The sequence below is a fragment of the Strigops habroptila genome, chromosome 7 (genome assembly GCF_004027225.2).
Source record: "Strigops habroptila isolate Jane chromosome 7, bStrHab1.2.pri, whole genome shotgun sequence".
Classification (NCBI taxonomy): domain Eukaryota; kingdom Metazoa; phylum Chordata; class Aves; order Psittaciformes; family Psittacidae; genus Strigops; species Strigops habroptila.
This window is the reverse complement of record NC_044283.2, coordinates 45,854,738-45,991,882: the sequence shown is the minus strand read 5'-3', so window position 1 is coordinate 45,991,882 and position 137,145 is coordinate 45,854,738. Positions and strand designations below refer to the sequence as shown.

The 137,145-nt window shown below is 40.6% G+C and overlaps 4 protein-coding genes across 9 annotated transcripts; 2 read left to right on the top strand and 2 right to left on the bottom strand.

The window, feature by feature from the left end:
• Positions 1-7,405: 7,405 nt before the first annotated feature.
• Positions 7,406-23,595, bottom strand: TMEM154 (transmembrane protein 154). 3 transcript variants are annotated; one of them, XR_003992349.2, is made up of 6 exons: positions 23,398-23,595; positions 16,121-16,429; positions 14,367-14,394; positions 13,128-13,220; positions 11,535-11,595; positions 7,406-7,776 (listed from the first exon to the last, which is right to left on the bottom strand). XR_003992349.2 is itself a non-coding variant. In XM_030492850.2 (6 exons), exons 1-6 carry the CDS (start codon positions 23,462-23,464, stop codon positions 7,761-7,763), a joined length of 567 nt encoding a protein of 188 aa, XP_030348710.1. In that variant the 5' UTR covers positions 23,465-23,595; the 3' UTR covers positions 7,406-7,760. The 3 variants fall into 3 exon arrangements, 2 of the variants coding, with proteins under 2 accessions (XP_030348710.1, XP_030348709.1); XM_030492850.2 differs by having other exon boundaries at positions 13,135-13,220; XM_030492849.1 differs by lacking the exons at positions 7,406-7,776; positions 11,535-11,595; positions 13,128-13,220; positions 14,367-14,394 and adding an exon at positions 14,407-16,006.
• A 12,629-nt stretch (positions 23,596-36,224) lies between these two features.
• Positions 36,225-39,647, bottom strand: TIGD4 (tigger transposable element derived 4). Its single transcript, XM_030492182.1, has one exon. The coding sequence runs from the start codon at positions 39,376-39,378 to the stop codon at positions 37,840-37,842; it is 1,539 nt and encodes a 512-aa protein (XP_030348042.1). The 5' UTR covers positions 39,379-39,647; the 3' UTR covers positions 36,225-37,839.
• ARFIP1 (ADP ribosylation factor interacting protein 1) lies at positions 39,646-83,056 on the top strand. 4 transcript variants are annotated; one of them, XM_030492184.1, is made up of 9 exons: positions 39,646-40,135; positions 47,777-47,878; positions 57,216-57,330; positions 60,128-60,199; positions 61,692-61,801; positions 66,521-66,742; positions 70,250-70,407; positions 73,372-73,546; positions 81,473-83,056. In XM_030492184.1, exons 2-9 carry the CDS (start codon positions 47,786-47,788, stop codon positions 81,626-81,628), a joined length of 1,101 nt encoding a protein of 366 aa, XP_030348044.1. In that variant the 5' UTR covers positions 39,646-40,135; positions 47,777-47,785; the 3' UTR covers positions 81,629-83,056. The 4 variants fall into 4 exon arrangements, with proteins under 4 accessions (XP_030348044.1, XP_030348043.1, XP_030348045.1 ...); XM_030492183.1 differs by having other exon boundaries at positions 60,128-60,223; XM_030492185.1 differs by lacking the exon at positions 60,128-60,199.
• A 5,557-nt stretch (positions 83,057-88,613) lies between these two features.
• On the top strand, positions 88,614-125,692 carry FHDC1 (FH2 domain containing 1). Its single transcript, XM_030492901.1, has 12 exons — positions 88,614-88,719; positions 93,131-93,763; positions 100,375-100,436; positions 101,039-101,141; positions 109,820-109,905; positions 109,992-110,092; positions 112,785-112,855; positions 112,959-113,066; positions 113,996-114,066; positions 116,413-116,530; positions 118,389-118,553; positions 121,555-125,692. Exons 2-12 carry the CDS (start codon positions 93,281-93,283, stop codon positions 123,592-123,594), a joined length of 3,408 nt encoding a protein of 1,135 aa, XP_030348761.1. The 5' UTR covers positions 88,614-88,719; positions 93,131-93,280; the 3' UTR covers positions 123,595-125,692.
• Positions 125,693-137,145: the final 11,453 nt, after the last annotated feature.

Here is a 137,145-nt window from a genome sequence, read left to right as displayed (position 1 = left end):
ACCATGCCCAAATATATATTAAGAAAATCTGGACAAGGGCTTTCCAATAATATTATCCCACTAAGTGCACAATTCACTTGTTTCTAATAGTTTACCGGGCATTTTCCCTGTGGTGAGTGTGGCTTGCTGTGTTCTGCAGAAAAAATGTAAAGCAGGACAAGTGTGCAGATACTTTAATCCTGAAAGGGTGTATGCTTATTTTTGATAGCTGCAATCTGTCTACAGTAAATTGAATAATAGAAGTTAGAGCTAATCTATGGCAAATGGTAACCTTGGCAGTGTAAGGCAGATAAATTGTTGCTAAAATTGCATCTACTGCCTGAATGCATCTGCTACAGAGAGACTGTGGAGAGGGTTTTGGTTGGGGTTTTTTTCTGGTTATTTCTGGGACCTGTTTCAACAAAAAGCCCACCTAGCATCCCTGAGAGTAGAAAGCCAATGAAACTCAAGTACTATGTTTTTTAAAAAAGGGAGTGGGGGTGAATCTACTGGAGTTACTTGAATAAGGAATTAGCAAGACTGCTTCTTATTGAAGAAACCTGATCATTTTGATGCCTTGTCATACAAATCCCAATGACAGCAGCAGAGCACATGCCATTCACTCCTTATTTCAGGTTGTAAAAGAACAGAATCAGAACAGAAGTTTGATTACAAGTAAAGCCCAAGTATATTCATGAAACCTGTCAAATCTGGTAAACATCAGAGATTATAAAGCAAATCTTCAACTTCTACTCCATCTGTGTTCACATTACACAAGAGTATAAGTCTTTTTAGCTTATGAAGAAAATAAAAATTGAGATAAAACTGCCTTCCTGGTGCTGACAGTAGTCTATGCATCTGCGCTGGGCATTGCTTCCCAAAATTACATATGTAAGTTCAAACTCAGCCTTAGGTTTAGTTTTCTGTGCTGGTACTTCTAGCAGTAATTTCTGTGTGGGTATTTATGTACTATATTTTCTTTCCTGCGTTTTAAAAAGCACAAGTCTCAAACATTAGTCTCTTCTATGATTTGAAGTAAAAATAAGTAAAACTTGAGTTAATTGAACTAATGAGTTCCACTGCACTTCTGGACTTGCTGTTAGTATTGTATATGGAAAAATACTTTGTTCCAAAACTTTCTTCTAAAATATGTTGAAGTCGCTTTTGCAAATGTAAGATTACTGAAAAATTAAAAACCACTGAAACATCTATATTTAGGAATGTTTGGTTTTGAAAACTCGTCCTTCTTATGAAAGAACTGATAGTCAAAAGATGTCCTGAGCCTTCTATTGAAAGATATAAGAAAAAAAAAAAGTCAAAATTAGCTGAATAAGAGCTGGATATATTTGTTTTGTTCCCCTTCTCTTTGATGGTTCTAGCACATCTAATCTCTTAAAAATTGAGAGAAGGAAAGAAACCTCATCTCTGTGCCAAAATCCTCTTAGGGTGTATCAAATGGCTTCCTGTGTCTTTCAGGTGCCCAAATTAGCAATTTTTTTTCTCCGGTTGCCAGAACCAATCTGACAATTCTCAAGCTACCATTATGTATTGCTGGTATGAAAATAACCATTGAAAATCCGATAATGAGAAAAAGCAATTAGGCCTGTAGGAGTGCAAACTGGGCTGCAATAATGCACTAAAATAATCCCCAACTGGTGAGTGTGTCAGTGTGACTGTGATTCTCTGTAGCAGTGCATTGCTGCTGCTCGGGGGCCTGGATGTGGAAATAAGGGTCAGTGTGCTCCCAGTGCTGTGCTGTTTCTAACCTTTCTTCTTTGGGTGTTATATTTCAGGTATGCTTTTAGCCTTCAGTAGCAGAGAAAGATGATTTTCCTCAGAGCAGGTGATAGCAATAGCACTAGCATACATATAAAATACCTTGTGTTTGACCATTTATGTGATTGCGCAAACCAACTGCCCCAAGACTGTTTTGCATTGCAGAGAGGGATGATGATGCTGCCTGTCCCTGCTATGCACCCCTCTGCAATGTCTGCTGGGAGGGTTGTGTAGTAGTAGGAAAGCACTCCCAGTCCACAGCATATGGGATCCCACCCAAAATCAGGCCAGGAAACTGATCCAGTGCAAAACCAGACCTGAAGCAACCATGTGCAGGAAGGGCATAGCAGCTTGTTAGAAAGTGGCTGGTGCTGCCCTTCATTGTCAGGTCAGACTATACTGCTGCTATTTTCTCTTCACTAGTATTCCCAGAAAGCATAGCTTAGCCTTTCTTAAAACCTAAGCAGAAAGTAAGTGCATTACCGTGTATGTTGATGATGTTGGTGCAGGATTTGTCCTTTGCTCATCCGTCAGAGAATCATGGAATGGTTTGGGTTGGAAGGAGCCTTAAAGATCATCATAGGCAGGAACACCTTCACTTGGCTACCTTGTCTCCTCTTGCCAAACCAGTTCCCCCAGGAACCCTTCCAGCCTCCTTTTAGTGTACATTGGAGGAGGTACTAATAGGGGCATAGAGGGGCATGAGTGAGTGCCTGGGGATGGGGAGTTGCTTCTGGGGCTTTGTTGTAAAGTCCTCCCTAGCACTTCCCTAGAGAACTAGACATGCATTGCCCCAAAATACAGATTTTTTTTGAGTCCGTACCTGTGCCAGAGACAAATTTCTTGCCCATGTGATGTTTGGGGAGAGGGAAGGGAGAAGGTTCCGGGAGTTGGAGGAGAACTAGTTTCTCCCTGGTCATTGCTATGATGGTCTCATATTGAGGTGGCTTGCACATGAAAAGCATTAAACAGAATCAAGACTGATTTCAACTTTCTGGATACTCCTGGGCCATTCTGCTCCCCTCTAATGAAACTGTCTGTTGCAAAAATGGATGAAAGTAATGCTCTGCTTTATTAATCTTTTAGAAATCTCTCTGGAAATAATCTCTTTTTTTTTGTTTGGGTTTTGGTTTTCTGTTGGTTTTTTTTTTTTTTTTTTATTATCCACTGAAAATTATTTTACCAATTTTATTAATCTGGAGACTCCTTTTTGGTGCTTAACTGGAATGACCTGGGAAATGGTTGATGTTGATAGATGTCTACAGTCACCCAAGGAGAAATCATGGAGGTAATCACCAATTTCATTGGAGCCAGAATATGATTGTTGATAAAGACAATCTGGAATATCCCAACAAAAATATAATAAAATAAAAGCAGCTTTCTTCCTTAGGTAAAATTAATTTCAAAGCACTTCTGTAATTGAACAAGCTAGTGCACTAGCAATTTCTTAGTCTGAATTTGAGAGCTGATGAGTAACATACCTATGTACCCCATATATCTTTGTACATTTTCTAAGGCCTGAGTAATCTTGATATCAATAACAAATAATTAGCACCCGTTGACTTGAATGGATTAGCAGGACTGTGGAGAGAAGAGAACCTGTAGAGACTAAAACTGTTGTATACCTTTATTAGAAGTTCTTTAAAAGTCTCAAACTCTTATATATAATTAAGAAATATTATGACTTTGAAATATTTACATTACAAAATAATTTGAAACAGCTATTTGCTGTTGCACATATAGCAATTTCCTATATAGAAAGTAAACAAAAGTGGGTTTTTTATAGACCTCCATCGGGTTTAGCATTACAAAACAATTTTTTTATCTTGGATCAAGAGTTATCTGTGGATCCGTGACTTGTGACTACCTAGAAACTAAAAACCACATTCTTTTTTGCTGAGGTTAGTATTAGAGTTACAAGTGCAGGACTACTATGGTATTGGTTAACTGCTGGCAATGCAAGTAACCTTACATTTGTAACTTTATGGAGGAGCTATTTCTGTGGTGTGGTGTTTGGTGTGTTTTTAAATTCTCTGTTAAGCTACTGTTTTAGCATAGGTAGCAGAGATGTTGGTACTTAATTATTCTTCCTTCTAGCCACATCTTTCTCAAAAAATTCCTCCTTTCAATCCATAGCTTTTCTGCCTTCTGTAGGACAAAAAGTGCTCACACTATAAATTAGATGTCAAATTATCTTGAAGTGCTGGATAACTACTGAAATATTTGAAGGAAATGGAAGAGGAGGTAACAGTTCTGGGGATTGTTGCATTTGCTAACATTTGAGTAATACTTTGTAAAAGTGACTTTGCATACTTATTCTCAATATCTACTCAGGGGTGATGACTTATCAGTTGGTGATATATGTTGCAAGCTGGTGAGATAGGTCAGTTCAGATCAGGCTGATGATGAGGATATTGCAGCAAAGGCATAAATACTGTGTAGTGCATGGTAATATTAAAATAAGTCCTAGTATCTTATCTGCTGTCTGGTTGTCCTCCTTTTTTCTGTGCGTTAGGGAACCTGACTGTGTGCATCATTTAGGGAAAATTTAGGTGCATCAACAGATGATGTAAAGGTAATACTTGTAAACTGGAATATTATAATGTTTTGGCTGTACTAATGTAGGAGTAAAATGGTCTAAATCCCCTATAATTCAGCCCACCTACAAGATTAAAATATTGCGATAAAACTGTGTCTAAAAGGAAATGACCAGGAACTGATGACAAGTGTAAACCAAACAAGAGTGCAAGGGGCACACAAGTGAGCAGGAAAGGGAAATGCCAAATGGAGTGAGGGAGGAGAGGAGCCAAGGCAGTGACCATGCTGGCTGGCGCTCCGCCCATGAACCTGGGGTCCACAGCAACTCAGCTGTCACCTGAGTGAGTACATGTTGGGTGATGGCTGTGACAAATGCAGAAGTTAGTGTAAAAATGAAGATGAAAGGAAGAGACCAGAAGGGTGAAATGGGAAAGTGCAGAGCTGGAGCAAGGTGTCAGATGAATGACTGATTCCCTCCATTGTTTGACTAGCATTTCTGTTCAGAGGGGAAGAATAACAAGGATGTAAAAATGTTTAGGGAAAATAGAAATGCTAAAAATTATATTTGTCTAGTACTGAGGCAATCTATTAGAAATATTCATAACTATACCGGAATGCAAATTACTTGCCACTTGGTCTGTTTCACATGGGGAGGACAGGATTCGATGCCAGGCAAGATTTGATGAAATGCTATATTTTTCAATAGTAACTCACCAGCTATGAGATTTATACTTTTAAAAAGCAGCAGATACAGGTAATGTATATCCAGAATTTGCCAAGGTAGTGCCCGAAGCATTGTTTTGTGGTTTTTTAAATGCATAGAAAGTTCCCGAAGAGGAAAAGAATATTCCTGGCATGCCAGATTTTAGAGAGGGTAAGTGGTGTAATCTGGATAATTATAAAGGTCTAACCTAGACCGTAGTTATGGGCAAAACTGATTTTAAAGATTGATATAGACATTGATCAATCATAGACTCTGGATTAAGAATCAATGCTTATTAACAGGCGTTTACAAAATATACGTTCACTTAAAGGTTTGTTTGGGGTTTTTTAAGTGAAACTAAATCTAAGAATCTTACTTGAAATTGTACAGCATTTTATCTGGCAGAAGGACCATCCAGAATTAACATTAAGGCCAAACCAACAACATGCATGACACAGCCTCTTTTCAAATGCTGTAGCAGACTGTTAGTGATTTGCACTGTCATAGATGGTGGCTAGGACAGGGTGAAGGATCATCAGCATGTCAGAACTAAGTTATGCCATATAATGTCACTTTCAGGGGTTGGTTGTTTTTCAGAAGTAATAAAATAAAAGCAAGGACTCCAATTCTTCATGTTCCAGCTGTGCTTCAGCTCCCTTAAGGGAGAAGTTGGTGGCTGCTGGGTGCAGAGCCGCATGGGCTGGAGCAAGGCAGGGTGAGAGTCACTGCTGGCCATGGGTGTTGCAGACTGCTGGGTCACCATCAACTGCCTTCCAGCCCCACAGCAGTTTATGGTCTCCAAATACATCTTTTTACCTTGTACTGTTAAAGAAAACATTCTCTGTTTTGGGCGTCTTCAGGTTACTGCTTTGCAAAGTGCAGGAAGTCTGAGCATTACATCTTTGTTGGGAAGAAGCTGCTAACACAGCTGCTACCAGAAAATACTAACTTCCACTTTTTTAAATTTTCTAAATTTGTCTTTCACTTTTTTTCCTCTTGTCATTGCATTATTTTAAATCAATATTCTGGGAAACAAGTTTACTGCCAGGAACTTTTGAAAATATTTTGAAGGAAGAAATTGTGAAATATGAGCTTAAACTTTTTTCAAACTTAATCATCTAAGCAGGGAAAATTATTTTACCATTGCTCACAGATTAAATCCAATATTTGCAATAAATTCTTTTGGAACAGTGAAGAGATCTTTTGCTCTTTGAGGAAATTACTAGTCAAGTCATGAATGAATATAGTTAGCTGTAAATATTTTTTCCTTTTATATTTTGACACATCCTCAGTTACTCAAAGCTGAAGCCTCCTCTGTGTGTCGGCTGCTAGTGACACTTAGCTGGCATCCCAGAGGCTTGAGGTTTTTGTTTGCTGTCTTTAACCAAGCTATGCATGGTACCATAGTAGTGAAATATTTGCAGGCAAAACAAACCCAATCATATTAAATATGTATTGAGTGGGAAGAAAGTATGTATTTAAATAGATGAGGATAGGTAGGATATGATAGGGCAGGATATGAGATACAGTAGGATGTGAATTTAATATTTTGAATAAGGTGGGGTAAGCTTTGCACAGGCAAGGATCCACTTTCATATGTGTGTTAAATATTTAAACTACACCCATAAGAGTCGTGCCACCTAAAGATCAATGAATGCAATTACAACATTTATATTCTCACCTTGAGGTATCTAAGGAGTCTTTTTTTTTCCCAGTGTAATTAAAGATGACCAGGCACACTCAGGAGTTCATGTCTTTCAGATATTGCAACCTCAATATTCAAAACCAGAAGAAGCAGAAATCTTACTGCATCTTAAAACCTTGACCAAGTACTTATGCATAACTTGTACTTACCTGAACTTGTTTGGTGTAAGTACTCTATTATTCAATTTTTCAACCTTTCATTTAAAAAAAAAAAAAAAAAAAAAAAAGAGTTTTCAAGTTGAGTATTCCTGAAGCAGGTGGTTGTTAGAGAAACAGCACTGGCCAGGCAGGAGGGATAAATGGTGAGAGGTAGCCCAAGGTACTAATCTGTGAAGATAGTGAACTGAAAGGCAATCTCAAAACAATATTTTCCACTTCTCCAATGCTTTTAATTTGAAAACCAAAAAGCACGCTACAAAGACCATGCCCCTCACTGGGCTGCAGTCACTTGTGGCAAATCTTTTGAGAGGCTTTTCAGCTGCTCTGTTCTCAGAGCTGGTCTGTCAGTCCTAGTCTGGTACCTCCCCAGCAGATGCCCTGTGCAAATCAGTGCACCATTACCAAAAAGCACATTGAAAACCGAACATTGCATAGGCATGAGCATCACATCCACCAAACCAGGGCAGTCCAGAATTATGGATGCTGTTTGTATGTAAAAACAACACAAAAACAACCACCCACAAAAAAAAATACAAGCCCACCAAACTTGGAACAGAAGTGGTTTTAAGTGCCTCACAATACACGACTGAAGAACTAGACAGAAACAGGAACTATTTTGAACACTTTTAGGGGGGAAGAAAGGCTTCTCTTGATGTGAGGTGATTCTCATTGCCGAAGGAATTTAAATCAGCCCCTGATCTTACTATAGTGCTTTTCCTTTTTCTTTTTCCTTCCCCTTGGTGATGTTTCCTTTCTGAAGACTATGTAGCAGAACACAACAAAAGCATTTGCTTCTCTGGCCGTTTGAGATGAATTCTATGTAAATCCAGTCCATCCAATATCTGGAGGATAGTTAGCTTGGGCACTGCTTCACTTTAACCAGTTTTTTGCTGTTGTGACTTCATGATTCACCATCACTGCATATACATGGAAAAGAAAGAAACACACCAGTGTCATGCTGTTGGGTTAGTTTTCTCAGCAGGAAATAATATGCAAAAGTATCTCTGGAGTCCATGAGAAGGTGTTATCAAAACAAATGTGTCAGCCATGCAGTGCTTCAAATGACCCCATCTGTGGTGCTAGATGCTGGCAGCATGGGCTGGTCTTATTTCTGTGCTGGTTAGGTGCTACCTGGTGCCCCCTTTCTCCTGCTCGCAGGTGAGAACTGAGCAATCAAATTGCCCTCTTTCCACAGGGGAGGGTAGTGTTTTAGAGATGGAATTTTTGTATTAAATCTGGCTTTATGACAGGTGAATTTTCTTTATCCCTCTGGTTTCTGCCTACCTAACTTGCTCCCTAGTGCTTTATTAATGATGTTTGGTTCATGCCAACATTCAAATGTGACTTTTTTTTTATCAGCTAGTCAGATTTCAGTCAGCATTAACAGCAGGGTTTTAAACCACCTCTGAAGTTAAAAGGGCCACTCATAATCCTAATATTTACATGTGTTTTAAGTACCTTGACAAACTGAAGCACAGCTAAGAAAAGAGTAATTTTCTGTACCAACTTATTCCCTGCCCAGAACATCTCCCCGTAAGAAAGCCACCCTTTTTCAGACAGAAAGATTAGGAGGGTGCCCAAGGAAAACCAAACTCCCTCAGGCGGTATGATAAAGCAAGGGGGGATTGGTTCATGGTACTCAGCAGCCTACAAAGCCTTGTGCTGTGAAGGGGACAGGCTGTGCTTCTGTTTTGCCAGGGGAGTAAAGGTCCCTGGAGAAGAGATTGGTCTTGCACCCACTTGTGCAGCACAGGAGTGTCAGCCCCTGCCTGTGCCCACCTGCCCGCTCCCTCCTGCATGCACAGGATGGGAACTCCAGTGAGGCTGGGGAGATTTCGTGGTTCTCTGCTCAGGCACAAGCAGGATTTTAGCACTAGGTTTCAAAGGCAAGATGAATATACATTTTTTAATATATATATTTAAAACAATATATGTATATATTTTTAACTTAGCTTATGTGCAAGGCAGACGACCTTAACCTACAAAGGAGCTCAGGCAGTCATATCTTGCCTCTTGTGCACAAATCTGCAGCCTTGATGATCATGAGTACAAATTTTTGCCATAATAATAGTTTTTTTTCATTTTACTTCACTTTCTCAAAAAAGCTGCTGCAAATATCCATTTATCTGTAAGTAGTTCTTATTCTGACATTACTTACTCAGCTAAGAGTTTGGTCAGAAAAAGCAGAAGATCTTGGTCTGATTAGGTTCAATTGCAGAAATGAGAGTAAATTTTTTCGTTTACCATGAAATCCCACCATTTCAGATAATCTTTTCGAAAGGAAGCATGTTTCAAATTTTCATGTAAAATGAAATTTGAAAAAGTAGCTTTGAGATAAGGGAAACACTTAACTTCTTAGAAATATTTCACCACCACAGGACTTTGTTCTTTAAACCTTTTAAAATTTTATATTAAAAAGTCACTTACTCTGAAAAGTAGTTTTGGAACAAGTTGCATTCTGAAAATGTCAAAATGTCATTATTGAAATGTTTAGTCTTACATGTTTTCAAAATGCTATCTTATCAAAATCAGTTCACAGTTCAAGCATTTGGGTCTTCATGAACTCCCCCCACCATCTTTATGAGGCAGAAAAACAACACTCAGCCAGCTGTGTTCAGTGAGGGCTTGAGATGTTTCCCATATTGAATATAATCAATAAAATCCAAAAGAGGAATTACCATAATTTAGGAGGAAACTTGCTCAAACAAAGGAGTCTGTCAGAATCTGAAATTGAACCTAATAATTTTGTACTTTCTATTCAACTAATATCCTTTGTCTGAGCAGCTCTGAATATTTTAGAGATAAATCTCTTTTTATTTGCATTTGTTTGCCTTCCTGCAACTCAGAGGCATAAATTTCTCTGCAGTCTGATCCTAAGATACCAGTCATAAGAAAATATGCTGAAATAATGTGTGTACTTCACTCTGACTGAAGCATGCTTATCCGAACAGGGCTGCTTTTTTGCATCAAGGCTTAAGCCTCACTATAGTGCTTTGAAGTGACAATATCTCTATTTTACAGGTGAGGAACTTGAGGCAGGGTGTAGCCCAAAGATACGTTTTGCCAGTCAAGAGCAGAAACCTTGTCTTCTGATGGGGTTAATGCAAATGCAGTATTAAAGTGCTTTAGCAAGGATGGTATCTAGAATGCCAGTCAAGCTGGTAGGTCATGAGGATTTTTTTTTTTTCTGAAAAAGAACTGTTTAGTAGAAGTAAACAGTGTTCAGGGTGGTGGTGCGACTAAAAAGCTTTTTATAGCACGACTAACTTCTGTGTTAACACATGATTGAAGCACACTTTGTCCTGTACTCCCTGCTATAGTTAGTGGTATGCTCAGCAAATCTGTTTTTAGAGAACCACTGTGCAGCTGCCTCTCCTTAATAATTCCCACCCTCTGAGTTATCATTTAGGGGCTGGAGGGGAAGACCCAGATGGCTAGTGAATCCAGCATCTTTTCCAGCTGCTTAGGGTAAAATTACTGTGCTTGGTTGCATTTGGAACCTAGGGTCTAAGTCTTAAAAAAAATAAATAATCCACACACTCCATCAATTTTCTCTTGCAATACGCATGAGCAGAAACCTTTTAAATACAAATAGGTGCAGTGGTGCAGCTCCATCCGAAAGCTATCCTGAAACTGCAGCTTTGGAGTTGCAGGCTCTCCAGCAGTGATGATTTAAAATCACTGCTATTCCACTCCTAATCAAGAAATCCCAATTCTCCTCTTTTCTGAGTTACTATGATAGTGTGCAATGGGAGATGCAGCTCCAACAGAGGCATGTTGAGCTGAGTTACCTGGTGCCACGGGAAGGGGAAGACTTGTGTCCTCCTCCTTCCACCCCTGCCTGCTTCCACTCTTGCCTGCTTACATCTGCTGCTTCCACTGCACCAGGGATTTTCTTGGCACACAGGATGGTCTAATTGTTTGTTATTGTGACCTGGCACAGAGCAGCTGCTTTGCCCACTCCCCAGAATGCAGCTGCAACACAAGTGTGCAGGAAAGGGTAATGTTGCTTCCAGCTGGAACCAGAATTTTTAATTAGAGAAAATGGGAGTTTGAGAGGAGTTTAGGGGTTCTGGCCAAAATCCTGAGGAAACCAGCCAGAAAGTTTTTAAGTTTACAAGCTGTCAGGGTTGTGGTTTTACATCCCTCTGGGATCTCTGTTTGGACCATGAGCCAGCTCTGGGGGAGTGCTGCATGGGGACACTGGGAAAATCCTCTGGGTTTCTCTTTGTGTCAGACAAACCCCTGTCCCACAGGTCACAGCTCCAGCCAAAACATCGGGCAGTGGCTCTTGAGGACCTATGGGCACCCACTGGCAGAGGGAGTGGGGTGTCCGTGCCGGTGAGGAATGTCAAGGAAGCTATGCTCAATGCTTGTATTAACACCTTGAGAAGCTGTGACTAAAGTCTGATCAGCAAGTGAAATTCCATCTGTGCCATCTGGTTGTCTGTCTCGCACAGGTTTACAACCACAAGATTATTTAGCCGTGCAATTTACAGGCGGAGACTGGTTTAGAAATAAGAGTGTCAAACCTTATAAACTGAAATCAAAGTCTCTCCATAAAAACTTAAATAGACCAAAGAATTTACCTATTTATAGTTATATATTAAAAAATAGATTATTTTGGAATGACATTGACTGTATTTCTTCAAATTATATTATGAAGTAAAAGTACCTTGGATTGGCAATGGATTCTTTTTCTTCTTCTCTTACAGTAGGCAAACATTCACAGTCAGCTGAAAGAGGGTAAGAAAAAAGACTACAGTTATTCTTTGTGGTTCTTCCACACACGTCAAAATTGCTTCAACTCTAGCATGCAGTCTCTCTAGAATGTAAAACTGCAAATGCTTTTCTGCCCCTTTTTATCTGCAAAATAGTATGGTTCCCATAGCATAAATGATACAGTTTAAATCCTCCTTTCTCTTTGATAGGTGTTGCCATAGTTTCTTTATTACGTATCTTTCAGTTGTTCATGCACACCTATACAAATGAACTACTTCTGAGGACTGTTTCCTGTAAACAGCCATGGGGAGGACTATTTGTTAACCTTCTACTGCTTATAATTGCACCTATGCTTTATAGTCCAGCTGGGAATTTGGGGCTGGGGTTTAGGAAGCATTAAGAAAAAAAACCCCTCACATATGTAAACTGTTTTCTCCCTTCTGTCCACAGAACTCTCAAAAAATAATTTACAGCATTGGTTCCCCATGTACTATACTTAATGCCTCTAGTTCATTACTGCCACTTAGCACGTTTTCTGCTAGAGCTTACGGACCGCGAAGGTTAAAACCCTGTCATGTGGAGCACTGTGCTGATGCAAAGAAATGCTCCAAAGAGTTTTATGTCCTGAAAAACAAAGCATCCCTAGGAGGTCAGGCCAATGAGCTGTTTGGATATAAGGCAAGAAACGAAGAATGAAAATAAATAAATAAATAAATAAAGTGACATTTCAGCATTTCCTAGTCAGTAAAAAGCTGTTAGCAGTTTGAAATCAGGCTTCTTAATTCATATCAAAGTCCTGTGATTTCTGAAGAGAGCCTTGAAGGAGGATGCAGGGCCCTTAGAGATTTTGACCAGATTTCAGTTGAGAGGAAAATGGGAGGGGGGGAGGGAATAAAAGGTACTTCAAGTTAAGAAGGAGCTGAAGATGCTGCTGGTGTTAGATACCTCAGGTACTAATTGTTTCATGGGCTGATAGATGAGCCAGAGAGGATGTAGATGATGAATGGTGCTGGCAGCCAAGAGCGGCTTGTGCTTCATGCAGTAGAGATGGCAAGTTAGGGAAAGGACTCAAAGAGGGGAGGGATGTATTCATAGGATCCAGGCAGCAATTTTAAGTAAATGGTGGTCTGAACTATGAGTAAATGCATCTACAATAGCACAATGTGGAGCACAAAAGTGTAGAAACTCTGAAGGCTGAAAGGACTAGATGCTTCAGAGAAACTAGTGCTTAGTACTTAAAACGTATTTAAAAATATAAATACTGTTCACAGCTATACGTGTTTAATAGAAGTGTCTACTGGATACTCAAAACATTTATGATATTCTATCATATGTTAAAAATAAGCTCCCACACAAGCTAAAATAATACTCTCAAGAATTCTACCTCTGACATTTATACTGCTATTTTAGTAGTAGGGAGCCAAGAAAACAACTAAAAATGTTGTAGGAAAAGGAGTGACACACATAAAAAATCAATGTAAGGTATTTTGTATTCATGGGATCTACGTCAGCTAGAATGAGAGGGGTAATGGAGTAGAGGGGTTACCGTGTACCATTTTTGTTCATGCTGTTCATCCATTTGTCAAGCTCTTCCATTTCTATCTCCATAACAGAAGGTGTGTCTTCTTCAAAAATAGGACTTGAGAGGAGGGAGGGAGGGAAAAAAGGCATTACACAAAATGCTAATTCCAACAACTTACAACTTAGTAATTTTGTATGAGCCTTTCATAATTCCAGACACACGAATAAACTCTGGAAAGCTATCCTAGCCTAGTAATCTGAGAAGATGTCAGCCCAATTGGTGTGAATGAAATGGCTGCACACAGATGCAAAAGAGCAGTGGTGAGATGCCAGTCCTGGGCAGAGGCAGGGCTGGGTGGAACATTGCATACAGAGGGACTCGGAAGGTGCAGCCCAGGGTATGCCAGAGCACAGGACTACTGCAGCTCCTTGAGAACTGTCCCTTCTGTAAATAGAAAACTGAAATAGTTTGATCTGCTGGAACATGTGGAAAAAGTCCTGTTGCTCCAGTGATAAAAGCAGAGGGCTTGGAGTTTTGTCCTAGCTGTGACTGTTGGCAGCAACATCATAAGGAAAGGTCATGAGTAGAGTAACTCTGCATTTATTTAAATGCTTCTGTTTAGCTTCTCTTTGCTGATCATTCCTGGAGTCACATGGTATTAAAAATATTTTTAGCACCCCACCCCTGCCCTGTCAAGCCAATTTAATAACTTCCAGCATTGGTGAGCTCCATCTTGCTAAATAGAAGGTAACAATAAAATTATCATTCTAAGAGCCGCACAGCTTTTGGCTTGTTTTGCCAGCAGTGAAGGCATTGCTTCCATGGGAGCTGGGTGAGCCTTTCTGCCTCAACTCACAGTGAGAAGACAAACTTGAAAAACAGGGGAGCAAGGCACAGAGCTTATTCTGAATAGTAAAAGCCTGTGCTGAGCCTGGGAACTGATCCCCTTTGCTTGTGGGGCACCTTGTATGGGTGGTGGTGTCTTGTGGCTGGTGGAGCTGGGAGTGCCCAGGTCAGGCGTTGGGTGGCTGCAGGCAGTGCTCGCCTTGGCCGCCATAACTCCTGTTCTCCTGCTCTAGTCTTATACCTTCAGCTAGATAATGAAGTTGCACTTCAGCCACCTCTAGAGATAGTTAACTGGAGTAATTGATGGCAAAAGGTAATGGTGTTTAGTGTACAGTTAAATTAAAACGGGCAGTGAAGGAGCTGAAAATCGTAATACACTGTTATAGTAAAAATAAAAATGATGGTCATAAACCTTACCTTTTCACATTTTCACTTCCCAGCTCATCTGGAAAAGAAAAAACTTGGTGTTCATAGTTCTGCTTTTTGTATGTAAATTGTCCAGACTGCAAGCAAGCCTCAAATAGTGTCATGTAAAACAGGTTTCATTTTCAAAAGGCATAATAGTTGTAGATGAAAGACAAAGCATCTCATCCTGTTTGTAATTATCAGAGGAACCCATTATTTTTAATCTCGAGCACACTAAAAGCAGCGCATTATTTAGCTCAGTCATGCTGGGAGGAAACCAACTGTTAGCACTGCAGTGGGCAGATGCTCACTTCCCTGAGCAAAACAGATGTCGTGAGAGAAATCGTATCCTGGAAAGAAACCGCTGCTGCAAAATTATTTACTTGAAGTGCTGGGACATTTTGATGCAGATGACATGCAGGCAATCCGTCTCTGCCTGGAGACTCTGGGAGCTGCTCATGGAGAGAAGAGGAGGGGATGGACTTGCATGGCAGATTAAAGCTCAGTTAGGCAAATGAAGCTGAACTAGCCAGATGTCAGAAAGGATCCCAAGTTTGTTACAACCCTATGACAAAGTAAAGATGGGGGAGGAGGAAGCAGGGGGGAATAGTGTTACAGCCATTATTCAGACAAATGACTTCCCCTCTAGGAATTAAGTGCCCTCAAAAAAGAATTAAGAACTCCATATAGGTTTCACATTGTATACTGTGTTAAATCAGCCTATTTTTAATTCATTGTTGCGGGGGTACTGATGCCTCCCACTTGTTCCAGCACATTCATAGACTGCAGAGCCATCCCAGGGCCACAGAGCTTTTTGCCCCTGCTTTTAGGATGCCCAAAATCTCAGCTCCGAGCAAGTAGGCACAGGGCAAGAGATCCCAGGATTGTGCTCCTGCAAGCCACTATGTTTCCCATCCCTCTGAAGACTGTACTTGCATTTCAGGTCATCCAGAAACAGGCAGGCAACTGAGTACCTGGTTGTGAATTCAGATTTTGCTATGAGGATAACCCAGTGATAAGGCATGTGCAGCCTAAGGTATGTCCTGAAAAATGGACTTTAAATCCACGTTGAGCATATGTCACTGCTCAACATGAGGAGCTTATAGCTGCACTCTTGTTCTATAGAGACACTGATATGACCATTTCAGGACTTCACTTACCAACTGTGTGGTTTTAATCCTCAGTTTTTCTGTGGCTTGACTCTCCAAGTTACCAATTTCTTTGCAATCTTATACCAAGATATAGGTACCTTTTGGAAGCACTGCTCGCCCTATCATAGCACCCAGCCGCTCTGACCATGGGATTCCTAACTCATACTGTGGTATTTTCATAGCTGCCACCACCCTACAGGATCCCTTAGAAGTGTTCCTTAAAATGGTTCTGCTTCTTCTTATTTTATTGATGCAGCTTTACCTTGTGGGCAGTATAGGCAATAGAAGCATTAAATTCGCCTTGCATGAAATAATCAAGTATAAAGACAGCTTTTGTAAGCATACACCATTCCCAGCATTGCCAGGAGCTGGGGCTTGTTTTGTGGCTCCCATGAGCGTGCAGTGTGAGCAGGAGCAGAACTAGCTCCCACCCAAGGAGGGATGTGTGCCCAGGTGCTGCTGGCCATTGGTGGATCCCTTTCCTCTCTGTCAAATGTCCAGCTACAGCCAGAGAAGTACATCCTAAATGTGGCATTCCAGGCCTCCAAATAACATTTTGTTAATGTCAAGCATGTCCTAAAAATATCCTTCTGATGCATGAGAAGACAAATTTACCTTGCTTAGACTTTTTCCTTTTATGGTGTAATACAAAAAATATGATGAGCAAAATCAGCAGGACCAGCAGCACGACAGGGACAACATATATCAAGATAGACTGTTCTGCTGCTTCTAGGCTGTCCTGATCGTTTACGGTATCCAGTTCAGTACTTGGAGTACTTCTTGCTTCAGAGCCGCTTTCAGTAGCACCTGCAGTGCCAAGTACTGGCTCGTGGTCATCTGCGGTGGAAGAATGTGTAGCAGGAGGCGTTACTGCAACAGTGGGTAATATCGGTGATCCATCTCCTGAACCATCATTTTCAAAGCCTGCCAAATATATGAGGACAACTTAGTATTTTGTGGATTTTATTAGTGTTATCAGTGAGTCAAAGTATACAGCTTTAATATTTACTTTTCATCAAATGAAAAGTAAAAAAAAAAAACCTTTTTTTTCATCAAATCAACTTTTCATTTGATGAAAAGTAAATATTTGATGTCTTAAAAAGAAATCAGCAGATGCTCCACAGACATCATATTTGGAGCCTGGAGTCTGGGGCATCACATGTATAATTAAGTTGCAAGTTCGTCACAAAATCTTACCAGTCCTGACCATGTTCTTCAGCTGACTTTTACTGGGACACGTCAGTGTGCGTGGTCTGTCTGCACGCAGCTGTCTTGCACAAATAGATTTTTTTCCCTGCAGGTTGGCATCTGGTTTCACTCTCACATAAGTCTTCTGCTTCTCAGTAAACTACACTATCCTGCTTTGCTCCTCAGCCTTGGCATGTACAGCTGCAACTTCTTTCATCCCTCCCCTTACCCAAGGAGTTAGTGCTCTCTTCAGAGAGAACATTATCCCTGGTTCACGAATTCCTCCAGCTCACTCACCTCCCTGATTCTTTCTCAAATTTAAATTTGTTTCACTGTGAAAAACAGAACTGGTGAAAAGAAGTCTGAAGCCTGCAGAAGCAGCTGACTTTCACTTCTGCCCGGATGTGAAGAGGTGGTACTAACATGGGGACTTTACCGGATACAGGTGCAATTAACTGCTCCTCTGTCCAATCCTATGGGCTGGCCAAAGGAGCATAGGGTAGAGAGTCAGTGCTGGTAATGCTTCACATGTGCTAAGGCTGGGGGTTTTGGTCTTGTTTACCATGCATTTTGCAAGAAAGGTGGCTGAAATTTGCTATATTAATAATACTGAAACAAGCCTTATTTGAGGCTAATTAAAAATCTGCTGACTGCCATGGAATTTAAAGTTCAACACAAGTACAGCAAATTCAGGGCTGATACTTATTCTGTGCTAATGCTAAAAATCCTGTTGAAACCAAAGGTGCAGGAATCAGTCCTTAGGTAAATTACACAAGCATGTTTCCAAATGCAAAGCCTTCAGTAATTTTCTTAGCATGAAATTAAATGAGGAGTTTTTGTTATCTGCCCTTTCAGATACAATGTTGGTGTGCTACAGCTCTCATTTTATGCAATAAAGCAGGATGGGATTTCATGACTTTTGCAATGACCTGTTTCTCCCTGTTCTCATAAAATGCTGGGCAGCCGTAGTTTCCACTACAGTTAGCAAGAGCTTAAGGTTTTCAGCATTTTAGTGCTGGCATTTTCAATCTCACAGGACTGGAACCAGCAGTACTTAGCATTTTAAATGCTTTTGTAAACACATTAATCTTCATAATGGCCCTGAGAGATGAGCAGTTATCTCCATTTTACAAATGAGAAATCGGAAGGACATGGATGCTGTCCTTCTCAGGGACGCCAAGTGAAAGAGAAAAACTGGGATTAGAGTGCTAGCTCTTGCTTAATCCACTCTGCAGCATCTCCTCTCCTGTCAGATTTGTCTCAAAGAGGAGATGAGTATCTCATGAGACCATATTCCAGGAAACCCAATTTCAAATGAATAAAATTGAGTATGACAGCAATAATTTATCTAGATTTTTAAGCCATGCTTATCACTCAGGCACGATTGTTTCATCCTTTCCTAAAAACTGGGAAAGAATTTTAATACTTAATAAATAATACCTGATGTTTGAATATAGTACTTAATACTACAATGGTCACAAGACTCTTTCACCATAATACAACAATGAAAATGTGAGGTGTTCAGTGGCAAAGCACTTCATATCGGTAGTCTCTCTGTCATTTTCTTCTGTATTTAATATTTCAGTCAAGAGCAAAACATAATTTCTCCCTTCCTTGCAGGTAATGACCCCTTTACATGTGTGCTTCTCCACCCCTTCCCATGATTTGCTCGCTGTCCTTCATCCTGTTCCAGGGGATGGGAGGGAGAGCTCCTCTCCATTATTAGTTTGGCCACTTGACTTTTCTTTGCCAAAGTAGTTTATAGTCCCCAGTGCCTGCAGCTTCTCTGTTCCTATTGCTGTTGCTGGGAGCAGGGAGATATTACTAGAGATGTCCGCACTACAAACCGTGGCATGATAGACCACCACAGCCCCACCAAACTGCATCAATGACCTTGCTTCATTTTCCTTCTCTAGCCATTGCCCTTGAAACCTATCATCTGCTGCATTTGATATGCTGACAAATCCATTGCTTGATATAGTACAAATGGGAAAGTTTGTGGGGAAAATACCTTTATTTTTCATTTACTCTGAGAGCTAAAATGGATTTTTCAAATGTCTAAAGCGTGGTGTGACTTGAAAGCAAAAGCAACCAGTCACACCTCATTAAGTGCAGTGCTGAACTTTCAGCTGCAGTGTATGCTGCGTTTGATTTCAAGAGAGACTTTTCTAGTGTCTCTGGTACTTTTTATTTGCCTGGTTTGGGGCTGTGAAGCAGATTTCAAATCATTTGTCTTTGTGTGAAATAGAATTACCTTTTCTAGTCTCTAGGCAAAGAAGATGGCAAATCACAGGGAGTGACCTTGCTGCCACGTATTTTTGTTCACTTTGCGTAATTTCAGGAGTAAACCAGCATCTCTTCTGTGAACACCATTTCCTCTTACAGAGATCTTTTCCGCAAGTGAATTAAATAAGTCTGTCAGCAGAAGGGCAGCCAATTGCACAATGTTCTTGCAAGGATATTGCTCTTATTTCCTGCTTTTCACCTGCTGCCTCAACACACCTCCCTCTAGCTCTTCTGCCTGTCGCTCCCAAGCCTGCCTTTCAAAGGAAGCGGAGTTGCATCTACCCAGCAGCTTTACAGACTGCAGTCCAGACAACTGCATCTCAAACAAACAAACAGTATTTCTGTTGTTGCAGCATTTCTTCCTCTGAGGTTTGTGCCATAGCACACAGAGGTGGCGATATGAGCTTCCCACTGAAGTAAGCAGGCAAACAGGTTTCTGATTTCAGCCAGATGGGAGGCAAGGCAAAATAGCCAGCAGTCAGCACATTTGGTTCTGCTGTAAAATCATCAGTCTCCCTGCCGCCTCTTCATCAGACTTGAGGAAAGGGTCTCTATAGGGAATCTTTTAAATTACACTATAGTGCCTGCTTACAGAAAAGAGAAAGGATGGTATAGAGAAAAAGCAAGAGCTAAGTCAATGGTATAGTCAAGCTTATTAGTTTGAAAGGAGATTTTTTTGTTTCTCCAAACTTTCCTATAAGCTATAAAAATGCAGTGAAAGGAAGGCTCACAAGAGGGTGACAAAACAAGAAAAGGCTGTAAAGCTGTGAATGTAAAGTTACCAGGTCCTCTATCACCGTGGTCCATACACACATTCCTCTGGTGGTATCAGTCATACCACTCCACGTGGTCTGTATGATCCTCTCTCCTATTGCTTGACTCATCCCTGTTCTGTTCCTCTTCCTGCATTTCTTGCTGTAAGAAGGGCTGTTCCTTGCCGTAGCCAGGGCTTGCCCAGCTGCCTGTTGCGGCACGTCCCGCGTGTCAGTCAGGCTAGAAGAGGAATCCTTAAAAGCCTGCAGGCTAGCTGTTGGGTGCGTACGCCCTTCTGATGAGGAGGACAAACATTTCAGGACGGCTAATCTGTAGACAAGATCCTATTAAAATGGGGTGCTTAGAAAGTGTTATCTAGGTATGAGCTGAAAGAGGAAACAACTGTTTAAGTTCACTTATAGATGATGGAACTGCTTTCTCCTCACTGTACTGCCATCCAGCTGAAGTGCTGCGTTAACTGCCAGTGTTGCAAATTCAGTCACGCGTCTTAGAGTCAAACTGTGAACCTGTAGTCTCATTTCTCACCCCCAGTACTAAAGGTTTTCCAGACAAATTTATGCATTTAATCACATCTACTTAATCTCGTGGCCTTCTAGCTCTGCATCAGTGATACCCGTGTGACTTCACCGTGATGCAGATCTCTCGATGCTCCTTGCTCTCAGGAGGACCCTGAAATTAAAGATTCAAAAGCTCCAGAGGCTCTCCAGCTATCATAAAATCTCTTGAAGGAAAATAGACTGGTGTCACTGACTGAAATTTAGTATACAATCTTGCTGATGTAAAGGAGAGATTTTCTGAAGTATCCCTGAAACACTTGAATAAAACACAGTGGAAGCTTGCGTGTGTGGATAAAAGGGAGAAATAGGAGTAAATATGTACGAGGAATTGATGTGTTCAGTAGAAAGGGGTTTTAATCTGCTTTTAGGGGGCTGCGCTTTGGAAAGAGAAGATGTAGCAAATCCTTATTTCTCATGTTGTTGCTTTGCTAGAAGCAAGGTGACTCTAATGGGTTCAAACCCATTTGCAAGTTATTTACTCTAGGGGTAACAGGTCAAAAATATCACTCCCTTAGAGACCTTGGCTTAGTGGGGGACTTAACCTAAAGGGCACTTCTCTACCGAAGACAGATGGCCTGCCTGTGCTTACGGTAAAAGCTGCTGAAAGTCTGGATCTCTGATAGCAATGTTTCTTTGAACAACAGCTCTAAGTGACAGCTCAGAGACACAGCCAAATGAAAGCACTACCTGCAACCATCCCAGCTCTTCCACTTCACGATCTCACACGTTTTGCTGCTCTTCTCCCTCACATGTTTTCTTGCTCCCCATGTCAGACCACTTATGCTGCAATTTTCCACGTTTCACCGAATGCTGCGGGACACGGCATACCCTGGGAAATGGCTGCAGGGTCACAGCCTTTTCCTGTAAGGTATAGTAAAGGGCCTTAATCCTTGTTCCTAGGGTCAGCACACACCTATGTAGGTTTTTAGGGCTGCTGCAAGGCTGAGCAGTGAACACCATCACCTGGAGCTTAGACTTCAGGCATGCTCTAAGAGCTGCTGGTTTAGAGTAATTACAGCATAGCCGGGAGAAAACTGTCTGTTAATCATAATCCAAATGGCAAGGCTAAGGTTTTACAAGGCTCCAGCATGGTATAGGAACAGGACTTATAAAAGCTTCAATCTGTCTATGCTGCAAGATTTAATCATACAAAATAGGCAATAAGAGTAAGTGGCTTCTAGACAGCAGACTGCTTTAAAGTTGAGGGCTGTGCCGGGGACTGGAGGAAGAAGGAATAAAGCTCCTTTAAAGGTCCTGCCCTGTTGATTTGTAAATGAGGAGGGGTGAGACAAAGGATCCCTCTGGGAGGCTGCTCTCAGTGGAGGGGCTCCCAACCCTCCAGTGCCTGTGGGATACATAAGCCTCTACATAAACTCCTCCCCCTTCAGTTCAATTTTCCCCCCTCAAAGCCGAAGTTCACAATTTCACCCCTCCCACTCTTGTAGTCAGAGTAAGCCCCAGGTTCTTTTGGGGGCTGGTTGCACAAGCAAAAGCTGCCTTTGTATGGGGGGCAAGCGACCCTGCTCTTCTCCTGATGGGTGCTTTCCTCCCTTTCCCCAGCAGCTGGGGACTGGCTTGGGATAGCTCTGTCAGGATTGACTCACTCTCATGGAGGAACCATTTCAAAATCAACTAGAATTTAAGGGTGGACCTACCAGTAGGAAGCCTCTAAAGGCAGTGGGTTGGAGCACCTGATATGTGGTATCTGCCCAGTGCTTTGTGCAGCCTTTAATGCCCATCACAAAGAAGGGCAAGGGGGGTCCAGCTGTGGGCTGGGGAGGTTGAGGACTAAGGCGTCCCTCTTCCCTGTGGAGATGGTGATGAAATACTAGTGATCAGTACACTGCAAATGAACTAAGGAAGCTGGAGCCTGATCGCTCTGCACTGCTTGCATCGTGCCCTTCCTTCTCCCTGGGACCTCCACTTTGCTCTGTCCATGGCAGGATTTTTTCCTCGGACCACTTTGGTTCTGAGCTACGTTCAGTGCTTGCAGAGTATTTTCCTAGCATGTCTGTAATGCAGGAAGGCTGTAGTAGTGCAGACAAGACCAAACTATTTCATACCTCACTTAGCTCATTCTTATAACTAAGCAAGAATCCTGACTGCAAGCAGCTCAGCAGCATGCCTGGAGCCAGCAGCCCAGTTTTACACCCTGCTTATAGTAATGGTTATCAGGGCAAAACTATCCATACCAAACCACCTATTTCACCAATGCATTTTAAAACCTTAATAGAGGAAGTCCAGTGATAGCTGAGAGTGACCCTCCTCTCTCCCTGCTTTCTGGAGAACTCCCGCTCGCTACAGCAGCATAGAGGCAGCAAACACTTCTAGTCCACACTGAGGCACTAAAGCAGTGATTTGTTTGACACCGAAAGGCATATAAACACCACCTGGCAAGGTTTTACTAAAAGAGCTGCCTGTCTTGCTCAGTCACTGGCTGCCAAAATGCCAGTGGAACAAACTACCCCCTGCAAACAGGTGAGAGCCTCTGCAAAGACACCGCAGTGCTTCAGCGTTTTATTGCAAGCAGCTTTTCCACTCACGATTCTTCTCTTCAGAAGGTCAGGACCTAAACCCACGGTGCTGACCACTTTGTTCTGGGGCCGAGAATTCAAAGTATTTGTCTCCGGAACCGGCTGATCTTTTGTTAAACCAGTTCCAGTGCACTGGGAGTATGGAAAGCAGCAGCCAAATTTTGAATGGAATCCATGCTCTGTCCTTAACTTCGCTATTAAATGCTGATAGTATGTGTGTGAGGTTAAAAAAGTGCAAGGAATAATTCAAATTGGAACTAAAATGCCTGGTGGGCCCGCATGGAAACTCAGGTTCCCTACGCACCCACAATTTAGGAATTGTAGGATTTGGTTGCTGCTGTTCGGGGTTAGGTCTAAAGGAAAAAAGTCAAAGCTTGGAAAAAGTCAGAGAACTGAAAACAGAGCAGGTAAACACAGCGAAAAGCAGCAGAGAGCAAGTCCCCACAGATCTCCTCGCACTCAGTTTGGAGGGTGTTGCCCTCCAGCTCGGTCCCAGCACTGCAGGCATGAAACGCAGTCCCACCTCAGAGGGAAAAGGCGCTTCTTTACTCACCATTCCCGGCAGATCCTCCAGCCAGTGACAGGGCTGAAAGCAGCACGATGAGGTTTTGCTTTCGCATGTTACCTTGGCGGTGCTCCCACCCGAGGGGCGCTTCGGCTGGCTCCCTGCTTCACCCAAACATTTACATTTCCTGTTTCCTGCCGGGGTGCATCTGAGCTGCATTTCTTGAGGAGATGGACTCTCTTTGATGGGTTTTAGGAAGTGATGTAATTCCGTCTGGGCCTGTCAAGCAAGCAATGATTGCAAAAGAAAGGAGGAGGAAAAAAAAAGAAGTTGCTCTTCAAGCACTCACTCGCTGGAGCACCTTCATGCTGTAGGTGAGCACCCTCCTACTCTCCTCTGCTACTTTGACTCCTGACTTTACTACCATCTATCCTCATCTACATGTAGTGTCATGGGGACAAACATCACACAAATACAAGTCAGACAGAAATTTCATCTGTTTGTGTTAACAGGAAGGTTTTAGATTGCTTTTCAGGGTGGTTGAGCAAGCAAATTTCAACAGTGCCTTGGTTTTCAAGCTGTAATTCTCCCCCAGTGTGGTGGGACACCATGTGCATTTATGACTCCAAAAGGCAACCCCTGAGTGGGACTGTCTCCAGCAAATGTGAAAAATGTCTGGTTCACCCAGCAGCCTGTAGCTGAGTATTTGGGCTGGTTTGAGCCAGGAAAGAGGAAAAAGCAGAAAACCACATCATTTGTTAAGAGCGGGTGGCTTAGCTGTAAAGCACTTAGACATTGGTGTGATGATGGCTGTAGATGACAGAAGGTCTCAAGCCCCACCAGGATGCAGTGCCTGACGTGGGGGTCCACAGTGCCACGGTTGATGGAGATCATAAGGGGGTAGGTAACTCCTGCCTCCCTTCTTCCCTTCTCTTGATTTTACTTCCTCCCGGCAGTCACTGGCTGGATGTGTGGACCATGGGGCTGTGCACCCCACTCCTCATGCTGCCCTGTCCTTTGTCCCCACTGCCCCGTCACTGCCCGCTGCCCTCACAACACGAGGGTTGACCAGGGCCTTCCATGCATCGCTTGTCACTGGATAAGAGCAATGGAGGAGCTCAACATTAACGCCAACATTTTCAATCTTCTTGCTGTATGGGGTGGGCCTAGCCAGGGCTCAGAATTTGGACCCGGATCTAAACTATGCTTGTCCCCAAGCAGGCAGAGTGGTTGGACCATAGGTTTGCTTTGTTCCGCCGTACAAAGAAGTGCTAGGTCTAAAATCCATCTCTCTCAGTCTGCACCGCAGATTTTACTCTGGTGCTTCCCATGTTTGAGCCATTTTAAATACTTCTATAAAATCTTCTAGTAGTAACCTAAGGAAGAAGAGATGTATGCTGCCTGTGTAGCAGCTTCATGGTACTTTCCCTAGACATTAGTCTGTGTCAAAATCTGATTTCTGGTAATTTAATTGAAGCTGGCATTGGTGAATCTTTCTGTTCAGATTGGTGGGTGCTGCTAAAGTGACCAATTGCTCTTCTCCAGCTAATTTTTCTTAACACACCGATGCTTTTATAGGTCATCAGTTATAGTTCCTTAGCTTGAGTAGCTGAGAAATACATCAGTGATTCATTTAATGACCAGCTTGTTAATAGATTTAAAACACTTGAATGATTTAGTTAACTAAAAATCTGAACTGGTTGCTCAGTACTGGCAATGTACATTTATGCGCTTCATAGAACAGGGCGGGGAAATGCAGAGCAAAGTTACAACATTGCAGCGACAAGAAGGCAGAGAGGAGCTCTGAGTTATGAAACTGCTGACTCACTAATTAAATATTTCCTGGAGATATTCTTTAATACCATGTCATAGCCATACATGATAACACTTACTAGACAGAAGTGTCAGAGCTGAGACTTGCAAATGCTTTTAAGATTTTCCCATTTAAAAATGACGCAAGTTCCAAATTTTAGTAATAGTGTCTAATTGATAAAGATGCTTTCAATTATGAAAGTCCAGAAATAGAGGCTACCCAGGAATCTCCTATGTGCTCAGAGGCACAGTGGCTTTGTCTAGGCCGGTGATAGGAAAACTGTAACCAGCCAGGGAGTCAGCAAGGGCAAAGACTGTGTTTTCATGTGACTCAGGTCCTAAGGCTGTAACTGTTGTCCAGCCTCAGCTTTGCTTTGACTTTAGTCAATGGTAAGCAAATTAATACTTGTTAACAGTGTTGCTTTAATGTATAAAGGATGTGCTATCCTCCTTTCCATTTCTTACCATCTCCTTCCCAAGTTTGCCATTCTCAGCCTTACTAATACCACAGGGGCTCCAAACGTGTTCTCCCGTTTATCCTGCCCTGCATATTTGGCTATTTTGTCTCATTCTGTAGACGTGGCTCAGCTCACTCATCCCTTACTAAAACATAAACCTAGACAGAAAGACTGGAAGGGAAAAGAGGAAAGGACTTGATTTTGGTTTGTGTCTTTGCTGAATTTTTATATCATATTTTCAATGTACAAGACGATATCCTTTCCTCCTTTCCCTTCCAATCTTTCAACATAGGTTGTAGCATTTCCCACTTGGATTCCTATCAACTGTTTTTGACACACGTTTGGCTAACAACTCATCGCTGCCTCTTGAAAGCAAGATAGCCACCCACTGGTGTGTACCAAATTAATGACTTCTTAGGCAAATTAAAGTTCAGGAAGCATGACTTTGTGCTACATTACACTTTAATTAAGACTTCAGAGTGATACAAAGGCAGCTTGGCAGGCTTTTGACTATTTTAATTTTTAAAAATGTAGAGAAAGAGGAATGAGATATTTTGGATGCTGTCAAGTCACAGTGTCACAGAGGGCTTTCACCTTAGTCCATCCCCACCACCATCATGTTTGTGCTGCCCTGAAGCACTCCCAGCAGGCTCCCTTTTGCCTGCCTGGGAAGCAAGGTTAGTACCTTCACCTTGGTCATTGTTTTCAGCTACATGCTTCTCTCTTCACAGTAGAAATACAGAACCCGAAAGCTAGTGACAACCTTGCTGCAAACAAACTTGTGCATTTGGAAGACTAGGTGGCTTCAGCCACAGATGATTTTGTGAGAGGGGTAGATTGTATCTGATAATTTCATAGGCTTTAGTGTATTTACTAGGATCCACAGTGTAGCTTAGCAAAAAGAAATGTCTTTTGACAGGTAAGACAACTAAGTTTCCTGGGTATTTTCAGCATATGTTTCCCAGCTGTGCATGCTTTCAGTACTGTTTCATTGATTTTTATGTTATAAAGGGCATTTCTGACCACTTACCTAGGCTGTTTGCTAATGTTCTTCCCTAACCAGAGAAGGGTTTGCATCACTGAGATTACAGGATGTCATCAGTGTGACATTTTCAGGAAAACAGAAATGTTTTGTAACGCTGCAGCCTCTTGACTCATGCTCTTCTTGTTCCTTTTTCCCATGAAAACTACAAAAACAACAACAGCTAAACCTTTGTGAGTGATGGAGCAAGTTGCTGGTTAGTTATAGGGCTTCTATTACAAACTCCTGCAAGTGCAGCTTGTCTGCCGCAGATGTCAGCAGCTAATATGCCTGCTCTCTCAAGTGGAGGCAGGGGCTAGCGCCAGTCAAGTTCTGCTAGTCCCTTAATGACTTATTTCTGCCTCTGACATATGCTGGGAAAGGACAGATAAGCTTTTCTCACAGGTCACTGTGAAACAACAGGAAATTGCACTGCAGTGCAATTCACTGCAACATAACAAATAAATAAATGAAATGCCCCAAAGCAAAGGAGGGTCCACAGGGATCTTCTCAAGCCAGCCCAAGCGCTGGCTGCAATGGTGCTTCTGCAGACTGCTGAGGTAAATAAGAGTTCCAGAATCAAGGCTAAAATCCACAGCATCCTTGTGTAGAAACCTCATGTGGATCTCAGACCACATCCATGGTTGCACGTGTTTCAGAGCAAGCTTTTCCTGAGTGAGTTGCAGAAGATAAAGCTCTGTCTTCAGTAAACTCTCAATTCTGGATTATATGAAAAGACAAGTTACATTTTATTTCAGCTGCAGCGGTAGTCAAGAAAAAGTTACACCTTTCTGAAACCAGTGCCACCAGTGTGAATTAGAACAATGCTTAGAACAACGAGATATTGTCCCTAACTGGGTGTCATAACATAACTAAAATGAGAGTGGCAGTAGAAGCATAAACCCCTATACCTGCCAGTTTTAAGTACCTTTTTGCCCAAGTGGATTTGTAAATTCCTGCTTTCTTTTATTGTCGTCTTCTTTATTTTCTTCCTTACACACAACATAGGCTGTTAAATCATGGCTATAATACTTTTGAGACTTAAATAGGAACAGAAAGAAAATACAAAACTATACCTGAAAATATCCAGATATTTGTATGTAAGTTTCCTTTAACAAAATGAAAAATGGATTCAAAGAGAGACTCCTCTGAAATGAAAAAAGCCACAGGATGCAACTAGAGTGCTGGCAGACTTACACTGAAGTGTAGCTGGACACTTCGTTTCTATTTGTTTTATTGGAAAGTAGTACATGGATTATAAATTTTGCACATGCTTCTTTGCAGAGCAGCATATTATTAGCTAAATTATTAGCTAATTATTAGCTAAAGGAATTATTAGCTGAAGATTTGTCTCATTCTTTGAAAATAATTGTGTAAATCTCATATCACAATGCTTAGGTTCTAAGCTGGAATTAGAGATGGAAATTATTTGCATATAAGTTTTCTGCAGGGTTGCAATGTACACCAAACTTGTATTGTACATGCATATTTGGTATAAATAGTCCAAGATAATCTAATGTAAGGAACAAGTGGTTCATCGGGGCATTGCAAGGGTCCCTTCTACTCCCCATCAGAGATTTGGGAAGACATCTGACCAGAATTAGACCCCAAAAGAGTAGAGTCATGTAATAAGCTAGGAGGAACGAATTGCCTGAAATGCCTTGCAGTGGGATGTGAGTGTGCTCAAATGCCTGCTCAGAACAGGAGCTGACTGCAGTCTCCAGTATCTGGAACAAAGCCTTTTTGTATGGAAATGACTGGGCAGGCACAGGAGGGCAGCAGACCTCGCAGTACAGGCAGGTACAGGACGGACAATACAAGCGTAATGCTAAAAAGAGTATCTGCGATTTGGAAAAACGCTTCAGAGAATGGAAATTCTGTGTGAATGCTCCTGGGAACAAGAGAAGTAACACTGCCCAGCGCAAGGATCAGAGCCTTGTCTGGCTTTCATGTGCCAGCTCAGTTAATACATGTGCAGTCAGCAACTTAAATGGGGCAAAAAGCTGTTGGCTGGTGAATTATCTTTACATGAAACATCAGTACTGTGTGTCCTACATGGAGGTGCCTACTTGTTAGTAGTCACTTTCAAGTCAATGTTAGCTTAAGACCTGGCTTGAAAGAAACCCAGGGTGCTCTGTAGAAATTGAAACATTTCCTTTAAAGAGATAATAAAAAGTGAGGTTGATGAAGTAAAGGACTGAAAAACAAACATAAATCTGTCTTGGGTGTAATCATTGGTGAATTTAGTAAAATGAAGAGTGGAGAAACAAGGTACTTGAGGGAAAGTAAACTAGATTTTTTAAACCCACCTTATTTTTATTTCTAGGGTGCTTCAGCTGCCTGTTTGAAGGTATTTTTACAGCTGAGAACAATTCATAGGAAGAGAATAAAATCTGAAAAACACTTCAGTAATACTTGACTATAAAAAACCCACCAGCACATCCAAACTGTAATGTGAGTACTTGGATTTTTCCAGCCACACCTTAAGTATCTGAAGATAAACTTTGATGTCCTAAAATAATGCTGCTTAAATGTTGCTTGATACTTTTTTAGGCTGTGGCAGCTCTCATTTGATCCTCCCATATAAGTCCCTTTCTCTATTCTTGAATTAAAATGTTCTTTTTTCTTTGCATATTTTCACTGTAATTACTGAACTTTACTTCACAAATAGTTAATATAGAGTCCAGACTCTAAAGAATTATTAAAGATGAGCTTTTTAAAAGCTACTCAGATACCTCAAGATGCAAATAAGCACTAACTACTTTTAAGAGTATGGATATCTGATCTGGGTCAAATTTGGTTCCTAGATACTTTGAAAAGTGTATTTTCCTAGTTGGTCATTTAAATAGGTTTAAAGGATCTAACCCAAGCGCTCAGTTCTAGTCCAGTGTTATAAGTCACCCTTTAAAATCACGGAGGTTGCCTCCAGTCCTGTCTTAGTCCAGCTCTGCAGAAGCTGTGCACATATTTAAGCATGTAAATACTCCCAGTAGAACCAAAGAGACAGTGTCCGGCTGAAAACCAGACAGATATTAAAGGAAAATAGTATGACAGTCTGTAGAGAGATTGCGTTCATAATGCGTAGTCAAACAAGAGCCTAAATTAAGGCTGTTTGCATGGCTTTTCAGCCTGTGTTTCGAGCATGTGCCTTTTTAACTACAGGCTCCTGTACACAAAATTGGTGATGCTCCTGAAGGCACTTTGCCTGCTCTTCTAAGCCAGTGGAAACTAGGACTGAGGCAATGAAGCATAGGTGGTTATTTTAAAATGGACCTAGACATATTTTTGAAACACAGTTTAAAAAAAATGCAATTAAAGTATTTTCTGTGGCACCAGGTTGTTAATACTGGTTTGACCACCGCAGATGCTAATAGAGGATACATCTCTTTGTCAGTGTGATTGTATTAAGCAGAGATTGCTCACTCTATGAGTTTTCTACAGTCTTTGCAATACCATGGACACTATTTCAGGAATTTTAAACTTCTATCATTCAGATACCATGCTGAAACCTGAAAAAGCATCTACCTGCATCCTCATTTTCAGTAGGCAATGTGAGTAGCATCTAGCCTACAATTCTTACTTCTCTGAAAACAGTGCCCTGTCCCAACATGTGGTATATTCAGTCACTGACAGGTCTTCATGCAGGTGATAACATTTTTTTGTGTGATATTTTATTAATCCAAAATGACATCAGTTACAACCCACAAAGGGATGTGCTGGGCTATGTGGCAGGAACCAGCACTTCTCAGCACCCTGTGTTTAAATCTCACTTTCAGCTCAGTAGAGCTGACTGTAGTGCTGCAAGGCTACCTGAAAGAAAAAAAGTTATCAGAAATTTTGCTTTGTGGCTTTTCTGCTACTTTATTCTTGTTTCTTTCTCTCTGAGATATGCCTTTCTCTATTCCCCATGAGAAACTATGCCAGTTTATTACATGGTTAAAGTAAGTTTATGTGTTTATTCACTTCGTTTTTTCTGAATATACACAACGGCTTCCTATTTAATTTGCAGTATAGCAAGAAGCCTTAAGAATGTAAGTTGTACAAGTTCTGAGCTTGCCAAAATGTCACTTACTGAAACCTCATCAATTTGTATAAATTGTAGAAATGTTGAGTTTGCCAAAATACAAGCAGCTGTCTGTGTCCTCTTCAGCCTGCTTGAGTCTAGTATGGGGAGAAATCCTTTCTGAATAGCTGGGTTAGATGAGCTGAAGCTGATTTTCAGGTGGATCCATGTTTTGAGCAGTATCTGCGATAGCAGTGCGAGTCAGCCTACCTTCATTAGAGATTTTTTGTTTGCTTGCTGTAGAGAGCTGCAACAGTGAAATATCCTTCAGTATGGGCTAGCAGCCCAGTTGCATATCCTAATAGCAGTGTAAAAACTGACACCCTTTGTCTCCTATGGCTCCTTTTCTATATACCTATCGATGCCACAGTCACACCCCCAAGCCAAAGTGTAGGTGCACCAAGTGTGGTGTGAAATAAGAAGTTCCTGGTTCCGACAGGCTGCTGCATTGCCTATATGCTGCTCTCTGAAGATTGATCTCTCAGAAGGCACCATTTTTACACTTGGGTGTACCCCGTGTAGGAGGTAAGCAATATTAAAACCATGTGAGAATTGGCGTTCATCCAGTTACAGGCAGATGCATCAGGAGTAAAAGAGGTCAATCAATGCTAATGACTGGTAATGAAACCCACAATGGAAAGAATTGTAGATATGATGCTATAGGAAATAAAGGCTTCCTGGAAATGAATGTGTAATTCCTCTGTTATTCCGTTTTGGTTCTAAGTACTTAATTTTGAAGGTTTAAGTCTTCTACCATGTCTGCAAAGGTCAATCCACACACAGCCTGTGTCTGCAATGCCCTTGAAAGTCAGTAAGGGCAGATCTCTGCATGGTATAAATTCTTATAATTCTGTCACCACACAGAGAGAGAAACATGGGGTTCATTTGAGGTCCACAACTCATTCTTTTCCCATTAGAGCTTGAAATGCTTTTAGAGAATGCAAATATCTGGTACTCAAAAAAAGCAAAAAGATGCCTATATTTAAAGCCTATAAACCAGGCGGGTGGATGGTACAGAACTATCCCAGTTTTCTGAACTGGGGGACTGATCAGATCGGGTAGGCAGCTGACAAGGAATGTTTAATCTCTGAGGAGCTGGCATGGCAGACAGGAAGGAGAGCGCAGGTGAATGATAAAAAGCAAACCAGTACTTGCATTTCTGCTTTTGGAAGATGTAATCTCACAAATACGTACCTTGCCTGAGGAGTTGTCATCCCAGTAAGAGGCTGGCTCAACCCACTGGAGAGGCAGAGCAGCAGTTACACCTCCCGCTGCCTGGAGCATAAGGGCTGTTTTCCATACGTTACAAAATTCCCTCCTAATTCCTGCAGCCTAATATGCTGGTGAGCATAGCAGAGCTCCCCACAAAGAAGGCTGTTCAAAATGATCATGCATCCCCTGTGCAACTACACCAGTGCAAGCCACTGGGTTCTTCCCTCTGAGGTGAGGTGAGAGGATGAAGAAATCAAAGGAAATTTTAAATTCATAAAGCTCCCTAATCCCCATTCTAAATAATCCCTTAGGAAGCTTACATTAATGTAAATTTCACATAATCTCATTGTTCAGGATGCTCTCTGCCATCCTAGTAGTAGTCCTCAACAGATCAACACTGAGAATACAGGCATTTAAAAAGCAATACAGGTTTGGAGTTGCACATGTGTATTATGGCTGAGTATAGATAATGATGTAGGTATTGTTCGGGAATGATCAAGTCCTTTTATTTTCCTAAAGCTGTTTAACCTTGAATATTTAGGATGAAATTGCAAGGTGGATTCTAACCATCCAAGCATTAAGTTTGCCAAATACTCTCCTGTTAGCTGTAGTGGGCAAGTTGCTGGCATTAAATTAGATTTTGAGACATCTTCGAAGGGGCTGTATGATTTAGGGCACCTAACTCTACATGGGCTGAGTGAATACCAGCTGAGAATGGGGCATAAGAACTTATAAGCTTCATTATGCATTTATTTCAGCTTTACCTTTTTTAGTTCTGGTTTCTGCTGCCAAGTGCTACAAAGGAATAAAGCACAACATTGCCAAATTAGCAAGAAATTATAAAATCTTAAATTTCAGTTCATAAGAGGATTACTTTTGCTTTTTGAAAAAATGGGTTGGTATTGGGACACATAGGAAAAGCCCTTCTGATGGGGCATAGACAGTTCTTTAGAGTCATTCAACAAGCCGAGCTGAGAGCCTGTAGCTCTGTCTGCCTGTACTTGTCTTCTCTGTCTCACTGTTACATGTCTACAGTCTATACCATGTCTGCTCCTCTGCATGTACTTGCCATATAATGCATGAGTCTGCTCACCCTCAGCTCTCACAGGAAATTGAGGGTTTGTCTCTGCTAGAATTTGAATTGTAAAGTTTGTGTGTGCCATGTGTTGTACACGTAACGTTCTTTGCCACTTTTCCTCAGAGCAGTAAAATTGATGTCCCCCAATTAATTTTGAAGTGGAACTGAATTATGGGTGGCCGTTTCTTGCCATCCTACATTCAGGTAACTTGTGGTGTTCTCTCTCATACCAATTTCTGTGGCTAATTTTTGTATGGATGTGGACTTTCAGAGGACTCTGAATATTGATTTTGAATAAAAAGTTCTGTTTAACCTGACTTACAAGTTCTTCTTGAGTTCCTGAAGGGAAATCTCAGTGGACCAGGACCTCACCTTTTAACTCCTTCTTTTTTTATGATCTACCTGCTTTTCTCCATGATCTCAGGCCATATGGGTTGGCTACAAATCCAAACAGGGCATAAATATCTGAAATCTCGCAAACAACTATTGAAATAGGAAAAATCAGAGTGAAAATAAACAACAAAAATGTAAATTCAAATTAAAAAACTTGATATGGTTGAACTCGATGATCTTAATGGTCTTTTCCAACCTGAACGATTCTATGATTGTATGATAGAAACTAGCTAATGTCTGAGCTGGCTTTCAAACAGATCTATTTTATGCGACATTGTAACATGGCTTTGTTTGTGGGTTTATTTTTTTAATAAAAGGCTTAAAAAAAAAAAAAAAATCAAATACATGCTGGTGACCAGGAGCACAAAAGAAAGACTCAAACAAAGGAAAGACTTGAAAGTACTAAGAATAAAAAATGATGGGAGAAAACAAAATGCAAAGAGAAAGCAACATACTTTTAATCATTAAATAATCTTTGACCTAAGGGTATCACGAAGATATGCCAAGTGAAATAGAAAGTAAAAAAACCTGGCTGTATCCAGAACGAGTTGATTATTTGGTTTTGAAGAAGAGAAATAGACATCAAATCGTGCCAAGGAAGAAAAGAGAGTATGATATGTAGTTTAAACATTAGACGTAGCCAGTAAAAGAGGAAGGAAGAAAGATCCAAATAGCTGAGGTTAGGGGTATGATATTTAGAAATGCAAATGCAAAAGTGAACTGTGGCAAGGATGCTGTACAGGCAGAAAAGGGTGAAAGAGATGAAAGAGAAAAGGGAAGGGTTTAGGTGGAGATACTAAATGTGAAATTGAGAATCTCAAAAGTACAGGTCAGAAGGGACCACTGACTGAAGGAAAAAATGGAGACACCTGAATGGAGAGAAAGATTACTTGGTTTATTAACAATCCTCTCAGACATCCCAGGCGACTGCTGGAAAAAGCACTCCTCTACAAAAAGAAAATATAAAAAGAAAGATGGACATACTAAATATTCTCAGCTAAATGAAGCAAAGATTTGGGAAGGCCACTAAATACAGCAGTGGAGAAATTCGGGCCTGAGATCACGAGCATGTGTACCAAGAGGGTGATAGCAGCTGATACATCATGATTCAAAAATACCACCTGCAAAAGATAATATTAGAAATAGGGAGAGTACGGAGAAAAGCAGCTTGCCAGAAGGTTGTGCCAATGATCCTAACACTAACACTAGAATGTCAAATGATACAAGGCAATCGTTGAAAAAATGTGTAAAAGGAAAGAATACAATTATAAATAGTGAAATATCATAGTGCATCATTTATACAGCTTAGAAGTACAAGGCACCAACCCCACTAGAAGAAAGCAGTGGTTTCAGTAAGGTGTCTCCTTTATGCATGATGCCAAAATGTCTTTGAGGATGCTTTTGATTATATCAAACATACTTTCCAAATATTTTTTTTTTTTATTTTGGCCTTGTTTGGAAGTCAATTATATTTTTAAAGCTTCATACTTTCAGTTCATGCCTCTAGAAGTCACCTTGGGGTACTGAAAGCAACCTCACTGACTAGATGCCAAAGCACACAATTATTATCTAACCATAGCATAAAGTGGAAAAGCATACAGCAAAAAGCACATAGTTGTCCAAACTAGTATCTGAAGTATTAGAGTAAATGGCAGCCTTAGTAACCTGCCTTCTGTAGAAAAGGTTCTTCTTTTTAAACATGGCGCAGTCTAAAGCAATATTTTTCCTCTCCCACCAAAAGATTCTACTCCAGATATAAAAAGTCAGTGTCCTGGTGGTTTACCTAGACACTGTGAAAAAATCTCTAGCTCTGTGTACACAGACTAAAATGACTAACATTTACATAGCTACCGCTTCCTTTTTTGCTGCTAGCATTTTGGATCTGAGGAGTCTGCATTTCCCTGTGAACAAACACCTGAAAGAGCAACAAGCTTCAAAATGGATTTCACGTTCTCTGTTTGACTATAAATGTGACCAAATTCCAAGTGAAAAGAAATACTTGGCCTCCTCAATAATTTTGAAAGCTATAGCTTTAGAATATAAAGTGTCTGACCTAAAAAAACAATTTCAGTGAGTCCATTTTTGCTTTGTTTCTCAGGATGAACTAGGTGGCTAGGAAAAAGTCATATATTAGAATCATAGAATCATATTCTCTAAAGATATGAGATTTTGACGGGTTCTATGTTTTGTAAAAGCAAGTTCCACAATTCACCTTCAAACTCCAGGCCAAGTTAGTAAATCCTACCTGTAGTTTTCATGAGGGAGTATGACAATACTCAGTATTTTACTTCCTTCATTATCAGCTACCAACATTATTTCCTATCTCCTGATTTTCTAAGTCTCATCTTGCAATGATTACACTTCCTGTATATTGAACCCTGGTATAATTAATATTTACTGCTTATGTACAAAAGTTTTTCTCACTCAGATCCGACACTTTCACACTCAGAATTCTCTTAGAAGAAACAAAGAGTCTCCTTATCTGGATCCTGGGTCAATGAGTTCCACAGAAATAAAATCTTAAGTATATTTACTATGTATAAAATAGATGTTTTTTCCTAAACTTGCCTTTAGCAGGGGCTGTTGCAAAGAAAACCACAGATTTTAAATCAAAGATTACTATAGGAAAATTATCCATAGGGCTCTATGCAATTTATTAACTTCAAATAAGCTGAACCAAAATAAAAAGTACTTTTCATAAGCTTGTTCTGAATTATCTGAGCAAGTAAAATGTATTGATTTATTTGATACAGCTTCTAAATTTAAAAGACTTTGCATCTGTACTTGAAAATAAGTTAAAACAGATAATGCAGAGAGGTACCTCTTTCACAGAATCTATAAATCTCTGGGTGGGACTTTATTTACTGGAATTTCAACAGAAATTTCTTATTTTATCAGAATATCCTTTGGATGGAATTCACATCAGACATTTCATAACAAGAGGGTTTTTTTTATAGGGGTTCTAGTAAAACATTCATACAGTTTAGCCATAGGCATTTTCTCATGAGTGCATCCCCCCCATATTTTCACAGTCTTCCAACAATTTGATTCATTTTCTGAAATGCTTTTACAAATGGATAAACTGTCCTCCACCAGAAAGAGCAGTCAACAAAACTTTAGCCAAACTATTTATTGAAAACTGAAGATTCAAATAAGCAAGAGATTGTTTCTCACGGCTTATAGGCACCATAATAGATTCTTTATTACCCAGGTTTCCTAAAGGGCTTCCACAAAATATTTTCTTCTTCCTCTAAATTAGAAGAATTATCTCTAACTTTTGAAAAAATTAGAAGTGATAGATATGGAAAATATTTAAAATGGGTTTTGAAAAAAGTCAGGAGCAGTATGTCTCATATAAATTGAGATTTTTGGCTCTGGTATAATCACATTGCTTGAAATGCATACTTGAAGACGTGTAAATGTACTGTGATTTACTCAACACTGCATTCATGCAAACAGCACTCCTGCTCGTGGCACTTATAATACTAAACCACATCGGTGCATTGAATCCTAGAGCAAAACCATCAAGTATAGTAAATAAAACAAGAGCTGGTAAGGGTTTGAGTGCAGATACTGCATTAGCTGGTTTTGTTCTGTATTTACTGTAGAAATACATGGAGTTGCACAGAAGGACCTACATCAAATCCAAATACCAGAGAGGCTGAAGGGGAGAGAATGACCTTCCCTTTTGACCTCTTCAAAGAGCAAGTAAAGGTTTGTTTGTCTTTTGACTCTCAGATAAATGATTATGCCATTCCCGTGTATACACACATGAGCAGCTTTAAGAAAACAACACCCATCCCAAACTGCTAACTTTCTGCTGTTTATCATCTGCTGCAAGAATAAACCATGACCAGAATTCTTGAACAAGGACAAAAAAAAATTATTTTAAACCACCCTTAGTTCTCAGAACTTCAGCATGGATTTTCTGTGTTACTCCATTTATTGTGTAAGTATCAAAAGCACCAAGCAGATAAATGCTTACTGTTCTACTGTCAACAAGACCAAAGACACCAGTGATACTATCACTGTGAAGTGTTAAATCTCTTCCTGAAGAAAGAATTCCAAGTGGGCACTGGTTCATCCCAAGTGCACCGAACTGCTCAAAGAACTGCTTTTGCCTCCACTGTACTTACTATAGTTATCATTTTAAAGGTTCAACTCAGTTCCTCTCCCCACCCCAAATTTTGTGTTTTTTCCTCCTGATTTTGTGGAAAACTCCAGTTCACAGCCCTTTTTCTTAATTTCAAGTTTATTTCATTATGGGCATATGGGCACCTGAGCAAGGCACACTAGAGAACATGGCAGCAACACTTGTTATTAAACTGCCTATTTGTGTTTACTTATATGATTCCTTTTTATACATGATATATATATTTCTATGTTTATATAATTCTTTATATAATTCCCTTTTTTCCCCCCAATTACATGCTTTCACACTTCGCTAAAATATTTATTTACATACTACATGTTGAATAAAATTCTCCAGGTCAGCTAGGGAATCGTGAAGAGAATCATCTGTGTCTTGACTTCTGAGAAACTTTCGAAGGGTATCTAAAGCATTCAAAGCCTCAGATTTTGATGGTAAAGGCTGTCCAGCTCCCTGAAATCGGTCACCTTCATCCTCATCTTCATCACCAACAAATGTCCCAGCTTTATCTGATGCGCTTTCTTTGTCACACACCCCTTCGTTATTTGTGGGCATTTCATAAGTGACCAAGCCATCATCTACAGCTGCATATTCCTCCAAAGATAAACCTTCTGGAAACTCCACTCCAGCTGCCTGTGCATGTGCTAGCAAATTAAAATCACTTTCGGCCTCTGTGTCATTAGCATTTGCCTTGGTTTCTAATTTGAATCCTGCTTCTTTATGACTTTTTACAATGGTCTCTGGTGTTACTTCCCTCCAGCACAGGTACAACATCTCAATCGCATCACGAAGAGGCAGCATAAACTCTTCATTACCTTCTACACAGTCAATAAATCTCTTGATAAGGCAGTGCCTGTATTTAACCTTCAGACTTCTGATAACCCTTTGTTTCACAGTTATACATGAAGAAGCGTCTGGAGGAAAAAACACTAATTTGACAGACTTCAGGTTCTTTACTTCTGTGTGAGCTGGGAGAGAATCAACAAGAATAACCACTTGTTGCTGCTGTGCTTGAAATTTGTCATCGAGTTTGTGCATCCACTGTTCAAACACTTCTGAAGTCATCCATGCCATATCATTTCCTACGTAATCCACAGGTAGCGACTCCACATCTTTGAGAAAGCGTGGACTTCTGTTTTTTCCTATAACAAGCAAAGGAAGTTTCTCGGAGCCATCCATATTTGTACCCACCACTACAGTTATTCTCTCTTTGCTTAGTTCGCCTACAGAACAAGTTTCCCCTTTAAATGCAAATGTGTTATGTGGTAACATCTGATATAACAATCCAGTCTCCTGTATGTAAAACACGTTTTTTGGCTGATATTCATTTAAATAATGAGGAAGCACATTTTGGTACCAAAGAGTTGGAGCATCTATGCTAGTAGCAGCGGCTGCTTCTACAGGCTGAGCTCTGAAAACTAAACCATACCTTGACTTAAAACGATCGAGCCAGCCATTACTGCATTTAAAATCACTATGTCCGAGCTTCTGGGCAAAATCATTAGCCTTGAGGCGCAACATCGGACCGTTTACAGGCACATTCAGGCACTGAGCAATTCTGTACCACTTCACCAATGCCTCCTCCAGGTCGGTGTAAAAAGCAGTCCTTAGCCTTTTCCTTTTAGGATCAAATCGTAAAGATTCAAAGGCTTCCAAAACTTTTTCTTTATTCTTCATGATTGAAGACAAGGAGTTCTTCTTTATGCCATACTTGGCTGCAATGTCTGCCTTCTTCTCGCCACTCTCCACCGCGCTTATGATGTCAATTTTCTCCTCGATAGATATGCTTTTTTTCCTCCTCACTGTGGGTTGGGACAGGGGACTCCCCGCAGCCTCTGCCATGGTGCCAGGACCAATTCCGGAGCCGCGCACCGGGGCAGGCACACTGGGGCTCTGCCGCTTTCGGCTGCGGGCGCCTCGGATGAGGCCGATGTTGAAGCCCCGGCTCTGACCGCAGGGGCATGGCACTTGGCAGGGGCTGGGGCAGCCTCCCTGTTACACCCGCACGCCAGCGCCGCGAAGATTGACTCTGTCACCGCCTCGGCCGCAGAGCCGGCCCAGAGCCGCCCCTCACGCTGAGGGCTGACAGGGCCGGTACCAGGGCAGGGACCGGCGCGCCCACACCCGCCCCGCCGGAGAGGAGCCGCCACCTCCCGCCGCGACAGCAGCACCACCGGGAGGGGACGCCCCTCGCTGCCGCCGCCTCTGGGCCCTCAGACCGACGCGCCCGCTCTTGCAGAAGCATCTGCCGGGAGGGAGTGAATTAAAGCGCCGGCAGAGGAGGACCGGAGCGGGCCAGGCAGGCGGCGCTGCCGGCGTGTGAGGCGCAGCCGCCCCGGCTCTGGTTGCTATGGCTCCGGCTCGGCGGGGCAGACACCATAGACACACACCCGGCAGCCTAGAGTGGCCGCAGCCCGCCGCGCCTCCCGCCGGCAGCCGCGCTTCCGGCCAAGCGTTTCCGGCTCCTCCTGGTACCGGAGGAGGAAGAAAATAAAGCTGGAGAAGGGGCGCTGCCCCGCCTGGCTTCCTCCTTCCCCTCTCCCTTCGTCCCTCCCCCCTCAGCACGACGCCCCCGGGGCCGCAGCGGTGCCGCCGGCAGGTGAGGGACGGGTTGGAGCGAGGCCTTTGGGCGCCGGGGTCAGGCCGGGCCTGGCCCGGCGCGGGGCTCGCCGCGGCGGGGTTGCACCGCACCTCCCGCTCCGTCCGCTCCTACGTGTCACGCCGCGGGAGCGGCCTCCGCTTCCCCGGCAGCCCCTTGGCGCGGGCAGCGGGCGGCTGGGCCTGGCGGCGCGGGGGGAGCCCGCAGCCGGTAGCGGGGCCCTCCGGGGGCTGCCCCCGGCCGCCGCGCCTGCCCGCCGCCACAGGTGCTTGGCGGCACGGGGCGGTTTGGGGTCTGCCCATCTCCTCGCCCGTCTGTGGGGTTTGCGGTGGGATCCCTGCTCCGGGTGGTGGTGGGTACCCGGAGGGGGCAGGCAGAGCCCGAGCTTGGTAGAAGGTGGGTTTCACAAGAGAGAAAGGGCACCTGTTTGTTAATGGGGGAAGAAAACTCCAGATACTGCATAAATTTCATGCCCCTGGGACTTAACTCCACACCCTGACAATTACTGGTGTAAGTGTTTCAAATTTATCTTTTGCAGCTGGTTTTCTGTTCTTAAAACATGGAAACACTGTGGTGTTGTGTGACAAGCAGTTGTTGCATCTGGTATTGTTTGCAAACCAGAAGCAATTCTTCCGGTGTTGCTTATAGTACATCTCTGATATGTCATTTTTAACTGAAACCCCCTCGTAGTCTTTCATCTTGCATCCCCTGAACTGGACGTCATATCAGTGCCTAACGTGTGCGTTTTATTCTTGGTGGTACTGGTAACAAGCAGTTTGCCCGTTGTTACCTAAGTGGCTTTGTTATGTAAGTGTTGATTCTCTAGCAAAGATAACAGAAGGGGTTTTTTCAGGGCTGGAGGAGGATGGCATTTGATCAGTGCAACCCTAAACGGCTGCTTGATTCATATCTATGTTTACACATATATGTATGTACGCACACATGGTTAAAATGTAAGGAATAAGTGATACAGAAAAGCATTAGATTGGAAAAACTGGAAGCTGAGGCAATATCTTGATCAGTTGCTGCTTTCTGTTCTGGTAGACATTGAAGCCATAAAGGGAGCCCATGCCTTAGCTAATGTGGAGACGAGCAGAGCATTAAGGTGTTTAGGGGCAGGCTGACCTAGAGTAGGGAGTGTGGAAGTTAGCGGCAGCCCAGTTCTTCAGTCCTTATCTCCATCATGTCTTGTAACTTTCAAGCATGATTAGATCATGCAAGTGGAGCAGCCAGGGAATTCAGGAGCATAAGGAGAAAACTATGGTGTGATTGCAGCAGAAAGCCTTTGATATGGTTCTTGAAATTCTTCTTAAAAAGCAGTTAATCTTGATGGTGACAAGAATTAGTGATAAGTGTTCGGAGAAACTGAAATTAAGGAACTATATGTTATCATTATTTTCCACCAGCACTTGCATTTAATGTGGTGTTAAAAAAACATTCATTGTTTATCTATGCAGTGGAGTAATAAAAGTGTAATGAACTTTATTTGGACAAAAGATATCTTGCTTTTGCTTTATGGGCAGTTAATTTAAGAGGAAAACTTAAGTGAAGGAGCCAGTGCATCCTGCTTAGAAAAGCAGGTGTAATTGATGAGAATCCCATGGTTCTCATAAGTCATTTACTTAAGTAATGTAACTATGTGAAGAATAAATCCCTTATTCAAAGCAAATTTATTGTTGATGAGATTTAATTCATATTTGCATGGATAAGCAAATAAGAATTTGCCTTTTTTATGAAAAGTCCATATGCGTGCTCTTATAACCACTAATTATAATTGGTTAAATGTCTCTGAAGTCATCATCCTGAAGGAGACTTGGTATGTTGTTTGTAAGTTTTTGCTTTGCTTTGCATTTTACTTTGTACTTTGAAGAAATTATATATAAATCCCCAGAACTTTAAAATTGTTCACTTTTAGTTCTGGTGGGCTATAACTGAGGTTGTAGTCAGCTATGCATGTAAGGTGGCTTTGCCACGGGGGGAGATTTTCAGTCTTTTCTGTCTCTTCTGTTCTGCTCTGGTGCAGTAATCCTGGAGTTACAGGATTGGTCTAGTGGGAAAAAACAGAAAATCCAGAGGGACAGGAGCGATGAGGGCAGGGCTTCGGGCTTGGATTCGTGTCAGAATATGGATCAGGCTTGTGTTTTCCAAATAGAAGATCTTTGAGTTGTTGTAATTGCAGGTGATAGTAACACGTGTCCCGGTACACTGAACACCTATTATGTTTTAAAGACATGGCTGCTTTAATGAAAAGGTAATCAATAATGCAGAATTACACTGCACTGAAGATCAGCGAGCTCTTATAAAGAGCCCTTTCTCCAACATCTACTAGAGCACTGAGATACAAAAGTCTGTATTCATTTCTGTAATGGAACCTTAAATATAGGTAATATATGTATGTAGATACCATATTTGCCACAATTTGACATGAACATCTTGCCTTCTGAATCTTTGTAAACATGTAGAAATTTTTTACCCTTACATCCAGCATTTGATGTTTACATGCCACAGAATTTTTTTGCCACAGTCATCAGCGAATTCTGTAGTTAAACTAGAACGTGCAGTTAAACTTCTTACAAAAAACACCTTTAATCTACAGTTTTTCCCTTCTCATGTTCTAAAGTTGGTCAGTGTGATCCTGCAGAGCTGTCTTGAAAGTGTTGCTGCTGCTTGCGGAAGAAGACTACTATACAAAAAATTGCATGCGTGGGGAGGTTGTAACACAAATAGTGAATTAATTTGGATTTTACAAAATTAATTGTCATTATGCAGTGTCTTCTGCATGGGTTTGTGAGGTGATTCATGCCTTCTTGTTGAGAGTTCGTAAGGCAATCAAGAAAATCTTTTTTCTGCTTCTATCATTTAATAGTTTTAAACAGCGTTACCATGATACGTAAGTTTATGAGGTACAAACATAACTCCAGGATCAGTAATGTGGTAAAACTGAGGTACAGATTGTCTTAACCAAGACTGCACTACAACATGAAGCGAGCTTCATGTTTAACCAGCAAAGCAAAGAAATGGCACTCTTCTAGTCTATAATGGAAACATGGTAACTACTCAGAAATAAGCTGTTAAGCATGGAGGTTGTTTTCAACCACAAGCAGAGTTTGGACAGGACTCTGAGGGGAAAACAGCACTTCTGCTGTACAATCTTCCATATTCAAAAGAGTTATAGAAAATTAACACAGATATATAAAGAAGTTATGCTTCTTTTTTAATTACTTCAAGAAATTTTTTATTGGTTGGAGAAAAATCCAACTTCCTTCAGTGGTAGCTCTGAATGAATTGTTTTTTCTGGGAAAAAAAATCTCTTGTTTTCTGTGTTTTGTTTTCCAAAGTAAAGTAATAGGTTATCCGGTGTAATATTATCTAGATGATTCAGTTTCTCAGCCTTTGTGTCCTTATTTCCCTTGTCATGTGAGCTGCTTACCTTATTAATTATTTGCTTTAATTGAAATATTTTATAGCCTAGGAAATTGAAATACAACATAAATAAAAATAATGATCTCGTCATAGTTTTTCTTAATCTGGTATGTGGCTGAACATGTATAAAATGGTGCAAGACTTAATGAAGCCATGTGTGATATGCTCAATACTGACAGACTCTTTAATTTTTGATGATTGGTTGTCTCCTCCTCTCAAACAGCTGAGTGAATTGCAGTGTCACCTGAAGTTACAAATGAAATTTAGCTTCTTATTTAAGGTCTTTTAGGTACATAACTTATCTTGCATGATTACTATACTCACAGAGTTGATGTCTTGCACATGTGCTCAGTGTTACTGACTTTCTTTGTCTCTTGTAGGTGAGAGGGTTATTTTTTGAGAATAAAAGGAAAGGGATTCTGTTTCTAGTTAGGTGTAACAGACTCAACAGCTTGCTAGGTTCCAGTGGCTTAGCATGAATATAAACTCTCAATGTTTGGATAAATCTCATGTCTTAATAAATTTGTGATCTTTGTAGTGGTAGAATAAAGTTATGTATTGTTGCAGGTGACAGTAAATATCAGCTGAAGAACCTTGTTTGACTTCCTGGGTTTTATGTTGCAAGCTGTCTGTGCGGGGAAGGTTGCTTTGGCAATGGAAGCTTATGCTAGACTGTATTCCTAGTCTTGGTTAGATTTTTGGAGAGCTAAAAACCTATCCACTATCAAAAGAGCGAGGTTTCCATTTTCTTTAGAAGAACATGTAAAATAAATGTTTTCTGAAAGCCTGCTTTGGTTTCTGTAAGGTGCAACATCCAGCTCCTTTCACATCAATTAATGCATGCCAGACCTATTTTATGTTCAGGTGTGTCAGAACGCAGCAGTGAATCCACAACACTTGATGAGTCTCATCCAGCTGCGGAAGAGGTTCAGTCTGACTGAGATGATCATTATATTAGTGTGAAATCAACCAATCCCAGTAACAGTTTCAGACTGCCAAAAGTTCTCATATACAGAGCACGGGGAAGTTAGTATGGGGGTATGAGTTCATGCACATTATCTTGAATGGGTGGAGTTGCTTTTGAGACACTATGAAGAACAATTAGTTCATAACAAAGGATTACTTCAATAGTAGTTTCTTGCTGTGCTGCAGTATTTGCTTTGTAAGTTGAATAGATTTAGGTGTGGTAGAGTCTGAAATGTATAAGTACTGCAGGAAGAAAGTGCCACTTCACTGTAAGAAGCCATTGGATCTGCTGCTGGAATGGTGAATCTTTTCGGGGGATTTTTTTTTTTGTGCATTAGTCATTCATGCCTAATACATCAATACAAATTCAGGAACTTCTTTAGATTTACTTTAGGCTCTTTGTACATACAACTTTTTTTTTTTCCTGAGGATTCAGGTTTTTTTATATACTTAGTTTAAATCAGCTGTGGGCTACACTTGCCAAAGGCCAATTGATTCAGCAATCATACTCACTGTTTCAACAGAAGTACTGTTGTGGTTTGGTGGTTTAGTTTCCTCTCAGATCAGTAAGCTTACCATTATTGTGTGAGGTTGCAGGAACATGCATCTAGAGGCAAAGAGAAATGGCTGCTGGTTTTGGCAGTAGACTACAGCTAGAGTAAGTGTTTGTTCAAGGCCAGGCTGGGCAGAGCCTTTGGCAACATGGCCTAGCGTGAGGCGTCCCTGCCCATGGCAGGGGGGTTGGAACTCAATGACTAAGGTCCTTTCCAACCCAAACCATTCTATGATTCTTTGAGATGCTGCACTGCAGAAGTAAGCTGATGCTGTGGCTGAGAGCAGTCCTTCATTCTCAGTAATTTCTTACTGCATTGTCACACCCTCTGTTTCATAGGTGCAAGTGTTAGAGCTGTGCAATGAACTAATTTGAGTGGAAATATTACCTATCCTCTTTTTGGGCCTAGGGCACCTTCTTTTAATATGCAATGTTTCTGCAATCTTGCTTTCTGTACGTATATGTTGTTCTGGCTCAGAGAGCACTTAGGGGAATGGGGAAAGCTGTTGGGGGGAAGAGTTAGGGGTAAAGGGCAGAAAAAAGGGCAAGGAATTGTTCCTGGCAGCAGCGCTCGCTTTGGCAGTTGACTAAAATGCAGGTGGTGATTTCTTGTTATGGCTTCACCAAATTAGCAGCTTATCCCACTTCCCTTTTTCAGCTGCTCATTTCATGTATTTGGTGCTAGTCTGACCTCATCGTAAACTGAATCAACTCACTGAAACTGGGGGGAAAAATAACCTGGTGGAAAGGTCTGTTGCCAGGCTAGTGAGTTGAGTGTGTTTACAGTGCAGTCAGGTGGGTGGCTGGGAGACGGGACACTGTGTAGCTCACAGCAGGGACTGGGAAATGAGTGGTGAAATGTCCTTCTTTCAGCAATGCAAAATGGTCTTTAAGTACAGACCGAACTTGAAACTGAACTTAGCAAGTAATTTTTTGCTTTCTCTGAATTTGGTACATAGATTGGGGTTGGGTAAGAATGCCTAAAAAAATGTGTATTGCTTCTTGCTTGACTTAGATGTCAAAAATTGTCCTAACATTTCAGTATTGTGCAGGTAGCAGAGACAGGCCCAGCATTTTGAAAAATACCCCACTTGACTGTGTCAAGTAGAAGCATAGTTCCTAGCAGTCTTGGAGTTCAAGCAGATGTGAGGTTTAGAGCAATCTTAAGGAGCTTAAGCTATTGGATAGATTTCCTAAATTAAAATCTAATATGACAGATAACTAGAACATTTGATCTAATGGTGTTGTATAGTAACGGGGATTTGGACTCAATCCTTGTGGGTCCCTTCCAACTTGAGATGTTCTATGAAATGAAACAAATCACTGCTTTAAAAGTACTCATAAAATAAGCATAGTCATTTTGCTGTGCTTAAGTATTCTAATTTAATTAAAGGCTATGAGTTCTGAGTTTGTTCTGTTGTATGAAGAATGACCTCCTAAAAAGCTGCTCCGTATTCTAGTGGTGGGTGAAGACTGGACTATCTCGAGAACTTGGTATGCTAGGCCAACGTGAATATATGGCATGTGAGCTATTCCTTCCCAGTGCTGAAAGAAGGCACTGACTGGATCCTAAATGACAGGGATTGATGGGGTAAGTTCAAGTGTTAAAGTAACTTCTTGAATTCATAGCATGCTGATTTTCTCTTAAATGGATTTGAAATCTGTTCTCTGTGTGTGTAGAATTTTTTTAAAATGCTGTGATCTCAGACACTTGGCCTCTTCCTGATCCTTTGACTGAAAAGAGCTGGTTCTCTTTTTAGGAGCTTTGAGGGAAGAAAACCCCTATTCTCAGGTACTTGTTGGTAGTGTACCATGTCAGTCTGGCACACATGTAGGGGCTGGTTTGAAGACTGCAGACAACCTTTATGTAAGCATGAACATTTGGAAATTCTTAGTTTCTTAGTTTTGGAGAGTGTTAGGGTGCCATTCCCTCTTCAGGTGCCTGTAAACACCCTCTGCAGGTGTACATTTCTTCTGACAATGTCTCTTCTAGGTTATACCTTAGGACATTCTTGAAAGCAGTGGTTTCACAGCTGCTGCTACTGTTCATAATACAGCTGCATTGTGAAACTAACTTTGATTCTTGAATTACATCAGTGCTTGTAAGTTCTTGTTTCTGCGTTTCACTTCAGATTTACTGCTGTTGGCTGAATGAGAGCTGTATACCAACACTTTAGTCAGAAGGTGGCACTATATTATGCTAAAATAAGAAGCAAGTTAAACTATTTTAAAGCGTGGAATCATTACTTTCTTTTTGTTGTATTTGCTTATCATTAGCTAGTACAATCTTGGGTTTTGGTTTGTTTCGGTTTTTTTAGCCAAGTTCATCTTTTTATAGCTTGAGATACATAAACTACTCTAAGGGTCAAGTGTGCATACAAAATATTTGTCTGGCCCCACGTCTCATTTGGGAATGACACTCCTCACCCCCTTTATCAATGGGTTAAATTTTAGTGTTTCTTTTCTCTTGGATCTTGAAGCTTTCCATTACTTCTCTCTGAGCTGTGTCAGCATATGAATGTGATTTGGGTGTGTGGTTAAATGGATATATACAGACCTAGTATATCAGAATATTACCAATTTTTTGGAGTTTGAAATAAAATCAGCTGTTATGAAACTTCTATACATCAAGTATTTTCATATAGATCACTCACTGGAAATTTAAGAGAAATGCTAAGCTGTTTCTTGTTATACTGTAGGAAGGTGCAATGGCTCAAGAGTCTCCCAAAAACTCAGCAGCAGAAATTCCTGTGACTAGCAATGGACAGCTGGAAGATTCTCACGAGCACAGCTTTAACAGGGTAAGAATTTTGTTTGCTGTCTAAGAAGGTACCAGTATCAGAAATGCTAAAGCTGCAATGCAATACATAGCAGACTTCACTTGGCGTAGTTTTCTAGAGCTTTAGTGGCAAAACTCTTTTGAAGCTCATAAATTATTATTAAAATTGCATAATGTGATTGCACATGGCAATAACCTTTTTTGTATAAAAGGCATGTTACTAGTGGCAGATATTTCTGAACATGAAAAAGTGTAAAGGATCAGGTGTTCTGTAATGCACAATCAAGAATGCTTCTACATTCTTGTCTCTGATCCTTGAGGATACTGATTTTTAATCAGAAAGGTTTATTCATAAACAGGACAACAAGCATTTTTAAAATATGAGACTTGATAGCCTGAATTCACAGGACTTGTTAAAGCCTAAATTTTTAATGAATAAGTATCAAATTGTTCAAGGCAAGCTACTTCTAAGTGGTATTAAGTTTGGATGCAACATGCCTAAAAGTAAAGAAAGTTAGTCACATTCTGATTTGAAGTTGTATAATTCTGATTTGAAGTTGTGAACAGGAGAGAAGTAACTTGGGTTGAAACTAAAAAATCACTACGGTATTGCTGTATGCCACATAGATGATATCTTATTTGCTGCATGTTAGAAAAAAAGTTATACTTCCATAATCATCTGTATAGAGTTTTGAGTTCTTTCGTTTAACCTCGATATATTTTATTATCAGTTCTTCTCGTGCTTGCTGTCCAGCAGAGGGTGCTGTGGTACAGTTTATGGAATTTTGGGCTGGTTTTATTTTGTATTTCAGTTGGAAATAAGAAAGATAGTTAATTGTCCACGTTTATTAGATATCTGCTGAGACTTAGATTTTAGGGAGGTCTCTAACTTTTAACAGTTCCATGCTGACTTGCAGTGCAGGATTATTTCTAAAAGAAATACTGAGCAGAGCGTCAACATTGTATTCTGTCCTAAAATCCTGATTAGAGGGGCGGAACTTCATCAGTTTAAAAAAAAATTACATATACGTCCTGAATGTTGGTGAAATAAGCATCTACCTAATTTTGTCTTCTGGTTTTAGCTTTAATGAAGAAACTCCTTCAAAGCTGATAAATTATTAAAGTTTACTAAAAAACCCAAAGCAGATATTGCACATTGTGGTAACTTTTTTGTCTGAAAGTTGTATCAATGGTGGCAATTTTTTTGAATGTTAAATAGTGCAAAGTTTTGGGTGCTCTGTAATGCACAATCAAGTGTATATGTTTCTAATTATTGATTCTAAGCCTTGAGGGTACTGATTTTTAAACCAGCAATTTTATTCATAAAGCAGAAAAGCAAGCATTTAAATATATATTAAAAGTATAGTTTTAAATATGTTTGATATTATCTTTATAACTAAAATTAATTTAAATATGTAAAAATATGTATTTAAAATATTAAAAATAAAAATACGTTCTGAAAATAACATCAAAGGCCATTTGACTGTGCTTTCAGGGTAGCTGTATAGTGAGCATGGCTGTAAAGTATAAAACTTCATGACATGGAAATGCATCCATATTAGAGCTCTTACTGAAAAAGACTGCATTTACCAGTAGGCATTTTTTCTACTTCTGCTGAATTGCCCATGATTGTTTTATAAATAGCACTGCAGTGAGGGAAGGCTTATGTTTCGTAAGATTTGTCATTGAACTAAGATCTACCAGTAACATAATATAAAAATGTTTAATGAAACAAAGTTAAAACTGAATGTCGATAAAGATGTACCTGTGTCTAGGGGAACAACAAAAGTACACCTCGAACTGGTGATGAATTTGGGTTCACCTGCAAGTAGAGAAACAGTTTTACTATTTCTAAGCCTGATGACCTTGATGCTGCCATGGCTTGATGCTGCTAAGTTATCTTTTACTTACATCATAATTGCTTCTTCAGTGTAGTGCTTATTTATTAGTTACAGTAAGTGGAACTTGCGCTCTCGTTGACTGGGTCAGAGCCCTTGTTCAGTCAAAATATAATCACCATTTTCTACAGAAAGTTGAAATGCTAGGTAATTTTTGTCTATGGCCACATATAGAAGTTGAAGTAGGTTTTTGCTGGCATGCCAATAATTTTGCTGGCTTGGAGTCAACTATATTTTGAGACTGCCACTTTCACAAAAATGGGTCAAATATTTGATCGAGTTGCAGAAAATCTATACTACACAACCGTATTTGAGTTTCCCGCTGTAATTATTTTCACAATGCTTATTTGGAGATCAATGAAGATGAAGTGCACTTTAATTATTTTTTTTAATTGTTTTGTACAAGTTAACACCTGCATGTGTGACCTAAACTCAGAATATGTGATAATCAAGGCTGCTTATAAACAAAACACAGAAAACAAGCTTCTTGGAATTAATATCTAGGTCTGTTTACTAATGTGGTAGTCTCAAATTCTAATATTTAGCTTCTATTCATCTTACTTTCTGTTTGTTATTTCTAATGCTTAATGCTACAATTTTCTTTTTTTCATTGCCAGGTAATTTTTTGTTTTAACCTAAAGCAGTATGCATTGCACCACAAAACTTCTGTGCCAAGTTGTCAAGGGTCTTTTTTTCCTATTGACTTATGGAAATGGCAAGCTAAGTACTGATTTTTAGGAGGCAGCTCAAGAAAGAGGCAAGAAACCATTACCACTTGGTATTGTACTGTTACCACACTGCTTGGGAAGAGTGTGTGAGCACAGTAGAGTTTAGAACACTTGAACTCCAATATACTGACTTCAGTTACCTTCTTGGGAAGCTGGGGAACAAGGTTATCTTAGTTTCTTGTTTTCTTATTGCTGTGGCGAGGGAGCTATTCATCTAGGTGTTGTACAATTCAGATGTAAACAGTAAAACATGATTTCTTCCATATTTTTTTTAATTAGGTCTTCTACAGCTATTGTGCGACAAACACTTGAACAGCTTTGATTGTATGTTTTTGATAGACTGAGTAAAGAAATAGTTGTACAACCTCTGCTTCAGGTTCTCTGATTACAAAACTAAACTTTCCTCTAGACTTACATTCTGTTTAGCACTTCCATCAGACCTCGTCCATAAGCTGCTCAGGCATGAAAAGACACATTTATTTTCTGCCAGATGCGGCATTTGTATGCACTCAAGCATGAGAAGTATTTAATTTTGCAAGGCAATGCAGTGCAAATTTATTTTTTTTTAACCTGGAAATAGCAAGTAGGGTTGCTCCTCCTTTGGAGAAAAATGCCATTATTTTTGCAGAGCATCAAACAGCATAGATTGCCATAATGTCATTTCAGAAGGAAGCATATTAGTTCCAGTCTTGTGGGAATGCGATGTAGCACTACGTGATGCATCTTCTTGTTTCCTTATGTCTAAGAAAAAGAATGAAAAGCATATTTATAAGATAAATTAAATAAGCATTTGCCTAACTGTGAAGTCTTGTTCAGAAATATGCCACTACATTCTAATTCTGTCTTTTTTGTAATAATAAGAGATGCCTGTGGAATTCTGACAAGTTTTGACCTGCCTGTATGATGGATGAAAATTTTTTTAACTAAAAAGGGTGTAGCTTCTAACAGCATTGGATGAAATGTCTGATGTCCTTTCATTACAAAAAAGCTTGACCCAGTGCTTTTCAGCTCTCCAAGCTCTGTTGAAACTCACTTAAATGTTAAAAACCTGGTGTGTAGAAGCATTTGCCAATGTTTGCATGTTTGTTACTGTCTTAATAACAGAGGACTTCAGCATTTCCTAATCAAACATGTTTTTCTTACTACTTTGTACAAGAAAACTCAACGTAAAACTCAACATACAACTCAACATACATTGGTTTATGTTCTTCATTGGTTTATTTCTTTTACCCTTGACCTTGAGAACAGTTTTCCTCACATGCTATTATAATTATGTGATTACAATAGTGGGGTTTTAATGTTGCTGAGGGAATTGGGAGCTGAGGAGTCTGGGAAGGAGTAAGGAAGTGTATTATTCTTAATTCAATAAAGTGCCATATAGCGTGAAAGCTTTATAGGAATAAGTTAAATTAATCAGAAAACTGTTTGGTGTGCCTGCAAATCAGGCAGCTGTAAGCTATTTGTTATGTTTAAACTATTGTACAAAATCAATGTGAAGTTCTTCTGAGCCTCTGAAATTGTTGTTCCAGTTGTTTCCTTTCATTTTCAGTATAGATTCTCTTCTCTGGGCTCTTTTTGTACTCTTATGGGGACAAAACTGTTACTAAAAGCTTGTATATAATACCAGTAATAAACTTTAGGCTGAAAAGATAAAGTAACTTCGTTGTGAGTCTTCAATTGATCTTCTTAGAATTCTGAAATAAGTTCTGGGATCTGATGACTTTGAGTGCGTGTGTTCAGTATCTTGTTCTGTGGTTGTATTGCTAGGTTGCGCAAATAGACAAGGTGAAGTCTTTTTTGTCTTTTGCCTTCTGAAAAAAATGCCAGCACTGTCACTCACATTCTACCTGAACCATCTGAGTTCATCTCTTAGGTTTTGCTAGGTTGACTGATATGGTTAGATTTTTACACTGGAAATTATATTTTAATTAATATAGACAGATTTAAAATACATTTCTGTGTGTCAGTTCTAGAAAACTGTTTCTAGGAGATGAAGAAAAAAGATCAGTCTTTGTTGCCAAGTAGTCTGTTTCATACAGTCTTAAAAAACAACAATATGAATGTTAATGATGAAAGTAAAAGGGTTGCTAATTTAAAACTTTATTGTAGTATGTCATTAGGTAAGTCAAAAGGGATGAAGAAGAAGGGTCTTCTGAGTGAAGAGCAATGTATTGGAGAGCAGAAGTGGGTCAGTCCATCTTATTTGCCACTTAGCATAGAAAAAAGCCTCAGCTCTCCTCCCATTTATTTTTATGCTTGAATTTATATTGATGTGAGGATCTAGTAGTTGAATTTGTGTAAAATAGGAGCTGAGTGACCTAATAGCGCAAGAAAAAGAAGAAAATGCTGAATACATACAGGCAGTCCTACTTGCACACAAATTAGGGTAATAAGTTGAAGTTGAGAGCCAGTTATCTTACTGGATAGATATGTTTATCTACGTAACACTTTGTTTCATGGCACTTGTAATCTTTAAAACTTTAAACTGTGAGCTTTACAATCAGATGTGTTACAAATTTTTCCTGAAGGTAACTTGAGTAGTTTTATTTAAAGTGTTGTCCATCATTAAAAAATAACCATGCATATGGTTGTTCCCAGTTTAGTTGCTCCACTTTTAATAGACTACTTGAACTAGGTAGTGGTGTGGAGGTTTTAAAATACCTTTATTCAAAGTAATAAAAGCAAGCAAACCCATATCTATTCCTGTTGGTACTAAGCAAAAGATAATGCTTAGTAATTCATTAATAATGGACTGACACAACTAAGAAATTAATACAGTGTTGTTTGCTTACTTGTGCCTTAGTTTCCAGTAAGTATCTACAAAGTAAGTTTCTACAGGTAAAGCAGCAATGCAATTCTGTTCTCTTTCCCCTCTTCATTTTAGCTTATTATGGGTGGGATGCTTACTATAGCATGGATGGGGAAGTATCTTTTGGGAAATGGTACTGTAACCCAACCAACGTTTCTTCATGAGCATGCATTCTGAGCGACTCCTTTGCCGTGTCTGCTGTCTTAACAGGATTGATATGTCAAAAAGCCTTACTGGTTCATCTAGGTGATCTGTATAATAAACTGATGAATATCCCTGTGAGTAACGTAAATAAGGCTAACCTCACTAAAAGATGTTTAGTTTAATATAGTGACTTGAACTAATTAAAATGGGATTTTAACACAGGGTTAAAGTGGTTTAAATGCTCTGTACAATATAGGTTTGCATGGTCTTGACTAGACCTAACAAAGCTAGTGCAGCTGTTCTGTGTACCTTTATTTTATGCTTTTGCTGCTTTGAGCTCTTAGCGTGCTAAATGGCTGAGAATAGGGCAGGTGATCCAACCTTTTGACTTCTTGGAAATCTGAGTTGTAGAATTTTTATACCTCTAGCTCTGGGTCTCAGTGGAGTTACCATATTAAAATAGTTCACTAGATGATAATTGCATGAATGTGCAATGCTTTCAGCCTCATAAGATTGGAGGTGATGAATTAAGCTGAGGAAGGGGGGGAAGTGGTAGTGATCCCTTAACAGACTTGTGACTTTGAAATGTATCAGCAAATTCTGATGAATTCTAAAGACTTGATTTCCCTTTTATGAAAAAGGAGGGAGATCACTTAGAGTTTGAAAGCAGATCTTGTGATCATCAAACTCTTCCTCTTAACTAGAAAAGCAATATGTAGTCAAAATATAGTCACCTTATAGTAGGGGAATCTGTCTTTACTTCCCCTATTGTAACAGCAAACCTACATTGGGTGGGAACAAAGCAAGCTTTACATTGCCTTCTTGCCACTCTAAAATCCTTAAGTACTGTCATACCTTCTCATGAATGTGAAGCTTTGTGCATGTCTTTTCTTAATCTAAGGCTGTTTCTAAATTACCCTTCATAAATTATTGAAGGGATAGACTGCTTTGTCAGAATGATTGCCGATTTTGGGGTAGCTCTTTTTGTTTATCTATACTTGTGTAAAAAATAAAAAAAAGCAATCATGTTGAAAGAATGACATGTTAAAAATTGAAGCTTACATGCAGAAGTGTGTCTTCACTGAACAGTAACCTGTGTGTTTATAAACAACAAAAAGGTAGTGTGTTGATGATCACTGACTTCTTGATGACAATTCTGGTCATGTGTAAATCAAGAAATGGTAAATCTTTCTTTTAAATTCATATTCAAGGATATGTTTCTTCAGCAGAGTGTATTTCAGTTGGTTAATGTAAGTGTTTAAAATGGGTTTGAATGCAGTTCTTTGCGTTGGACTTTGCCTTTTTCCCAATGAAAAAAGTGTAGCTCTCTTCAAACAAGTCTGTTTGTGTACATATACATACATATGTATACATTTATGTAAATACCCTGTTGCGTATGTAAACACAACTGTAGATCTTAATAATTTCCATGATCCAAATATCAGAGTTTTATTTAAGAGAAGGATGTGTTATAATATTCTGGTTTATTTAACTCTGTAGTTTGTTCAGCCTGTGTTTAGCTTGAAATTAGAATTAAGTTGAATGTACAGAAGTAGTACAATTGCTTAAGTTTATATCTAAACTTTTGTCTTTACAAAGCAGATGTTCTGCGTTTTAACCTTAAATACAGATGATTGCTTAGATTCCTATTGCGAACATGCTTCAGCAGGTTAGCTGTCTATGTTTATTTGGCTACAGATTTAGATATTTCCAAAAACTGTACAATGTGCCAAGGTGCCTTCAGGAAAAAAAAAAAAAAAGTTGATGCCATGTCCTTTTTGTTAAATCAATGCATCTTCTCCTCTGCAGTCTGGTTATCCTCTTTCAAGTCTCTCTGCTTTTTCAGCTCCTAGTGACTTGCTACATTTTGAGTTAAATGGACTCAGTCTATTAGCTAAACTAAGTTGAAGCAAAGGCTTTCCAGCATACCACCAACTGTGAGTACTTAAATGGAAGCACCAGTGTTAAGTCAGTTGTGAAGACTGAAAACAGTATGTATCCAATGTTGTGATATGCTTAATTTGTGAGATCAGGTTCTGCATGTGACTACTTTTTGTTATTCATGCTGGGGTTTTTTGGTTGGTGGTTGGTTGGTTGTTTGGGGTTTTTTTGGTATAATGCTTCACTAACATACCAAATATAATTTTAGGTATACACAATATACACAAATATAGCATAATTTATTCTTAAATAGGTAGCTCATGTGAGTGAAAGTATGGCTATTGGAATTGTTGCTCTGATTGCAGTAACATCCTGGGTTTTTTGATGTCAACAAGATTTCTGTTCTGCTGGAATTCATATGTTTGTAGCTCTTCCTTTTTTCTTCCTGCCAGGAGTTTGCCTTAAACTAAAGACAACTAACTGAGTCTGTGGGGATGTGATCCCAAGCTGCTTCTTGACAATCTGAGCCTCTAGGCAGTATCATTCTTAGGCACTAGCTTGCTTCTGGTTTGTGCATCGAGCAACTACAGTAATACATCAAACATGAATTGGATTTTAAAGCTTGTGTTTTCTTTGTAATTAGAAGCATTGCATATAACATAAATAGTTACTGCACATGTCCAGACACTGACATCTTAAAGCTATGTATAGTTTTTCCCTGCAAATTTCAGTATTGCTTCTGTATGCTTTTTCATCTTTTTTGCCTCTGTATGGAAGCAGAGGGGGTGCAGAAGAGTACGTGACTCCAGAAACTGCCAGTTTTCCAATTTCTTGATGCTTAATTTTTTTTTAAAGCATGTTTTACTTATTTGCTTTCACTTCCAGAGTAGGATTTTTCTCACTTTTCACTTTTATGAACTAGTGGTTGTAAATTGTTTTGAATACGTGAACCTTTTTAAACCTCTGAGTATGTTCCATAACACCAGAGGCTTAAACTTCAGTTAGATGTCTGGAAATATAGTCCAGGAAACCTTTGGGAGTTATTTGTAGAGGTGGGTGAGATGGCAAAACTGGGCGGTAGGATGGTATGTGAATTATGGTGTATGAATTCGTAGCTCAGTACTAGGCCTGCTCTGGGTTTCTGTGAAGACTTCTGCTGCCTGAAAGTTGGTTGTACTGGTTAATCTATCTCTCAGAAGTTAAACAAGGTGATCTTGGGCAATTTTAAATCCATGAGTTCCAAAAGCAAACATAAGTAAATGGCAATTTTGTGCTGTGAGCATTTGTGGTATAGAGTAAGTGCTCAGAAGGAAGCTGTTGAAGTGATGATGCCTTTTGGATGTTTCTCCCATGTCAAATATTAGAGAGATTTCATGTGCTATTTGTAGAAATTAAGGTTGATGAGAATTTTAAAACTATTTCTTGCTCATTGCTTTGTTTGTTTGTTTTAACTTTAACATTGATAGTTGTTGCACATTTTTGGATTGTAAGATGTTGTCTGCACTTAGTTTTAGGTTATTCTGCACCCCTATCATTTTTTAACTGGAAACATTACTAAGCTGATTGATTATTAAACTGGTTGGTTGGACCAGCTTCAGACCACATAATACCATATTTGGGGCCACATTTTGGTAACTGGTGCTCTAAGAGATGGCATTCTGGTTGTTCATCAATATAAACAAATATTCTAGAATACATACACAGGCTACAATTAGTGTTTCTTGCTCATTTATGTTTTATTTGTGCATTGCAGTAGAATGCTGTAACACCAGTGAAGATGTTCCAGGCTAAAGGCAAAATTGCCTGTCTGAGAGCTGCGGGAATTGCATTATAATACTTTTGAGTCACTTTTATCTTTCTGAAACATTAACTTTCCCATTTTATTCAAATATTTCCAAGGACTTGAAACATTCATTACCAGTTGAACTTGGACTTTCTGAAACCAAAATAACATCTCATGGCTTTGACAGCACCAAAGAGGGAGTCGTTGAGGCGGGACCATTTCCAGGAAAAGGTAACTGGGGGGTTTTTGTCTTTATTTCTCAATTTAAAACCTTTGGGCATATTTTCATATTGTCAGGAGGACAATGCTCTCTAGCTGCTTTGAGCATCTTGGTGTAAGTGAACACATTGAGATGTGCATTAGTGACAACCTGTTTTATCTTCTCTGGTAGCTGGGTTGTTAAAATAGAGAATATATGCTACACTTGTAGTGTCTGTCAGGGAACTCTGACGCTCTAGTGGAAACTGCGTAGTGTTAAGTTGGTCTACATTTACAGGAAGGGAGGTCCTTGAGCACGTTGAAATGGTGTCAGAAGAATTTTGCTATTAAATTGTATTGAAGTTTTATTTAAATGTTGCTGGTATTGTTCTGATTTGAAACATGGTTGGGGAGTTACTTATTTCTTGATACACAGTTCACTTGGAGGAGATTAATGAATGGAATTCTTCTTTGCCCCTGGGACTTGTCTGTCCTTTTTTTGTTATAGTGCGTATATTACTTTATGGTTGTTAGGAGTGATAATGCTTCTGGTCTGCTTTTCCAGGCCCTAAGTAAAGAAAAATTGTCTGTTCTCATGTTTTCTCAGCACAGAGTTGCGGTTGTTTATAGCAGAAGGATTTTAGTTAATATTTAATTCACTATGCAAGTATTAATGTATATTTTAGAGAATCTAAGTTAGTATAAAACAATGAGAAATACAAAGTGATAAACAAGCCAGGAATGTCAATGTTTCCCACCTGTCTAAAAACAGTAGAATGCCATGATAGAGTATATGAAAGTGATATTTTAATGAATTATGTAGCTTTAACAATTTCTGAATTTGAAAGGTTTGAAATCATCTCAAATGAGCAGCTGTGAAAATAAGTCTCTTTGTAGTCATAGATTGAATTTACATGTTGTTTCATTTCCTGTTTGTTAAAATTCTGTGCTTCTGAAAACAGTGATTTACATGTTGTACTTTGCATATATTACAAAGTGAATGCTGTGGTTTCTTTAAGTCTTTGAAATTAGCAAAATATTGAGCTAAAAACTGGGCAGATGGTAAACTGCTCACCATTCTTCCCTTTTTGCATTCTGTTAGCAGGACAACTTTTGTATCTGTCAAGTGCATTAGCCTGTAAAGGAAAAAGTGTCTAAGATGTGTTTCAGGCTCCACTAATATGTTTGAAATTCAAATGTTCTGTAGAAAGCTACGTATACAAATGATGAGCTTTGGACATGTCATTTTTAACAATATCACAGTTTTCCTCCAAGGATATTTTTTTTTTCCTAATGCTCTAAATCAGACAGAGAGAAGTGGTAGAAACTCAGACTTCTTAGGAATCGATAGACAAAAGTAAAATGATTTCCCTATTTCTAAAAATTCTATTTTCTGTTTGAGAGTCCTTATTAGGGTTTCATTTTTGAATGCAAAGTAGATAGTACTGGAGGGGAAGGGCCTTTAGGATTTGGGGGATGCTGAATGATGAAACATGCATAGCCTGCATTAATAAATGCTCTGTCAAATTATAAGGATTTTTTTTTAACTGCTTGTCTTGGCTCGCTTGCTGAAGTGATTCAGTCTTTAGGCCTTTAGCAGGATCTTGCAGTTAAACTTTTATGCCTGGATGAATCGTGTTGCAGCTCTTATGCAATGTATCACTACAGAAGGACACAGCAAGTGAGCTATCTTTCGGTCTCATCTTTTCTGTGCTATTGGATCCAAATCATTGGATTCATGTACCCCATGTTAGTAGTGCTCTGTAGTATGTTTAAAAGGCAAAAGTTGATTCTTGATTTATTTCACTTCATTACATTGAGTGATATCACTTCATTACATTGGGTGATGTTTTTGGTGTTAATAATAACTTAAATTTTGCTGAAACTGCTGGAGTTCAGGTTTGATTTCCTTTCCCCAGCATGCTGTCAGCCCTGACGTATCTCAGAATCTCTCAACAAAAGTAATAAAAGGTCCCCCCTGTATAATGGCTACACATCACTGCAGAGAAAAAGCTAATTTGGTTGGTTGTTTTTTAAGTCCTGAAAATTTCAGAAGAATGTTACTTCACATTTATGTGATATGAAAGAGGGCGAAGCTCTGAAAAGCATAATGCTAGGGCAGCTTAGAGAACACACATGGTGCAGGTCACTTAAAGTTAGGTTTGGTTTGTTGTTTTTTCTTTCTGAAAGAGAAGCAAATGCTGTAAAATCCTCCTTTTGGGAAGGAGATTACACGCCTTAACAGCTAATGGCTTGTACGATCTTCAGGATAGCTTATTGCTGTGTGTTTACACAGACTTAGGAGCAGATGTTAATCAAGTATATCTGAAATTGGCATGGATTTCAGAGCTTACTTCACCCCTTAGTGCTGTGATTTACCATTCAGTGACAGTGCAGAGTGAAACCTACCTAGACCTGAAAAAGGAGGTTTCAGCTGTGGAAGCTCTATATAACAATCTTCCATGGAATTTTCTGTTGATAGTATATACTTTACTGATGAAGCTGTCAGTTGTATTTTGATTACTCTTACAAAAAACAGTTTGGCATAATGACCTAGAGAAAAAGATTAAGTCATGAAAACTTGGAGTAGTTCACATGAACAGCTGTACCTCTTAAAAAGCATTTCCATCAAATTCCAGCTTGAATGCTTCTATTTAGTGTGTTGCTGAAACAAATGTTTTTAGGTTCCCCCCCCCAAAAGAAGACAAACAAACAAAACAACCACCCTCCCCCCACCCCAAATAAACCCCAAACCTGTCTGTGTCAAAGTGTACATGGCCTTCTAAGGTAAGATGGTGGATTTTCATGGTTAAATATGTCCCCTTTTCAGGTTCCTCAGCATCACCCAAATCATCTGTTATATCTCCTAGCAGTGCAGCAGCTAGCAGACTGGCTGGACAAGGCTGTGATTTAATTATTCCCACAGGTATCATAGCACTGGATGGATAACGCCCTTGTCTCTGCTGACTCTCTACTAACTCCTTCATGTCTCTAATAATTTGATTTACTGTTAGTTGGAAATAAAACTTTTGGGGTTTTTTGATGGCTCTCATCTCTGGCTTTAACAGTTCACAAAGTAACCTCTGCTTTCCTTCCTGTATGCTGCTTTTTGCTGTATGAAATAATTACCAAATAGTAATAATAACAAACAGTAGCAAAAATGGGAGTAACCAAAATCTTTTGTTTAGGTTTAAGCTGAAATTTTTGGCTGGTTTTTGCCAAAATGATCACATATTCCAGTAGAATTGAGTATGAGGTGGCCATTAGGAATTCACAACACCCTTTGCCACTTGACTCATTTGTGCCTATGGGCAAATTACTTAACATCTTTGTTTCCTCCTATATAAAAGGAGAAAACCTATTCAGTTTATCTCATAAGAGAGGTATATACCTCTCAAACCTCATAAGGTTGAGAGGATTAATTACTTAATGTTTGCACAGCATTTTGAAGACGTAAAGAACATAGTAGAGCTTGATGCTAAAGGAGTATCTTGAGGCATCCGTATGGACCTTTTTCCAAACACTTATTTACATAAATAATGCAGTCACCTGGCAAGGCTAAGGTGACTGTAAGCAGCAGCAGGAATTGTCAAAATTGTGCAAGAATAAATAAAAATATTGCTTAAAAACTGGTAGTGCTTTGTAGTTCTTGCTGTTTAGGACACTAGGGAGTATTTTTGCAAAATTAAAACTTAGAATCCCATGATATCCCATACTAGCTTGAAAATGCAAAGTATTGGCAAGTAATGTATGGTAATTTGGCCTAGATATTTTAATTTGTGACTGTGAATCTTTGTTGCTGTTTTTATAATGGTGGCTTATAGAATTAGTTATTCCTAATGCAGTGAGCCAATAAAGCTGAAATAAATAAGTATTGGCTGATCACATCTTCTGGAAAGGATGATGTTCATTGGAAAAGATTAAAAAAATCTGCTTTGAAATTTATTAGTTGTACTTTTTGTGAACAGTTTTTATATGCCAGTAGTTTTCATTTAATGATCTGCAGGTTGTAAACAGATTTTTAGATTGGCTAAATCCAAGAGGGTGTTCAACTGTTGGAATTTTAAAACATAGATTAAGGTAATAAACATCTCTCAAAAGCTGTTTTAAGGTTGGTTAGTAAGAGTCCATGCACTCAGGTATGCTTTATTCAGCCTATTACTAGATGAAATAATGAGATATATATATATACGCACTTTATATTGGTTTTTAAATAATTCTTTCTTTCTGGAGTTGATTTTGAAAATCAATCTGCATATTCATCTGAAGTTCTCACTGTCACCTTGCTCTGCTTTTGCATGTGCAATTGCACAAATCTTCCATACACGCTATTAACCTCTTTAAAGCAAACAAACAAAAAGCAAGGTTTTGAAGATTTGCTTTATCTGACATAGGGGGCAGAGCTCAACAGAAGAGCGGACCAGTTGTGTTAGCAGATGAAGTAAAGAATCCAGCAATGGAGAAACTGGAATTGGTGAGAAGATGGAGCCTAAACACTTACAAGGTAGGCGGACAGATTTGTGTGTGTATGTATGTGTTCTAGAAATGAGTTTGCTACTAGATTGGACAAAAGCTTCCCAAGTGTTGTGCTACTGTATGGAAGTAATCTGTTGTTACAGTGAGCATAAGTGAGAATGCATAGGGAAGGCTTAGTTTTCTTCCAAGTGTAGCATTCTTTGTAAACCTTTTCAAATCCCTGGGTTTAAGTGGAAAACCTTTCATAGGTATTATTGATTTAATAAGGTTAAGAATATTGCATTTCTAATGTCCCCTTCAACATACAGAATGTACAGATTTCAGCACTTGTTAATGGCTATTCTGCTGGTTTTGTTCTATCTGCTGATTTTTTCTTAGTGTCATAATTGTTGCTTCAATTTGTGTGTGTTTTACTCTTGTGTATGGTGCTTTTTTGTGATCAGTTGGGATTTGATGAAGTTAAAATAATAACAGAAGAATAAAGAAAAGGTGCTTTAAGCACAGCAGTTTGATAAAAGTGACTCTCATTAAAAAGCCGTAAGGTAAGGAACAATTGTCAGTGAATGCATTGCTGTCAGGAGTTTTAAACAAAGACCAGTTTTGAAAAATAGCTTTATGTTATGCCTGCAACTTCAGTGACAGTTGTGGGCAGGTGGGTTGTGCATCAGTGGGACCTACATCAGACCATGAAGAAATGAAGAACCTGTGGGAAAACAACTTCCCTTGTAGAACACAGGCCTGAATGACTCTAGTGTTCTTAAGTCCTAGGAGCTTCCTTCCCAGTGAGGATGAGGATGGGAAGCAGGGATGGAGACATTCTACCCACTAGTAAATGCTTATGCTGTTCTTTGTGTTAGAAGTTTGCATCTTTATGTCTAATTAAATGGTTTCTAAAATTTCTACTTTTCTTATAATCTGAATTTTGTAGCAACTGCAGAAGTCTGTCAGCTACTCCTGGAGCATGCTGTGGCCTGATCAGAATACGTGCTGTTCAGCTGAAGCCATTCTTTCAAATTCTCTGTCTAAGAAACATTGATGCTTGACATTGAATCTGCTATACCACAACTAAATAGGAAGGACTTGACCTTATTCTCCCTTTTTGGTGCCTTGATTTAGAAAACAAAACTAAAAAAATCCCCATGTCTCAATCACAGAATGATTGAAAACCTACTTACATGAAGCAATAGGAGACGGCTAGTGAAAAATGCTGGGAAAAGTGGTCTCAGGTCTTTGTTTAGAACATTATTTTTCTGGTAGTAGTCTTTGCAAAGTCTGGTTTTTTAGATTTCTTTCTTGGCTTAAACCTCCCCCTCCTTAAATCCAGAATCCCACCAGTTATGGAATAACAAACAAAGACTAGCACTTTCAGGAAACTAAATTAATCTGTTTTCTTGAAATCCATAAGCTTGATGTTGTTTCCCAAAGATGCCTAAGGGGATAGATCAGTTAGGATCTTTCTAGAGTCCCATACTGACTTCTGTACAGCTTTTTTAGAGGAATAGGATTGTTCAGAGAGCTTATGAATACATTCTAACTTGGACTGTTATGCAAATGTCCCTGCAGATGCCATACATTTGAAAACACTTTATAGGTAGGCTACATAAAAAAGCCTATTTAATTTGATTAAGGACAGTATTTCAGTTTGTGGATATACTGGCTTCTTTTGGTTCCCGTTAGGAAGGTCATGGGAAGAAGTCTGCTCCTTATCTCAGAATAGCTAACTGATCATAGGTTAGAAGATGCAGAAATAAAGGGCAGGAGTAAATGGTTAGTGGAGGGGAGTCAGCAGTTGAACCCCTCTAAGGTGATATCCATGCTATTCAATGTACCAGTCATTAATCTGCAAGTGGAGTTAGTGGGGAAACTTGCTGTTAGAAAGTTCTTTAGGAGTCTGACATGAGTAGTTCCTCTGTCACGGTGTCTGTATCAGTTGTTGTGAAATCTGTGTTGTTGGATATGTTCAAAAGTCATACCCATCTATGAAGAGATGATTAAATATGCCTTCATGCATTTTAGGTACTTTGCTTTTTGTCCCCTATGTGTTTCTATGAATGAGAGACAATTGCTTTCGTTATCTTTCACTTTTATTTTAAGAAACTGCTTCCAATTGAAAAATCGCAGGAGGTTAAAGCTGTTCTTCTGTCTAGCCTAACCATAAATTTTCCTAGACTGTATTTAATTTTTTTATATAATTTATACCTTGATAAGATTATTCTGTTACATTTGCAGCTACTGTCCTTTTTTACTGTCTCCAGTCTTACACTCCCTAGTAATCATGACTTTGCATCAAATGAAATTACCTTTTTTTCCATCATCTAATGGCAAGAGCTTGTTCTGTTCTTTCCTCTTCTCCTGTCTCTCCCTTTGAATGAAAAGGTGTTTTCAGTTTAGCAAAGACATAGGCATAGGAAAGTTGTGACTCCTCTTGATTTTCAGCAATTCTAATTAAAAGCATATCTTCTTGGTTTTCATACAACTTGTTAAACTTTTAGGGAGGAAAACCAATATACCTGTTTTACAAGCCTCTCTCTAATACTGGGCTGCTAGTGGAACATTTATTTCTGGGACAAATTCAGTAACATCTGTCTGCCTTTTAACATGCAATTTAAAATATATTTCTTGTAAGTGTAGTTTGGGGTTTTTTTTCTTTGAAGTAGTTTTTCTTAAACTTCGTCTTGTGTGACTTCTTTCTGAGTAGTGTAGTCTTATTCAGGACAATGTTCTTTAGAACAAAGCAAAATGGGATTCGCATATGGAATTCTCTCTGTTTGCTAGTGAGAATATATAGCAACTTGTGGGTCTGTACTAGTCTGCTTAGAATCAGAGTAACTCAAAATAGATGGGTGCATCATCTTTCTCAGTTACTCTTTTTCAGTCTCAGTGTTCAACTTCAGCTACATCTCAGTTTAACAAAGCATGAAGTGTAAGTCTAAGTACTTTTTTTTTCTTACTTATCACTGCTGCGGTGTTCTAGGTGTTTCGCTGTAGCTTCTGAAGCAAATACTCCTTTGCTGAAAAAAATTCTTTCCTTTGTAATTTATTCTTGCTTCCAAAAATTTTGGCTTCCATGATTCAGATTTTTCTGTTGCATTTCCATAGGGAGGGTCAGGGTATGTGTGTCTAATCTTTTATGGAAAATAACCTAAATTTGTCTATCAATTCCATAGTTTCTAGTGAAATGCTTATTTATGCTCTCACCACACTTACTGCTAAGCTGTATTTTGTAAGCTCTCTTGCAGATTTTAGTAGTAAAGTTGTATTCTGTGTTGATGTGATTTGTTATGCTCTCCCAAACTTCTCATTCTTGACAGACAAGATGAGCCATGCTCTTTCTTGTTAATTGGTTGAATCTAATGGAGTAGCCCAAATAGTCTGTACCTTCCCATCTAAAGCTTGTGATTACAACCAATTTGTTGTGTTTGATCATTCTTGAGCCTTTCATGTGTTTGTGTATTAAATTTAGAAAGGACATAAAAATTCTAGCAGATCAAATGTGTATCTCCTTTGGATGTAAGTAGAGACTGGATTTAACTAAAGTCCTCAAATTTGGAAACCCTGGGGAATGTAGTGATGGAATATATTAGGGGAATGTGATATAAGACAGACTTGAGCATTATTTCACCTAACGAAATAGCAGCTTTGCAGTTAGGTTAAGCCCCTTCAGAGCAGTTCTGGCATTCACAACTAACTCTGTTTCCTTGTAATTCTGTTTCTAGCAGTCATTCTTTGTATGTGTAACCTGGTTATCTCTTCAACTCTTGGGACCACAGATTAACTTCAAGTGACTTACTATAACAGTAAATATTTCCTGCTTTCCATAGCGAAATTGTATGGCACATCTGCTTTGCAAATGGCTTCTCATATGTCCTAGTCAAGGGAAACCCCAATGTGTATCTTGGGAGGCTTGCTGCCAAGTTGGGCTCGAATCTCTGGCAGAGAAGGTGTCAGATAAGTGGAATGTGGTAGCAGCCTGAGCTGTCCCAGCCATTGGCTGGGTGAAAGTGTCTACAGCCTTGTAAAAGGATGTTTTCTGCTCTCTGTGTTAACGAACTGCAAATCTGTTAAGAATTTGACTTGTGACAGAAAAGAAATACTAAGTCTTTCTGACACAATCGGTTCTATTTTAAAGGTGTGTTAATAATGAGAAATGCATTCTAATAGTTTTACCTGTTTCTCAGTAGGAGTTTCCAGTTTCCTAGTCAGCTTTAAAAAGCGTGCTGAAAACCGTCACCTCCTTATGTCTCCCTTCTCCCCCCAAGAAAACCCGACAAAATAACATTTTTTGAAAACATAACATGGATTATTTGGAATTGAATGGTTGGTAGAAAAAGTCCAGAATATCACTAACTAGATATTTTTAAGCAAAACTGGTAATACTCCCATTAACTGACTTTAATTCAGTGGACCGTGTAGCTTCTTTTAACTTAATGAGATTCACCAAACCTAAAAAGAGATAAATGTTCTTTTACTTGAGAAACAACTAGTTATGCTCTTGGTTTGCTAACCTGAATATTCATCTTAGTAGGAGTTGAGACTTGTCCAACTGTTCTTGCTGAGTCCTGATAAACTTCTAAAGAGTGTGTTGTTTTTTCAGTTTGTTGTGCAAACTTATACTGGGAGGGGCGATTGTGAAAGAATTGTGTGTAATTATACATCCCTTGAAGCTGAAAATGGGTGTATGCTGTGTTGTCTTGAATATACTTGATTCTTTATAATTTAATTTTTTCTTCTCTTCCCCCCCCCCCAGTGTACACGGCAGATCATCTCTGAAAAATTGGGTCGTGGCTCAAGAACAGTAGATCTGGAACTAGAAGCTCAAATAGATATATTGAGAGATAACAAAAAGAAATACGAAAATATCTTGAGACTAGCACAGACGCTGTCCACACAGCTCTTCCAGATGGTACATACCCAAAGGCAACTTGGAGATGCATTTGCTGACCTGAGTTTGAAATCATTGGAACTTCATGTAAGACTTTTATAGTGTTAAAAAATAAAATGGCAGAGATGAAGATAAGCCTAATTGACTTGTGCAGGGTATATAGTAGTTAGCAGCTACTTTTCTAAACATTATAGTTAACAATATATTACATGTTCTTTGTGTTAAAAGCTTATGTAATTCACTTAAGACTATAGGGAATTATTGAAATAACTCTAGTTCTTTATTGTTTCTTAAATGTCTTTAGTTGGTGGTTGGACTCAAGAACTTGATAACTTTCCTTTGTATAGAAGACGCATTTTACTATTAATTTTGCTTCTAATGAAATGTCATCAAAGTGTTCCAGTGTTACATCATTTCAATTACAGGATGTCTTTGAGGAATATGCCTGGGAGTAAGTAGAATAGGGCACATTACTTCACTTGTGAACATTGAATGTGAGTAAATTATTTTTCTGTAGCATATTTAAGCATTGAGATTTCATCTCAAAGCCCTTTTTTAATCAGAATTTTGCTGCTAATAGGACTAATCTGTATTCATAATGTTGTTTGGAGCTTCTAAGCAAGAGAGGCAATCTTTAGATATCTATCTGCATTTGGGTTATTATGATTCCTTGGTTTAGAAGTTTATGTAACACTGGCACATTTGTTGCTGATAATAAAACTGTCTGCTGTAAAGAGAGAAGGCAGATGTTGCATACAAAGCATAGTAGCTGGCTTGCTTCTACATTGATTGTTCTGGACTTCCAAAGTTAAAGCAATTTGATACTGCTGCTGATTCTTTGGAAAACCAGTTTTAAGGGGCTTAATGATTCCCTAAAACATAGCTGCTGAAACAGCCCAAATTATCTGTGTGATTATTAAACTTAAAACCACTGTCTATTTTTTGCCTTTTCATGATTGTCCATTCCCATTGAGTTTTATGGGAGAAGCTGGAGTTCATGCTTGCACAAAGGAGCTTTTACCTGATAGCTAGCTGAAAACATTTGAGACTCCTGCACTGGAGTACAGGAATTTTTAGTATTAGTCTGACAGATGAAAATCTGTGAGAGTGCTTTTAGCAGCTAAGAAATGAAATAATCTGCTAAAAAGTTTTTAATAATCAGTTTACTCTTGACACAAATGTGGGCATGTGGTTTGTGGCAGAACTGAGTGATTATTATGAAGTATGTGCTGAAGCTGGATGTTCTTTCTGAAATTTGGATTAAATCTGGCATCATGCTCTTGTTTAATCAATGGGGGTTGTTTTGGGTTTTTTCCATGAGTAGCTTGTAACTTCTAGTGGGAATACTGTTTTTCCAGGTTCTTTCAGCATCTTGTACTGGTCTTGGAATTTGTTTCACTCATTCATCTCTTGTGTAGATTATTGAATGGGGCTGTTGATGAAAATCAAATAAAGGTTTCTGCTGCTGTAATAAAAGTTATCTAACCTTTGCCTCTTGGAGACTTGCCTGATGTTTGTCTCTTTCCTCTTTGTGTTTCCCCTTTGTTCAATCTGTACTGTATTACGGTCTGTAGCCTGGCCTGTTCTTCTCGGATGTTTGGATAGCATTGTTGCCTCTAAAAGTTGTGCAAGACTAAAAGTAAAATTTCTGAACAGTTAGTCCTTAATGTTTAATGTGGTAATAATATGTAAGTTTTTTAAAACAAACAAACAGAAAGCAACCAAACAAAAAAACCTTAAAAAAACCAAACAAACAAAAAAAAAAAACCCCCAAACCAAACCCACACCAATTCTTAATGTAATATTTCTTACTTTATACATGATTACAAAATGAGATCTCAGAGCAATATCTGCAGAGGCATTACTTAATGTGAATGTTTTGCTCTTTCTCTTCTGGATACAAAGATAACTTCTGGTTCCAGGCTTATGTGCCTCTAATTATATAGACAGATGAATTCTGATTTTAATTGACCTGTGCATAGAGTATGAACTGAGTGTAAACTTTTGATACAGAAAGGATTTCCTGTCTGTTTTGTAAGAGGTATCTGCAGAGGTGATGGACGTAACTCAAACGTTTGTTTTTATATGAAACTGTACAAACCAGCAGAAGGACAGTTTTGGTGTCTAGTGTGGAGGCCTCTACAGTCCCATCCTTAACTCTCCTTTAAATTTGGTAATGTTGCTCACTTGGGTCTGCAGTGTGGGAGGACCAGCTGGAGAACTAATTGCAGTCATGCCTGTGGGAGGGAAAAGAGATGGGACTAAACACTGCTGAAAAGGATGGTCCTACTGCTGTTGTCTCTGCCTGTATCTTCCTCTTTCTTTCCTGTGGTAGCACTTACATTGCCAGCTACATAGTAACATTAGAACAAAACCAGCTGAAAAAGACTTATTTTTCTTTGTTTCAGCAAGATCTATAGTGATTTGGCTGACTGCTTTTGCCACCCAAGCAAAAAGCAAAGCAAAGGTGGCAGATCTTTAGTGGTACTTACAGGGTTTAGCTCATGAACACTTGCCCTAAGTTCTCTTCCTTTTTCCTTCCACTTCAAATTGCCCACTTCCACTGCGCTTCCTGTTCTAGAGGATTCTTCCCTTATCATTGCCCATTACGCTTACCTTCATGAGGCTGTTAATGTTAACATGAAATACATTTAGCTTTGTTGTTCATGTTCTAGACAGATGAAAGGAAACTGGGAGAATAAGGCACTTCTGAGTCAGTTGTTGGCAGTGTGTAAGCCTAAGAAGACCAAGTTCCAAATATGATGAACCTAGTGTTTTACAGCCATTGCAGCCAGAGATTGTGCTCTTGTGAGAACTCCCATCTGCAGAGTATGAAGATGCCATATGGATGACATAAATATAATAATTGGACTCATTTGGCATCCGTGCAATAGGAAAATCTTTGCAGACTTGGTCAAGGCTTACACTGCTGTTAACAAAAAGACATGAACAAACATATCTAAATGTGATTGAAATGCCTTGGAAATAATTTTACCCTTGTCCCTTTGAAATTTATGGCTTAGCTACATTATGATTTTTATTTGCTATTCATTATAATGCTTTGCTCTTCAATTATTTACAGCCTATTAAACTGTGATAGATATTGGGGTTTTTTTATAATGCTCTTTTCCAGAATGGAAGAACAAAAGTTAATAGCTCATTAATGCAGTATGCCCCTGCGAGTTTAGTCATATTACTGTATTTAATATAGTGGTGTCTCTGTGGGTATTGAAGTATTACCTAATGTGAGAGATGCTGGATTAAAACCCTGATGAATGACAATGTAAAGGTTACATTACCACTTACTTTTACGTAACATTCAAGACTTCCAAGTGCAGAAAAATCACATTATAAAATAGGATTTAACATCATGTGTGGTAACAAAATTGTAAACCAGGGTTTACTGATGTTAGATTTCATAAAAACTGTGAACTGAATATTGTATTGAAATCATATCTGCTTAATCATAACCATACTCAAACAGAAGTGAAAAGACTGCTGCATCTGTGTGTTTGTGTTTTTTAGTATAATTGCTGATGAATGTTATGATTTTCCATGATCTACAGTTTTGTTTTCTCTGCTCTTTGTTTATAGGAGGAGTTTGGCTACAATGCAGAAACGCAGAAACTTCTAGCTAAAAATGGAGAAACTCTTCTTGGGGCTATTAACTTTTTTATTGCCAGTGTGAATACATTGGTGAACAAAACAATTGAGGATACATTATTGACTGTGAAACAGTATGAAAGTGCCAGGTAGCTATTCTATGTTTAGCTGTTTTCATTACAAACTAATCTTCAGGAAACAACAGACTTTGCATTATCTTAGTCCTTGTATTTGAGTGACTAACCTGTCAGATAAAAAACGTATAATACAGCTCACATATAATTAGGATTTACAGTTAAATGCCTCATTGCACATATCTTCAAATGTTCTGTAAATGTTCTATTGTAGACTTAATTTTACTTGTTAGCTCTAGGAGTAATTATATCTATTTTAGTCCCATGTGCTAGATTAAGGTGGCTTTCTAAGCAGTGTGACCGTGCAAGATTAACCCTTTTATCCAGCTACATTGTAATAGGTAAAATAATCTCTTTGACTGAAAAACATTTAATCTTGTGCTCCTGTTGATGCACAATATGTGCAGTTCACGCTTCAGTTTTATGCAGAAGTTGCAGGCTTGGTCAGAAAGGGGAAAATAAAGAAGAAAATTCTTAGTGAGTGAATAACACGTAGCAGTAGATAATGGGTTTCCTGCTCTGGAGAAAGTCACTTTTGAATGTGGCAAAGTACTCTAAAGCCTGGGTTTGGGCTTGTGGTCCTTTCTGATGCTTGGTGCCATTCTGACTTTCTTTGACTTAATAGGATAAAATGTGTTGATTTGCTGAAGGTTGTAGTTTATAATATTTTGTGATTTTTTTTTTTTTTCTTTTAAGGTAAAAAAAATGCAAACTGCGTACATTTAAGTTCTTCCCTCCCTTTTTAATTGTTCTGTTCTAATGCTTATTTATAAGTAAAATAGTAACTTATTGTTTTAATATTTAGATAAACTTCCCAAAGGCATGAGAGGCAGAATTAATATCAATATTATGTATTGCTTTATTTTTGACTAAATATTAAAAATATTTGATGTTAAAAAATAGTAATAAAAAGTGGTTCACACATTTTCCAGGTATCCCCTTGAAAATTTATACAAAATACATCAGCTACAATTGTTCCTGCCAGTTGTTTTCAATATATGGTTCTCTCCTGCAGAAATACCTTCATTACTTTCCCTTTCTGTTCATTAAAGAAATCAAATATTTTGCCATTTCAATAGGGCAAATACATTATGCAGATTCTTCACTTACATAGCCAGTCCATCGTTTTGCAAAGTGAAAACAGGTCATATCTGTGTCTCTTCTTTCTCGTCCCCACTTGTACCTCAGCATTCATCTGTTCCCCTCCTATCAACTTCCTATTTGTTTGTTACTTTTTTGGAATTAAGTCATAAGCTCTTTAAATAAAGCCTGAATCATAGTGGCAGTGAGAATCAGGAAGAGCCCTGTGAATAATTATTCCTTTTACCTCTGAAAATGTTGTGTTTTAATTTGAAGCAGTTACACCAACTGAGAAGTTGTTTTTTATAACCAGTTTTTAATCCTGATTTGCTTCCAGTTTTAGAAATGTCTGTGAGAAAGCATATTAGAACAGCTAGAAATAGGTTCGTTTGTTCCATTAAAGTTGGCATGTATCACATGCTGATATGCCAGGTTGCATTAGTTGAAAGCTGCAAAGAAATATGGAAGGAAGAATGTGGCTTTGGGCAAGGCTGCCCATGACCTTGGAGTGATTTCTGGCTATTGTCTGTTGCTTTACCTGGTCAAGTGCTAGATGGCTGTGAACAAAGGAGCACATGTTGCATAAGGGGAAGAAGAAAAAGGTTAGAAGCTGTTACTACATTTGTCTCATCCACTTGCAATAATATTTTAAAATATAAAAATAGTTTTTATGGCAAGGATCCAGTGTTCCATAGACTTGTATGTAACACTGGGAAGCAGAAGATTAGTTTAGTGATACAATCTTTAAACTACTAACATTTTCTCACTTACAAATGCTAGATGTTGATTAATAGAAAGCTTAACTTAAACTTTCTTGGGGAAAAAAAGAAGTTTTCGAAAACCAAACTAAATATTCAAACTTCTGTATCAAAAATACTTTAAAGACATTTTCATTTTTTCCATGAAAATGAGAAGAAGATATGACTGGTTCATCTCTAGTAATGTAAGTAGTACAGTCTAATATGGATGCATATCAAGGAGGTTTTTAACTTTGTAAAATAAATAGTAGTATATGAAGACTAGCTGTTTCAATTAAAATGTTGACAGGTATCTGCAGGCAAGAGCCCATACCATAACATCAATTCTGGTTTTGCTAGCAGTATCCAGGATAGGTAATTTGGAGAAGGCAAGAGTAAACTAGAAAATACTTTTAAGCTGTCTTATCTAGAAGTGGGATGTATACCTTTGGTGCAGAGTTCGCTTAAATACTTATTCGGCTGTTACTCTTAACCTTCTGTCTTCTTTTCCCTTATCTCTTTCAGTGGTGGTACTGATCTGTAGAGTCTGACTTCCCTAGGAAAATAAGATAGGCCCTCAGTACAGTATAAATAATGCATCATCTCTTTGCAGCCTGTTTATCTGTAGGGCAGACAAGTTCTCACAAAACTAATGGTTGAAGAACTATAAAACTGTTCCAGGTAATGCATACAGAGAAGCCTAGAGCATGCTGAAAAAAGCCTCGGAACAGAGTTTGGTATAAATGAGCCATTGCTCAAAACATCTGCTTAAAGGGGCTGTCCTGCTCTTGGTGCTTTCTCTTGCTCTCCATACAAGCTTTTCACTGTACTAATTCAACAGCAGAAGAATAACCTGAGAAATATTTACTAGCCTTATCTGGGTTATTAAGTTGACATGTTGCAGGAAAGACTCTGACTGCTGAAGCCAGCGCAAAACAGAGGGTTGGGAGCATGTGGCCAAGACAGGAACTGAAGAGGGAGGGTACCTTTTGAGGCAGCTTTATACAAAAAAAAAAGGGGGGAAAAGCTTGCCCAGGTTTTTTTATTTCTTCCGTACTTGACTGTTTTGTTCATCTTCTATTGTACTTGGTCCTATATCTGACGTCTGTTTTGAGACACTCTGCCTGTAGATTTTTATTTACCTCCTCCTCTTTCTTCTCAGGATTGAATATGATGCGTATCGAACAGACCTAGAAGAGCTGAATCTTGGCCCTCGTGATGCAAACACTCTGCCAAAGATTGAGCAATCACAACAACTGTTTCAAGTGCATAAAGAGAAATACGACAAAATGCGTAATGATGTATCTATCAAATTGAAATTTTTGGAAGAAAATAAGGTAAGCTACAACTTCTCATTATATGCTTAGGAGTTTTTTCCTGTAAGCTTCTGCATTTTTAGAAGTACTTTAGTTGTTAGATCTTAAAGTGTATCTTAATTGGAAAGTAGAACGAGCAAAGAAAATAAGCTGAATCTTCTGAGTTCTTGCTGGAGGACACCTTTTTAGAGCTGGCAACTCTAGAAGTCCCTGATCAAGCTGCTCCAGCCACAAATGGCAAACATGGCAGTAAGTTGTTAATATGGGAATTTTAAAGTTTGAAAAGCGTTCTTTTTCTAGTTCATCGCATTTAATGGTTAAATGAGTCATATAACTACTGATTTAAGATTCAGAGTAATAGTTATATTTGACAACACTGACATGGAGGATATGCACAGAGAAAGTAAGAGAACTGTGAAGAGGCTTCTTCAAAATTAAGCTTTCTTTAAACTAATAACCTGAACTGAGCCTCAACTAAGAAATACAACTTTCTATAATTAATGCCTTATAGTTTTAATTCTAAACAGGGCTTTTGAACTGTTGGTTTGAAGGGTTTTTCCCATACGTGTTTATTCCAACCATACAATTTCATTTATACACACTTAATGATAGGATTCTTACCCCTCTTATTCTGTCTACCAGGCAAAAATAGAATAGGCATACAGAACACACCTTTAAACTGTGCTTTCTTTGATAAACAAGTTGTTCTAAATAGTTTCTAATTAGGTGTAAAAATGATGGGTTTTCAAGATCTGATTTTTGTTTATACTCATAGTAAGTGAAATGGTTATAATCATCTCTTACTGTATTTCCTATGTCTTCAGAGGGAGGAAAATATGATCAAAACTTACATTAAAAAGATGATAATTTGTCAGTTTGTCCATGTCTAACAGTGGCTTAACATTTTCAGTGTGAGTTAATTCATATATTTTAAAGATCTGTATGTAGGTAAAACTGTCAGAGAATACAGGAGTGGCCCCAAATGACAACAGTAGCAAAACATGCTCCTTGCATGGAAGGAGGAAACTTTAAGGGAAAATCTTGAGGGCAAGCTAAACCAATTAAAACTGATTATTATTCTGAAATTGTGAATGTATTATCACGGTTGAATCAGCTCTATAGAGTAAAAAGGGAAGACTCATGAACTGTCAACAGATGAGAAGAAGAAAAAAGTGGAGAAAATCAAAAACATTTTGGTTTCCAAAACAATACATGCAAAAAATGTAGCTCCTGAGCACTGATACTTCATATGGGCATTTGCATTAGGACCAGGGGCCTGGAATCACATAGCTGTTTGAGAGCTGATGAACCAGATCATTAACTGATTGAAAACTGACTTGTCATTTATGTTTCATGTATCCCATTAACTTCCAAATTTAAGAAATCCATATTGAAATTCATGTTCTTGAACAAGCTGAAGTCTAATCTAAATGTTGATATTTATGCTTAAATTAGAAAATGCTCATAAGAACTGAGTTTTAAATCAGTGCTAGGTTGAAAACGGATATACCAAAGGTATGTCTTTCTTCTCCCCCCTCCTTCCCCTCCCCGCCCCCGCTTAGTTTTTATTTTCTACTAAGTACTTTGCTACTCATATAATGTACTTCTGTTAAAACGGTTTGATTCCTGTACAGGAATTCTGATGCTTAAGTTCAAATTGGTTGAAAATAGCACTTACCCAGCTTCCTCTTGGTTTGCAGTAACTATATGGGAGACTGATCAGTTTATGTTTCTACAGATAGGAAAGCTTTAGAAAGAAAGCATTTTATTTCTATCTCATATTAAAAAGTTTCCATATTTTTAAAAAAAACTAAAATAGATGATAAACTAGGGAAGACGAAAGAAGTCGTCGTAGTGACAGTCTTGAATTAGGTCAAGCATCCTGTTCACAGTCACAGCCTACAAATTTTGTTTCTGAAAGAGATTGTTTTTTCCTTCCTGCCTTTTCTTTTAGATTAATACAGAGGGGACTTTCACATGCTTAAGCCTTTTTATCACTGGTGGACATTTCTCAGTTTTGACACTAGAGATGTCAAAATATTTACTAAAGGGTGTATGTAATTCTGTTCCCAAATAAGCCATTTAAAGGACTTCCTTTACAGTCAAATACTGGCTTAAATATAATTACTGAGAGCTTTACTCAGGTAAGGTTTACTTTGGTGTTTTCTATTTATTGTGTAGGATTCTCCATAGTAAACAGAATTTAATCTTAATCCTAATTGTAAGTTTTCATTTCGGGAGCATTTTTTTTTTTCCCCCAGCTTGCATCTGTCTCTGATAGTTTTTGTTCTTCTGTGCCCAGACCGCTTCCTAGGACATAGTGGGAGGCAGTGGTTATCTGAGAGGTGATGTTCTTAATAATCTGACACCTTTATTCCTTTTTCTGGTGTCAACTAATTTTATTATCATTTATTATCATTAATGTCAAAGGAGGGGAGCTCCTGTTACAGCTCGTACTTGTCCTGCAGCTGGTAATAAGAAATTGGGAAGCACAACTTGTGTGCCAGACAACTATATAACCATTATAGACATTACTTTTAATTTTTAGCTGCATGCAAAATGTATGTGACTTCTCTTAAATCAATTACTTCTTACATTTTAAAGGATTATTAACTCAATAAGTATGGGATCAGTAAGTATAGGAAGTAGATTTTAATTTCAGTTTGATTTAATAATCTCAGATGGTCTGCTTCTTCAAAAGGCACATGATACAATCCATCATAATTTAAACATCTATAAATACAGCATGTGCCAAACATGAAGGAGAAGGAAGAAAGGAGAAAGAGCGCAATGGACGCAGCCTTATGAGTGTGTCTTAACACAGCTACTTTAGCTGTGGGAGTAGTGCACTGTTTAGGAAATGGCTTAAACCGAAGACCATAGATGATGCTGAACTCCCAAATGGAAGGGCAGCTGTTACAGTAGTCCCGGAGAGGGAATTATACTGGTTATACTGATGCTATATTCTTAGTAACAGGAACTTGCCATTTTGTGTGTCTGTCCCCAGGTCCATGTTGGTGCCCATTTAATAGAATCAAAATAAAGGAAGATCAGATGGAGAAAATGCTGGGTTTACTCAGTCTCTCACAAAGACCCTTTTTGTAGCCTTTATTAGAAAGCCTGTGTTGTTGCAGGCTTATCGCAAGGCAAATGGAAGGTTAGTATTTGAGCAGCTGTATCAAGGCATGGCCTTGCCAGACTCATGTTATTATATACTAGAACATGCAAATCTCTAATCATCAACTTTATTAATACTTATTGTTATGGTGCTGGATCCAGATGTGAATTAATATTTAGTCCTGAGTCTAATTAGAGAAGCCTTTTTAGGTAAGAAAATGTACAGTAGCCACATAATTTTTCTGTTGTAGATTGTAAACCTTTCAGCTTCAAGTCTTGTAAATATTGATGCAGGATGTAGTACAGTGTAGTCTCAAGCTTAGTTGTTGTTATCGCTTCTGTGTTGAAAACAGAATTGTGTAATGAAACCTTGCCAGAGCTAAGCAATTAAGCAATTTAGGGTTTAATTTTGGATTAGATAAATGCATTCATTATTACCTCCCAATAAATGTTTTTATAGTCTGACCAATATTGAAGGTTTAAAAAGAGTAAATTGAATCTTTTCTTTTTGTCTGACAAATTCATGTCAAAACAGAATCCTAGATGTTCTTTTGTAAATGTACCTTCACTAGATACACTTGGTTATGTTCACACGACATGAGGAAAGCAGAGAAAACTGGGAGGTGATTCAAGCTGTTACTGCAAAGGAACTATAAAGCCAGTTTAACTGGCTGGTGGGCTCTGGTTGGGCCCTACATTTAGGGGAAAATATGCATCACATGGTTGCAGTCTCCTTGTGCAGTCTTCTTGTCTCCTGCTAGGTTTTAAATGTTAATGTTTCAGTTAAAAGCCCCCAAAAGTTCAGAGAACTTCATTACAGTAAAGCTGCAAGTTTGTCTGCAAAACCAAGATATACAAGATATCTGTTAATTTTCATTATAGCAATTGATCCTGAAGTCAGAACTGATTATTCTGTGTACAGAAGGAAGTTGAATGAGGTGCTGTGAGTTGTACTTCGGGAGTTGGATGTGTAAGTGCTGGCCTCTGCAAATGAAAGCAATATGCAGTCTAGTGGAAGCCCAGATCATATAACTGTTTAGACCAAATAACTTCAAGTAAAGATAGCTAGGGGAAAGGATTATAATAGCTGTGAGGAGGTACAAACAGAGATTAGAATGGGGTAGTCTTTCTGGTGGTCGAGATGGGTGAAACAGTCTGAATGAGGTTGTAAAGAAATCTGTAGTTACTGTGCCACAGAAAATAATGGTGTTCAGATGGAGGTGGCGGAAAGAGGAACTATTTAAGAGTGAAATATTAAGAACATCCAGAGGAAATGTGACAGCTTAAATCCAACCTATAGTATCTACTTTAATCTTCTGTTTAGGGCATGCCCATTTTTTTTATGCTTATCCACGAAGTTCAGTTTTGTTTTGAGACTTAAGTTTGCCAAGTCTATTATGGAGTGCTTACTCTGCTTGTAATGAGGAACAAATAGGTGTATGTAGTTAATTAACAAGAAACAATTATTTTAAGTGATGTCCAGGTGTAAAACATGATGGCTTTCTGACAGGCATGCTAGTCATACATTGGAACCTATTTTTTAGCAACATATCATCAACATTCTTTGATTGAAAACCAAAACTTTAAATGCTGCTTTGCTGGAACAGGTGCTACGGACCTCAAGAGTTGGCTTTTAGCACTGTAGTCTAACAGTCACTTCAAGGCTTTGCTGCAAAAAAGTGTGGTCCCTTCATCCTCTCTCCCCCTTTCCCTACATTGCCTTCTCTGTTATGTTTACAAAAGTGTTTTTGCAGCTGTGCAGAGAATCAGATTGGGGAACTGATCCAGGTTAAAGCAAGTATGTTGTTGTCTGGTTAGTTTTAATCTAGATCTGTTCCCTGATCCAACTGACTACATAACTGCATGAATGTTTTGCCAACAGAGGGCTAAGGTGAAGCAGTGTGGAAGTAGGAATCAATGGCTGGATATGGGAGTGGGTAAGGCTGAGATTCTTTCATGGGAAAACTGGTTAGGTTTGAACTTGCCTTTAGGTGAATACTTGTCGTCCAGTTCTCAGCTATGATTGCAGGTGTTTTTGCAGTGGACATCAGGTGATTTGAGATGCAGCTTTTTCTGTCTTAGTTGGCTGGCATTTCACAGTAGAGCTCAGCAGAGCTTTGTACAGTGTCAGGCAGCTTAAGTGGTCTTTTTCTAGAAATTTAATCTTAGTTACCTGAATTAAGTTATGAGTAAGAAGATCCTACTGTCACTTTTGGGATTCACTTAGCAATCAGCTCCTGAAGGAGAGCAGAAGCTGTAACACCTTTTACCTCTGCAACCAGTTTGATAACGATCACAAAATTTATACCACAATGATCTGGCTTGAGGATAGAACCTCATACAGTGGGGTAGCTCTGGTTGTTCAAAAAACCCCGCCAAAACAGAACATATCTTTTCAGTCCAAATCACCAGTCTCTACACTGCGAGTTCCTGCCTCTGTGTGTGTGTGTGCACGTGTACTTGGCCCTAGACCTGACTGAATTTATAGAATTATCAGGAGAGTTCAGGACAGTTCACAGAAGCTTTGTGTTAAAAGCTGCTAACAAAGTACCAATTTTGGTCTCAAATTGATGAACTTGGGCTGAGAGGGTGGGTTAATTACCCCTGTTTTATTTGAGTTCCTATAAACAGTATGAATAAAACTCTTATAGCATTTTAATAATATGCTACAACAGTGAGTGTACTTCTGTCTAGAATTCCTAGCTTGGATTGTGTGAAGTCTTGCATGTCAAAGATGAAAGAATTTGCTCAAGAAAAGTCTGTACCTCCTAATTTTTTTGCACTCTAAACTTTTAAAAGCAAACCCTTTATGTTTTGTGACATTTTCTACTTGTGACATTTTCCATAATGGTTTGCGGGTGAAAATTTTTATAGATTTAAAAAAATATGTGTATTTATAGACATATGCTCCCACACAAACTGAAAAAGAGGCCATCTTTTATGACTCAGAAAAGCTGAACTATGTTTGTTGAACAAGTGTAGCTAGCTAAATTCTGTATCTCCTAAATGCTAAAACATCAGTACGTGATGAATTTTGTGAATTCTGTTATAAATGAAAAAAACATTGTCTCAAGATATGATGTGCCCGGTGAACTCCTTTCTAACCATACACACCTCTCATGGTTTGTTTTGGTTTTTTTCTTGGAGAGCCTTTTAATGGGATTACTTACCATTTTACACCATTAATGAGGCAAAAAGCCTCTTTTGACATGTATTTAGTTAAATTAGCCTGAATTATTAGCAGGTAAAACATAACGATATCAGTTTTCAAATTGTAAGAGCAACTTAGAGCAAAATTTGGGCCACCAAAGAGAGGTTATCACTTAGGTAGGATACTAAGGTCTGTACCATTGTCAGTTTATGGGCAAAACTTATTTGTGAAATGAGGCTATTCAGTAAAAAACAGAAAACAAACAAAAAACGCTGTCTACTCAGAAATTTCAGCTTGTAGTGCTGAAACTTTTATGTACTCCTGCATGCATACACACACATGCTCAGCCCTTTTTTATCAAAGTATTTTGTTTTAGGAGTATATTATTACGTTTCCGTGTAATAATGTAAATGTTACACTCTTCTAGTGTAATAGCATGTCTAATTTTTATTTTTTCTTTTAAATTGAGATATTTTCTTTAAAGAAGGCAATAAAGTATTTCTGTATTGAGTCACATGCATTTCAGAAAAGCGTGTTAGCCAAATAACCTGTTAAAACAGGCATGGCCAACTGGTAGGCATAGGCCAACCGTGGCCCAAGGACACTTCTGCTTCGCAGCATGACAGGAGTAGACTGTCCTTTGTGGACTCTGCTGAGAGATGAGGCAGTGATCCAAAATTTGAATATAGAAAGCTTAATCTGCTGCCTACCACATCGTTCCTTTGGGCTCAGTCAGCCACCCTGTTCCTCTGTTCTCTTCTGTGTTGGCGAAATGCTATTGGGCTCGAGGTCTTGTAGGCTGAAAACAGGCACAGGGCCACCACCTTAGGGATTTGGGCTCTGACACAAGACTAAGGTTGTGCTGGGCTGAGAGTACACTCGAGAACAAAAAAGAGAGGTTTTGGCTGCAGGAGAAACTGGACAGATGCCTTTTCATACCATTGCTCATCATTCACAACTCAGGTTTACTGGTGTGCTAGGATGAAAACATAACTTTGTTTAACTTTGACTTCGTCAGTGCTATAGCTTGTAATCATAGACTAGACTGGAAGAGAAGAACAGTGGTGCCTTCCAGCTGTTCTTGTGCTCTTCTCCCCAGGTTTTGGCTACTGCTATGTCTTGTGTGTTTCATGACTACTTTGCACAAATGTTAATAGTTAAGATATTGACCAATGTGCTTTAAATAATCCTGTGTTATGGGAGATGGGCAAGAGAGATTGCTGGGAAAAGAACATTCGTTTAATTTGGTTTAGGTATACCTGAGCTGGTAAACAGCAACTGTCTGCAAGGCAAGCAAATAAATGAACTGTATCCTTAGATAATGCATTTGTTATGTACTGTGTCAGGCAAGTCCATTTGGCCTGCAGGTGGGTATGTTAAACAGAGGCTTGGTGTCTAATTTCAAGAATCAAGTACTTGTAATCAAGAGTTCAATATTAAATAACATGCTGTTTAGTGAATTGCTTTTGGTCCATGCATACTGACTTGTATTGACTGTTACACATACTCTAAGGTTAAAGTATTTTGTATTTGCATTTTGTACTTTTAATTAAATAAACCTGTATGAAGACTGAGCATCTCAAATACACCTATATTTTTATTTATTTTTTTTATAACTGACCTGTGCTGCTGTTGACATCTGCCTCCTCTTCTTAACCTGTCTGTATCCTTGCCTGCAGGTTAAGGTATTGCACAATCAGCTTGTTCTGTTCCACAATGCCATCGCGGCGTACTTTGCTGGGAATCAAAAGCAGCTTGAACAGACACTTAAACAGTTCCACATCAAATTGAAAACGCCTGGAGCAGATGCCCCATCCTGGCTTGAAGAACAGTAATTGGACCAGAGACGAGGACTCAATGTTAACCTAAAATCTTTAAATCTGATAATAATCAAGGGTTGGGGTTGAAGGACTGTTGTAGTGATTCTTGCACAGACAGCTTTAATTATTTTCCCCTTTTATAATACTGTAAAACCGAATTTGGTGGGAAAGGGGGTGACTTTAAGGTAACCAAACATGATTTCTGTCATTTCATATGCACTCCTTTTGTACGTAAAGGTTGGTGGTTATTTCTGTAACTGGGATGGGGGGGAGGGAGGGAAAACAAAACTATTATAGATTTGCACTGACAAATGATGTTTGTGATTTCTGGTCATTTTGGTGGCTAGTCAAAATATTTGCAAATGGAGGTTTACATGATTTGTACCAACACCTGGTATTTTATAGATGAATATAGAAAACATCTTTAGTAATTTTCATATGACTTTTAAAAAGGAGAGAGTTAAAAGAGTATTTTGCAGATTAATAATATAAGGCCTATATGCGATACCTGCATGTAAGGCAACTGTAGCAGATGGCTCATTGACTAGTGGAATTACGGCAAATGCCTTTTTAAAAGATATACCTTTCCATTATAGGTTCAAAGAAACCCAGAAAAACACTAAAGCAAGAATCACTGTCAGTCTGAGGCTTCTAAGCACACATTTTTGCTTTGCACCAAGTGGTTTGCTGAGTGAAGCCAACCATTCAATGTACTAATCTCATTTAAAATTTTACTTTCTGTATGAAACAAATACCGTACTAGCCTTAAATCACAGGTATGTGCCTTTTTATAAGATAATATTTTCCATCAGTGTACATAATCCAAGAACCCTTTCATGTAATGGTTAGTCAGTTCCCAGTAAGGGGAAGGAGACTGTGTAAATGCTGTTTTATCGTACACTTAGAGCAAGTTAAAGCTCTGGTTAACCTTTATGGACAGGTGTGATTTTGAGAGAGGACATCCGGCCAGTATGGTTTTTCTGTTTAGTTGAAAAGCAGACATTGGTAATGGGATGGAGGATACTTTTTTAATTTCTCCATTGATCGTGTAGTCCTTAAATGTAAAATTCTATGTCAGTTTTATCATAGACATTTTAAATTCAGTATATTGGAGTCCTCATTTGCACGTTATGTTGCTTTGTGTTCTATTAAGTAAAATGAAATACTTCAAATATGTTAATTACAGTGGTGTGGATTGTATGATTTATGTACTGTATGTTCAAATGCCTTTCAGCTGACATTCTTAAAGTTTTCAGTGCTTAACACGACTGTAATGTAACTGTAAATCAAACTTTGTAATCATTCCTCATTAAATTCTGGGCCCGACAGAGCCTTCTTTATGTTTTTGTTCTGTCATAATCTCTTGTAATAGTTCATTTATGTTCCTCAGAATGTATATCTTATGTGAATTTTGTATTCATATTAAAGGTGTTTGCAGTCAAACTTCCTTGACTCGTGATGGTTAAGAGTAGAGCTCAGCTTCTGCAGTGAAAGCTTAGTCCTGTTTTTCTGAGTTACCACCCCTGCCCAAAAATTTCTGCTAAAATGGTACTAGGTGGTAACACTGCTGTTTTATTTTGGGATGGTTTAATAGCGTGTGCAAGTTCAACTTGAGTGGAAACTCGCAGTGAAACAAGTGTTTTAGTATATGTAATTCTTGACTTTTAAAGAAATTTCGTTATCTTTACAACTCTTACAAAGCCACTGACTTCCACTGTCTCCGCATCTTGGCCTGCGTATGATATGATGGTGCAAGAGAGAAGTTAGCTGTATAACCGTAATTGAGCTAGGAAATGCAGATAGCAGCATTATAGCAGGGATGAAGAATGTAAACCTGCTGACTACAATTCAAATACGAGCTTTCAGAATACTACAGAAAGAGCATACATATGGAACATATGTTGTCAGTTTCTGTCTCGGATTGACACATCTCCTGCTGAGGATAGTCCCTGCCCAGGAGGAGCTGATCTGTCAGAAATGGTAAGAGTGAACTTGAATCCGAAATTGCCTAATGCAGGAATGACCCATGTGGCATTGTGTAACCCTCAAACTTTTGCAGTGGCTTAAAACTGCTAGTGTCTCTTCACTGTGAAGAAAGGTGGGACAAAAAAGATGACTTGCTAAAATCTGTATGTGTATTGTTTTAAGACCAAGGAGAATTACTTCCATTTTACTCACAGAAGCAATTGTTCTAACTAATGGCCTCAGTGAGGAGGTTCTGTGTTCAGCTGATCAATAGGATGCTAAACCGATTGCCTTTTGTATTTCATTCGTTCATTCTTTGCCACCGTTCAAATATATGTGCTTATGAAATAATTCAAGCTCATGTCTTATATTCAAAGTTAGCTCTTTAGATCTCACCAAATTTAGAAACTTTTGCTTCTGGAGATCATAAGAGGAAGACACTTCTGAAGTTTCTAATGGGAAGTAATTACAGTTGTCAGGCTTTCTGATACTAACACAAAAGCTGCATACATATCTTAAGGTCGTAATACTGGCATTTATCTAGGTAGATAGTTGTCAGGATGGATTTTTGTCTGAAGAGGGGGCCATACCCACTTAGTAGAGTCTTGTCTGTGAAAGATTTCATCTCTTTTACAAGTTATCACATGAATGCTTCTAGTGTTGGGTGAAGTTTCTCAGGAAGAAGAATGTAAAGCAGTTAATAGTGTTTCAGATGCACTGTTGTAGCTGTTCTACGAAGCAGAGATGCAGGGAGCTGTTTGGTTTCTTGGTGACCAGACGGTAAGTTATCCACACTTCTGGCTTGCTTGAAACTTGTAGGTCCTGTTATTTTGTAGGCATGAATTCTACAAACAGCCCTTCCACTCTAAAAATGCTCTTTGGCATACTTCATGCTTTGTTCTTTCCTTAGAAAGAACCTTTTTTGCTATAAAATGTATCTATGGTTATATTTGAAGAGAGGTCTGTGCAAGTAAAGCACACAGCATACCAGTATCATTAAACTAACAGCTTGATTTCAATCTTCTGTCAACTGGTTTTCCCAGCAACCTTATCGCAGTTCTGTCTCTGCTTCAAAAAATGATCAAAGTAATATAAAAGGAAAGCTAAATGTTCCCCTCTACCCTGTTTTGAACTGAACGGGGGGCATGTTCAGTTTGTGTTCTCTGCTTATCTGCTCTCTTTCCTTGTTGTGGTGTTATAAGAATAATAAGGTATTATAATTATTTAGCATTCCTCATCTGCAATTATCTTTTTTTCTAGTCTGGTTATCGTTTCATGCTGCATGCTTGATGTGGGGCTTGTAATAGTCACAGATTTTTTTAATCAGTTGTGAATCTTTTCATAGTTTGTGATTGCCTCCACCCCAAACTTATCAAACTATTGGCAGCTAAGGTTGTGAAATTGAAAGTTTGGGGTTGTTTTTTATGAGAAGATCCACAGAGGAGCTGACTGTTGCTTGGTTTATATTTTAAATCTGTTCTCCTTGTTACTGGGCCTTGTTAGCAGCTCTTCAACATCGTTGTGTTCTTTGAGGTTATTTTGGTTGGTTAAAGCTAGCAGTGCATAGACAACATGGTTCTGTGTCTGCAACAGCAGTGCTGTTCACTTTTCCGTGTGCCTGTTTTCACCACGGTCCGTCCTCTGCATTTCTGTCAGTCTTACATGGAAACTGGTAGCCAGGTAGATGGGGCGTGCTTACGCATTTTGTCATCATGGCAATGTGAATTACAGAAGTGCCATACCTTGTAGTACAAGAGAAGCAAGTAGGATGGTTTGTGGCTGCCTTGGAGCAGAAGGGCATATATTGATAGAGAAGCAGGAGGAAGGAAAAGAGATGTGTTGCTGTTTCATCAGAGTCTGTATACAGAAATGCAGAGAAGCAACATATGACCCTTGCAGAGCAATGGCTTTGGATGTAAAAGTGGTTTGCAAACCTTTTGTTTCCTATGGCTGGGAGTGCTGGCACAAAAGCATTGCCTTTTACACTTCAGCTGCCTTTCTAAAAACAGTTAAATAATAATTTAAGAAGGGGGCAAGAGCAGCAACAGTTCCGTGCTGCCCGCTATTGGTAGTGTATTTCTGTTAAGTACTTGCACTCAGTAAAACGTACATTCAACTTTTTATAATCGCTGTAGGTAAAAAAAGTTTTCTCAGCAAATACACTCTCTCATCTCTTCATGAGAATGCATGTTAAAGGTAATACCTGTTGGAAGAATAGAAATATTTGATATTCCAGGAGAAGCAGAAAAAGAGATCCTGAGTATCTTTGCAGAGTTCCCTTGCATCATCGGTTGGTAGAACTTAGATGGGTACCGGTGTGGTTGGATGATAACATTTCTTAATTAAGTGCAGAGATCAGATATAGAACAGAGTAACCTGAAACAAATTTTTAGTTTGGGTTTGCCCTGTTATTACTGTTCATGCCAGGATAAATCCATTGGTTCAGTCTGGAACAGTTCAACTATCAGCAGTGTGTTCCCAGTAAATGGTATGTCCTACTGGGCTAATTAAATAATTATACATCTTGCTGCCTTTTAAAGGCTACTGAAGGCTGTAAATTCAAGCACTTGAAAGTTAAACAATGCTAAAACTTAGTGTTGCCTGTTCAGTCTTGATTTGCCTTTCTTACATATGTGTATGCATCATGCTAGTTTTATGTGATAGTGGTAATTAATTGCAGGGTTGTGTTTCGAGAGGTTAACTACCACAATGCTTAATTTTGAAACCAAATTTTGAAACCATCTTGGTTGTAATGTGACTGGAGTGCCACAATTAACTTTCTCTCCTGCCTTTGTCCAAACACTGTGGAGATGAGGGCTTGTAATGAAGATGACGACACCTTTTGTTCAGGTGGTATATGTTGCTTTGTTCCTATTAGATCTGTTCAGTCATTAAAGCCATGTTCAGCCTAAAGCATTGGAAGCTCTTTGTGCTCTAAAGAAAAGCAGAGTTTACAAAAAGCTTTTTTTTTTTTTCTCTCATAAGAAAATTAATTTAAAAAAGTAATAATCTTGAAACTGTCCTGAGCATTTAATTAACTAGAAATCTTAAAATACTAACGATAGGATTTGTTTCTGTAGTATACCAACTCATGTAAATGCTATCTGTTCTAGGGAGGTGCATTTGTTGCTTGTTATAGGTGGGGCTGCTCAATCTACCTGTTATTAACGTTGCTTAATACTTCCTACTGTAAAGACCTGTTTTCAGTTGTTTGTAATTTGGATTAATTTTAGCCATGTGGGCAAAATCTTTGCCTGCTGAGTGTTCACATTTTTGGGGGGTGGGAGGACGAATAGGATAAAAGCATAAAATTAATTTAACATTGTGTTTCGGAAACTTCTGCTGGAAAAAAAAAAACCCAACCCACAAGGTGAGGGAAAGTTAAGAGTTTAACTTCATATCCGGGCTGGCTCCAAGTTCCTCTGCTGCCCTGTTCGGTTTTGGGGATTTTCAATACAATGCCATTATGCAAGTCTCCTGTTTGGCTTGCTCTTTCCGTCTTATGGAGCGAACATTTGTGCTCATGACTGGCAGCAATGAAAACAAGCCTCTTTGGTTCCAACACAAGCAGCCACAGTCCAAGCGGCAGCGCGCTTCCTCGCGGGTGACCTCCAGGGTGACCTGACACTCTCGAGGAATGTCCACGCTGGCTCTGTGCTGAGGGTGCCCTCCCCAGCTGCCGCTAGCCGTGCCAAGCAAGGATGTGTGGCGTGACAGGAGCTCCTGTTCACTGCAGCTGAGCTGTGTTCACTCAGTGAACTTGGAGCTGAAATGAGCAGGTTCTGACATCGCGTTCTGTAATTTTTCCTTTTGTTCTAATGCATTTTTTTCTTTTAAATTTAGTGACTCAAGCAGGCTGTCTTGCCAGACCAGCAGGTCAGATCCCTGGCTGCAGAGAACTGTAAGCTGGAATGGTGTCACCTCAGGGACCACAGGGCCTGGGCTCCGGGTCGGGGGCCAGAGGGGGCCGCCTGCCCTCCCACTCTTCCCCCGGTCCAGCTGCTGGACCACTGGGCGGAGGCAGCAGCAGCAGCACAGGTTAGGCTCTCCACATCAGGTGAGACACACGTTTGTCCTCCTGCTCCTGCCCTCCTAGCCCTGGCCATGCCAAGGTGTTATTTTCTCTCTCATGTGCTCAGCTCAGCAGCTCTGGTTGGTGATTGTGCAAGGCTGGAGGTGAGGCTTTTCTTTCTCCGTCCTTCCTCAGGAAAGAAGGCATTTCTGATTCTGCCTTGGAATCTGCCGCTTGTAAGAAGCAGTGTTGGGGTGTGTGGGCTGTGTGTTCTTTACAGCTGTGACTACTTATTTACTTGAATGAAGTCCTTCACCTTCACTCTTTTGGAAAAATGGTTTTATTTTTGAAATGTGACTCAATCTCTCGGCAAAAATATTTTAGAACAATGTATTTGTTTGCAGTATCATCTGTGGATGGCACTTCGGCTTTCAGTGCCACAATCCTAGTGCCACATAACCCAGGGTGTGATGACCTCTTACATCTGACTTAAGTTCTCTCACGCTGCCTGCATTGGAGATGACCTTTGAGCTTGCTGTTGATGCGTGGGGCTCCCACGATGTGCTGGTGTGCCTGGCTTGCCACCTGCAGTGCTGAGCCAGTGGGCAGCGCCTGGGTGCAGGAAAGGGGTGGAAAAGAGGGTGCTTGCCTGGGGCGTGAGGGCAGACGGTAAAAGGCTTCAGGCATGGAAGGGAACCCTCTCCTAACTGACAGTGTGGTTGATACCACTGCTCTTCCTACAGAAGTAGTTGCTGTGATTGATTTTGGTGATAGCATCTATAAATACACATATGTGATATATATATATGTAGTTATACACCTCTCAGCCACTTTACCGGCAGCGCGCTCAGGCCAAGCCCCCCGCAGCCGCCCCGCACACCGCCGGCAGCCCCGGCGCAGGGCCGCCCTCCTGCCGCGCAGGGATCCCGGCTCGGCGGGACGCGGGGCGCCGCTGTCCGTGCGGACGCTCCCGATGCCACCGCCGCTGCCACCTGCCGCGCCCGCGCCGCGCCTGCGCGCTGCCCCGCCCCCGACAGCCCCGGCGGCGCGGCCGCGGCGCGATGGGAGGAGGCGGCGGCGGCACCGGGCTCTGCTGCGCGCGACACCGCGTGCTCCCGCGGGCGCGGAGGTGAGCGGCGGCGGCGGGAGGGGCGCGGGGGGGAGGGCGCTGGTCTGGGCACGGATCTCTTCCTGGCCGGGTGGGGGCTTCGCGCTGCCGGTGGGGGGGCGCGGCCGGGGAGCGCAGCGGGGTCCCTGCCGCCTGCGCCGGTCCTTCTGCGCCTTCCCGAGGCGGCGGAGCGGGGAGAGCGCTCCTGGGAAACGCGCTCCCCCACCCGCCCCGCTGGACCGCGGCGTCCGGTGCTCCCCGGACACCGCTCCACCAGCCCCCTTGTCAACGGGCGGGAGCCGCCGGCGCTCCTCTCGCATAACGGGCGTGACGCCGGCGGGGACCCCCGGCTCAGTCCGGCGAGGCCGCTGCTGCCGGGGCGAGCGCGACCCTCTCTCACCCTCGCCCGGCCGCCTCCTGCGACGGGGTGTCCGGCAGCTCCCGCCGGGGAGCGGCGCGCCCGATGGCGCCCCCTGCGGGCGGGGCGGGGCCCGGGCGGTGGGGCGGGGCGCCTCCCCATGCCCGGGATCCGACGGCGGGCGGGATCCTGAGGTGAGACGGCCGCGGTTGTACCCCGGGTCCGGCCGAGCTGCCCGCGGCGCCGCTTGAAGGGAGCTACGAAGCGAAGGTCTCCTTGGGCACCCAGGCGCGCTGCCCGCCTTCCGTGCGCACCCCGGCCGCGCACCCGCTCCGGACGGAGAACAGGACAGTAAGGTGAGGGCTGTGCCCTGGCGTCCCTTTCTCTACAGCAGGGAAGGGGAAAGGGGAAAGGAACCGAGCCCACTGACCGAACCCGCACGGTGCTGGCCTGGAGCAGGGGCCTCTGCCCATGTGGCTCGTGTGGTGAACCTGCCGGGGGTTCCCTTCCCAGCTTGGGACCTTGCGCCACATGAGGGGTTTGTTGGATGAATTAAGTGGTTAAGCACTGAGTTGCTGCGATAGCGCGAGTTGTGTCTTTTTTGAAACCCACACGTTTTGGCAAGGTGAGCAAGTAGTTGTGTGAGGCGGTGTTAGCAGTTTCTGTAGCTGCAGTTTACCTTTTTGTACAGCTGCTGTTGAGATACAGACATCCAAATATTGTGGTCGGGCTTTGGTGTCAAAATCGGCGTTGTTCTCATGAGAATTTAGAGGGTGCCTGGCACAGAAACGTGGGCAGCAGAGAACATAAGGTGTAAGTGAAAGGCAGTAATATCTTGCAGCATGAATTATGAAATGCCCTTCAGCGCAGCGCATTGCGCGTTTCACCTGCGCATTTGAGTATGCAAATTTAATATATGTCCGTCTTGGTGGCAACAGCCATTTTTGCAAGAAACAAATTATTTTAAAGTGTTTGTCTTCTTACCAGGGGAGAAAGTTGTCCCCATCCTCTAACTTTGAAATACATTTCCAAGTATGATTAGGTTGACGAAGACAATGAATGAGACAAAGAAATAAGATATTTCTTTCATGCCGAATATGGACGCAATTAAAATGTGCAGCGAAGATGTTACTTTAGAGCTCTCGCACTTTGGATAACAAACATGCAATAATGAAGTGCAATTGAGACATCTTAAGTGTTTGTTCTTTATTTTCTCCTTTAATCCTTTGAAAAGTGCGGAGAGGCTCCTTAGGAGTTAAAATTTTCCTTGGCTTTTATTACGCATCCCATTCCCGGCGTGTCTCGGTAATCTGTATTTCACAGTTGGAACGGCTGCGTTGCTCCCCACCTCCTCTTGCCGTACTTCCTGCTCGGAGGCACCTGCTGATACCAACAAGCGGCCCAGTGCCTGTCCCAGCTGCCAGCTTCTCTCCTCTCCCACCCACAGTAATGGCGGGGGCACTGGGAACGTCTTGGAGCTGCTCCTCCGGGAGGCAGCAGGAGCAGGGAATTTTGACCCGTCTCTTGGTAACTGGAGCCCGCCGTCCTCTTACAAGCCGCTGACCTCTGTCACCTGCATCGTGCTTACCTGTCAGAAGACAAAGCTGAATGCGCAGCCTTTATGCTGTGCCTTTCCTTTCAAGCCTGCCTTCCAAATGCTGATTCTTCCCCTTTCCTGGTTCTGGGTGACGGTTACCTCATCCAAAGCAGTACAGGGCTTGTTGGCTTGAAAACAGTTTTTCCTGTTCTATCTATCTATGTATCTATCTTTACATCTAGGTTGGGATGTTTTCTTCCCCTTGCGTTCTCCACTCCTTTCACTAGGAGTGTCCCTCGTCTAACTCAGAAGTGCTCCGGTCTGAGATCAGTCGTTTTCCACTCTTTTGTGTTAGCACTGGGACTCTGATGATTCATCGTCTGCAACTTTGTTCCACTAGGATTTGATCCCATTTTTCTTAAAGCATCTAAATTTATTGGAAGTTTCAAAATGAGGTTCTTGCACATTGCCCCAGGGGCATGGTCGGTCTCTCTGTCTCTATTTTCCTTCTTTCTTTAAATCTGTGGGAACCCAAGTTGGAATATAATAACTGTTGAATGCTGCTTTGTGATGGTGGAAAACCAGCTAGTACATTTTTCATTTTTAAATAAGTGGTAGGGAGGGAAATATTTTTTCCTAGTTGAGTATTTCTTTAAATTAATGCAACACTTAATTGCTTTGAGTGGTTAATGTCTTTCCACCACCTTGCACCTGCTTTTTTATGCCTCTCTGCTTCTATGATCATGAACCTAGGAGGAGAGGCATGAACATACAGAGCTCTGTAATAGCAGCTGGGTATTAATGCTGACTTAAATTGGAAACTCTCTGTCCCAATCTACTTTCTTTGTAGCTCTTCCCCTTCTTACCCTGCCATTAAAATATTTTCCATCATTCCCATGACTTACACCTCATACAGGTTTATATGTTTTCTGTTCTTGCGAATACCTTGATAGTGTAGGGTACAACGTTAGAAAATCTGAAGCAGGAAAAAGAAGTTTGTTGCTACCTATGCAAGCTTTTGAGAAGAAAAGGTAACAGTGGATCATTCTGTGTCAGTTTCCTTTGACTTCAGTGAAGCTGTGAGTGGCTGAGTCCCTGCAGACCAAGAGAGAATTTGCCCTGAGGCTTGTTTCTGTGACTTGGGTCTATTTGTTCATGTACACGCTAATGATGGATCTCTGGCAAAAATAGCGAAGGTTTTTCATTACTATTATACAGTGTCAAATTGATCTGGGTTGCTATTAGCTCTATGTGAACCCTGCTGAAGAGACAGACAATCAAATCAGTGCCAAATTTCTGATTTGATACTGTTCTTGTGCATTCCTTCAGCTTCCCTGCAACTGGTTTTTGCTGAGGGGCTGCCTGTCTTTATCTAAATTTCTGTTCTGTGGTATCTTTGATCTTTTTTTATGAATTCCCAATTTTTTTTTTGAGATAACTTACAAATTTCCATAAAACTGTGGGATTCTTCATTGATCTGTATTTGAAACACCTTGATATTAGAAGATATCTCTTCTAATAGATTGGTCTTACCAAAACTGGGGGTTTTGCTGAAGTCATACTCTTACTTGAAGGTTTACTGTCAATAACAGCATCTTCATTTAGGAGGTGACAGTATAATAAAAATGTCTCAAAACTGTTTTGATTCCTGTTAAGCTGCTTCATGAGGTAATGTAGTTGTAAAAGCTTTCCTAAATACTTAAAACATTGTATGAGCACAGCGCTTAGGATGTGTAGGTTACTGTTCTGTCAGCTCCTCTGTCCTTTCTCTCTCTTCCACTTACTGAACTGGCTGTGTTAATCTGGATACTGAAGTAAATTATAAGGAGCAGCTTCAACTGTGGTCTTTCTGGGTGCATTTTGGGACTAGTGTAACTAGACCAGTAATGGTAAAATGCAAATACTGTAAGTTTATTCTCAGTGAACATAAAGAGTTTAGGGACTGCTCAGTGGTTTTCCCTTATTGGCCATTGTGGGAAAAATACAAAGGCAGAAAAGCAGTACATAGGGCTAGATTGTTAAATCATCAACATATTGTTCATTATTTTGATGCAGCTTGGATTTAAGCCATGAATTAAAAGAATTCAAACAGGGTCTGTTTGATCCAGTTAATCCAGTACCCTAGCTAGTACTTATATTTTTTAACTGTGTGTAATCAGTGTGTGTAAAATTGGGAGTGAAATGATATTTGTTTGGTTTAATATATGGTTTTGAGTTATATTTTATTACAAAATTGTTATATTTTATTACAAAATTGTACTGAACTGAGATTAAGAGGTGATTTCAGTATCTACTGTGGGTAATTTAAGAGGTATTTTTATTTTTATATGTGTTTTTGAAATCTAGCTACCCAAAGCTGTTTGAAATCTTAGTGTGGGTAAATTTTATACAATTGCCCTGGCAAAGACTTTTGATTCACTAAATTTCCCTTCCGGATTAAAAACTTGGTAACTTATACCTTAATTTTAGCATCTTTTCAGCACAAGGGACAAGATCCAGTCTCTCTGATCTGAGTTTCCTATTGTCCTTTGTTGTAGGTTGCGAAGATGGCACAGTCCCCTCTTGTGTTGCTGCTGCTGGCAGACTAGAGTTTGAGAGCGCGTGAGATCGGTTGCTGCTGCACTCACTATTCAATGTTTCAAACTGATCCAAGGAAGTAACACTCTCCTCTTTGGAGAGGCCATAAAATGCATGTTATGAATTGTCTCTCCTTGGTCAATGATAAAGAAAATGGGGCTATTCCAGTTGCAATGGGATTAATGAACGAGGATACGACAACAGCACCTCAGCTTTCTCAGCCTGCAGCACCGCTGCCCCCTTCACCATGTCCCCTCGCAGGGGCACCCCCAGCCCCTCCACTCCCCCCGGGGATGCCGCCACCACCACCACCACCACCTCCACTGCCTGGGCCAAACGTACCTCTGCCTCCACAGCTGATGAACGGGCATGACAGCCATGGCAAAAAGAAACGAATGCGGAGCTTTTTCTGGAAAACCATCCCTGAGGAGCAAGTCCGTGGCAAAACCAATATCTGGACGATTGCTGCAAGACCGCAGTATCAGATCGACACAAAGACAATTGAGGAGCTTTTTGGGCAGCAGGAAGAAATCAAGCCCCAGGACCTACGAAGTCGGTCTTTAAAGTCTTCATTTAAAGAGACTAAAGAGGAGGTAAGAACTGAAGTCGAACCTCTCTTTTACATCATGCTGTGGGAGCTGGTGTGAATTGACTCACCTCTGCCTTCTCCTCTCTGTCATGTTTCATCTGTATGGCGAATTTGTGTTGATTTGAAGGAGCGGGGAACCTCTTTGTGCTTAGTGGCACAGATTTGTTGTTGAAGGAGCTAACAGTGTTTTATTTTAACTTGTAAGTGCTGTGATTTGATCACCTGTTAATGTAAATAAGTGGAGGGAACCGAAGGCATCTGTGTTAACTCACGTTGGATAGCTCTTGAGTTTTCAGTGGAAGCATGAGTGCATTGTAACCTTTCAGCTCTTCCACTGTGTCTGTTATGCAGACAAAATGTTCTGTGCAAACATGAAGCCGGCAAGAGGGAAGAGAATCCTATTGCAAGGGTTAATGCTGTATATACCCATGATGTCCTAGAGGCATCAAGGAAGGGAAGTACCAGTGTGACAGCTTGGAAATAAAGTATAATATAGTGGCTAAGGGAATTTATTACTTAATTGACATAATTTTAAAGTTTCAATTTTCATGAATGTTGCTTTCCTGCTAATGAAAACTTTATTTCATCTACCCTGCTTTTCTGAACACTAAAATAACCTTCCAGGAAGGTCTGAAGGTTGTTACTGCGTTCTGTTCCGGAGGCAAGAAGGTCTATACCAAGCACTTGCAGGTTCAAACACTCCCCAGTGAACTGATAAGTAGCTTTTCTAGTTCTTAGATCCTGATTTATAGACAGCCTCTTTGTGAAGCCTGAATTGAATTGTCTCAAGTGATCATTCTGTGGAGTAATTGGAGGGTTGAAATGTAGATTTAATCACCGGTGTGCGTCTACATACATGTCAGCTTGTAAACAAAATACAGAGGGCACAGGGTTAAGAGTTGTAATGATGCATCAGTTTTTACTAAGAAAATAGGAGCTTGAAGTTGGTGGTGTCTCGCAGGACTCGGGAGATGGTGTCGAAGAAAGATCATTAGGGACAAGGTGAGAAACCAATGTACTGATAGTGTGCGTGTTGTACATAGACTAAAATAAGGGGTTTAAAACAGGTGTGTGTATTGCAGACTCTGAAACCCTGACATCGGGAAGGAGTAATTGGGGCCATCGTCAGAGGTAGTCATTAACCTCTGCGCTCTTTTCAGGCTATGCTCATCTTCAAATCAGGGTTGCAGTGAGTGGACTTCCTGTGCTGCATACAAATGTACACAACTCCAGCCCTGTGTGTTTCCTTAGAAGCTCCCCCTTTCAGGACTGGCGTGTGGTGAAGATCTGGTTATAGTAAAAATGATGACAAGTTTCATAAACTGCCCCCAGTGTACAGTAGCAGAGCAAACCCCAGCATGCTCCAGAACTCATACATTTTCATGTGTAGCTTGAAACTCGGCATCCTGGTGAGGTTAAGAGCGGTGTTGGGAGATTACAATTACAGGTCTGCAAACAAGGGTTTCTCCAAGATACAGTGCCTTGGAAACAAAAACCTGTCTTGCTACAAGTTAATGTTTTTGTGCATCTGCCTGGAGCCGATGCGGTGGTCCAGGGCATCTCCACTGCTTACTGCCTGTCCACCCTGGCTCAGGGCTCACACGGTTCCATAGCACATGGCAGGCAGTGAGGCAACAGGACTTCCTTCTGAGTTACGCTACTTAAGTGACAAAATGTTCAGCTCCGTTGCTAAGCTGTGTAGAGCATGCCACAGCAGCGTGTCAGGCAGCGGTGAGCAATTTCTGTGTGTGTTAATGGTCCTTGCAGTACTAGCTGCTTAGCAAGGTAGGAAGGAGATAATCCTGAAGAGCTATGTGTTATTGGAAGTGTGAAAGCACAAATACGCAACAGCTCATATGCTTGACGTTACTGCAGGTGTCATTCAGCAGGAGGATGGACATTTGAAGCATAAGCAATGCTTGTGATTTCCGTCATCAGTGCTGTCAGCTGCCACTCACTTACTTTAATGTATGATGGTTATCCTCAGCTCACTGTACCTATGGAGGTTGAAAGGAGTTTGGGGCAGGCTGAGGTACGCAGCATCTGTGTGACCTTGTGAAGAGCATGTCAGCATGGGGCTGAGGAAGCTGCAGTTCTGTTCCTGGCTGTGTCATTGCCCTGGCTTCCCCCTCATCCAGGGGAAGCTGGACAAGACACTTTGTGTGTCAGTATCTCTATTCCTTTTGTGTAAAACACAATTGGCTTTAGAAAGTGCTTTGTGGTCTAGCAGTGAAAAATGTTATTTGGAGTTTAAATAGTGGAACTGGTCTAGTTGGTGCAGTATGTTAACAACAGATTTTCAAGATAACTTCAAGTGCATAAATTCAAGTATCACTTAGATCCAGATGTGAAAAAACCAGCACGTGTCCAGAAGTGTGTGGCTGGAGAGTCTGCTCTTTTGGCTCAGCAGGGTTCTTCTTCAGTGGAAGTGGTGAAGAGTCACCTTTTAGCCAGCGTTGAGGGCATTCCCCTAGAGACTGTGGTAGAGATAGGGGTTTAGTACCTTCTCCAGACACTGCTGTTGATTAGGAAATCATGAACAGTTTTGGAAAAAGCTCTCTCTTCATGTAAGAGCTTACAGTACTGCATGTCCCTTTGATGTATACAGGGAATTTAGATGCCCAGCTCAGGTTAGTTGCACTAAACATCATCATTATAACAGAAGTCCCTTTGGAGACCTGAGTCAAGCTTCTACAGCAAATGCTTTCCTTTTTGTAAGCAACCCCTTGCCAAACCCTTAGGAGATTAATTAACATGTTTCCTTGACTAAAGGCTTAATTTGCCCTATGGTTTCATGTAATTTGAGCCTCTGAAAAATAAGGGGTGTTGTAGAGTTAAGTTTATGCACGAATTTACTTTCCCCATCCTTTAGTGGTGTCACAGTACAGCACAACATATGCTCACCTAGGCTATACCTTGCCTGGCAGCAGAGTGGGCAGAATAGCTTGTTGCCAGTAAAGGGAGCTGGTCTTGCTTTCTCCTTTGAGCTATCCTTCTGCTCCTGTCCCTCACCTCTCCCCCATCTGTGTGCTGGCTCTGGCAGACATTGGACCCTCTGTAAACAGGTTTAAGTAAGTAGCTCAGCAGAATGCTGTTGGGGTGTTTTGTTTGCTTTCTATTGGAGTAGTTTCCTGGTGTTTTAGTGAGTTTTGATGGCTTGGGAAAGGGTGCAGCGAATTCCAGAGCCTGTGCAAGGAGCTAGTGACAGGAGGAGAGAGAATGAAGATGGAAGGGGCGAATAGGATGTCTCTTCTATCCTCTCCTAGCCATGCCCTCTCTCTATTTAACCTGTGCTGGCCCTGATGCTCATTGCACTGTCTTGAGAACTGAGTCAACCTGTTAATCCAGCAAAGGACTAACACAGCAAAAAACCAATGAGATGGGTACCAGTACCTGCCTAAGGGGAAGAGCAGGCTAGGAACGTGTCAGCGGAGGATGACATGAAGCAGGGTAGCCCTGTAGTAAGCTGCTAGGTTCACTCTGCCATGCTGTGGAAGTGCACCTTTCCTCAACCACTCCAGGCAGCGTGTGTAGCTTGGAGAATAGAGGCCAAAATGTTAAACTCAGCAGTGAGATTGTGTTGTAAGTGAAGTGGAAGCTGAAGCAGGAAGGTGTTTATAGCCTTCCTAACCTCCAGCAGTGAGCCTGTGCCACCAGGCTGTTCCATGCTTGCTGTAATTTTTAAACTGTATCCCACCATGTGAAACCCCATTGTTCTTATCCAAAGAAAACACGTAACGTTTTGCTTTCACAAAGCTGTCATAAATCCACTTTGTCATGTTCCTGTTCCTCATTGACAATCTCATGGCAAGAAACTCCTGTTGCATTTCTGCAGTCACCACAAAGTCAATATTGATGTGGGGCTTCATGTGTCTCCCAAGACACTCCTTGATCTTTCATGTTGATTGCAAGTTTGTGTCAGAGTTCAGGAGTAGCTCTCCTCTTACCATCACCACAACTTCACCATGGTACTCAAGCCGAATTTCCCCTTCCCTAAATACATCTACAACAGTGAATATTTTAGTGGCAGATTAACACTGGTCCAACTGATGCTCTTATTACCCCACATGATCTGTGCCTGCTGCAGATTTCAGAAATACGCTGAGTTGAATACTGTGGTGATGAGAAGCAGATTCAGTGAGACTAGGAAAGTCTGTTCTCTGTCTTTAATTACAGTCCAGTGTAACTTTTTGAGTCAAGAAATGCAAGGGTGTTATTGGTGGGCAGCACTTTAAAAATCTCCTTAGGTGGCAAACAGAGATTTGGAACGTGATGTGTGGGCACCAGTGCTGCAGGTGTGCATGAATAGAAGATAGGAGCAAACTGAGCAGAATTTATAAAAAGCTGGGGTAATCTTTAAAGGGTAAAAAGCAACAGTTTGGTAGGAAGTCATATGCAGACAGCTTTCTGCAAGGACAAAATCAAGTGAAAGCTCGGTGGAGAAGAAGAGTAGGCATTACAAACAGATGTTAAGGCCAAGATTATGAATCCAATATGCAACTGAATGTGAGATGGAAGATACTGTATTTGTGTGCAAGAAGTAGGAACTTGTAGTTATGGAGTATCTGCCAGGTTCCCCTTTTCTCCTCCTCACGCTCTTATCTAGACACTCCTTGAAGGTAGCTAAGTAGTGACAGCTTTTTCAAACACTTCTGATAATCTTGAAGTGGACATCAAGCAGAGAGTGACCAAAAACCGAGCCATGTGTTTTGATTGTGTGCTTGAACAAGAAATCAGAGGAAAAAATAGAGTACAGTCATATACAGAGCAAAAAGTGTGTATAAGGTCCTTGTACTTAAGAACAGCTATGACATTTTTATGTTGTACTGATAAGGGAACCGCAGCTGTATATGTTGCCATCTGTTGTTTTTCTTCAAGGGAAGATGTTAGAAAAATTCTCCAGTTTTGTTTGAGGTTGTACTGTAAATCTGAGTTGTGCCATGGAAACTGAAGGATTACCCAACTGATGATTAGTCTTATTGTAACAGTTACTGACTGTCTGAAAATAATATATAGAGAAGGTTGAATATGCTTTAAAAAAACCAACAAACCAAAAGCCAAATCATGATGGCAAAGCTTATAGTGCAGAGAGATCAGAGAATCAGGAGTGACCAGAGCAGTTGGAGACTGGAGCTGCAGTTTGAGAGGTCAGTGAGAGGTCCCTGCAGTAAAACATTTGAAAAAGATTAGATACTGCAGGAGGAGAGATAGTTGAACCTGTCCTGTGTTAAGGGGCTTTTCCTTAATGATCTGTGGGGGGCCTCTCAACTCCTAAGATAACAGGAGAATAAACCACAATCTGTCCTCTTATCTTGGTGTATGCTAAAACTGAAGGGCTTCAGGCTAGCAGTCATCTAATTAAAACTAATATGCTGATAGATATATCCTGTGTTTTCTAGCCTTTGCTGGTTTCAGAAGAGAGGAAATTCCAAAATTTCAGATAACTTTTGAATTTGATTCACCCTTTTCAGTAGCTGCGGAGGCTGTCCCCTGGGTGCATGTTGAGGATAACACATTAAGCACTGTCACCAGCTGACTGCAGGCTAATTCAATTCTGTGACAATGCTAACTTTGTGTTTATATATGTATTTCTAATTTGTGTCCTCTCACAGAGGTCAAGACACCTTTCCAGCTGTCAAAACCTCAAACATCACAAGTCCAACAGCAGTCTTGAACATCTGTGTGTACCAAGTTGTTTTATTGTAGCAGTCGGGTGGCACTGTTAACGTGAAACAATTCTCTTGTCCTTGTAAATCTCATGACTTTTGTAGCTGTTACCACCGAAATAGATGTGGTAAAATTGTAACCTTTAGGATGTGATTCACTAAAACAGGGCAAGCATCTCAGGTTTGAACTTGTATGCTGGAAAACAGTAAGGAAAACTAGTATAAAAAGTATTAAATTTTTTCAAAAACTAATTGTCATTATTTAATGTCATGGGGTTTTTTTTGTCTCTTAATCTCCAGAATTGTACACATAAGATGATATAGCAAATCAACTTTATAAAGTGTGGGGAGACTTATTTTATTATGGGTTTCTGTTTGCAAGCAAGTGGATTTGAGCATTACCTGTCTCAGGTTTTGATTCAAGATCAACTTACCTTTCCATGGATCAGCGTGGCTGTTAGTTTGCGTGTATGAAATCAGTACTGCATACTGACCTCTGCTTAGAATGCCCATCCACATCTGTTACAAACCCTCTGAAATAAGTGGGATTTGAAGTGTGGTGCTCACTAACCATGTGGCCTTCAAATGCAGTACAATGTATTACTTGACAAGCAACATTTTGCAGATGCAGCATTACGAAATAAGCAAGAAGAATGTTTTTACTTTGTAATGAAATAAAACTGATCTTGATTCTTTCCTTCTATAAATGTTGCTATGGTTTTTGTGCTTCACTTGGAAAAGGCTGTTGTGGGCGTGCTGTGTATTTCCCTGGTAAAAGCTAGTTCTGTAATATATGATTGTTGATAAAAAGTGACTCTCTGTATTCATTTGGCCTGTGATTTGGTGGCAACTGTGAACAATTAGCTGTAACACTTTAAGAAATGATACCTGCATTATATGCTATTTTCTTAGGTATTGGTACATTAATCTCTCTTGCTTTCTCTCCCAGGTTTCCATTTTGGATGCAAAAAGAAGTATGAACATTGGGATATTTCTCAAACAGTTCAAAAAGTAAGATTTGTTTTTTCCATGCAGCTAGTGCAAGCTATGGATGTATGAAATTACAGTAGTAGTTCTCATGTTCTCATTATAGATGTAGTTCTCATCAAATTTATTGTATATTGTGCTCTGTTCCTTGTGGAGTTTAGAGTTCTACACAGGTTTGTCGTACGTAACTACATTTCATAATTTGTTTTCTAACATGTTCAGTTTTAAATGCCATTATGACTTAGCACCAAACATTTAGAGTTTGCTGCTCTTGATCAGTTGAAGTGAGTTTTCACGTATGGTTAAGGGGAATCCTTATACCTCATGTAATAATGTATGAGAGCTGCTTTTCACTGGCTTCCTTTTTTTATAAAGAATTAATAGAAAGGGGTGAGGTGGGGAATTTTTTTTTAAGAGCTAGCAGTTTCAGTGTTATCTTTATTCACTGATAATGTTGCCCTTCAGTAATGGCATAATTGAAAGTGGTGTTAGAACAGTCCTGCTGTGGACACTGCTACATAACCTCGTTACAATTCCTTTGAGTAGCCCTGGCAGGGGATTTTGGTTCTTTTTAACTATTCACCCTGCAAGTGTTAGAAATATGTATGCTCAATTGTTTTTTCAAGGTCTGCTGAATCCATCATTGAAGATATTTATCATGGAAGAAGTGAGCCCTATAGTTCTGAACTGCTGCATGAATTTCTTAAATTGTTACCAGAAGCAGAGGAGGTAAACACTGCTTTTACATGGAACTTACTTTTTGTAGAGTTCTACTGCCTGGGATTCCAAGATGAAGGTCTGTAAAAGAGGAATCCCAAAGCCTTCCTGAGGCCAAGGGATAGGAAACCACTGAGTGCAAAGGTTTAATCTTCATTTGACATGTGGTATTCAGGTCGCAGTGTAGTCATTCCCTTCACATCAAGTAATTTCACTTATTTGTAAGGTGCTTCTTAATGAAAGTAGTGATAAAGGTATTCTTGTTTCTCTGATGTTCCTTACAATGTACCTTTTGTCCCATAAACATTTTAGCAAGACCTGGAACCCTCCTGTGTGCAGATAACTCCACTGGGGTGGGCTGGTGGTGGTGTCAGAGAACTCAAAGTATATCCTGATGCAAATTAAGTTTCACTTGGCAGCTGCCTCATGCTTTCCCATTGCAGCGCCTGCAAACTGAATATTGGTAGTCCTATGCTACTGTCTCTTCTCCCTTCTGGTTTGCTGCCTGCTTGGTGCATCTGGCATCTGCCCGCTCCTGCACATGGGTTGCTGGGTTCCAACAAGGCAGAAAGGTTACTCCACTGTGCAGCACCCATAGAATTTGCTAACATGGCTTAGTGTTCCAAAGAAGACATGTTAAGAGGCACAGAATTACCAGCAGCACCTTCTGCAATGTCCCCATACTCACCATATGACCAACATGCAAGTGCTGCTTTCTCCCTTTCCAGCTCCAACCTTCAAGTCCATTCACATGATTAAAGATGTGAAGCTTCATTGACTGACCTGGGAGCCCTGCTTAATGATGCAGAGTTCCTTGTCTGCTCACATACTTGCACTGGCCCATTTGTATGTACTTGAGAGAAATGTATACCACAAACTTGACAAAATTAGCGTCAGAATTGCTTGAGTGCTTCACATCAAAGTGATGGCTGAAACCTGGGAAATTGCTAGTTAATGTCCACGTACAGATCAACCTCAACACACATGCTTTACCACTTCAAGGTCATACTGTCAAAGCACTGTTTCCTCTGTGCAGCTGCAAACCTCAGACCCAGCCAATGGCAAAACATATATCATTTTGCTGTTGAGTATATAATCCTAAATTGGGCTGCTTTTGCAGGGAATCATGTAAAAACAGTGTTGTGTTACTGTATTTGATTAATATACTTCTTGAGGTTGAGGAATATCAACAAGCTGAAATGTAATTAATCTTAAAAAAAAAAGGTGACATAGTTCTGGGAGCTTAAAACTATTCCCCCTTCCCTCTTTATTTGACTTTCAGTACATATTCCTGTATTTGAACAGAATTTATCTCCTTCCTCTGAAAGAGTCAGACAGAGGAGAACTGTAAAAGGAAGTGACTCCTAGGTAGCTTTGTGTGAATTCAGCAAATTAGACTGAAAGAATGGTGTTTTTTCTTCTTATTTCTGGTTTAGATCTTGGTTGTTACTTTACGACAAGTAGAAAATCTTTCCAATAGTGTTCTCCTATGTGATATAAATGTTGTAATTCAGCTAGAATTGTAATGTAAGTTGCTGAATTTTGTCAGAGTTTTATCTGCAATACTCAGCTAGATGCTTTAGATATCCAGTAGGTTCTGCTAAGAATGAAAAGTTATATTTATTTCCTATTAGATGGTTTAACAACAGGCCCCTCAAGTGGGGCCAGACACTTAAGAAGTGTTTTTAAGAAGGTACTTGAGAAATTAATAGAAGAAATCATGTGGTGCAGAGGAGTATTAGAAATTAAGGGGCATTAGATGTTAGATTTGTTGGTGTGCCCAAGAGAAGGTCAGAAGGAGGCTTGTTCCCAGTGTGCAGGTATTTTTATGTATTTAATTAGTTCCATGCTTCAGAGATCTCATTGCTCACTGTCAGGAAAGGGAAAGACCCCCTTTCCCTTTGTTATTCTCCCCATAGTTGTTTAACTTCTCAGGAGCTTTCTCCTCAAGAGCTGGGGTGGAGGAGCAGGACAGGAAGAAGACCCTGAGTGTTAGGGCCTGATGCTTCAGCAGGTATGGAAAAATGTTTCAGTGCCTTCATGTCCTCCATGCTTCAAGTGTTCAAAGAATAAGTGGGTCCAATAACCCATTTACTGCTGTGCCTCCTAAAATTTTAGTTTAGTCAGGTAAAATGTTCGTTCTCTTTAGGAGCTTCAGAACTTTTGTTGTTCATCTTTCTCAATATTTTTTTGGCTGAAAGGTATGTTCATAGTTCTCCTTGTATGTCCCCTTCCTTTTTTGTTAGTTTATTGTCTGCCTCCTAGTCTGAATACCTAGTCTGAATACCTGGAATAGCGATTCACCATTTGCTAAGGGGGAAGCCACCAGAACTATACAGTCCCTCTCCACATATAAATAATCCAAAATCACTAGAGATACCAGATGAAGTGGTGTTACTTTTTCTGCTGTTCCGTATTCTGTTTAATAGTCCCTAATTTCTTTCCGATGCAGTGTTTGTATCACATGAGATAACTTTGGCAAAGTGTCATCGCATTAGCCTGTCCCTGCAGAATGTTGTACCTGTCCTCATCAGGGGTTCCCTGGGATTACCCTTAGATACTTCCTATTCTCCTGAAGACCTGCTTTGTTTTTGTAGGGGTTGAGAATTACTCTGAGCAGAGACTTAAGCAGTCAGATCCTAAAAGGTTAGTTGTTATTCAGTTACCAGGGCTAACTCTCTTGGTGTAACCATGGGTAGGCTTCTGCAGTATCTTTTTGTATACACTTCTTTTCAGCAGCTCAGGTATTTACAGTCACATTTCCCAATAGCATAGTTGTCTTGCAGGTTGGAATGAGAGCCAAGTACCCCCTGCGAGGCATGGGCTCCACCCCAGTAACTGTGTTTGGAGAGGTCATCTACTTTTTCTTTTATACAGTACCATAAATCCTTAGTCTGTGAAAGTGAAAGGACGGGGAGAGAGGAACACCATTCCTGGTCATAGCTGTACAAGGGGCAGCTCTGGACCGTCATGTTTCTTCTTTCTTTACCGGCAACCTTTACAGTTTATCTAGTGTGAATAAACACTTGCTTTGTACTCCAGTGTTATCAAGAAGTGTGATACATAGTGACGTTACCTGAATGTGCCCCGGTCACCAGTTTGACATATGTGACATATTTTACATAATCTCAGTCTATATTATTTCAGGCTTCTGATGGATGTTGCAGCATCTTTGAGATGGAGCAGCTTTTTGACAGCGGAGACTAAGGACCCAGGCTAACAAATAGATTTAACATCCATTGTCTTTAAAATAACCTTTTTGCAGTACTGTAATCATAGAATCATAGAATGGTTTGGGTTGGAAAGGACCTTAAGACCATCTAGTTCCAACCCCCCTGCCTGGGCAGGGACACCTTGCACTAAACCATGTCGCTCAAGGCTCTGTCCAACCTGGCCTTGAACACTGCCAGGGATGGAGCATGTACCACTTCTTTGGGCAACCTGTTCCACCATCCTTACAGTAAAGAACTTCTTCCTTATGTTTATATGCAGGAATAGGTATCAGTGCTAGTAATTTTCTAGCTGTTTTCTATGAAAAATCCAAACAGCTATTAGAGCTGTTGGGATTTTTGTGTATAAATGGCAAGTACTGGCTCTTTGGATGTTTTTGTCAAAGTGAATGAGACCATTATTGAAATATTGGCACTGCTGTGAAGTCTTTTGTCAACTGAAGACATTTGGGTATTTTTCAAATGTTTAATTTGAAAAACTTGACAAGTTCTTGAAGCTGGCAAACGTGGAGCTTGCTGCAGGGTTCCACTCAATGTTTTGTTCAGAGCTCTGGGTGTGGCACCAGCCCAGCCATGATACAGTGGTTAAAGAAAACAGACCAAGAAAAAGTATAAAAATTCTCCGTACATTAGTAGGTAAGATACAATCACTGGTTTAGTGTAAGCCTTGTTAGAAGTCGTGCAGTTTGTACCTTACTGTGGTTAGCAGTTTTGTAAGAGGAAGAAATGCCTATTTGGAATCTCTTCTGCTTCATCCTTTTTGCAGCTCATGTGTTGTTTTTTTTCCAGGGAGCCTTTGTCTTCCAATGACCTTTTCTGCTGTATCACTTCTAAAAAGATTCCTAGCTGTTTCTTAATGATACCCTGTTAAAATGGCTGACAGCTGTCATTTACTGACATCCTGACCAAAGCAGAGGAGAAGCCTTATTTTGCTTTTATGTGCATATCATTACACTCTTGAGCAAGCCCAGACTTGTTGGGCTTGAGAGAGTCCAGTGTTTAATGAGCTAGAATAGCTAGAATTTGTATTTTAAATACATACAGAAAGGAGCATATCATACTGCTAATCAGTTCACCCACACACATGCACGCCCAGGTTATCAACACAGTGTTTTAACTTCCTTTATAATGTCTCATGACTGTCCTTTGCTCATATACTCTGTTTTAAAACCCTAGTCATCTGTCACCTGCTTTACTGGAATTGTTTCTGTCTGTCAGCTCTACCCTTATCAAACCATGTTTTTGTAGTTAACTGCTCCGTTGTTTCCTTAGCTAGTGCTCTATGTGGCTGAGCATCAGTCTCAGCTTTCATCTCATGCTTCCTTCTTCATCCCTTTGGTAGCTGCAGGTTTTTCTCCTTTTCTTTGTATCATTTGCTGATAGAGGTTTGCCACTGCCCAGGCATGTGCCCCGTGGTGCCTCCCCACCTAATATGTTAGCTGCTTTCCCACATGCCCTTGTAGTTGAATTCCACTGTGAAATCTTTTGGGATTTTGGTATTTCTTTTAACTCTTTTTCTTCAGTGTAAATTCTCCCTGGATGTTTGCAGTGGTGTGGAAATAGTAATAAAAACAAACCGAACTCCAATGGTGATGTTTATTCCTCTGGACTATTGCACTTGGCTTTACTTATTCATTTATAACGTGGGGAATACTTGACTTACCAGAATGCAGGGAAATACTTAGTTACAAGCATATATAATAAGGATGAGTGGTGTAGGGATTTATACTCTTCAAAGATCCTGCATAGGAGTGCAACATACCTGTTTGATGCCATAAAGTAAAATCCCACTAGTTGTAAGTAAGTGCTACTGGTAGCTCAAAAATAACTGAGAACTGGAGTGACGGGAATGCAGTAGCTTTCCTGTCTGTGAGGAATAACAAGATACTTGCAATAGGCATATCTACTCCAATTGTTCACAAACCAAATCAAAGATCTTTCCCTGTTTCATAACTGTTTTTAAAATGAAGCAAATTACATATGTGAGAACCTTCTGTATCTAAAGTCTGATTTAGTGTGCATGGGCATGCATGGACAGTGCCAACGCATATTCCATATACAAATATAATGAAAAATTAAATTAGTAGCTCTGTGCCGAATTTGAGTAATACAGAACTGAGCATACAATGTAATTATGCTCTCTTGCATCTATACATTACATTGCCATATCTTGGTACGTGGCTGTGTACTGTTGTGGAAAAGATTTTGTTGTGCTTGAGGAGAGGAGGTCAAGGCCTTGTTGTGATTTTAAAATAAAGCACAATTTTTAGCTCTTTTGTTCTCAGACTAATTATAAGCCTATCTGTTATATCTGTTAACTTGATTAATAGAGAATATTGTTGTCGATCCCCATAGTTTCTTTGCAGTTCTTGGCTGCATTTGGTACTTGAATTTGACCCCCACTTCTAGGAGCCATCAGAGAATTTCAGTTCCCTTTGGGAGGACTTGGACAATTTGGCTGCAGAGAGAAGATACCAATCCCACAGGCTTTTGATTAGCCTCCCTTGGAGCATGTAGGGGCAGCCACCTAAAATATGTTTCAGTAATTTTTAGCTTTAGGGTTCAGGAGCAGTTTTAGTTTATAGGTAGTGTCAATGTATTTTTTCTGCTTCATGGTGAGATAACTAGTATTTTTCAATTATGAAATTTGTAATAAAGAGGGAACACAAAGTAAATTGTTGTCCCAACTTTGCATTAGCTATTCCCCAGACTATTTACTGTTTTATGGCCAAGTTAACAGAGGATTTAGTTTCCTGTGCCAAAAACTTCAGACATGTATGGAGAATCAGGCAATGCTCTGCTGAATTCCAGGATGAAAAGGACCTTATAACTCTCTTGTGTTCTGTTTTGTCCATTTGTGGAATAGATCACTATCCTTCGCCTTGCTTGGGTTTTGGGCTTGCCAAGTGCTACTTCTTTTGGATGTCTAAGGCAAAGACAGCATGGGTAAGATGGGCTGGCAAAAATGTAACCAGGTGGCAGTGACCACATCTTTGTTTTAAGGCTAATTACACAAATTGTCTTTGGGTTGATACTGCCCAAAGCTTTTTGCATTGTGACATTCACACCCCATCCTACCCACCCGAAGGCAGCCTCAGCAATGTCTTCTGTTGTGTGTATATAGGAAAGTTTCTCCTCTGGATGAATTCTGGGATTTAGTACTCCCTTATACTACTGCAGACATTTTTCTTAATATAATAGCATAGAAGAAAGAAAATTTCATCCAGTGTCTGTAAAAGTAACATTCCATATAGATAACATTGATTGCTACTTACTGTTAAAAGTGTATTTAAGTATAGTACAGGTAGCACGAATAAGTTAATATTCCTGTATCTCAGCATTTCTTGTTTTGTGCATTTAAATCTTAAAACTGCATCTTTCTGTGGTTTGTGATCTTAATTTTGATAAGCTTTGGGGTGGCTTTTTTGGTGAGCTGCTTTTCTTTTTTATTCCTTCTCCTCCCCATCCCCCCAAATCTGAATGCCTGTCTCCGGTTCAGGCAAACCTTGATATTTGCAACATACTAAAATGAGGTTGGAAGACTTGCAATTTATTTTGTTTAGTTTTATAAATGCAATTTATTTTATTTATCTTTTTTTGGAAGCTAGGTTAAAGAACACCTGCAAAGACAGATAGTAGATGTCTCCCACTGCCCACTTCATGATGTAGGGAAAAATGCTTGGTCTTGGTTTGTTCCTTGCTTGTTTAATATTTTAGAAATATCAGGAATGTCAAGTCTGGTCTTTCCTGTTTTTTGTTGGCAGACTTCTTGAATGACTCTAAAATAGGAGTTTTCTCAGGCCTCAAAAAAATGGGTATGCTGTTTATCTTCAGAAGGAGGTTTTGTTTGAGTGTCATGAGTTAAAAGAGGGTGTGTGCGTGTGTTTGTTAGGAAAAGGGGTTAGCCTGAATCAAGATTGCTCTTTGATTTAGAATTCTTTTTCTAGGTCATCAGGTGGGTTGTTGGTTTGGGTGGGTTTTGGTGGTTTATTTGTTTTCTTGTTTGTTTGTTTTTGAAAAGCATAAACTTTTTGAAAAGTTTATTCTACGTTTTCTTTTTAATTTTTGTTTCTCTTAATGTGCTCTCAACATGTCTATTTCTTAATGATAAGGAAAAGAATCCTCTTCTTCTGCTAGTCCAGAATTTATTTGAAATCCCTGATTTAGCATAGCGTTTGTTGTTTTCCACTACAAATCAGTTATTTTTCTGCTTTCACAGTAAAAAAGTGATGAATTTGGAGCCTGATGCTTCAAAAAACCTGTGGATATCCTGCTAAATCATGGCAACCTGGTAACTGTTAATGCCCTGATGTGGTGCGCCTCTTTCCAAGATAGCTTAATATGCTTTCTATAACTGATGACTCTGTAAATGTGGTTGCAAATGTGCTTTAAGTGTAGCATTACAAAAGGAAGGATGATGGCTGGTGTGTAAATCAGTGGAAACATACAACTGATACTGGGTGTGAACTTGTTGGTTGAATGAAGAAATACTGTAATTGAGAGTGAGTGCTGCTTTTGGACACAGTTGCTGTGTTGGAAGATGTGGAAGAAATTCCAGTTACACTTAAACATATGTGCATGTATTTTCCAGTTCTTCTGTATAAACAAATAGTAAGTATGTGGGCAGATCAGTGGCTTCCAGATCATGCAAATATATGGATTTTGGTGGAGCTGGGAAGGAAGATTGACAAAATTAATGCAGTGATATTTTCTTTGCATGTAAATGGTTTTCTCAAAGTACTGACAATAAGTAATTAAAACGCAAGGTTGCATATCTCTTTAAAATACTTCATATGAATGAAAATACAAACTCAAGATCATGAAGTTTGCCCCTTAAGAGAGGTTTAGAGGAAATAGTTGAAGCAAGTATCTGGAAAACCCATAACTTAAACCGTAACTGCATTGTGCCAGAGAGATCTAGGCAGTCCTATGCTGGAAATGCTGAACACTTTAAGCTATGCCCAACTGTATCTCACAGTTTTGGAGTCAAGGATCATTTGTGCAGATCATCACTTAAGCAACTATTTACTGGGCAAACAGCTAGAGAATACCAAATCAACCAGTCAGAAAGAAAAGAATCAGTTCTTGTGAGGAAACTGAAACAACAGTGTCCTAAACATAGTGATGAGAGCGATCATTGATCACAAATCAGAATGATGAATCAGAAATCAGAAAACATTGATCAGAATCACCAATCAGAACAAGAGCATTGTACTTTTTTCCACTGGGATGTGGAGGTAGGTTTTTGGGAGAAGAGTGATGTTACTGTGCTTACTTTTTTGTGATTGAGGTGTGTGCAAATTATAGGAGCTTGGACAGTGAAGCCACCCAGTTGGTCACTGAGTGGACTCTCTAATGCCTCCTGTTAAATTCACTGCTTTTCAATATGTTTCCTTCCAAAGTCAAGTTAATCTTGACTTTTGATAAAATTCTTTCTTAGTGTTTTTTTCTCTTTTCTAGGTAAAGAAATTAAAAGCCTTTGATGGAGATGTGTCAAAACTGTCTCAAGCTGATTCCTTCATGTATTTACTAATCCAGGTGCCAAAGTAAGGAGATAGTAGGTTTATTCTGTTCGTGATAATTGTTCTCTTTTTGGCTGTCAGTTCTAAACCTGTTTGTTTGTGTGCTCCAGCTATGCTCTTAGGATTGAAGCCATGGTGCTAGAGAGGGAGTTCTCACCCTCCTGTGCTTCCCTACAGGATGACATGAAAATTATAAGACGGGCAACAAAAGGTAATTAAGCATGTTGGGACATGCATAATACTCTTGTTTTTGTTAGCATGTTAATTAGTTTGCATTATGAAGACTAGAGCTTGAATTTCAGGTACCTTAGCTATTAAAAAGAAGCTAACTCCCCTCTGACAGATGCCATCAGGGTGTGTCTGACGAATCTTTGCTTCCAAAATCAAAAATCCAGAGACTTTGGACACACTAGCAATGAGTTCATGACCAAAGCCTACAAGCAGCTTATCCAAACCTGACAGAAGCAAAGGCATCCATGGCCAAATTAGGATAAATCGTCTTTTGAGTACAGTTTGCTCATTCATGCATTGCTGTGTCTTTGATTGAATGCTGTTGTTACACCCCTCTGCTCACTCTTTCAGAGATCTATAGAGAAAATCACGGTATCATTTCCAAATTCCTCTGTATGCCGTTGCCTTTTGAGGTGGCAGTATTGCTGGGCTAAAATCTTTGTTGTAGAGACCTAATGCTATTCCTTTGCTTTCTGTCTTCGTTCTCTGTGTTTCTCTATATTTCTCTCTTGTTCTCTACATTTCACAAGTTTTGAAATGCTGCAGCTGGTTATTCATAAGATAATCTGGTGTCTTTTACTCTTCAGGAGAACAATTCATTCCTGATTTCAGCTAAACGTTAATGCTGACTTTTTCAAATGCTCCAAGTGCCCATTTGTCCTGTTCCTCAATATGAAATTCCTATTCATGCTGGCAGGTTTTTTTGACAGGCTACTAGAGCACTGTTTAAACTGCTTCTGGTGGTATAAAAAGGTGCAGTAGTAAAAATATTCAGCTGTGAGCACTGGTGCTTAGAACAGTCATTTCTAGTGAAAGGAAAGGGAGAAAAGCCTGGTGTGTTTTTCCCACCAGTGGGGACTGAACTAGTGCTTCTGGACTCAGAAAAATGCATCTTTGCTTAGGCTGAGGTTTGAGTTTGGCCTTTTATTGGGATCTCTTTCAAATCGTCGTTCTTTGTGTTTTGAGCAACAGACATACGTGAGGGAATCTGTTATGTATAAAAGCAGCCGTGCCCTGTTGTTCTTCATGTCCTTCACCCAGGACGTCTGTGAACTGATGAATTCATTCCGTCCAGGGGAGACATTTTGGTCTCCAGCTCCTGCATCAGGCCAGTCATGCAAATCAGACTGACTGAGCTTCCCTGTTTTCAGTCCACTTGTGTCATGTGCTCTTCTCCATTTGGAGTTTTCACTTCAGGGCTGCTTGATAGCCCGAAGTCATTTAGGAATTATGTCTACTTTTCTATTCCTGCTCCTGTTTTTCTTCCCTTGTAATTAAGCTGAGAGAATATTTACTTAAATTCTAACGCTGATAATCACTAGGAGTTAAAGATGGTCTAAATAGCCTGATGGATTCTCATCTAGCCTGCAAATTGAGGTGTCTCATAGTGATGCTGAGCATGCTCTTACTATGCAAAATTTATAGAAGTTGCCCTCTTGGCCTTGCTGAAGTTGGTGTTCTCTTCTGTATTGTCTCTTCTTTCTTTCTTGCTTCCTCACCTTAGATCAGAGGTTATTTAATTAGTTGTATGTTTTTTGGCTGATAATACTGAAATCCAAAGATACAAGGGCTGTCTGCTTCCAAAATTATAGGTTAGTGTATCGTGCTGCTGAACAGTCAAATGCAGGATAGATTATAGAATGTGAACTTTGAAGCAAAATAGTTTTTAAAAGTATTTACACTGCAATCAAGAGGATTTCACCTTTTATCATCACCTTTTAGTGTAAAATACAGTACCTTACATTAAAGCCAGCTCATGTTATTTTTCTTGCTCTATGGGCACTTGCAAATTTGGACTTATTTGGTTTGCTTTGCCACTTGTGTAATGTTAACTTATTAACTCTTTACAGTTCTGAATTTCTGTATCTCATTTCTAAGGCAATCCATCTGGTGACTTTTAAGCACATGTATCGGTTTGTGTTCATATGTGACTGGGTGAAAAGGTGTATCAATTCAGATAGAGCACTACTGTGCATTTTGAAAAAAATGGAAGTATGTACAAAACAGGCTTCTGTGATGGAAAAGCTTTAAAAGGTCGTTTTCTTCCATTAGACTATTTGCATCACACTGAATACAGCAGTGCTAAATCATCTTTGACGTGACTGAAGTAAAATAAATGCAGCTCTGAGTTGGTGATCATGCAGAAATAAAATTATGATTCATAGTTGCAGTGGGATAAGCAAGGAAAATTTAAACATTGCCTGTTATCTTTTCAGGCCTGATGGCTAAGTCTCCCAAAAAGAGAATAATTGCTTAAAAGCCCAATCCCGGCAGATGGCAAATGGATCCTGCAGGGTGCAGAACACTTGCCTCACACTGCAATTAGTAGGTGGTGAGGATACTTAACCACTTGCATAAGACACGTTGCACATTGCAGGATTAGGCCCAAAATGTTTGTTAGCGGTTGTCTGCTACTGTTAGGGGGTTGCCTTGGAAATATTGCACTTGCTAAGCTGAAGTCTGAACCTATACTTGAGGTTTGTCAACTGTTCTTGTGAATTTGAATTTTATAGTACCATTTATTTTCCCCATGACCTTTTCCATTTGTTGTAGTTTCCTGTTAAAATAAAGTTTTCACCTTTAAGAGCTTGAGATGAAGAGGAGTTTGGTAACTGACTGTGTATATTTCTAAGCAAACAATTGTTAGACAGTAATTTTCTTGTTCCTTACAGAGTTAATGACTTGTGAGGAACTGCATTCCATATTGCACTTGGTCCTTCAGGCTGGGAATATTATGAACGCGGTAAGTGACATCCAAAATGGACATAGCTGGTTGACCAGACTTCCTTGTTAGTATTGCTGTCCATTGATGTCACACCTCAGCTGTTTCCTCTTTTCTTTTTCAGGGAGGTTATGCTGGCAATGCTGTTGGGTTTAAACTGTCGTCACTGCTCAAGCTGGCAGACACAAAAGCAAACAAACCTGGGATGAGTCTGCTGCATTTTGTTGCTCTGGTATAGAAAAGCTGTTTTGTTGGTATAAGCAACTGCTACAATTGTAGAGCCATAGAGTGATAGACAATAGAAGGGGCCATGTGCCTCAGAAGCAGCAGCTTCCTTACAGTTTTGATCCAAATCTTCTCCTTTCTCGTCCTGCCACAAAATTCAGCTGTTTACGTATGTCTGGTCATCTTATCCAAGAACACATAGAAAACTTAAGTTTTTTATATCATGTAAAAATGTGCCTTCATCTAACTTCCTCATTGTAGTTTTTATTATCCTGAAATCTTAAACTGTGGAAGTGGCTTATTTTGATAAATATTCAATCTTCCTGTTGAATCTTTTGAGCAGCATTACTGGTAGAGGGGTGTTTTTCCTCTCTCTTGGTGACTGACTTCTTTCTTTTTAAAGCTGCTGCAGCCGTTTTTCAAGTTATTTTTCCTTCCTTTCAAACTTTCAGAATTTCATCATTCTGAAGGAAAATTTAAACAAGGGAATTTCAGAAGGGTGAGAATTTAAATGCCTCTATCTGTGACTTGGTTATCTATGTACAAACTGGCTTAACAGATTTCCAGTCAGCTAACAATAGGGTATTAATTGATGTTTGTGCAGGAAACATAGCATTGGCTGAAACAATGGGCATCAGTAAATTGCTCTTTCCCTGGCATTCCCTATTAATACATTACTTAAGTTCACTGGCAGCTATTATTGGACACTGGGAAGTGGAAGCTGTTGTTTAAAGTTTCCAGTTGTGATCCCTGCCTTTTGTTAAGGGGTGTCCTCTGCTCAATTGTGTTAGGATTGGATGGGAAGAAAAACAGTGCAGGAGAGAAACCTTTAAGTGCCCTCCCAGAGGCTTTAGAATTGCTGGGCTTAGGGACTTTGGCATGGTAGTGGAATGTTAATGGATTGTGTGTGTTTCGGTTTTGTACTGTTTGTTTCAGGAAGCCCAGAAGAAAGATGCTGCTCTTCTCAACTTCTCAGAAAAAATTAGGGATGTTCATGATGCTGCCAGGTAAATCAAAAGAAAACTGAGAACTTGTGGTAAAACTGACTTATTTGTGTTCTTATTTGTGAAGCAGTGAGGCTTATTCAGAGAAGTCTTGGCACAAAACCTGAGATCTTTACAAATGTTTACTATAGCTCTGAGGGCTTCATTTCCATTTGCTAGCAGAAGTATGCCTGCAATGTGCCTTCAGGTATGAGGGTTTTTATGACATGATCTCCATGGTTTATTGGTAGTTTTGTCTCTGTCAAATACATGTGCATGTATGTTACTTTTAAGGGATTGAAATAAAAGCATGTTACTGTTTTTCCTTAAACCAATTTTCATCTGTCTCTGAGCAGGCTACAGTACTTTTCCAGATCTGGTACCAAGTACAGGTACTGGCCCTGGCTTCTGTTAGACGCTTTTTGGTATTTTGTTTGCTTCTCCATTTCTGTGTTGGATGGAAAATCTGAAGGGCTTGGGGTTCTGTATTGTTTTCATCATAAAGTCTCTAGCTGCATCATTTCGAACTGAACCTGATTCATACCTCGTTAACTGTACTTGCTTTTGTGAGACCTTTTTAGCGTGATCTAAAACCTAAAACTCAACTAGCAATGCTGGAGTTCTATTCCCGGTTTTGCTACTTCTTTAACTCTTGGGCTTTGGGCAATCTACATTCTTCTCCCTGCTGTTAAATGGATCCAACCTCTTAGATCTGATGCAGGGCTAAGTAATGTCTGCAAAGGAGACCAAAATCTTCTGAGGAAAGGAGTGGCCATGGGGTTAATCAGAAGATTTTTGAGGGACCACCTGTGTGGCTCTCTGCCATCCAACCCACACACCTTTCTGGCAGTCTGCCTTGTGGCCTACTGAGGAATGTGGCTTTCCCTCAGCATGCAGGCCCCCTGGCAAACAGCAGGGGAACAGGCAGAATCCCAAACCTGGCCATATTTTTGCTAGCTACTTCGTTCTTTGATCACATTTGTTAACGCTGAACAAGTTCTGCTGTAAATCACTCTGAAATCTATTCAGGGAATGCACTCTGTCAGGAAAATGAAACAAAATGAAATACTTGTCTCACCATTGGGCATGAGGAAGATCTTTATTAGAGACAACTGTCATATGCAAGTTGGTCATAAATCCTCCCAATTAGAGCGTGTTAAAACAACCACCATTACATTCTTTATTTTCTTATTGTCTTGCCTTCTTCACTTGTAGGCCATCCTCTTCCTCCTTCACAGGCAGAAAAACATAGCCTGTATCTTCTACTGCTTTTCTTATTTGCAAAAACACCCATGATCTGCCCAGAACAGGGAACTAACCTTTGCAGATAAAGTAAGCAGAGAAAACCCAGCACACATTATATTCGAGTGTGCACTGACCAACTTATGCATGCTGTCACCATCCGCTGCCATGTGCGCTTTGTTCAGTCTGCCACATATTATTCAGTTTTACTGTTTCAAGTCATGCTGCTGGTAAAATGACCTTAGTTTGGAGCATGTGTACAGTTTTTCATTTTTATCATTTTGGAAGCTGTAGTGCTTCAACTCCTAGGCAAAGCTCGGTTCCTTTTTGAAGGAAATGCCATAGATTTAGAAGCATTTACCCTCAGACTGAGAGATTTGAGTGGGAGCTCCTGTTGTATGGCATGTGCATCTCACAGGATAAAGCTTAGATTACATCAGATCAGAGCTCTTCCCTGTGGTCTTCGATTTCCAAGTTACCTCTCCACAGGAGCAGCTTTGCTGCTGGTATGTGGTAGCAGGATCAATGTTACAGCTGCTGGGTTGAGACTGTGTAGGCTGCATTGCTGTGACTGCTTAGAAGAACATAACATGCAATTTCATTATGCCAAACGCTACTGTCAAAATGGGTAGTCCTGGCTGGCAGTCCCTTCTGACCCCCTTTTTATGCCAGCTCCCGCACTTGAACAGTCATCTAATCAGCTGGACCAAGCAAATGATCCATCTGGGAGCAAATTTTTCTTTCCCTTTCCTAGGTTAATTTTCAGTATACAGATAGGGCTGGCCATCTAGAAATGAGTATTAGCAGAAGCACCAGGGAGAGATAAGGAACACCTAGTCAGAGGCAGGGCGGCATTCCCCTTTCTCATGGTAAGGGGGTAGGACTGGCCGGACTTAATGGTGAAACCACACCCCATGGGAATCTTTTCAGGTTGCAAATAAGAAGAAATGTGCTTATCTCTCTCATAACTTTCAGTGTCTACTCTGGAAAGATTTCCTGAACAGGCACGTCTTGTTTGATAGTCAGGTTGCACCTCATGTTAAACATCCATTTTTGAAGCATATTGTGGCTAACCTGCAGGCAACTCCTTCCCCCTCGATAAACATTCTCTGTATGTGCTATTTTTAGGTTATCCATTGATAATATAGAAGCAGAGCTCCACTCGCTGTCTTTCAAGGCAAGATCTGTTAAAGAGAGCATTCAGCGAGACCCAAAACTCTTTCACCAGATGGAAAGCTTTCTCCAGGTTTGTAGAATATCTCTGTTAATGGGTTCTTGTTGCCTGAGTACAGGAGCATTCCTCAGCTGAATGTAATTTGTGTGGACATGTTAATAAACAGAAGAGTTGTTTTAATATGTCTAACCCTATCAGTTGTACAAAGGTGTTCCAGCTACATGCCGTTAGTCAAGTAAGAGTGTTGGAAGGACTGTGTTTTTACAGGGAGGGATATTGAGTGTACATTGCCCAAGGCTTGTTAGGCAAGTGTGTTTAATGCCTCTGAAATGACTGATGAAGATCAGTGGTTAAAATAGAAGACAATTGGGATTGGTCACTGGTTTTGTACTTCACAGCTGCCCAAAACATAGTATCTGCCTGTTACGTTATACTGGGGCATGCTAGTTTTAGCTGAGGCTGTGCTATGCATAAGAATCCTGATGTTGGGTGACTGAAGAGATATTGTTTGTTAGAAGCTGGAAGGTTAAGGGGCTGTTTTCTCTACTTGTTTGCCCTTAGCACAGAGTGTAGTATTCTGAGCCATATCATTACTTGTGTGTGGGTTCTGCTTTTCTTTTTTAGTACTGCAGCCACTTTATAGATATGAATGTGTATAGCACTTTGAAGCAGAGTTCTTGGTATTTTCCGAGTATGTGGTGATGCCTGGAGAAATACATATTATACTTCAATTAAATGATTTTTCTGTTTCACACTGTAGATAATTATTAAAAGTAAGAAAGCAGGTGTTGATCTGGAATTTAACCCGCCCTGATTTTCAACTTGCAAATGTAGTTAATAGTCCCTGCAGTTTTTCAGGAGATGAGAAGTTGATGAAGAAAGGGGCAGGTTAAGATTGAAATACCTGTCCTCGTGCACTCCGAATTGTTGGCTTTTATCCATTGCGCCCAGAATCTTTAATGTTATGTTCTAACATGTTTGGGATTTTTTTTTAATTTGATAGCTGGTTTTATGTAACGCTACAACCTTGTTCAGGCCACATTCCAAAAGAAACGTTGGGGAAAAAATCATTTTAGAAATGCATACCTTACATAAACACTTCCGGTTTTTGTTTCTAAATTACAGGTGATAACCAAGCTGATTTAAAAGTCAGCTTTCGTTATCTCAACCTGGTGAATAAATTACTGAAATAAGTGGGAGGAACTAATTTTCTATGGATGCTTTCATCAATTGTCCAGTTTATCTTCAGTCTATCTTTTTATTGGGCACTTCTTTTTAAGACTAACAAGATTTGTTCCTATCCTCCTGCCATCATTTGCCAACTTAAGCAGGGTTGGCTTAAATGGTCACCAGTGCCTCCAGCTGCCTATTACCACCCTGGTGCTGCAGTGACAAAAGTATTTAGGTGATCGTGAGTTAGACATTGTCAGAGAACAGATTAGCTTTTCTCCCTGGGTTACTTTGAGCTACAGGTGTTCTCAGCTCTGGGATTGTGCGGGATGGGAGTGAATGGCTGGTGGTGCAGATAGGGGAAACAGAGGGGCAACTGCTCAAAGTGTTTTAAGCAGTTCTGCTGCTCGAAGTCTAACCACAGCCTTATTCTTTTCCTCCTGAATCTTTTTCCACTAATCTACTCTAAACATGACTGTAAAGCTCTACACTTATGATTCAAAGTGCTACTTTACGGGGACGTTTTCTGGATGTCTTAAAACACTCATATTTCCCTCTGACTGTGTTGAAATGACACATTTTCTTTTTTTAGTAGGAGTTCACCTTCAAACTGTTAATTTCTTGGGCTCTGTAACACCTCCTGGGTTGGAACATGAATTTTATAAGTTCCTAATATATACATGACCTGTTGTGACTTTAATTTTTCTATCTGGTTCATGCCATGTATGTATTGGGGTTGGTGGGGGTTTTTTTGCTACAGTTTGCTGTAAGACATCTAAAGGAGCTTGAACACCAGAAACAAGAATTACAAAAGGAGGGAAATGCTCTTATTGACTTTTTCTGTGAAGACAAAGAAACTATGAAGTTGGATGAATGTTTCCAGATATTCAGGGACTTCTGCATAAGATTCAACAAGGCTGTTAAGGTAAGAGCACTGAATGAGATTCTTACACATTGCTCACATGAATTAAGTTATTTTTCTCCTTAAAGGGACATTTTATATCTTGTGATATTTGACATATTTGCTCAAATAGCTACAGCAAACTGCCCTCTTGTAGGCATTTCTTGCCATAAACCAGCTGGGACATGATCATAGTGCCCAGCACTCCGTGCAGTCCCACTGCTCTGCATCTTCTGCTGCAAGTGACTAGACCACTGAGATGATACGTCAGGGTTTTCTATTGGCCAGCTTGTAACTGGTCTCCTTCCTCCTCTTTTGGTGAGGAGGTTGTGATTGCTAAGCTGAACAGTGAGACAGACTGCACAGACTTCCTGACTAGTGCTCGCTGTTCAGCCCTTGGACTGGTAGTGCTAGATCACTGGAAAGACCTTAATATGTGGCACCCCATTACATGGGCATACCAGCCTGAATCAGCACTAGCTCAAGCTCTCCACTGCCCTCCCTTACACAACTAGACACACTTTGCGAAGTAAAGTGAGGACTGTGTATTCTACTTTGTTCTTTTAAATCCTTATTGCAGATGAAAACTTAAGAAATGAAACAGGCCTGCAGAAGCAAGATACCTCATCCCCAGTGTCACCATTCATTTGCAAAGTACCCTGAATTGGTCCCAAATAATGCAAAAAATATACTAAGATGAAGGAGCAGTATTGGCATTGGCTACAGTTTTGGTTCAGCAAAGTCTGCCTATTGTTACAAATATTTTTTAGGCCTTTATAAATAGCATGAATTAGATCCAGACATTTCTTTATTTTTCTTCCTTACGCAATCTGCATTTGACAGCGCTTTGTATACGAGCTTTAGTTCAGAAAAGAGAGAACAAACCTGATTTATAGCAAGCTGACAGGATGTTCAACTAACATGCCTCTTGTACCATTAGCTTGCCTAACCTCTCCCACCCAAGACAGCGCATAGTTACTCATCTGTGTGAACATTATACGAACATATAAAACTAAATAGTGGTAACTGTTGCAGGCATTTTGGTGAGAGATGACTTCATGCATATATGTTCAATTATTTGGGATTGGGGATTTAATTCATAGTCACACATTACAAGTGGTTGTTGGATAGCTATCACTTTAAGGTCCAATGGTAGTTTTTCTTCCTCTCTCTGTAGTAAGTAGTTACACTAAAAATGGCAAATTCATCTCTTATTTGCAAATACTGAGAAGATTTGCTTACTAGGTATTTTGTGGGGTTAACCTCTGTCCCTGCAAAATTAACAGAACAATTCAGACTAAAGATTGCAGTTCTGACAAATGACTGTGATGTGTGGACTGCACAGCCAGCAGTCTAAAATGATGGCTTGTACCACAATGGCCATGTGCATGTATTTCAAATGCTTAAGCATTTTTTGCAATTTTTTAACATGTCTTTGTATACTTAAAATAGATTTTTTTTATTTGACTAAAATCTCCCAAAGCATGTTTTGGGTGAGGTTAAAATGTTCTGTGTCTAATACGGAATATAAGAATAATATCTACAACTATTTTTATCCATTTCTCTTCACAATGGGATATTTAAAGTTGAGCTTTAGCATTTGGCAAGAATTCATTCTGTAATTCCATTCCTGAAAGAAAGCTCCATGCCACAGCCATTTTTCCTGCAAGTTTTTTCTTTATCCTTTCTTAGGTGTTCAGGTTTCTTAGGTCTCTTAATGCATCTTGTCTTTCACAGACCAGTGTAGTCTCAAATCCACTTTAAGAGGTGTAGATTAACCCATTCATCAAAAAAAGCTTCAGCATTAGGCTTTTGTTTACTGAAAGCTTTCAGGCAACTTTTCCTAGTTGTGCAGCTCTTCTGTTGTCACAACAATGGGAATATCAAACTAGACAGTGCTTCAGACAAATATAGGTGTGGGTTTTTTTAAACAGTGTGTCATTGCTCAGAACAGATTAAACAACATGCTGGAAAATAATGTGATTTTTGAATTCTCTGTCAAGACTAGCCTCCCTCTTTCTTTTGCTACAGCTATACTGGCTTTAGAAAACCAGGCTCTCAATTTCAGACAAGAACCTGGAAAGTTCAACCAAAGGTTTAGCTAGATTAAACCTGAAGCCTAGAGGTGACAGTTAAAAGGTTGATATTTGCAGTAATCTACTGCTAATGACTTTAGTAAGCAGGTGTTACTGTGTTGTCTTTCAAACACAAACTACCTCTTCCTATGGCATCCCGAACCAAAACTCCTTAGCCTAGCTGCCAAAATCTCCAGCCTGCCCTGGGCAACTTTTACGCAATAGTTGCCAGTTTTTGAAGCCAACAGTGAATATGAGATCCAACGCTGGAATGAAGTATTGATTAATGGTCCTTGTGGGGTTCAGTTGAAGTCTAAGTAATGATTGTAAGGCATTGCGTAAACTTCTGTTTGCTTTCATATGCAATTAAGTAGTGTCTTTTCACAACATTTCCAATCCGTAATGTTCGAGTCAGAGATAAGTAGCGCCCTGTAGACACTGCACTTGCTGAGGAACAATTGCAGTTGTAATAAGGGAGGATGGAAGGAACACATTGGCTGTGTGCTCATCAGACAAGTTTGTCTTAAAATATGAATGTAATGATTAGGTAGAGCTTTACTCGCCTGATAAAACTGCCAACTTTAAACTTAGTGGGGACTTGAAGCTCTCCATTTTATTGCAGGAACTCTTTGGCTGGGCTTGAAATCTACTTGAGTTTGATAGGTCACATTCTTGGTCTCTGCAGGGACTTGCACATTTTTTTCTGACGTTGACCAGGGTGATGTGTTGCCAGCATTAGTTACACAGGGAACTGCTCTCCATACAGTTAATGGTTGTGGGCTGTGGGTGCCATCGTGGTTTAGTGTGTGTATGCGTTGGGGGTTGGGGCAGCGTGATAGCAATAAGAGCTAACATTGATGGGAAGAAATAAAAAGGAAGATAAAGGAGTGTGACTTGTTCTCATGCATAGGGCTCTTCCTCTGAGATGTGTTTATGCTTTTCCTCATCAGGAGAACAGGGAACGAGAGATCCAGGAACTTCATAATCTGCAAAGGCGAAAGGAGCTGGAGGAGAAGCGTCGATCCTGGGCAGCTGGAGAGCTTGGGAGCTTTGGGCGGAGCAGCAGTGAAAATGATGTGGAGATGTTGGCCAAAAAAGGACTTGAAGAATTTCTTCCCTTCTTGCAGCAGAGACCACAAAGCCCTTCGTACAGAAACCCCAATTCTAGACGCTCTCGACTTTCTTTGGGAATTACTGCAGACAGGGAGTTGCAGAGTTTCCTGGAAATCTCAAAAGATGAGGATCCAAACAAGTTTAACAGCCTTCCCCGTGCAAATACCCGACAAGCAAGACCAAATGTAGCCTGGACTGAATCCAAAGAAACGAGAGATCTCAACTTAAATACATTGCACTTAGACCAACAGTCTGAAATCAAAGTGAAAAGTGGTGGCCTACTGCAGGTGCCTCCAGCTCAGCCCAGCCACTTCAGTGGCTCAACTGGTCCTGGTGCCCGTTACTCACAAAGAAGCACCGACTACAATGTGCACACTGCCAATGTGTCCTGTGAGGAGTCCACAGATATCAATGCTCTGGCCCTTGCAATTGAGGAGCGTGAACTTGTTAAAGGATTACATAAGTTTGATATTCAAGGAACAAAGCCTGCAGAGGAAACACCTTTAATCTATTTGGAGGATGCTGGTGGAACAGACCTGGAGACTCTAGATGATCTAAGCTTTCATTCCCTTAGCACTGCCGATGATGACCTGCCTCCAGCTTGCAGAAGTTCCAGGGAGGCCCATGACCATAAAGCCAAAGCAGTAGGTTGCAAGAGTGAAGCTTCAGAGCCCAGCAGTAGCAGCCCCATATCTATGGATACAAGCGTTTCGGGAAGTAGGGAAGACGGGCCAATGTTCTACGTGTCAGACACAACGACTGATTGTTCTTTGACATTGGACTCTGAAGAGGGAAATGATTTTAAATCTGCAGGCAATGAGATAAGAAGTGGGGCTGGCAAAGCACGCTCTTCTGGGAATAATGCTCAATACAGGGCTAGAACATTCTTCTCAAACCTGAATTCTGCTTCTGCCAAGGATCTTCACACTTCGGCAAATGATAAGGATGATGCCAATAGCAAGCACGCCCTTCCTAAAGAAAAGCCCATGAAAAATAAAGACTCAGCAGGACCAAAGAGAAACTCTGTGAAAGATAGATCTCCAAGCTCTTCAAAATCCAGTGGCACTCGCTCTAGCCACACAGCTACTTCCAGACCTGTAAGAACTTTAAATGCCTCTGAGAATGAAAGTATGAGGAAAGTCGTGCCCATTTCTCGGTCAAACAGAGCACCAAGCAGCATGAAAAAGCCAGAAGCCAAGCCAGCACCTCGTGAAACTAGTACAGCGGAAAGCCGGCTCTCTTATCGCAGCTCTGTCCGAGGCACAACAGACACACTGCCAAGAAATCCTTACAGGCACAGCATGTCGGTAGAAGAGCCAAAGTTACAAAGAGGCACTTTCACCTCGAGCAGTGCCCATTTTGAGAGGGACAGAGTCTCTCTTAAGAAGCCAAGCTCTAAACCTGTTAGGAGTAATGTCAAATCAAAGACAGATGAAATGAAGATGTGTCGCTCCAGTGTAAAACCCCAGACCCCTACAGATGACACCAAGGCTGCCACAGTCAGTGTTCCCAAAACACCATCTGCTGTCCCAAACTTTGCGAGGAATACAGTGGCTTCTTCTTCAAAGCGTGCGAAAGTGGATCTATCCACCTCATCCAGACCTCCAACCATCACAAGGTCTGTGTCCCAGAGGCTGCCTAAAGCAAAGCCAGCAGCGACCTCTGATGATCCAAGTCCAAAGGAGAACAATGTGAGTACCTTAAAGAGAGCAAGTAGTGCCAGAGTGGTTGGAAGAAGCATCCTGCAGGGAGAAGCTGTCAGCACTAAAGTAGAGCCTGCACCAAAGGAGCAAGGAGCAGGGGAGAAGGCCTCTCTTAAACTGAAAGATGCAAACCGGACTGCCATTGGTAAGATACTGAAGCCATTACTGAAATAAGGGAGAGGGTTTTTCTCAGTCTTGGAATGTGAACACTTGTTCAAGCACTGGATGTCTGTATGGTCAAATTCCTTGAAACAGTAACATTGTTGATAAGCATCATCATGTGCTCATTGAAATACAGCACACCTTTGGAAGAAGGCAAGTAGTTGTGTTCTGGTCTAAATCCTATTTTATGAATTTGAATGTATTTGAAGCTACTGTGATGGAATGCGAGCAATTCCTCCTTTCTGCTGGACAGGAGGCTTATTCTCCAAGATTGTGGCAGCATTGTCTTGCATGCACAAGTACCAGCAAATCTGTGCATATTTGTCATACAGAAGGTCACCAAAAGCCAAAATGTTAAGAAGTTAAACTACAAGATGAAATGCTTTGTGACAGAAAACATGGATAAAGGCCAGTTTTTGTGTACATAAGATTATTCCTAAGACTCAAGCCTTTGTGCGGGTTGGTTCCTTATTTGATGTCAAAGTGAATCCTGTGGAACAGTACTGAAAACAGACATAGGTGATCGTGCTTTCCTTTGCTTTCAGTTCCTTGGATTCAGGAACTCTTTTTGCCTGTTGCAAAGTCCATTGCTGGCAATTGGACAGACTGAGAACTGCTGGCCAAAAAATAGTAAAATGAGACATTTGCTGTTTGTGGCTGTCTTTAACCTCACTGAAGAATTTATAGCATGTTTTATGAATGTATGTGTGTCTCGAGAAGGCTTTCTGCTGGACAGGAGGCTTATTCTCCAAGAATGTGGCAGCATTGTCTTGCATGCACAAGTAGATATGGCTGGTGCTGCATCGAGTAGCACGGCTGGAGTCTGTGCCTGTTGAAGGGCCATCAGTAACCATTGGGATGATGACTACTCCTGACCTGTTTTGGTCGCAAGCAAACTTGCCAGCTTTTGGTCAAACGGAAGTGCCATATATTTATGATACATATCAAGGATGTTTGCAGTTCAGCTCTGGAAGGCTGCGATGTAGTGCTGAGCACTTTCTTACCATTCCATGTTTCCACTGGTTTATCTACTACCAAATTACTTGAATGTTGCAATGGCTCTGATTGAGCCATGAGTTTCCCTGCCTCCTCCTCCTCCTCTCCCTCTCCCTGTCAACACGAATATTTAGCATGAAACACAGAGCTTATGCATGACTTTGTTTTTGTAGACTTCCTTGGTTGCTTTGAATGTGGTTTTTAATGTTTTAAAGACTCTAAAGGATGAATTAAGCTAGCATTTGATAAGCTTTTTACAAAATGAAAGCACCTCTTTTTTCCTGCAGATACAAATTTTAACTCCACTCAGACTAAGGTACAGAGAATGAGGGAAAACTTGTTCAGCATGCCGTGCATCTTCCCAAGAGAAATGTATGTAGGCGGGGAAACAGATCACTGTTCTCCCAGGCATCCTACTTAAAGAGTTGCTTTTTTATTCACTTATGAATGAAGCCTCATTTAAGAATAAAATGGAAAATAAAAGGAAAATCTCTTTGGACAAGAGACATTGACTTACTAGCGGTAGATCTGTTTGTCTGCTCTATCCCTCAGTGCCAGGAGAGTGTAATTCAGTGAGAATGAGCCATTTAATTGCTCACATTTCTCATGGACTAGTATCAGGCCCAGTTAACTTTGTGTTTTGAACTTGGTAAGGGGCCTTCAGCTTTTCCCACGTACCAGCAAATCTGGATGCAGACATCATACCCAAACCCTGTGAAGTATTGCACAGGGCCTCTTCTTTGAGTCTGTCCTGCAGGGAGAATTTCCATAGCCCGCTTTTCAGCAAGGGCGAATGTTTGCTTGAAACCCTGTAAGCTTTTTGGATACTGCCTCCCTTGTGGGTTAGATACAAAAGCATCTCCCTTATTTGTATCTGTGTGTATGTATGCACATCTGCAAGAGCAGATGATTGACTTTTTTCCCTTTTTTTTTTAAGAAAAAAAAACAACAAAAAGAATTATTGGTAGCAAGCTTGAAGAATAATTTAAATGTGCTTGGAACATGTAAATAAATTTCTATAAATCTGTGTAAAAGAAAACTGAATGTATTTAATGGAGCATTTATACATTTCGGAGTAACTCAGTAGTTTAATAAAGTTCCCATTTACTGGGTATGAGGTTTGTATTTTCTTGTTCCTGTTCTGCTCTTGGCTTTAGTCCTGGAGATCTCAAGCAACTGGAGTCTGGGTGTAGGTCACTGTGGGAAAGTCCCGAAAGGAAGGACTTTACAGCAGAAATCCTGGCGCTTCAAATGCTACATTTGAGGTTTGGTTTTATACTAAGACATGCAATTTAACTTCAGTTTCTGAACATTTCTGAGGCAGGGCTTTCTGCACAGGTTTGGGTATAACATGGAAGGCATTAGATTGGTAGATGCAGCACGTTGTGTACACATTGTATGTTGTGGCCAAGACAAATGTTCATGGCACTAACAAGTCTGAATCTGTCGCTATCTTCATGCCTTTTAGCTTAGCACACTTGATTGAGAAATCTGGGTTTACAACTCCCAGGACTTTGGAAATAAAGAATAGCCTGTTTTGCAGGAGCAGGTGGTGACTTTTACACCGCAATTCTGAATTTCTCATTATTGGCCCATTCTCACATTAGTTTTCCTTCTTTACTGTGTACAAAAGAACATCTATTCAGCAGGAAAAAAGCGAAAGCCAGCCCAGCCTCCTTGTCCTCAGGGAGCACTTCCTCCCCTCTGCTATGGAAATGATTTTTGGACTAGAATTGCTGTTATTTGCAAACTTGTTTAGCCCCTGACTTTTCTTGTTTGGTGAGTGTGTGTCTGCCCATACGGAGTGGCAAGCACCTGCTGTCTGCCAGCTCTGAGTGACGGCTGCTGGTGGAATCTACGTGGGAAAGCCCTTCACCATCAAAAGGTGTGTCTCAGAAGTTTATGTTTTTTTAAACTTCATTTTTATTTCAAAAGGGTTTATAATTACCAATTCATTATTTAAACTACCAGCTGTCAGAGGCAGCGATGCCCTCTAGGTTTAATTTCCCATGTCATGCAAGTTTCCCAAACACTAAGAGGCCACAGGGCTAGCCCGGTTGCAGGCAGTTTTCGAGAAGCAACAGAGACCTTTTCTCCAGCCTTGTTCTGCCAAGTGGCTGGTGCTTCTGACTGTCACTGGGGCACATCTCTCTCCTTTGGTGGCTGTTGAGGTGGCAGTGAAGTGAGAGGGTCCAGGGGACCACGAGGGGATCTGGAGCTGTAGAGCTGGGGAGATTGAGAGATAGGCGAAAGAACTGTGGGAGTAAGAGGTGCTGATTCATACTTAGAGGAATTTAATATTCACATCTCATGTGGGAACTGCATACAAATGAGGGGCTCAATGTATCCCTCATTACAACAGCTCATTAAATTATCAAGAAAGACAGAAAGAGTTCCCATCACACCTCCTACAGTGTACAAGTCTGGACTATGTCATTCAAAATAACCCATCTGTATCTTTCTAATCTTAGGGTATGTCTGCGTGGACGGATGCAGACAGCCACATGTTGGCTCCGACCTAACCAGACCCAAGCCAGCTCCATGCTGGAGGCGTATGGCGCGTTAACTGGGTGCTGACCCCAAGCTCATATACTGCAGCTGTAATTGCACACCCTCAGCTGGGCTTGCTGCCTCCAGCTCGGTGCACACTGGCCCCAAGGAAGACCTGCTCTCCCAAAGCCATCGCTACTGCTGCTGCACGTGAGAATGTAATCCCTGCAAGAGAAGCCCAGCTAAACACGGCTTCTTTCAGATTTGGCTGCCCAGTGTTTTCCATTAACCTGATACATGCTGTTTACATCCTACTGCCGCCAGTGCCAGAGATAACTGCCTTGGGAACAGCTCCCTACAGGTATTGTTAACAGCTGCTGAAAACAAAGGAGTTTGTTTTAGCCACGTCACTGTCCAAATAGCCAGAAATACATTACTTTTTTATTACTCATAAGCCAGTATTAAAAAACCCATCATGTTCTCCTGGCTGAAAGATGCATTCTGGAAATCTTGTACGGTGTTAAAACTGGCGGCTGCACAAATATCCTTGCAACTGTAGAAGAAAGTGGCACTGAGGCAATGGTTGTGTGAAGGTTCTTGTTAAAGGACAGTGTGTTTCTCTTCCCAGCTGTGGTCACCACCACCAGCATCAACTACTTGCACTTGGAGAAAACTGTTCTCAGCCAGTGGTTGTTCCTTGCCATGTGGTTGGTTTCTGTGTGTTTTCAGGCTGAAGGCTGAGGGTGCAGCCACAGCTAGCAACTTGCTCCAATTAACAAAAAAGAAAAGGAAAGGAAAGTCCTCATTAACCTCCAGCTGCTGATGTCCTTTCTATTGGCACTGAACCACTGGGGAGCACGGAGGGGACGTGACTTTAGTGGTGGTGTTGAGGGTGAGTTTTGTGGTGGCCGAGCAAATGCTCAGCAAGGGTGGCCTTGTCTGCACAGAGGGGAGAGGGTTACATGCGTTTCTGAGACTGTTGACCCCATCTGAAGCAGAGGCTCTGGACAGACTCCCTTTGAACAGGGATGTGTCTCTTCTGCTTTTGATCAGGTCTGAACAATAGCTCCTTTTTATCCTATTCCATCCTTATTTATTGGGAAGAGGAGGAAAAAAGAAAGGCAAAACACTTTGATGCCTCCTCTTGGGTCAAGTGGAGGAAAGATATGAACTTTACCTATTGCTTTTTTTTTCTTTTTAAACAATAGGACTTTGACAGATAAAGAAGTGGTAGCTTCAAATAACCCTCTGCTGCACAGGGGCACCACATATTTTCAGTGGTTGCAGTGATCCAGAAGAAAAAACAGGCATGAGAGCAAGAGCGCTGTTTAGTTCCAGAGCACATCCAAGTGACTTTGCCTCTCTACTCTGAAATGTAAATCCTAGCAACTGAGCACAGGCAGTGTTCATTCAGGCACCCAAAAGGGGCTGGCTGGAAAATATTTGATTCCACTTCTGAATTACTGTTTACAATGAATTTTATTTCCCATTACTCATCCCATTTCATTGTCATTAGCAGTAAAAGCTGCCTTCAACTGAGAGCAGTAAAGCAGGGCTGACGGCTGCAAATCCACCCCACGGCTACGTTGCTTCTCTGGTGCTTAGTCCTCAGGGCCATGTCCTGTAGCCTTAGGGAAACGAATGAACTGCCTATGTGCACGTTTGATAGTTTCTTCAACAGGGTAGGGTTTTCCATCTTTCTGGTGGGCTAGCACAAGTCCTGGGAAGGAACTGAATACATTTCTAAGATGGATACAGGCTCGATAGGTGTTACTAATTACTGAAGCCCAGTAGCTGATGTGCTGCCTATGGAAATTGGGGCAATGTGCTTAAGGGGAAATGTGATGGCGACAAATGGATATGCACAACTGTAGACAAGTTTTCAAAAGCCGTGTGGGTCCTTTTCTCTCTGTCATTAGCATCCTTATGCTTCCCTGAGTGTCTGCTGTTTCTGGTAAGCCCAGGTTTAAACCTCATTCTCTAAGAGAAATCAGGATTCCTCTGAATCACTGCAGAAAGCATTTGACTGAGAACTGCTGGAGTCGCTTCAGTTCTGGGGCTAAGAACAGGACACGCTGCTAGCTTTGTGTTTTGGTTTCTGGTGTTTCTCACGCAGCATTTTAAACTGATTCAGACGTATTCCCTATGCAAATCTTTAATCTCCTTTTTTTAGGATGAAAAATGGGTGTAAATGTGGTTTTGATTTTCCCCACCCTTTTACAGCTGTATTTGCCCCTTTACGTCCCACGATTGCTTCCTCCCACTCCTATTTCCTCTATTGTAATTTTCCATCATCCTTTTAAATTTTACAACCTCCGCTAATAACTCATCCCTCTCCTTTATCTCCTTTTCACATGGCAGGTTTTCTGCGCTCTTCTATTTGCTTCATCCTGCTTTCTCTCCATTTCTTGACTCCAGTGGCCGTTTTGCTACATCCCTTGCTTTCTTCTTTCAGCTGATGCGAGTCTTTCCCCAAAAGCCTGTTTGCAAAATCTGCAAGCTGAGTCTTTTTGCTGCCAGCTTCCAGTGAGATGTGGGAAGAAAGCAACAAAATGGACTCAGTTTTTAAGGTTTACATGTCTGTACTTTGCAGCTTTGCCTTGTCACTGTGCGCGAGTAGCTGGAGGAGGCTATCACCGAGCAGAAGTGCATCTTTGCATCTTTTCTCTGTGAACGTCTCTCACCCCCTACGCTGAGCAGCTTTTGCAGGGGCAGGGGGAAGAGCTGGAGAGCTGAGTGCATGGGGTGATTTTGCAGAGGTGGGTGAGGAAAGTCTGTTCAAATAAAGGTGTGAGTAATTTAGCTTTGCGGTGTCTAAAAAGCCCTAATGAAAGACTGTCGACGACAGCTTAAACAGCCGTTTGGCGAAGTGATTCCTGACCCCACCCATCATCCTTGGTACCACAAGCAGATAGATTTGTGCAGTCAGTTCAGTGCTGATTCCTGTGCATCAGAACAAAATAACTGTATTAGTGTTTCTTAAGTTAGCATGCAGCTGTTCATGGCAGGGGTTAAGGCTCCAGTAGATTTCAGTTTCCTCTCACGGGGTAAGGACCTAGATCTTTTTACAACAAGAGATAACACTTGGAAGCCCAAAGATGGCTCCTGGAGAATATGTACTCAATTTTCCTTCTACTGGAAGTGACTGATTACTGCATAAACTGGAGAGCACTTGGATGCGTGCATAGTGTATTAGTATAGGGTATGCATTGTTCACATATATTCTTTCTAAAAAGAACTGAATCCTATTTAAGACAGTCTTTCCCCCCAGGAGGTTATAGCCTAAGTCATTGCCTAGTTGAGCTGAGAAGGAGGTCACCCAACCCAGCCTCCTGCTCCAAGAAAGGCTAACTTCACACGTAGTCGCTTTGCTGAGGTCTGTAGGGTGGTGTTCTTAGCCCAAAGTGGTTATGAGAGGGAGATGTGATTTTGCTACTGAAATAAGGGTGCTAAAGATGGAAAACCACTAAGGAAATGCTGGTCCTCTGTAGGCTATGGCTTGAAAAATGTTCAAGACTTAGTCCAAGGAATATATTGCAATTTTTAATGCTAGTCTGCCTTAGGTGGCTGATGGTGATGTGAAGTCAGTAAAGCAAGTAAAGGCAGGAGTCGGGAAAGAAACTGAGAGAAACCTCAAAAGCAGGAGGGAACCCACTGGCTGCAAGAAAGGAAGAAGTCTGTGGGACACCAAGGAATGATCCTCGTAAGCTCAACAGCTCAGCCCTTCCTGGAGGATGTTTGTTTAACGTCTTCTTAAAGGAATTAAAGGCCAGATAGAATAGTAAGTTACAATAAGTATTCCTGATGACTGGCTTGTGTCCCACAGGATGGGATGCCTGTTTACGTGGATGCAGCTAAGCAGCAAGTCTCCTGATAAATGTGATACTTCTAGTGCATGTTTTCTCTTGCAACGCGACTTTACTAACGAAACCAGCACCCCCATGCTTCCAGTAGAGCTGCTGTGGTCCTCCCAAGTAATACACCTGCTCATGGAGAGTGTGTAAAGCAGCAGCTAACTGGTAAACCTACAAGTCTAGCAAATACTATTTTTTCATTGCAGCAAAATGTTGCCTGGCTTGCTCTGAAGGATTCAGTGCAATCTGTTACTTGTAACTCAACTGGATGGAGTGTGGGCTGGACCACATGGCAGCTCCTGCTAGTGCTTTTAGTGGCCTCTGCAATATCTGAGACCATTTCATACCCCCATGGAGATGGTGCCAGGTCAGAGCTCATGCTCTGGAGGTCCTCATACTGAGCAAGGAAAGCATGAACGCTCAAGCAAAACCTTAACCAGTGCCCTCCCTGTGTGTACGTTGAGTAGAGGTGTAACCAATTTTTACCAGCCACTTGGACATACTAAACAAAACAACCAGCCAAACCAAGACCTCTGCAAGGCTATTTACAGATGAGTTTCCAGCTGAAAATCCAGCACAGAGACAGGATGAGCGGCTGGGAGCAGGGAGTTAGCAGGGGGAGCTCCTAATTGTGAGAAATATCCCTGAAATCATGGGCTGCTTTTCAACTGCACAGCACAGCAAGTGGAGGAGCGAGGCCACCAGGAACAGCCCTGTGCCACAGGGGTCCCAGCAGCTGTAGTGTCCTCATCCCGCACAAAGACAGTATCTGAAATAATGTGAAATGTGGCATAAGCAACCTGTGGGAGAAGGGCACGTGGAAATACAGCAGGAGACATTTTGTAACTGTAGAAGCAACTAACAGTATTATGAAAGACTATAAAGCAGAGATTTGCAAGAATGCATAGCTTGAAAATTCAGCATGAATTGGCAAAGTGGGCCCATGACTAATCACAGAGGTCCATTGTATTATCAAGTCTAATCTCTTGTTTGATGAAAATACTTCTCTGAATAAGTCTCATTTAAAGTACAGTAAATATCTCTGAATAAAATGTCCAGCCTTAATATACAACATTTTAAATGACAGAGAAGTCACCCCAACCTTTGGTAAATAGTTTGAACAGATAATCAAGCTCTCTGTTTAAAACTGTCATAGTATTTCTAGCACAAATTAATCGGGGTGGAGTGTCTAATTGCTGGTAACTGGATCTGTTACATGCTGTGTGCCAAACTGGCAAGCTCTCATTATCGGATTTCTGCTTCTTGGATTAAGCCTTTGCAGGCAAGGAACTGTGATTTCCCCTGGTGAAGACCTGCAGCAGCTCTGTGGCCAGACAGTGTTGCAGGGGCAGCCTGAGGCGTAGAAATACATGGCAGCACGGGAGAGGGTGTCCCACAGTGCTCCCACTGCCAGGCAGGGATGGGGGGGATCTTGTTCTTAGTGGAGCATGGTGATTTTTGGCATAGGGGGCAGTTTTCCTGCCCACAGATGCTGGCTCTTGGCCTCTGGCTGGTCCCTCTGTAGCTGTATGATCTGTACCCCCAGGAGTGATCCAGAAACTTGTTCAGCAGAGTTTATTGTGACACAAGAGTGGAAGCTCTGGAAGGTTGGACCTGCGTTGGCTGCAGTGGTTTCCCAAAACCACTCTTGGTAACCCAAGTTTAGCTTCCATCACATTAAAAACGTGACTAACAAAAGGGACTTGTTTCAGAACTATATGGCGGTTGCGTTTAAATGTTTGTTTTTAACTAGGCATCCACTACCTGGCCAATTACAGAGCCCTAATGCTGCTGGAAATCACCAGGGCTCTTTGGTCACACCCGTTCTACTGACTGTTCCTTTCTCCCTGATGGAGACAATGTGGATGCTGATAAACTCTATTGACTCACCCTTTGTTGTGTTCTGCAGCTGGCCTGCAGCTCTTTAGCCTTGTCCTGCTGTCTCTCAAGCTAGGAATATGCATTTTTTAGTAAACTTTTCTTCCCCCCCCCCCCTTGGGGCTGTGTTGAGCATTCTGTAATTAAGCAAACAGTGATAACATCGAATGATTCATTTACTGACATCCTTTAAAAAGGGAGCTCTGACTCTGTCCCTTCTTCTCCTGGGTTTCCTTCCCTCCTTCCCTTACCTAAGGCTGATGAGGAGCCTGGAGGTATTCTGCAGATTAAATGGCAGCAATGCCACCTCATTCTCAGTTGACCAATTTTTGGCTGTGTTGACCGTTTTCTCTATTTAAAGGCTTCCTTTCAGAAAGAGGGGACTCATTTCTTTTCCTTTTTTCCCCAATCTTTTTCCTTTTTTGAGCCTGCACAAGCCGTGCCACTCCCCAGTCGCTCCTGTTTGCTGTGCCACGGAAGCGGAATGCCTCTCTCCGTTGAGCGCAACACCTTTGCTGCAGCACCTCAAAGGGGCTATAAAACAGATGGCCTCATCCTGGGTCATTTTTCTTTATTGATGTTATTGTGGAACCCTGTGCTATGGCAACGAAAGGGGCTGTACTCCTCGGACCTGGAGCAGGGCGGAGGGAGGAAGGACTCTGCAGTTGTAGTGTGGGACCAGCCCTGCTCCAGCAGCCACAGCCCGGCCCTGCCAGCTTGCTGCGGCGCGGGTGTTTATCCAGCATGGCGGCGGTGAGTCACGTAAGGGTGCCATGCTCCACCAAAGCCACCTCCGGCAGCTTCCACGTGAATCACTGCAGCCTGAGAAGACTTGCAGCAATTACTGGGCCACCAGAAGGATGATCTCATTGCCTGCTGGGGTGAATAAGGATAAAGTCACGTGGAGCTCTGCTCTTGGAGCCAGGGAAAATGGCATCGCAGCTAAGAGCTTGCAGGTGACCTAACCAGGCATGTGATTCAGTATTATGGGACCAGACCGGGCAAAGATCCTTCTTGCAGGGAAGGAAGAGACTGCAGGGTACACACAAATAATCTGAGGTGGCTTTCATAATAAAACCCGTAAGGGAAGGAGGAATGATATGGCAAAAGGTCCACGAAGGATTTAGTTTTAGGTATATCTCTTTGCATCACCTGTTTTCATTTACTTTTATGATTTTCCAAGTGCATTGCCTATCCTGGGTGATCACAACGTGAAGTCCGATGATGTAATCTTTGCACACCGTGCCCTGCCCATGGGGCTCAGTTACTGCGATACTGGTTCAAACTCACTCGCCAAACCCAGATGAAGGATTTACAGAGTTTACTTCCAGCTGAAATCAAGGGCTTCTACCTCTTCTAAAAAATAAATTCATGGCTGTTTTCCATGTCCATTGGATTTGTCATTATTTCAAAGAGGTTGCCAGTTTCTGAGCAGGCAAAGAGTGGTCTTTTCCCTTCTCCTAAAACAAATCTGGAAATGCTATGAAAAGTGCTAGGTATTTATTTAATATATGTAGTCTTGTAAAATCAAGACCAGTGCAGATATCTGTAGATTATTTTGTTTTACTGTTTTGAAATTGTACCAAGCTGAGAATTTTACAGAAATGAAAAGTTCACTCATGTTTTGTTAAGAAAGTCTGGTGGGATGGACCTGATGAAGCTGGAACTTGTGTCTGTGACAGTGAAGCACCTCAAAGCTGCTCCTTGCCCCTGATGCTGGCAGCTAGAACTCAGACCTCAGGAGAAAGAGGAGGAAACTTAGCCCCTGAGCTCCCTGGGGTTTCAGGGTGCTGCAACTGCTGGCTCTGAAGCATGCACCCCAGCTGCAGGAAGCCAGTGGGCTGCAGTGAGGAGCAGTCAGTGGGGACCAACTCCTGCATGCACTTGCCCCTTGAGCTGTGAGTGCAATAGCCATTATCCCTTTTCCTGGGCAGGTATCCCCACATGTCAGTGCCAAATGCATAGTGCTGACAATCCTAAAAGTAGTATTTTGTCAGCTGCTTTTCAGTTCCTTGACTCTGTTAGGTGTATGTTGGTGGCTGACCACATTTAACAGCACTGGTTAGATAATGAAATCACAGGGCTAAGTGCTGATAGGACTGAATAAACTGATCCCAGATGGGACTTCCGCACCACAGACCATCAGACCATGCCACCAAGCCCACCCCCACCCACATCCATGAATTTTCCCTTCCCCAAGCCCAACATTGCCATGTATCACCGAAAATCCTTATGAAAATTTCAACTGAGTTTGAACGTGGTGGTTCTCAGCACCACACTGGTCCAAAGGTACCAAGCTCCACATTGAAAGTACCTCTGAAAACTGGCTTGGTATGTTTTCCTCCTTCCATTCAGCTTCCCAGTCTGTTTATAACATTTGTTCATCTTGGGGCAGCCCGATTGCTTCCCTGGTGAAAGGGAAGGGTTGCTGAACTGTGGCAAAGGATCCTCCTGCACCTGTGGGATGCACTGCGTGACCTGGGAAGCTCTCTAAAGATTTTGCAGGTAAGATGGAAGCTATCAGATAAAAGGCCCTTTGCGTTTTCCAGACCAGCTGCTTTGTTAGTGCAAGTGTGCATCTGAGCATGGCCCAAGCCAGAGCTGGAGCTCCAAGGGCACTGTCTGCACAGCCTCCGTGAATGCCAGCTGTGTTCTGGCTTGCAGGGCTTTAAGGAAGTGAGCTGCAATCGTGATGACATCAGGCAGCTAACACCAAATTCGGGCTCCGTGAACTCTGCAACCGCTCCTTGGAGGTGAATCTGGAGCCTTTTGAAAGGACTTTCTTTAGCTGCTGCGCTGCTCTCTTGAGTCATACCCGCAGCGTGCGTGGCGCTGCCCAGGTGCAGCAAATGACACAAGGCTTGCTCTTTGAGAGAGGTGTCTCAGCAGCTTGCAGTGCGGCACATTGGGTAATCTTGGAAACACGGATATGTTCCTATTGAGCGGGATTTAAAAAGCCAGAGCACCTGTGCACAGGAAGGGGCACAGGGCGGTTACTGGTCTCCATGCCACGCTCCTATGGGAGCTGGAGGTGCGGCACCTGCAGCTGGCCCTTGCTCTCTGGAAGCTTTAGAGATGAGGTGGGCAAAGGAGCTAAAATCTTCGAATCATGGCTATAAATGGAAGAGGGTTTTATGAGATGTTCTCCAGTGAACTGACTGAAAGGCAAAAGCATTTGGAAATGTTCTGAGCGCAGAGGAAACAAGTTGTTTATTGTCCCACAGCTCTCTCTCAGGCCTGCTTTATGCACAAATATGGCCAAAAATGATTTTTGAAGAGCTGTGTAGTGATGGGGAAGGACAAAGAAGAAAGATCTGTTGGTTGGCTGCCCTGTTCGCTGGAGGGGAAAGGGGGCCCCAGGGGCCTTGTGACAGGGAGAGGATGTTCATGGGGGGGCTGCAGGCAGGCAGAGGTGAAGCACAGCTCATGTACCTCTGATATTCACCCTAATACAGCCAAAGGAGCCTGCTCTTAGTCCTTCGCCGATGCCTGAATTTCACCCGTAGCCTCTGTGCTGCCTGTTGTGTCACCAGGAGCTGGTGTGTTGGCAGCGACCAAGCCGAGGCCATGGTCCCACCGGGCATAGAAGATGGTGCAGCTCCTGCCTCTGCTTTCCATAGCCCTGTGTGCACCCTGTTTTCATGAATGGAAAAGCTCAGCGTGTCTTGACATTTTTTCTCTCCCCCATTTATTCATCATAATAGGATTATGATCATGTTCATTTTGGCCTAACCCCAGGGGTGCCTTGTATCCGCTAGGAACAACCAACAGCCACAGCCAAGTCTTCCTGTTTCAGGACAATATGTGGGGCTGTGCAAATTGCACACCCTAAAATTAACTGTGTGACTCCAGTACTCCTCACTGCCGGCACGATGTCTTAATTGCTGTGACTTCAGCATAGCTCAGCATCCGAACTGAGAACTTCCTTTTGGTATGCGCCTGGATTTAACTAGTAAAATGTATTTTGGATGCCTCATGGTGCAAATTAGAGGTCTACACAAAGCACTTTACAAGCACTTTGGATGAAGGAAACTTGACATATGGATAGGGTATCCAATAGAAAGTATTCTAAAAACTCCCCCCTTTCTTTAGAGTGTTTTACATCATCTGCTGTATGCAGAGCAGTGCTGTTTCCCTGGCAATTCTTGATATTCCAGCTTTTGAGAAGTAGGATGCTGATGCTTTCTGGTGAGGAGTCTGGCCCTACTGCCACTCACTGAAAATGAAGCTTTGCTATTTATTTATTTGAAAGAAAGAGAGAAAGGAGGAGTCCAGGGGGAAGATCATGGAGGTGAGATGAGTGAGATGAGTGAGACAATCAGAGCCAAAGGCATTAGCAGGTAGT

What these genes read in the sequence shown, in the direction of transcription:
- TIGD4 (XM_030492182.1), bottom strand. Translation starts at nt 39,378, where the DNA reads ATGGCAGAGGCTGCGGGGAGTCCCCTGTCCCAACCCACAGTGAGGAGG.
- TMEM154 (XM_030492849.1), bottom strand. Translation starts at nt 23,464, where the DNA reads ATGCGAAAGCAAAACCTCATCGTGCTGCTTTCAGCCCTGTCACTGGCT. An exon ending in TGGAGGATCTGCCGGGAATG is followed by an intron (nt 16,430 to 23,397) that starts GTGAGTAAAGAA and finishes TATATTTGGCAG; the next exon opens with GCTTTGAAAATGATGGTTCA. An exon ending in AAGGAAAAAGTCTAAGCAAG is followed by an intron (nt 16,007 to 16,120) that starts GTAAATTTGTCT and finishes CTCTGGCTGTAG; the next exon opens with CTGGACATTTGACAGAGAGG.
- ARFIP1 (XM_030492183.1), top strand. Translation starts at nt 47,786, where the DNA reads ATGGCTCAAGAGTCTCCCAAAAACTCAGCAGCAGAAATTCCTGTGACT. An exon ending in ACGAGCACAGCTTTAACAGG is followed by an intron (nt 47,879 to 57,215) that starts GTAAGAATTTTG and finishes AATATTTCCAAG; the next exon opens with GACTTGAAACATTCATTACC. An exon ending in AAACAGTATGAAAGTGCCAG is followed by an intron (nt 70,408 to 73,371) that starts GTAGCTATTCTA and finishes CTTTCTTCTCAG; the next exon opens with GATTGAATATGATGCGTATC.
- FHDC1 (XM_030492901.1), top strand. Translation starts at nt 93,281, where the DNA reads ATGCATGTTATGAATTGTCTCTCCTTGGTCAATGATAAAGAAAATGGG. An exon ending in TTAAAGAGACTAAAGAGGAG is followed by an intron (nt 93,764 to 100,374) that starts GTAAGAACTGAA and finishes TTTCTCTCCCAG; the next exon opens with GTTTCCATTTTGGATGCAAA. An exon ending in TTTCTCAAACAGTTCAAAAA is followed by an intron (nt 100,437 to 101,038) that starts GTAAGATTTGTT and finishes TGTTTTTTCAAG; the next exon opens with GTCTGCTGAATCCATCATTG.